The sequence below is a fragment of the Dreissena polymorpha genome, chromosome 6, assembly GCF_020536995.1.
Source record: "Dreissena polymorpha isolate Duluth1 chromosome 6, UMN_Dpol_1.0, whole genome shotgun sequence".
Classification (NCBI taxonomy): Eukaryota; Metazoa; Mollusca; class Bivalvia; order Myida; family Dreissenidae; genus Dreissena; species Dreissena polymorpha.
The window spans coordinates 24,059,093-24,203,271 of record NC_068360.1 but is presented as its reverse complement, the minus strand read 5'-3'; the positions used below and the strand labels follow the sequence as shown (position 1 = coordinate 24,203,271).

The 144,179-nt window shown below is 34.6% G+C and overlaps 7 protein-coding genes and 3 long non-coding RNA genes across 11 annotated transcripts in view; 7 read left to right on the top strand and 3 right to left on the bottom strand.

Moving 5' to 3' along the window:
• LOC127836495 (LHFPL tetraspan subfamily member 6 protein-like) overlaps positions 1-1,754 on the bottom strand; it is a 19,782-nt gene extending 18,028 nt beyond the window's left edge. Inside the window, 1 exon segment of the mRNA XM_052363144.1 lies at positions 1,070-1,754. Within this exon segment, the coding sequence (XP_052219104.1) occupies positions 1,070-1,475 (406 nt within the window). The 5' untranslated portion in view covers positions 1,476-1,754.
• Positions 1,755-25,875: 24,121 nt separating this feature from the next.
• On the bottom strand, positions 25,876-37,470 carry LOC127836053 (uncharacterized). Of its 2 annotated transcripts, none has more exons than XM_052362474.1 (5): positions 37,449-37,470; positions 33,045-33,611; positions 30,980-31,132; positions 28,058-28,307; positions 25,876-26,279 (listed from the first exon to the last, which is right to left on the bottom strand). In XM_052362474.1, exons 2-5 carry the CDS (start codon positions 33,491-33,493, stop codon positions 26,103-26,105), a joined length of 1,029 nt encoding a protein of 342 aa, XP_052218434.1. In that variant the 5' UTR covers positions 33,494-33,611; positions 37,449-37,470; the 3' UTR covers positions 25,876-26,102. The 2 variants fall into 2 exon arrangements, with proteins under 2 accessions (XP_052218434.1, XP_052218433.1); XM_052362473.1 differs by lacking the exon at positions 37,449-37,470 and adding an exon at positions 37,059-37,161.
• Positions 37,471-38,500: 1,030 nt separating this feature from the next.
• On the top strand, positions 38,501-42,451 carry LOC127836265 (uncharacterized). The gene is made up of 4 exons (XM_052362760.1): positions 38,501-39,026; positions 40,049-40,212; positions 41,478-41,635; positions 41,929-42,451. Exons 1-4 carry the CDS (start codon positions 38,557-38,559, stop codon positions 42,316-42,318), a joined length of 1,182 nt encoding a protein of 393 aa, XP_052218720.1. The 5' UTR covers positions 38,501-38,556; the 3' UTR covers positions 42,319-42,451.
• Positions 42,452-42,600: 149 nt separating this feature from the next.
• Positions 42,601-45,963, top strand: LOC127836266 (uncharacterized). The gene has a single exon (XM_052362761.1). The coding sequence runs from the start codon at positions 44,493-44,495 to the stop codon at positions 45,510-45,512; it is 1,020 nt and encodes a 339-aa protein (XP_052218721.1). The 5' UTR covers positions 42,601-44,492; the 3' UTR covers positions 45,513-45,963.
• A 1,708-nt stretch (positions 45,964-47,671) lies between these two features.
• LOC127833874 (caspase-7-like) lies at positions 47,672-56,916 on the bottom strand. Its single transcript, XM_052359363.1, has 8 exons — positions 56,540-56,916; positions 54,184-54,261; positions 53,678-53,710; positions 53,254-53,364; positions 52,857-53,050; positions 52,439-52,526; positions 51,754-51,930; positions 47,672-49,303 (listed from the first exon to the last, which is right to left on the bottom strand). Exons 1-8 carry the CDS (start codon positions 56,856-56,858, stop codon positions 49,077-49,079), a joined length of 1,227 nt encoding a protein of 408 aa, XP_052215323.1. The 5' UTR covers positions 56,859-56,916; the 3' UTR covers positions 47,672-49,076.
• A 5,297-nt stretch (positions 56,917-62,213) lies between these two features.
• Positions 62,214-82,492, top strand: LOC127833876 (U6 snRNA-associated Sm-like protein LSm5). The gene is made up of 5 exons (XM_052359368.1): positions 62,214-62,298; positions 73,976-74,071; positions 76,304-76,331; positions 78,453-78,525; positions 81,578-82,492. Exons 1-5 carry the CDS (start codon positions 62,259-62,261, stop codon positions 81,608-81,610), a joined length of 270 nt encoding a protein of 89 aa, XP_052215328.1. The 5' UTR covers positions 62,214-62,258; the 3' UTR covers positions 81,611-82,492.
• Positions 82,493-85,999: 3,507 nt separating this feature from the next.
• Positions 86,000-87,570, top strand: LOC127833878 (uncharacterized). Its single transcript, XR_008027659.1, has 3 exons — positions 86,000-86,364; positions 86,524-86,698; positions 87,089-87,570. It is a non-coding gene; the product is annotated as an uncharacterized LOC127833878 (long non-coding RNA).
• A 2,579-nt stretch (positions 87,571-90,149) lies between these two features.
• LOC127835519 (uncharacterized) lies at positions 90,150-111,840 on the top strand. Its single transcript, XM_052361958.1, has 11 exons — positions 90,150-92,841; positions 97,052-97,304; positions 97,915-98,102; positions 98,488-98,602; positions 99,142-99,214; positions 100,498-100,656; positions 101,255-101,370; positions 101,869-101,944; positions 102,611-102,748; positions 107,683-108,030; positions 111,617-111,840. Exons 1-11 carry the CDS (start codon positions 92,774-92,776, stop codon positions 111,838-111,840), a joined length of 1,758 nt encoding a protein of 585 aa, XP_052217918.1. The 5' UTR covers positions 90,150-92,773.
• Positions 111,841-124,908: 13,068 nt separating this feature from the next.
• LOC127833879 (uncharacterized) lies at positions 124,909-126,520 on the top strand. Its single transcript, XR_008027660.1, has 2 exons — positions 124,909-125,375; positions 125,660-126,520. It is a non-coding gene; the product is annotated as an uncharacterized LOC127833879 (long non-coding RNA).
• A 2,157-nt stretch (positions 126,521-128,677) lies between these two features.
• Positions 128,678-134,251, top strand: LOC127833877 (uncharacterized). Its single transcript, XR_008027658.1, has 8 exons — positions 128,678-128,879; positions 129,182-129,268; positions 130,394-130,553; positions 130,855-130,941; positions 132,066-132,225; positions 132,527-132,613; positions 133,736-133,895; positions 134,197-134,251. It is a non-coding gene; the product is annotated as an uncharacterized LOC127833877 (long non-coding RNA).
• The last annotated feature ends 9,928 nt before the right edge of the window (positions 134,252-144,179 follow it).

Genomic DNA, 144,179 nt, shown 5'->3' with positions numbered 1-144,179 from the left:
CTTCATAGGTACATTGATCATGACTTGAAGATGACCCCTATTGATTTTGAGGTCACTAGGTCAAAGGTCAAGGTCACTGCGACCTGAAATAGAGAAATGGTTTCTGGATGATAACTCAAGAACGCTTATGCCTAGGATCATGAAACTTCAAAGGTACAATGATCATGACTCGCAGATGACCCCTAATGATTTTCTGGTCACTAGGTCAAAGGTAAAGGTCACGGTAACCTGAAATAGTAAAATGGTTTCTGGATGATGATGAAGAACGCTTATGCCTAGGTTCATGAAACTTCATAGGTATATTGATCATGACTCGAAATGACCCCTATTGATTATCAGGTCACTAGGTCAAAGGTCAAGGTCATAGTGCCAAAAAACGTATTCACACAATGGCTTTCAAGGTCACGGTGACTCAACTTAGAAAAATGGTTTCCGGATGATAACTCAAGAATGCTTACGCCTAGGATCATGAAACTTCATATGTACATTGATCATGACTCGCAGATGAAATAATGATGAAACTTGACCAGGATGTTTGTCTGGATAATATCTAGGTCAAGTTTGACATTTGGTGAAGATTGATTGAACCGACTCTCAGGTGAGCGAACTAGGGCCATCTTGGCCCTCTTGTTATTATATATTTGTTGCCATAGCAACCAGAATTTTTGACGTAGGAACAAAATGAAATGACGTGCATAATGTCCATATTGCCATCTATCCTGATGTTTCAGGTTTCATGAAAAAATATTAAGAACTTTAAAAGTTATCACAGGATCTAGAAAACCTCCATTTCAGCAGTATTTCTAGTCTATTTGTTGCCATTGCAACCAGAATTGTTGACGTAGGAATGAAATGAAATAACGTGCATAATGTTCATATTGACATCTATCCATGTTCCAAGTTTCATGAAAAAATATTAAGAACTTTTAAAGTTATTGCAGGATCCAGAAAAGTGTGACAGACAGACTGACTGACAGACTTACTGACTGACAGACTGACTGACTGACAGACGGAGCGCAAACCATAAGTCCCCTTTTGTGAAACCGTTAGGGGACTAATTAATGCATACCTGAGCACATTTGTAGAATACCAGCAGACCTTGCCACAGTTGCTATGACAATGCCCTTGACACAGATTCCAAACACTGAGGTCAAGGCCACAAGAAAACACAAACCGCAACCAAGTCCAATAATCAGGGTTGCTATCTGCCAGGAGACGCTTGGAATATCAGCGAACGTCGTATATCATCCACATTCCATAATCATCGTTAGTTTACCATCACTTCCCATAGCAGGATAATTGCATCGACGAAAAATGCCAAAATGCACTGGAAATGTCTGCGTTGATTTTTCAGGAAAGTTCAAGGTCAAATGACCTCTAATCCAATGTGGCATGAAAAATCCAACACTTGAAAATAAAGCACTCACAATGGACAAAACTGCCCAGAATACTCCTACACCAGACATACCAGCCATTTTTAGTGAAATGACAAAGTTTTTACAGTAATGCCTGTAAATGTTTCATGAATGGCAACTCACATACTTTATTGGCCACATCCTCTCCAATTTCAACCTAATGAACATTCACATTAGTGGTTCACATTTCATTTTACTTTCATTTATGTATCCATGATTGTTTCACATTTGTAATACATTAGTTTGGAATTGATACACTTGGCAGAATTCTCTTGTTCACAATTCCACCTCATCATGTGGTATCATATTTCAATATACCAGTAAGCCTCATGGGAATCTGAAAAATATCACATAATTAATCAAGCTATTATATTCAATGAATTCTAGAACAGAAACAATGTGAGCAATTTAGATGGTGTGCCATTTTTGTAACTTAAAGGGATCTTTTCACGGTTTGGTAAATTGACAAAATTGAAAAAAGTTGTTTCAGATTCGCAAATTTTCGTTTTAGTTATGATATTTGTGAGGAAACAGTATTACTGTACATTTACCATAGTCTAATATAGCCATTATATGTATCTTTTGACGATTTGAAAACCTAAAAATTATAAAGCCTTGCAACGCGAAACGATTGAATAATTTGGAGAGTTCTTTTGTTGTCGTTTAAATTTACGAAACTAAAGAAGATTGCTTATAAAAGGTATAAAATACTTAAACTGTGTATACTCGGCGGAATAGCCGAGAGGGCTAATGCATTTTTACTTCACTCCAGGACTCCGGGGGTCACTGGTTCGAGCCCTGGTACCGGCTACTTTTTTTCCTTTTTTTTATTTTATTCTTGATTTTTTACTGGAGCTTTTAAGATCCAATGTTTACATTTATCAATATAAAGCATTTAATGACAAACTTCAAAATATGCCAAAATCTGTGAAAAGGCCCCTTTAACCCATTTATGCCTCTAAGAGTGGACTCTTCCATCCTTCTAAATTGGATCAATTTATTTCCAAAATTAAGGATGTCTAATATATTTATTTCTATATTTTGAATATTTCTTACAGAAATTCCTTTAAGCAAACAGCGCAGACCCTGATGAGACGCCGCATCATGCGGCATCTCACCTGGGTCTACGCTGTTTGACAAGGCCTTTTTACTAGATGCTAGGCATACATTGGTTAAAGAGTGTATGATAACTGCTTCCATTTGTTTCACTGGTGTTATAACAGGAGTATAACCTTAAAAATATTACATATTATAATATTATATGCAATAAACCTTAAAAATATTACATATTATAATATAATATGCAATAATATACAGTGAACAAGGTACTACCAATTGTTATTCTTCTAAATAGCATTTACTGACCAGAATTATTTGTAACAGTTTTCTTTTATTATTTTAAGGTTTTAATTACAATTGGATTAAATTCGATTCGACAATTACATCAATGGTGTTACATATATATGCTCATAGCCAAAACTTGACCCATCATGGGTACACAAATCCACTTCTTATTGCTTTTGTTCATTAATTATTTAAACTTCAATGAAAAAAAGCAATAATTAATTAAACTGACAATCATACAATTTTGCTTTTTTACGAATAACATCATGATGTCCATCCCAATGATGTCCATCCCAATGATCAAAAGTCACCCTGTATAATAACAAGAGGTAACACATTACTAATAATAACCCTTTGCATGCTGGGAAATTTGTTGTCTGCTAAAATGTTGTCTGCTGAATTTCTAAAATTAGCATTTTCTTAGATTTTTTTTTCAAAGAATACTATCAAATACCAAACAGCTTGGATCCTGATGAGATGCCACATTCTGTGGTGTCTCATCTGGACCAAAACTGTTTGCAAAGTCCTTCACAATTCGGTTCCTGGAGCACTGAAAGAGTTAAACAGATCAAAAGGACTGCTTCTTCAACACTCAGTATTTTCATCCATGTATTAGTAACAAGTTTATTTGTTTAATATTGTTATCTTTTCATCTTTTCAATTCAAGACCATTTCGAGAACATACCAACTTGAAATACACAAAAAACTTTCTTATTCAATGTTCATAAGTATGACAAAACGTATGACCATTGACATTGTAAAGTTTAGAAACAAGAATCTTTAATATGCTCATTTTCCAAAGGAACACACATTATTTCTCATCCGATGATCATCTTATATCAACACATATGATTTTCATTGTCAGACAATCCAAACCAATGCAATTCCAGGAATAAATACTTCTCTTTGACCTCTTTTTCTACTGAAATACTACAAAGACTGAGATTTCAACTCTTAATTAGTGTGCATGGCCAAAAAGGCTAATGGGTTTCAGACATAAAAGCTAAGATAATGGCAAATCTTGTTCCTATTGCTCCTATTGACTCAGCTGCCATTTTCTCAACATCATAAATGGAAAAAAAGGCCTGCCTTTTATGTAAAGATAATGTTTATCATATTCCCTATTCTTTAAATTGGGGTGTGATCTGAACCCCTGCAAAATGTTGTTCTGCAGTTCACGAATAATTCGTGAACAGTTCATGAACTGTTCGTGAACTGAGTTCATGAACTGTTCATGAATAGTTCGTGAACAGAAAATGAGCCACGTCTGTGAAAAGTTCTTCAAATTTTAGTTCATGAACTGTTCATGAACACTAATGGCATGAAGTGTTCATGAAATATTCTTGAAACCTAATGGCATGAAGTGTTCATAAACTATTCTTGAACCCTTATGGCATGAAGTGTTCATGAACTATTCTTGAACCCGTGTGGCATGAAGTGTTCATGAACTATTCTTGAACCATTATGGCATGAAATGTTCATGAACTATTCATGAACATCAATGGCATGAAGTGTTCTTGAACAGATCATGAACAACATAATTCTTGAAAAATTATTCAGGGTTTTGCTGTTCATGAACAGTTCATGAACATTTTCCTTCTATTTTTCAATGGCTCATTTTCTGTTCACGAACTGTAAGTGAATAGTTCATGAACCATAGTTCTTCAAGAGTTCATGAACTGAGGTGGCATGAAGTGTTCATGAACTATTCATGAACAAGAATTTGTCAATTTATGCAAAGGTTATCATAAGTGTTACTAAAGCTCAACAAACAGGTCAGGGTAAGAAGAAACAAGTCTTATATTAGCACTTAACATATTGATAGCAACATATAACAATAATTTAAATATAACACTAATAACTGAGATACAAGTGGTTTGATAAGACTCTTTTAAATTCATAATACAACTTTGCACTATATGTTCATGAATAATTCATGTATTGAAAAGATTATGAATAGTCTCATTTTCAGTTCAAGAATCATTTACTAATCAATGGTTTCCCTGAAATGGTTACACTTACAGTGCCAAAGAACTTGAAATGGAACCAATGGCTGATCAGTTCAGCCGGTAATTTATTAAAGACTTACATTTTCAAATATAACATAAACCATGTGCCTTCGGTTTCAACTTCCTGTGCACACAATATTCTTTCTTTGTAAAAACAGCAATGCAATGTACATTGAGTTCTTGATATCATCTTAAACTGTTCTTGAAATAAGATGTCCTTTAAACGTTCTTAAACTTGTCTTTTAAGTCTTCCAAGAACAATGACAGATCCTTTTAAGAACATATTGGATTCTTAAAAAGTCCATCATATGTTCAAAAACATTGTGTAGACCTGTTTAAGAACATCAGAAGGAAACATGTTGTTCAAAAAAGTTCTTAAAGTGTTCAAGAATATTTTAAGAATAATTCAAGAACAGGAAAGGTCCTTAAAAAGTTATTGAACTGTTCCTGAAGGCAGTTCTTGAACAGTTCTTGTACAAATGTTCTTAAAATTCTCTAGAACTGGTCAAGAACTCTAACTTACAGTGGTGAAAGTACTATGCGTATTCATACTAACTTCACAGGTTTCACAAATCTACAAGATTTGTATGCTAGACATTTCAATATTACTTTCAAAAATATGTATGAAACATATAGCACAAAGGAATTCATGAATTATTCATGATGGATCCTTAAAGTCTCTCTCAGAAAAGTCATTAGAAATACTTGTGCATGAAATGTTCATCACTAAGTATTTATGGTTAAATGAAGAACTGTTCATGAACTTTGAAATGTTCAACAATAATTCATAAACAGTTCATGAACATGTCTTAAGAACAGTTCATGTCCAAAAGTTCATGAACCAAGCTCAGGAACTTTTTCAGAACCATTCATGAACAGTTCTTGATTGGCTTGAAGTGTTCATGAAATCATGAACAACATTTCGCCGGGGAAGGCAGAAATGTGGTTCCAACCCATAAAAAATTTAACATACTTTTTTCGCTTCTCAACACATTTGTTCTAACCTCACTTGGCCTTATTTATCTAATATATATTTTTAATTATGTGAAGCATGTTTGCTATTTTCAATAAGTATTTTGCCATCTTATTGCAAGATTATATATATAGTGTTCTTATATAATATTCTATTAAGACATACATTGTGTTAAATTTTGAAGGGAAATGTGAAAAGGGTTATCCTTTGTGCCAGTTACAAGTATCCTAAGTAATTACCTAATCCTATAATGGATTGTAAATTGTGGAGCAGACAATGCCAGTTATGAAACATATGGGCCGTGCTCTATGAAAAGGGGCTTTAATGCATGTGTATAAAGTCTCGTCCCAGATTAGCCTGTGCATTCCGCACAGGCTTATCAGGGACGACACTTTCTGCCTTAACTGGATTTTTGCTAAGAAGAGACTTTCTTGAAACAAAAAATACCATAAAAGCGGAAAGTATTGTCCCTAACTGCACAGGCTAATCTTGGACGACACTTTACACACATGCATTAAATCCCCTTTTCACAGCGCGAATCTCTTTTTTTCCAACCCTCTTAAGCACCCAAAAGTTGTTGAGTGGACAAACAATAATTTTACAAAGAAAATGGCCGTTAAGTTGCGTTAACTGATATTTGACATCTAAGTATGACCTTGGCCATTGGGTTCTTGTGCATGACATAGTATTACCATCGGATTTAGGTCAACATTTGTACCAAGTTATACATAAAAATCCTTCAATGCATTAGTTAAATAATAACATGAACAAGTACTTTTTGTACAATAAAGTGCTGTATTTTGACATTTGACTTCCAAGTATTACCTTGACCTTTAACATAGCAAAACGGTTTGTTTGCACAAAAAGGCATCTTTGTTATACTAATATATCATATTTCTGCAATACAATAAGTATTTCTGAAGTCTATACCATTTCATAGAATCAGATCCAAGCACTGGCGGAATTTCATGCGATAATGAATTCCATTTGTATATGCGTAGAGCAAATACATGTCAATTTGCTGTCAATGTCACTATCGTCTGGACATGTTATTATGGATGAGAAAATAATCTGATATATCACAAAATCCATCTGCTGAGTAATTGGTACTGATTTGATTTCCTGTCTAGAATATGCAAAACTAGACCTTTTGAGGGAATTTCACCCTAATCATTGAAGTGTATTACAGAATACCAAATTTTAAAGTGAATAACAGAGTAACAAAATATTTGCTACTTCAAAATTTACATGCCGAATACCTGGTAGCCTTTATATTTAATTAAAAGTTAAAATGTCCTTGTAGTGTTATAGCTGCCCAATAATAACCTGGCACACACCTTTATGCATGAATATATTCCATGTATAAAGGCTCTGTTGAATGAGACCAGAATTTTAAGTTTTTAGACAAAATGACATTTACCTGTTCTTTTGTAATTACGAAAACACCAGCTCTTCTTAATATAACAATAAAATAATAAAGTATTACTGATTCTTTCAAAGTAACAGCTGGTGAGCTAAGTTAATGTTATCAAATAAAACTTTCTTTGGCACTGCACATGTTACAATATGTTACAATCCATATGTTACATTAGTAGTGACAGATATTATGCATGTGACTGTTACAGCTTCCTTTGTTGCCATTGAGACAGGATAACAGCTGCCATTGCTAGCCTGAGTGTGTCTTTCAATGCATGTAATGAATGTTTATATTAGCTCTTTCAGTGCTGGAACCAAATTTTGAAGGCCTTTGCAAACAGTTTGGATCCAGATGAGACGCCACAGAACGTGGTATCTCATCAGGATCCAAACTGTTTGCTATTCTAATAGTATTCTTTGAAAAAAATCGAAGAAAATGTTAATTTTCGAAATTGAGCAGACGACATTTTAGCAGACTACAAATTTCCCAGCATGCAAAGGTTTAAGTAAAGGAGAACAGGCTAAGGCTCCCACACTTACTAGGCCCATCATCCCTCCCAAACAGGAGAGGTCCAATATTCACACCAATAAAAACATTACCCAAGGATTCAATAATGAATTTTCTTTCTCTGATCTTGATCAACACTACGGTATATAAATACCAATATGAGCAGTCTCTACAAAAATGTTTTTAGAAAAAACTTTTATGGCAAATAAACTTACATAAACTATTGACTGGATTTTTTTAATAAACTCTGTATTGCTTTAAAGTTTAATGTTCATTTTATTTTACTTTAATAGTCTTTGCATTACATTTAATTGAATTCATTCAATTATGTTTTTATTTTAATGTACTACAGTCAACTTTCATAAAACCGTGAATTTAATTTTAACAACTTTGGGTTAAAAGATCTCAGTGAAACATCAAAAGACTTCTGCTGAACATGAGCAATTGAGCAGATACAGAAAACAAATGTTGCTGAATATAGTTCAAATACACATGCATATTATTCCAATAATGAAATAATAAGTTCATGTATTGATACAAACTGAGGAAGTAGCATGCAAGTTTATTGATGTTGTTGCCCAGAGATGCAGTCAAAAGAATTATTAAATATGAACAGTATAGGGAGTATTAAAATAACTCTAAAAATCTATTAGAAATATAATTAAACACACTGTTACAATAACTCACATGCTGTTTGAAAACAAATCTTATACTAAGCTCAGTTAATTAACATATTTACAGCTATAATACAAGTACAAGTAAATTGCACTAAATATTCACTGAACCAGAGGTATTTGTTAATCAAATTTAATATCTTAAATCATTGAGAGTTAAATGCACTGAGAGGATGTATTTTATTTCAAATTTGTAAATATAATTTATTTCTTACAAATCTGTAAACATTATTTCAATCACATAAAACAATACCGACACACAGCATGCCAGAATTTTAGCAGGAATTATACCACAAAGGCATAAATTATGGTATTCTGATGATAACTCATCTGAATGGCAATTTGAGTTGTTTACTGGTTTATAAACAATGGCTGTCTGATAACTGTATCAAATTCCTACAAGCACCAGACATTGATTATAGAAAATAAAGTGAGAACTATATTATCAGATTTAGCTACACTATTATTCATGAGGAAGACTTCTCTTCCTTTGTTAATTGGCTAATTTAACAATATTTCAATATATTGTTCTTTGTATATATCGAGATCAACCAGAGCTTTGTCAAAATGTCACTCAAAATACATATGCATCAATTTGTAACATTCATAGAAACCATGCAAAGTCCAAGGGCACATAACTCAAAAATAAATGTATCACAGCACAAGAAAATTGTGTTTGCATATCTACACTTCATGGTTTTGACATATTTCTTGTTTCAAAACAATTTCTTGAGATATGCTAAAGTAGTTCCCTCCACAACCTTTAAACATTTATGCTTCTGTAATAAAAAGGGGCAGATAACTCAGGGACATGTGGATCTCTGCACATCTTAACTATACACATTTTGGAGACAACATCTTTCTTCCTGCAATTGAATCACCTGAGAAATGTTTTTGTTTTTTCACCACAGATTATGAACATTTGAATTAAGACAGACCAATCAATGGACAAAACACTGATGAATTAACAAGTTCTTATATTTTAAAATTGCAAGTAATTTGAAGTAATATGAAATACCTGTGAATTGCCACGGAATAGTGGATATGGTGTCTGCGTAGCGATCGGAGGGTAACAAGTTCGAACCCTACTGGGAGCGTTCCCTCGATCTCCACCAAATACACTGGTTAAAGGTCCGAGAAACCCACTCGAGAGGGTTATCATAAGCCTAAGGCTTTCTATGTAATCGAGCCAAATTAAAAAGTTTTAAGCTAAATACCTGTGTCTTGCATACTTTTCATCAGTAGGAATTATTGTTGCAGATTAAAAAAAAATAACAACAGAATGCCTAATACAGATGAAAATAATAAAACAGCCAACACCAGCAGCACATCTTTATGCAATATAAAACACTCCTTGATAAGATGCAACAAAGATGCGACATGCTATCCAGTCATCTGTCAAAAAACTTTTTTCTACAGGATAATGTATGGGTTAATTTGCAATACATTAAAGAATTTACAAACCTTCAAAAGCAACAACATCATCAATTTTGATAGTAATGAGCAATTAGGAATATGCTTTTATTTGAAAAACACTCAACAATTATTATGTGTTTGTATAATTGTACCATAATATGGCAAGCCCCAAAATTCTGATTAAAGAAAGCATTATATTGCATTGTTACACAAGCATTAATTATTTAAACGTAAAAACAATTATAAACTCCGAGAAGAAATTACTTACTGTCATGTACTCCACGTTTCTTTGCCTCAAGACACACACATAATTAACAACAATTACAACAATCTGTCTTCTAAAAAACAAAACAACAACCCTTTTAAGGACGATCAGTCATGCTTAAAACACATTCTCCGTTTGAACTCCAGATTTTTTATTTTGCTTTTTTTTTCCCAGTAGCTATAATCCCTGAACCATTAAAGTTGTCAACAAGCTTTCATAGCCCAGGCAGGCGTTGCTATTAAGAAGTCATCGATTTGCCAGCCCACAAAACTACCTCTATGACAGCCGCCTGCCTGCACAGGGGAAGTGGGGGCTGTGCTCAGTGTGCTGGTCTGTTTTTATGGCCTTCAATGAATTAATTATGACACCATTGATCGGTTCTGATTGAAGTTGAGTTTTAACAGGATGTGGATAAAAAATTAATATCTTTAGCATTATGGTTGAGTAAATTTTATAATGAATGTGACAGATACAGTTAACTTAGTGATCATAACAGATTGTATCAATATCAAAATTAAGTTTTGTTAAACTTCAAGAAAACACAGTCTAACTGATACCACAACAAATATAAGAAGATTAAGTTCTTTTTAATTTCAAAAAAAAAAATAATTTGAGTTGATTAATTAGTCTCTCATAAAAGAAACTAGCAAACCCAATCAAATTAAAAAAAAAACTTCAGTTTTTGTTATTGCCTTTATTTCATTTTATTCCATGAACTTCATTAAGCTTAAATCTGTTTAATTTTTTATACATATATTTATGAATATGACAATTAAAAAGACTTACTGTTTCCTAGGAAACAAAAAATAAACATTGTTGATGGCAAAGTTAAATTATACTCCATTTTAATAACTAAACCAACATTAAACAGATTTTCATAAATTAATTCAATCATCTGTTCTTCAACAGCAAAGTAAATATAAATATGTTCTTAAATGCAAATTCTGAAAGTTTTACATAAATATTAAACAAAGTTAAAACATTCTTAAATGACATGCAAAATTGAAATACAAAATATAATTATTTTACTGGACTCTTCCCCTGTTATTGTGTATCCATCTATATTCCCAATGCTTTTAAGTTTTATGACAAAAACAAGTAAGCACATACAGTTAAATAACAGGGTGTAGAAAATCCCAAAGCAAACAAAATATTTACTCTAGTATAGTCTACATTAATAGGAGCATTTGCAAAATTAAACAATATATCACAATAAACTAGCTTAAAACCAGTAATTTGATCAAATACCGCAATTCAAAAAGAAAACCTGCCATACTTTAAAGGGATCTTTTCACGCTTTGGTAAATTGACAAAATTGAAAAAAGTTGTTTCAGATTCGCAAATTTTCGTTTTAGTTATGATATTTGTGAGGAAACAGTAATACTGAACATTTACCATGGTCTAATATAGCCATTATATGCATCTTTTGACGATTTTAAAACCTAAAAATTATAAAGCGTTGCAACGCGAAACGATTGAATAATTTGGAGAGTTCTGTTTTTGTCGTTAAATTTTGTGAAACTACGAAGATTGCTTATATAAGGTTTAAAATACTTCATGTATGTGTACTCGGCGGAATAGCTCAGTAGGCTAAAGCGTTTTTACTTCAGGACTCTGGCAGGACTCCAGGCGTTACTGGTTCGAAACCTGGTCCGGGCAATATTCTTTTCCTTTTTTTAATTTTATTCTTGATTTTATACTGGAGCTTTTACGATCCAATGTTTACATTTATCGATATAAAGCATTTAATGAATAAGTTAAAAAATGCCAACATCTGTGAAAAGGCCCCTTTAACCTGCTGCATTTATTCAACTATCATTGTACATTATCAGAAACTGAATAAATTGGCATTAAAATGAAATTCTATACTGCCATTAAACCTTTGGATGTCATATTGGTCATACTTTGCAAAAGATTTTTAATCTATTTGCTTTGGCTTGCAGGCTCAATAGAATTATCTACCCAACAGGACACCCCCACCCCTGGGTTATTATCCTAACAGCAGTCAGTAAATTGACTTTGTTTTATTGCTTGTTCCTTTTTTTGGCTTAGCTGTATTACATGGTTCACACCAACTGCGCTTTGATGGCGCTTTAAAGCGGTGCACAAAGCGGCACCAAATCGTAACAAAGCTTGATTATTGCGTCAGTGTCGTGATAGATCGTGGGAAAGCTTGGAGTAAAGCGGGACACCCGGCAAGAACGCCAAAAAAATTTAAACTGTTTAAAAATTTTGGGCGCTCTGTCACGAATTGATTAAAGCGCAGAGAGCGTATCAAAGCTTAAAAAACCATAACAAAACGCAGCAAAGCTTGACTCAAATCGTAGGAAAGCTTAACAGAGCTTTGTTCAAAGCGGGAACCCCAGTCTTCACGGTCTGTCACCACTTGACACGCTTCGTTAAGATGTCTAAAGATTTGCTAAGATCTGGCATGAAGATATGGGGATACTACAGTTTGTTTAGCATCGATGTTAACTGCGTATTCAGCATGAAACAATTGTATCTCTAAGGATAAGGTTTGAGAGATAGAGCAGTTTCCCACTCAATTCTCGACATCAATACAGAGTGTGTGCCCCTTTATATTTAGAAGAATCAGAGTGTTTGTACTTATTAAAGGCTGTGTTCCCATATTTGGTAATTACTACGATATTGCATTCTGTACACTCATAAATTTTAGATCATATAAGTATTGTTGTTCAGTAACCTGATATACGCTTTGAAAAAAATATTTAAAATTGTTTTCGAAATAGACCGTAAAACACGTAAATGTTTAAAGCTTTAAACAAACCGTCGTTCCAGCAGTGGAAATGTTACCTCACTTTAATGCATTGCATTCCAACCCACAAGGTATCAAGGTCAGTTTGCGGTCAGTTACAGAAATCGTTATATAAATGCTATCGCGTTAAATAATGTGCAATTGAAGTTTATTTTGATCAGAAAGATACTAAATAAAGATATTTGGCGATATTATTATGGTATGTCAATCATAGATTTTTAATGTGTTTTCAACAATTGCATGATAAGGACCAATTTCGATAAATTTAATTAGAAATATTTATCCATTTAAACCAATTTATTTAGCATGAGCACGATGATTCACGATACTATTAATAATGGAATCAAATAAGATTCATGTGTTGCCAGCTGACCTATATGCTTTCATTTATTTTCATGCTCTCGTGTTTTTCTATTCTGTAAATATAGATTTCTGAGTAATAATATATAATAAAGCAAAATGAGCCACGAAATCTGGCGCAACACCCTGCAATTGATTTGCTTGTGATGCAGCTAAGAACTGCACAGAAAAAAGGCATTCACTATTTTTGATCTCATAGATATAACTTTTGATGGTTCATAAACACCTACCACAATCACGCTGTATATCTTTTTAAAAGATATTTCTTGTTTCATTTATGTTCCATTTCCTTTTTTTCACTGTATAGCTGTCTAACCGGCAGGCTTTGACCTTTCTCATTATATTCAATAGAATGTTGAAACAATTTCCCACCAGTAGACTGGAATTAATAAATCCTATCTTTGGACTGGCTAATTTTCTAGATGCTCCACCAAACAATGGCTGTTTTTTCGGTGTAGCTGTTTAACGTCACTTTGGACCTTTAAGGTGACCTTTAATCATGACCAGTAAAATTCATATAAAAATTCCCCCGGCTAGACACAAATGAATACACTTCATTTATACCATTGGCTGATTTGAGCATTATACCACCAGAACATTGGAAACATGACCGCGTCTTTGTAACACTGTTTTACTGCGTGTTCAGCATGAAACAATTTTATCTCTTATGAAAAGGCTTGATAGATAGAACAGTTTTACACTCAACTCTTGACATCAATACAGTTTGTGCGTGCACCTTTTATTTTCAAAGGATTGCCAGCCCCAGAGCGTTTGTACTTAAGGCTAATTTCTCATATTTAGTAATTACTTCCATATTGCTGTCTGTGTACTAGTATATTTAAGTTCATAAAGGTATCATTTTTCCCTATCCTGATATTCATTTTGGCCAATTTTTTTTTAACCATTTTAAATTATTTTCGAAATTGAACATTTAACATGTAAAAGTAAAAAGTTTTAAATAAGCCGTCTTTCCAGCAGTGGAAGCGTGGCCTGACTTTAATGCATTGCATTCCAACCCCCAAGGTAGCAGGGTCAGTTCGCAGCCAGTAAAATAATCGTTATATAATATAGACTCTATCGCGTGAACTAGGTGAACTGGAATTTTCTTTAGACCAGAAATATGTTAAATGAAGATATTCAGCGATATAATTATGGTATGTCAATAAAAGATTCTTAATGTGTTTTCAACAATACCACGAAAAAAAATATTTTTGATTAATTTAAGGAGAATTATTCCACCATATTGACTAATGTATTAAGCGTGAGCGCGATGATTCTCGATACTGTTAATAATCGAATCAAATAGCAATGCCCGACAAACCACTAAAACAGGTTTGTTCGAATAACGCGCGTATAAATATTTAAAATATGTACGGATACTTCGCGTGTAGCCGGTTGACTCATATGTTTTAATTTTACTTCCATTCTACTTTTGGTTTTCTGTTTTGTATCTATAGGTTTATGACCAGCAATATGTCATAATGTAAAATAAGCCGCGAAAACTCCGCATAACATCCCGTACTGCGTGTGATGCAGCTAAGAACTGCACAGAAAAAGACATTCGCTATCTTTGATCTCATTCATTGAACTCTTTACCTTTCACCAACTCCAACCACAATCAACGCCGTATATCTTTTTTAAAGATATTTCTTGTTAATTTTTTTAGAAGAATGAGAAACAATGTCTTATATTAGTTTTAATTTTCTAAACTTTTGTAAACTGTAATTCAAATGGCACAGTTTTAACTTCAAGTATTTACCAAAAGATCTTTCACTTAAAGCGAGATTATACGATTTTGTCAAATATTTATGAATTTATATAAAATTTGTAAAAAACTTATTATATATATATATATTTCAATATAAATGAAAATAAAAGTTAAGAAGAACATGTGTCGAAAAATGCGAAATAAGCCAGATATTTAATTCTGAAATCTAAAATGTCTGTGCAGTCGAATTCGCCGGCATGTATATCATGCATGTACGATGTGAATCTAAATTTAGTTTAACGGTTATTTTAAATTCCTGCAACGATATATATTCATACGACACACGAACACTAACTCTGATCCTAATAAAAAGACGAATGCGTCGGTTATTGTAGGAAAATATGTACGAAAATCTTCGTCACAATCGCCTCGGGGCGCTATTTTTTCTTTGCTGCATTTTATGAAATTCGTCTTCAATGTATAATTTTTCTTGCCTATTTTGTGTTATTGTAACATATTTTATCAATATATTACAATTTAACACATATAGAAAATCGTATAATCTCGCTTTAACACTTATATTTCTCTGATTTAAGATTTTGGGGTAAAAACCTATCCTTTAATTGTTTTAAAACATTTCTGATAATTTGTACTAACGACACTAAAACACAAAAATGTTAAATATTATATTCTGTCTGCATAGGATTACTTTTGATTAAAAAACATGTTAGATGTGCCTTTGGTTTGTGAATAATTCTGGGGCAATAAGTGAGAGGTTCGGATGGACCGAAAACTGGTTCTTAAACCCCCAATGCTTTGCATACACCATTCCAGGATGGTGATGACAGTTTTAATCATTTAATTTTAGTAGTTTGCATTTGGTTATAATTTCTGGACTTTCAATGTTTGCTACATTGAATGTCCGTCATCTAGAATTTAATTTGGCATGCTTAATTACTCAAACCCTCTGGCAGAAGAAAGGAACTTTGCGCATTATAATTTTACATCACCGAATATCTATTTTAAAGATACCTTGATTTTGTTCTGGTATAAAAATACAGGTTGGAAACATTAAATTGGTGTAAAAATATACTTGAGTGCCTTTTTCAAACTCCTCTTAAAATTGCATTAAATAATTAAATACAATTAAAATACAAATCACATTTATCAACTTTTATTTGACATGCCTTATTATCTATTTGACACAGATGTCCGAATGCAAAGCCAATGAAACAGGAAGACACAGGAAGACACAAAAGAATTCTTTGTTACAAATATAAACTGAACTTAGTGTCTTTGAAATAGAATGCCATCCTGGGTATTGAGAGCCATCAAAGTGTCTGAATCATTGTTATCTTACTTGGCATCACAGGTAAGGGATAAGTTGAACAGGTTCATGAAGAATTTAACTGCTTTATGATAGGATCTGGGTGTGAACATCAAATGAGACAATATTCATTAAAGTTAAACCAAGCAGATTGATTGATCGATTGATTGATTGATTGATTGATTAAATACCCCAAAACAGATATTTAAGATTTAAAAAAAAAGTCCTTCAATATCTTAATACTTCAAAACCTAAATCATCTAATACAAAAACACATACTAAATATAGTGTGAAATATAATATGTAGAGTTTAAGTTTGCTTATATTTGAACACAAGATAAGTATGATGATGCATTGAAAACTTAGCCATAAAAAAAAATACAAACAAGTTACAAAAATCTAACTAAATTTTGCAAAATCTGTGATACAACTTTTCTAGAAATAATAAAGAATATAATTAAGACAATAACAAAAAAGCATCTTACAAGTCTGTTTCAACTTATGTCTTTTCATAAATGACACCATATTTTGGACATGTTTTTTGTCAGCAGTGTTATATTTTTGCTTATATTTATTATATTCTGTATTTTTCTTTTGTTTCAAAATCCTCTAAAAATTGCCATTCTGAGAACACTGGACCGTCCCATTAAAAGATGATAGAAATATAATCCAATTGGCATATTATTGTCAGGATTTAAGAGACGGGCATTGCTTTTAACTAAGATGTAATAGTTTGGAAAATTAAAAATACTTCTGATCATTTGAAGGAGGCAAATTCATTTTAAAAACAACTAGAGAATGACCCAAACAGAATAAAGATACATGATGTACTCAATCAATACATTTCACATGTTTCTTTGTTTCAACTTTTTGCCTTAAATTGTTTCACAGTATTTCATTCATATCACGACAGTCACTTTATCCTCAGACACTTGACCTGAGTTGGCTGTATTAAATGCACTTTATCCTCAGACACTTGACCTGAGCTTGCTGTATTAAATGCACATATTAATGCCAGCAACTGACAACTTACTACTGCCATTCAGAGGTAGAGAAAGAATGGATGTAAAAATAACATCATGAATTATCCTCACAAACATTATTTGGTTGAGGTCGGCCGGATAGAAACCTGTGACAGTTGTGTAGTCCTGAGTGTCCACCTAATAAGCTCAACTTTAAGCTGGCCCGGTATATGTTACCATGTATGTATATTTAAGTTTACTCAGGAGTTTTAGATGCATTGGCATGGTATATATGTAAAAAAAATCAAATCATGCAAATTTCTTCCATATTTTAATATGAAGCGGAGTTCTTTAAAAATTTGCTTTGCCCAGGATCACATCACAGGTACTTGTAAAATTTGTTATTGGTTCTGATATATCTCTCTTATTATATATATATAAGGACCAAACAAAGTTTTTCAAGTACCTGTGGATCAGATTGGACTTCACATTCATTACTGAAGTTTAACAGCCAAGGGTGGTAAAGATAACTTACCTGGGGAAACACCCTGCTTTAGTTCTGGTACAGTTTACTTTATGGATTTTTTTTGTTTAAACATATTCACTTCTAAAAAACAATCCAGTCATAGCGGAAAGAGGTGTCCCTGATTAGCTTGTGCGGACTGCACACTTAATACACATGCATTAAGCCCAGTTTTCCCACAGCAAGGCTCAGATAGGGCTTAATCTTCTCCACTTAACCCTCTCCCCATCAGAAGCAAAGTGAAAATGGCTATATGCAAACAGCATAAAACCAGAACAGCCTGGGAGTAACTCTCAGTCTGTTCAGGTTTTATGCTGTTTGCTGCTCATCAGTATCTTAGGGTTTGAAATGAAGCCTTTCAAACTTGAATATATTAACCCATTTATGCCTAGCGTCTAGAAAAAAGGCCTTGGCAAACAGCATAGACCCAGATGAGACGCTGCATGATGCGGCCTCTCATCAGGGTCTATGCTGTTTGCTTAAATGAATTTCTGTAAGAAATATTCTAAATATTGAAATAAATATACTAGACATCCCTAATTTTGGAAATAAATTGATCCAATTTAGAAGGATGGGAGAGTCCACTAGGCATAAATGGGTTAAGAAAGGACTTAAATTTAATTTGATTTTCTAAGGGACTTCAAATGAATCAAAGCGCGTTTCTGAGTGGTAAAGGGTTATGTTCAACAGTGGGTGGCACAGATTATTTACCTTGGGAAACACCCTACATTAGTTCTGGAGAATTAAAATAATATCAGGCAATTAGCTACTTCTCATCAAGTTCTGTTTGATAAGGCGTTGGTAGTAAATCTACATTCAAACACCATGACAAGATAAAAGTGTATATTTCAGGGAGAGCAATTGATAAAACACACATTCAAGTAATTTTCAAGTAAATTTCCTTCCATTTGATGGTTATTTAGATGAACCAAATTTGTTACTGCCTATTGCATCAACAATCCTGAGAATGTTAAAAGTTAAGTTATTTTCTTGCAATATATTTTAATACACTTGTAAAAATATGCTGATGTGTACAAATCAAGTATGAAAGTATAAAACGCTAAAAAATTGAGTAGATGTTCATCTGACTGGCCCCACCTAAAATGTGTGAAATGAAATGAAAATACTTTTAATTTTAATAGCGTATGCATGGACCATCTTGTTTATTGTTTGTTCAACATTTTTTATTGCGTTTTATCAAAACCATTCCATAAGTATCTACACATTTGTTTCATTCTGCTTGTTTGTGCTTGCCTCTGGTTACATAAAATAAAAATTAAAATATTTTATTGCGCTTGCTAGCTGTTTGGGATCAAATTGTGTCGATCAACTGATCAATATGTCGTTTGCTAATAATATTACAGCATAAATCTTTGAAAAACTAACTACATTAAACACATTCAGGCAAAAACTTTTAATATTGATAATCATTTATTTGTTAACATAAAAAATCATACTTACAAAACAAATCTTTACGAAATCCAAGTCACATTAAATATCTTCATCCTTCATGATTTTCAATAGTTCAAGTATTTCAGCAATTTGTTCATGGTATTGATAAAGTTGCTTAAAGAATTAATATTTTATGTCCAAAACCATTTTTGCTTAATTATAATTTATTTCTACACAATTTTAATCTTCCAATGAATTGAGCTCTATATTCACACAGAGTTCACCAAACGACCAAAGCACACAAGTTTATAACAATTTTACAACAACAGAGACTCTGTTTTTCTCACAGTATTTCATAGGTTATCTACTTTCTGATCTACTTTTTGTAAATGGCTGTAAGAAACTACATATTAATAAGGTTTATCCACCAAGATACAGCTTTATTACAACTGTTCCCTGTTATTGCTTTTAAGTCATCAAATATTTGCTTCTCTGGTCGAAATGACCAGGGTTGGGTATAATTTGTTAAATTCATATTAAGATAAAAGTATGGCAATATAAGCCTTGGAAGCCCACTGTTTAACAGAAGATCAATGACGGAATTTAATACCACTATTTCATCTAAAGTATTATTACATTAAAACTCAGGGACACGAAGGCACACTTATAACACAAAATTACCAAATGACACTTGGTTTACTATGGTAGTGCTAAATAAAGAGTAATTTGAGAAAGCATAAAACATGAAAAAAACACAATATACTTTTTAATGGTATTACCAAATATTAGTATATATTTAGAAACCCAAAGACACAAATGGCCTTCTTATAAATGTAGTTTTTTACATTTTCTCCTGTCATTCTGTGTGCACATATAAAATGCATTTATGCTTGCTTGCTTCCCTTCATAACACTCTTCCAACATTGTGCATGCTATATATAAATTGTAAAACTTTTAGAACCATCGTCTTCAAGTGTCAAGGTTTTGTGACTGAGTTTTTTTTTAAGGAGTATTGGCCTTTGTTAAAAAAGTACGAATAAAACACAATAAGTGCACATTTTTTCCTACATAGTGCTTGCAACTTTTTAAAAACTTTTACAAAATGATTATAATTTTTATTCAAGTACTACACTGGGCCTATTGTTAAGGTTGCGGGGTTGGGTAATTTTTAAGAGTATCACCCATTGTTTTAAGCTTCTGTGTGAACTTTTGCAGGCAATTTTTGTCAAACTTTACAAAATAATTATATGCAAGTGCTTACCTGCATAATATCAAGGTTTTGTGGTAGCACTATTTTTGAGGATGAATTCTCCCTTTGTTCTAAATTAAACAAAAATCTTTTCAAAATGCATACATTAAGCATTCAATTTTCGCCAAACTAGAATACAGGTTGTCATCTTCATGCCCTATATAAGCGTAAATTGCTAAGGTTTTTAGATTTAGTCATTTATTAAACAGTGATTGCACTTTATTTAAAAACGCATATAAAAGTTTATACTCCCAATTTCTCCAATATTTTTCCTGTTTTTTACGTAAAACTTTGACTGAATAATTATCTCCCAGTTCTACAGAGCTTTTAAGGTTTTGTGATTTCTTTATTTGTAAAGGATTTTTTTTCCCTTTTATTTAAAATTAATATAAAAATCACTTCATCCTATATTGAGCATTCCATATTTGTCAGTCTGTTACTGTTACAGAATAATTATAACCAAGTGTACCAATGCAAAATGCCATGGTTTCACGATAACATTATTTTTTAAGCAGTGCCATTTTGCCTATATTGCAACGGTCACATCGAATACAATATCTGTCTCTGCTTCCTATTAAAATGATATGAACAATCAAATTATGAATATGATTTGTCGTAAAATAAAGGATAAATCAAAATATATTGTTTCGAGTAAACAATTCCCTTAAACCTAGAAGACAACAGTAACAATATGGCTTTGAGTTACCACAAGCAATTCATGTCAGAGATAATTAAGTATATATTCAGAGACAGACTGCTTCACTGTTCAAAATATAATCATAGACTGGAACACCCTGATACAAGATATAGATAAACTTAATGTGTTTTCATCTTGTCTGATAAATGCCATGGTATGTCTTTTAGCAAATAAAGATTTGCTTATACTGAAGATCCTGGAAACTAATAAGCATGTGTGCGAATTTGTTTCCAGAAGTGTGCCTGCTAAAAAAATGTGTATCTTACACTTGTTGTTTGTAATTTGGTTATCATCGACAGTGTTGTATGCGTACCCGAGGAAACAATGCAGACATAAAGGCACATAATGATCAAGCAAAGATTAAATCTTATTCCTACATGAGCAAACGACATATTCTGCAATCCAATTGAATGCAAAATATATTTAATAGTTTTTAGCAATCATTTCATGTTTTTCACTGACTCCAAACAATACCAAATGCAAATGTATCTGGGCTGAACAGTTTCAAACTTTATTTGCCATTAACATGTTAGTCTACACATATCAAGTGATAAAAAGATTTTAAGTTTTCTTAGTATCTATGGGGAATAAATCTGTACAATAACAGAGTTATAAACAGAATATGAGAATTGCCTTTCTGTGACACACCATTTGTACTAAAGATCTTCAAATGTAAAATAAATATTCAAAATATTACAGACATAACCAGGAACAGTATGGTGGCCATTTTTGTAAATCATGCAATTTTCTCCAAATGTCAAGTTACCTATGAAAACATTTTCCCGCTTTCTCACTTGTTTCAATTTATTTGAGCCTTGTTCTGAGAAAACTGGGCTTAATGCATGTGCGTAAAGTGTCATCCCAGATTAGCCTGTGCAGTCCGGGATGCCACTTTCTGCCTAAACTTGATTTTCGGTAAGGAGGGACTTCCTTGGAACTAAAAGTATCATAAAAGCGGAAAGTGTCTTCTGTGATTAGCCTTAGCAGACTACACAGGCTAATCTGGGACGACACTTTACGCACATGCATTATATGCCCAGTTTTCTCAGAACACGACACATATGGTACAATCATACAGAACATGCCAACAATTAGCTGAACTTCATTTTTTTATTCCATTCATGGCACTTAACTCATAAGCTTGCGTGATTAACAAAACAATTAATATGATAATATTGATAACTAATAACAGAACTAATAACAGCTTTAAGGGGTGTTGCAGCAGTTTTTGGGACTGTATTTCACAATAAATAAATATTTTGCAAAGTTTGTCTGCAGTTAATACTAACAAATACTATGTGATAATAAAAACATAGGGTCACGGGCCTTTTTAATTTACTTGCAATTATGCAACATGCAAGTTTTGACTAAAACTACTCAATTCTACTAAATTATATGTAAATATTATCACACATAGAAATTTAAACTGGAAAACTTTCAATACTTTGTAAGATCACATATATATGTACATGTATGTATATATAGATTGAATGAAATACAAATTGTAAAGAAATTGAATTTTTATAATTTCAATATGACCAATTAATCAAACAGATTAAATTCTTACTAATTTCAGCCACATATTTGATATTTATAAAATTATAAATAAAAGAATTTTGTAAGTTCTTAAATGTTCTTCTCTTTATGTTCTCATAATGAAACAAGAATATAAAATAAAGGTAATCACACTACTTTTGAAAAAAAAAATAGAGCACAACAAAATATCACATTTGAATAACAACAAATTTTGGCATACTTACAAATCCGAAGTAATATGTCCTATATAATATGTTTGTATTAACGTACAACATCCAATAGTTTGTTATGTTATTTTCTTATTCAATATCATAATTTCACCAAAAAGATGATAATAAAAATTATACAATATCTGTGGCTATGAATCCTTTTTTTCTTTCCAAATCATGTGCGTATTATAAACACAAAAATCTGGAATGTACATGAAAACAACATCCCAATATCCAGAGGCACTGGTGATACGATTAAAATATCCTCAATATATGGATCTGGTGCAACAGCCCTTAATACAACTTATTTTGTAATTACGGTAATATTCTTATAAAATCAAGCAGTTTTGCATGCAAACATCACATGTTCCCTTTTATTTCTTACCATTAAATTACTATCATAGGTCGTTCCAAAATAAACCCAAAAGGCTATAATGAAAATATACAAGTAATAATAATAATAATAATAATAATACAATGTTATTACAAGAAACTGCTCACTTAACTAGTTTTCCATTGTGATACTGAAAATGTAAAGTATGTTATATGTAAGTAGCCAAATATAATGACCACAAAGACAAATCAGGAATTGAACACATTAAGTTACATTGTAGATGTAAACACAAAGATAAAAATGCATATATTAAAGCAATATTTGTGATCATGCACAGAAATAAGATAATAAATTGTTTACCTTTCATTTTGCCGAACTTTATGAACTTTCAATGCAAAGGTTTGCATGTAAGCTACCTATTAAGTCAATTACAGTACAATTCTTCCCTCTTGAAAAAAGTTATTGAGCGTAAACAATTTATATACTTTTAGTAACTGCCGCAAAACTCAATCTCAACATAGCTCTGCATCAAAGCTACCTTCAAAGAAAGTTACAGCAAATTACCCCCTCTCAAACACAAGTGATTGTGTGGGAAGTGTGTTTTTTTTTCAAATTCAGTAACAGTGACCTTTATCCCACTGGCCTAGAATGCAATCCCAACAAAGGTATGCATAGAAATTTCAATCTGTGACCAACACACAACCCTTTTGAAATATTTATTTTGTGTTTTGTCGTTTATAGCTGTCAAAATGTAAATTTAACAGACATCTTACATAGTAATCTTGGTACAAAATGTTTGGAAATGAATTACAGCATCATACACAAGTATTACCCAATTTAGTTGTCACATCATATGTGTGTTAAAAAAACTGCCTATACTCATATACACCCATGAATACAGTAATAAATGTTAAGCAGTATTTATACATTCCGTTTACATTAAATCTTTTTTTAATGTTTTAACAATTTACATTTATATTTGTTTTTCTTGAATGAACTTACGAGTCCCTTTTGAACTCACGTGTCAAGGTTGAACTTATGTGTCTCAAAAAAGATATTGAACAGACACTGTTCTATTATTACGTATTTATAAAATTGTTAACACGTTTGTTTAGAAAGTATAAACTTGACCTTAGACCTGTGAATTGTAACCATTATAGTCATGCACAACCTACAGGAATCTAACGTCTCCCACAAAGGGTTTGGTCAACTGAGCAACAAACTTATTAATATCAGACATTGTGGTTCAGATTTGTAAATCATCATTTTACACATAAGTATAAATATACCAAGACTTGAACTTAAGGCATAATAAAAGCATAAATAGGTACTAAACAAAATAAAAGAGACAAATTACAAAATATCAAAAGCTGTGATTATAAACACTGAGTATGATGATAACGTAAAAGAACAAAATTAAACATAAACTTCTAATAAACCACAACCCTTCTATTACCCTTCTTTGTTCAAATGGCAAGAGCAGTCCCAAGACAGCACACTCAACTATTCATCTGCTTTGATAGTTAAATGTACATTTTCTGAAATAATGAGTAAACAAGAAACCGTCGGAGACGGTTATGCTCCTGAAAGTTTTTTTTTGTCACAATATTGCACTATATATTCAGATAAAAGGAAACATCTTGAGGGGCATAACTTTGGACAAAATAATACGATGGATGGTTTAGCAACTTAAAAATTTCAAAGGGCCATAACTCTCTAATTAAATCATCTAACCAGAACCCACAAATAACATGCGCATCTCCTCAAGGTAGTTAAGCTTCCCATAAAGCTTCTTTGAATTCCAGTCAGTAGTTGGGGAGAAATAGCCCAGACAAGAATTGCACTATATGTACAGTTTATAGAAAATTTCAAAGGGCCATAACTCTGTGAAAAATCATCGGACCATAACTGGCTGATAATATGCACATCTCCTTTTGGTAGTGAAGCTTCCCAACAAGTTTCATTGAATTCTGGTCATTAGTTGCTGAGAAATATCCCGAACAAGAATTGCACTATATGTACAATTAATGGAAAATTTCGAAGGGTCATATCTCTGTGAAAAATCATCTGACTAGAACCCGCTGATAATATGCTCATGTCCTCTTGGTAGTGAAGCTTCCCATAAAGTTTCATTGAATTCCAGTCATTAGTTGCTGAGATATAGCCCGGACAAGAATTGCACTACATGTATATGATTTCAAAGGGCCATAACTCTGTGAAAAATCATACGACCAGAACCGCCTGATAATATGCACATCTCCTTTTGGTAGTGAAGCTTCCCATAAAGTTTAATTGAATTCCTGTCATTAATTGCTGAGAAATAGACCGGACAAAAATTGTGCACGGACGGACGGACACATGCACGGACAGACGAAGCGGCGACTATATGCTTCCCCAAAATTTTTTAGGGGAGCATAACAAGTGCTTGATCAAAAAGTGTAAATATTGCATTGTTGAAATTAAATATTTATATATTGCCCTTTGTATAAGCATGTGTTTTGTCAGCCAAGTATACACTCACAATATGGACAAGTATACATTTTGTTCAAAAATCCTATCAGCAGCAGTATCTTTTGGTAAAGATATTCCTTATAAGTTAAACAGCTAAATCTTAATGATAGACTAAAGATTTAACAACGAAAATACTTGTTATGGCAAGATTATATAACAAAAATCTATTTTTGACAGAAGTTATTTTGATATTTATGCAGTGTATCAATTGTCAAATATTTTAAAAGCAATTACACTAGAGTAGATAAAGACTATTATATAGACTAGCACAATATAATCCAGTCAAAAACCAAAAAGACAATGACCTTACTATATACAAGTGGGCAGAATACTAAGCCACACTTAAAATCACTAAAACACTAAGAGTCTGTTTTTTAACCTAGTGTGCACACATGATATCATTAGGAATCACTAGATAGCACTAGGAAACACTAAGCACAATTGTTGAACACTTGGGTATGTAGGTGATTTGTTAATACTAGGGTTTACGTGTCATCACTAGGAAACTATAAGGGTGATGTCATATTCATAAATGTGATTGAAGCCAATACGTCCTATACGATGGTACCCTAGTTTTTCAAGACTTTCCCGCCCAGTGTCCTGATTTGGCTGATGAAGAAACTCCACTATGATGTACATCGGACGAAAGTCAAGGTCCATCCACTGTTTTAATATCTGAAGAAATTGTATAGGGCATATTTGTTGATTTCAGCCATAAATGAAAAACCTGTTACATATACATGTATCTAAAAGAAGAATGATAACCTGTTATATATATCTACAAGCAGAATGATAACCTGTTGTATTTTATGCTTTCCAATGGTTTATAGAGAAGTATCAGAAAATTAAAACTGATAATTCACTGTTTCAAACAGTGAAAAATAACAGTGAACATTATTGATAATTTTGATTGTTTTACCAGAACTATTGTTAGATATCTTTGGTTTCCCCATTCTGATCCACAATTTTAGCAAAGGCCACTACATGTAATAACTCTGCATTGAATGTTTATAAAAACATATGGATTAGCTTCCTTTTAACATACCGTACATGTAAAACATTTCTGGGCGCCCAAGGGGGAATTATATTGTTTGTAATGACAAAAATACAAAAATGATCATTTGTAAGCATAAAATTAAAAGAAAATTTGTTGAATTTGGTGGAATATCCATTTAAATTCACTCCTGATCATAGAAAAAAATATTTTCACTTGTGGCCAAAATATAATTTTCTTTGATCACTCGTGTATTAAAATCAATATTCCACCAAATCCAACAAATATCCTCTCTATATGTCTACAAATACAATGATAACCTGTTAAATATGTCTAAAAGTAGAACAATAAACTGTTTTATATATCTACAAGTAGAATGATAACCTGTTATATATATCTAAAATGTACAAGTACAATAATAACCTGCTATATATATCTACTAGTCGAATGATAATACGTTCTCACACGACTATGAACAAAGTTTCTATTAATGCTTTTTCACATGGAATTCATAAAAATGTGATGATGTTTATTCATCTTTTTTTTTAAAGTACTTTTTAAGCTATTCCAATAAATTACCCGGTACCAGTGTGAAATGATTACTTATAAATCAATTAGCAGGTAAATAAATTGGCACCTGCTTGACTTGACTTGCTTAGTCTAAGGATAAAATTTTACTTCCCAATCATTTATTTTTTAAATATTTAATTTGAATTGTATTCTATTATCTTCTGTTTCATATATGTCTACCGGGGTAGATCATTTCACTTTAAAATTATCTGACCCTTTAGACTTGTGACATTTGCTGGAAGCTACTAGGGGTTACTCACAAATTGCTGAAAACTTGTAAAACAAAGTCTTGTATTGTATACATAATTGACCTGTATGTATGGCCTTGACATTTTATCTAGTGACACAGAGATGGCATGTTAATCTGCAGTGCAGACACGTCGTTATATATTCCCATACTTGACCATTGACTTGTTAAAGTTATAGATCGGTTACAAAAGTTTAATTCTTTATGGTGTTTATAAAAACATGGTCAGCATTGAAAATCCCAAACAGTGAATATAAAAAAGAAATCATAAGACAATTTGTTCATTAAAAGAAATCTTAAGTATACTTGTTTACATGACTAAAAGGCAATTTGCAAATGATAACAAATAAAAACAATACTTTAAAACTGTTATAACCACTATAATTGTTTCATCACTTCTGACCTTAAGTACTTATTGCGTTATTGAAAATGTTTACCTCATCCATGTGACACAATACATGTTTATTCCACGTTTGTTGTATATTTATATTATGTAACTTTAAAATTATGTATATCAATATATATGATCAATATAATATATATTATCTATGTTTATGATCATAAGTCGAAATTAACTATTCCATATTCTGTTACTTTGAAGCCATCTTCCCTGTACCAGTTTATCATGTCTCCTAAAATTACCTTTACATCCAACCCTTCAGCATCTATTGAGAGAATTCCAAAATATTTCGGAACATCATATTTTTTTGCAAAAGTCTGAACAGAATAACTGTTGACTGTGATTGTAAGGACACTATCTCCTGAATTTGGAATAACCCTCGTTTCCATGGAAACCACATCTGGCGACAATAACATCGTCTCCGTTCCATCATGATCACTGATAACCCCCTCAACAAACGTGACTTTCTGACCTGGACTTTGATTTGTAAATCTGAAAATAAAAACGCATATTCAAAAACAAATCATATATTTTGTAAATACATATTACCTGACGTTTTGCTGGTATATATAGATAAATCAGTGGCGTATTTAGGTGGGGGGCTAGGGGGCTAAAGCCCCCCCAGCTGGCTGGCTAGACACGATTTTTAATAAAAATGAGCCCCTTACAGTTTCAATCCACTTGTGTATTTCCTGTCATATGTCCCTAAATAAGCCATTAACAGCTGTCGATTTGTGTGATTAGCCCCCAGGCATGTGTACAGACGATCTAACCTTCGTCAGCTAAACTGCACGCTTCACTGACTGTAAGTGATAAACTGCGCTATTTGATTGGCTGAAGAAGATACATTTAACTAATGAAATTCATCCATACATTTAGCTATAGATAAATGTTTACAACTGGCTGCCGCATGAGACTTGTGAAAAACAATATTTCAATTTGTGGCAATTAAAGAGTTTAGACGAACACAATGGACAATCATAATTATTTTTTCAGTAATTTCTTTGATGAATTTAACTGGTATTAGCTCTTTAGAGTGATAGTCCTTTTGAGTAACAAGTTTTTGCCAGTGAAATTCAACTGCACACTTAATGAATGGCAATTATTTTTTTGTTTTGTTTTGGTTTGTTTACAAATCGGGCTAACTGCTTTGATGTTCATCCATAGTTTTTATGAAGAATTACTTTGCTATATGAAACTAAATCATTTTCTTAAAGCGTGACAACATCGAGGCAGCAACACACGAATTAAACTACACAAGAAACCTAACGACTCCCTTTGTTGACACTTTTGTGAACGAAATGGACACCCAATTCAGTGATTTGCAGCCTAAGGCAGCCATGGGATTGAAATTTATACCTGAACAAATGTGCTCCTCTCCTGTCAGTGCTAGTGACCTTGAATGGTTCAATGAGGATCTCCCTTCCCTGCAGTCCCTCCCTGCCGAGTTGCACTTTATATGGCAGGCTAGGTGGAATGGTGTACCCAACCCACCTACTTCCCTTCAGGGCTCTGTTGCACATTGTGATTCCCAGCTGTACCCCATCATTTACACTGTTTTGTCCATATCATGTGTGTTCCCTGTCACATCATGCGAGTGTGAAAGGAGTATCAGTGCCCAAGGACTTGTTAAGACAAAACTAAGATCATCAATGGGTCAGGACAGGTTGTCCGCTGTGTGCCTGCTTTCCATTCATAGGGACATGGACATAAACATTTTAATGTTGTACCTAAGTTGACGTAGTAGGATATCCAACATGGTTAAATAGGATATCCACCCATCTAACTGAGTTAAAAAAGTTATGGATAAAGATCATGTCTCCCACCACTTTAGTGGTTTGAGAGACATTTGATTTACCCCTGTGTGTATGTCTGTCTGTGTGTCTGTCACACTTGATGTGTGAACTCAAGTTCTTATTTGTTTTACATGCACTTTTATCATGCAAAATGCTGATTAGATAGCAAGAAATCGCATCATTTCAAGGTGCCATTTTAAAAAAATCAACAACGGAAGGGGACACCCTACCCGCACCCTCCCCTGTTGAGCCCCCCCTCTTAACATTTTCTGGATACGCCTCTGTAAATATACATGCCCTGCAAAGGAGCTTAAACCTGTGAAATAAATTTGATATGATTTGCTTAACACAAGGGAAAAAACTCCTGTTTTATCTTAATTTATGTAAGGCAAGAATTATCTTTTGTATGCAGAAGACTGTGCCTCCAAAGCTCCTAAAAATCATGTTTTACTTACTGAAATTCCATATAACTTGTACTTACCAAAATTTGAATATTGAATCATGGGAAAACACAAATCATCTGTTGATTCTTTACCAGAATAAAACCCAAATTAATGCTTAACAGTGATCAAAAGATAGCCATGAATATTTGTTATTCACTGCTGTTTGTTTTTTATAATTTTATAATAACACATTTCTTTGTGTTACACTATTAATATCAATATAATTTTCACTTTTATAGCATAATAAACATGTAGAATATCAAACAATTTTCAAACTTTTTCTATTGACAAGTTCTGAGGGGAAGCAACTCAGATTCTTGATTTTCATCAGACAGACTGGTAATATTTACGTTGTCTCCAGTAATCATGCAAGTATGTCTGCTTATAAACAAGCAAATTCGTTGAATTGATATCCCCCGCCAATATGCTTCTGGACACAAAAGTGTTACATTTGACACTAAAAAAAAGAGGATTTTTTCAAAATACAAAGGGCCATAACTCTGTTATTATCAGACCGTGTACAATGCCATTTGGCGTGTATCATCCTATTATCCATATATATACTCATACCAAGTTTCAATGAAATCCCCCAAAGCACTACCAAGATATGGCTCCGGACAGACGGAAGGACGGATGGACAACGCCAAAACAATATCCCTCAGCCTATGGCGGGGGATAATAATCCTAGATCTGGGAAAACAGGGCTTAATGCATCTGCATAAAATATCTTCTCAAATTAGACCAGTCCGCAAAGGCTTAACAGGGATGACACTGGGAATTTTTCGCTTAAAGTAACTCTTAAGTAAGTTTTAAATGAAAATGAAAATCCAGTCAAGGCAGAAAGCCTATTAGCCTGTGCCACACTTTAAACACATGCATTAAGCCACATTTTCCTAGAGAGAGGCTTATATATCAATTAATTTACCCGTAAAGGTTCTTCTTGGCCATCTCCAGTTGCCCCTTCTGCGGTTCCACAAGAATAGCGCTCCATCCGCGCTGAATGAAGTTGAAAGAGTTACTTGACATGAGTCCGTCATTGGCCCCGATGTCAACCACCAGCTTCTGCCACGGTTGGTGTCTGAAATTGTTAAGGACTTATTACAAGATTTTTTGTAAAAGACTGGATTTTATTTAAGTATTTATTTTTCACTGGTAAGTTGATGTTTTCTTCTCATGGTCATAAAAAAAATATTGTTATGCCCCCGGATCGAAACCTAAACGCAAAGTGTGACAGAAAGACGGACAGACGAACAGACGGATGGACGGACTGATGGACAGACGGACAGTCCGATCACTATATGATCACTATATTCTTCGAAAGGGGGCATACAAATCTGAAGAAGTAGAAGCCCAAAATAAACGAAAGATTAGTTTTATTGAATTGCAAATAATTGTCTGCTGTACAAAAGAATATATTGGGTGCAGATTCGTTCAACGCCTAGACACAATTTTGGTTCCACAACAAATACAAGTTAACATGTGTTATTTCCTTATTAAAAATTGTACAGATGTAAACAATGTTAGATTGATTGTTCTCTAGAAAAATTGTTTATTAATTTCATTTAACATTCTCAGTTATATTATTGTGTTATTTTAAGAGTGCAATAATAAAATGTTCACAACATTATAAATTCGCTGCCTTCATGCATTTTGTGATGTTCTGTCCCTATATTTTTCCAATTCTAATGGAAATACAACTTAAGTAAGCTTGATTGTTATGCTTGAGCCATTGATCTCAGGGCTGGCATTGGGTTTAAATTCTAAGATACAATAAATAATTGATTTACGGAAAACAAAATTTAAAAGAAGAATTGTTAATAGGACATAGATGCCCCCCACATTCCACTTTTGTTTTCAAACTTGACCTGACCTCTTATTATGACCTTTACTCTGAAGGCAGGAAGATGGGTGTTACACATGACATGTTGTTTCATGATGGTTTACAATTGTGACAAGTTATCTTTAAATTCATCAATATATGGCTAAGTTAAGGCTGTGACAGGCATTTTCCAATTTTACCTTGACCTCAAAGTGTCACCTTGACCTTTGAGGTTGAGAGAGCGGCTTTACACACAACAGGTCACCTTATAATGGTTTGAATTTGTTCCAAGAAATTTTTAATTCCATCAATATATGTCAGAGAAAGATATGTCTAAGAAAGGAATGTGTCACATGTTTTGAGGGCCAATTGTGATGTTTGACCTCTAAATGTGATTTTGACCTTTAACCCTTTGCATGCTGGGAAATTTGTCGTCTGCTAAAATGTCGTCTGCAGAATTTCTAAAATTAGCATTTTTTTCGATTTTTTTCAAAGAATACTATCAGAATAGCAAACAGTTTGGATCCAGATGAGACGCCACGTTCTGTGGCGTCTCATCTGGATCCAAACTGTTTGCAAAGGCCTTTAAAATTCGGTTCCCGCACTGAAAGGGTTAAGATTGGGCAACACATTGTAGCATGATGCTTTACATTTGTGCCAAGTTATTTGAAAATCGATTATTATATGGCAAAGCAATGGCTGACAATGGAATTTTCAAGCTGTTTTATTTGCAAATTGGGCCTTTGAAATCTAATTGTGACCTTGAACTTTGAGCTAGGGAGACAGGTGTTACAAGCAACACTTATGTCTTATAATGGTAACCATTTGTGCTTAGTAATTTTTAATTCCATCAATACCTGGCAAAGTTATGACTGATACAAGAATTTTCAGATGGACTTCCTGACACTCTCACACAAACGTACAGACATACAGTGCTACTGCTATATGCCACCTTCTTTGAAAGGGGATAACAAACAGACGAGTAAAGCTCAACATAAGGTTGACCAACTCTTGAGGATGAGAAAACAAATGCAGATAAATGGAAATTAAGTTTTCCTTTACATATAGGCAATAAATTATTCAATGATTTCTCAAACTAATGCAGATAAATGGAAATTAAGTTTTCCTTTACATATAGGCAATTAATTATTCAATGATTTCTCAAACTAACCTGTATTTTTGCATTTGTTTCATTACAAAGGTTGCTTCTACTGAACTTGAAACATCCAAACGGAGTGTGTTAATCCAGTGGCTGCCAGGATCTGCTGCAGAAGTTTGTTGATTGGTTGTATTGTTGCAACCCCAGTCACATGGCTGATCGTTCTCTACGTACAATCTCGATAGAGTATAGTCCATTAAATGTTTAAATCCTCCATTTTTTCCACTATGGACAGCTTCTCTAAAGAACTTGTACTTGGAGAGAACGTTGGTCATTGTATCGAGACTGTACGGGTTGCTTACTATCAATTTTACATCAGTCAGCAATTCTCTGAATTGCCACATGAGGTAAATACAGGCGATGTTTAAGAAAAGGAATTCTATGAAAAAAAGTATATATAATATTGAAACACATTTCATGAGGTACTGTCTAGTTACTACTGAATATCTTAAAAAACGCATCTTGGTCCCCGATTGTTTTCTTTGTTCCCTCTATTATGGTAATATAATTAACTTCCAGTTTTGTAGTGGTAACTAACACAAAAAGCCACCAACCATACTGCGTCTGTTAATGTTCAATCTGAAAAAGAAAATTCAAAAAAGGTATGTTAAAACATATGAAAAAAACTTGTATTTTGTTTAAGACAACTGTTATATGAGGTCACAAAAATATAACACTAACATACACAAATAGAGGATATTTGTTCAAGTGTTTTTTCACCATAATGGGAATAGGGTCGGGCCTTTTTGATTGGAAAAAATTGTGTGACTGAAATTGGGAAATGAGTTTGTTAGTTTTTTTGCTAAAATTATTTTGAAATTGAGAATAAAATAAATTCCAACAGGACATTAACTTAGGATTAAATTATAAATTATAGAACTGGATATGATATGAACAAAAAGCTGAGACTTATTAAGAAAAAAAAATTCATTGGAAATCTGCCAAATTCGAATGCAAACAAAACCTGCATTTGTGAAACACAATGCCCTGAGCTTCATCTGTAAGTCATGTAGGTAGACTCACATGCCAAATATCAGCTACATATATGAAAGTGTTTCGTAAGAAACCTCCGAAAAAGGAAATTTCACAGTCCAAGACCCATAACTTCGCCAAAAATCAATGGACTGGAACGAATTTCATATTTTATCTTGAGTTCATGTAGGTAGACTCATACAAAAAAATCAGCTCAATATCTTAAAGCTTTGTGTAAAAAAAACAAACTCCCGAAAGAGGTTATAATAGAGAACATTTCTAAGTCCATGACCCATATATTAGCCAAAAGTCAATGGACCGGAATGATTTCACACCTCATCTGTAGGTCATGTAGATGGACTCATAACCCAAAATGAGCTCAATATCTGAAAGTGTCGTGTAAAATCCCCTGGAAAACAGTTATGATAGAAAACAATTATAAGTCCAAGGCCCATGACTTCGCATAAATCAATGACTGGAATGAATTTCACACTTAATCTGTATGTCATGTAGGTAAACTCAATATCTGAAAAGCGTTGTGTAAAAAAACCTACGGAAAACAGAATGCCGGACGGACAGCAAACAGTTCTAACACCTTAATATGCCATTCCTACCTGGGGGGAGGGGGGATAAAAAAAAACACTGATATCAGGGTCAAGGTCACATCTCATGAGTGAGCGAAATCCACTCATGAAAATATCTGTTTTATATGACCACTAATGAAATCTGTAAGAAATATATTTGTTGTCCTTTACATATTATAGTTGAAAAGCATAAGATACTAATATGAATGGTTTACATGCTCATCCAGTTTGATCTTCAAGCTATTAATATGTCCTATATTGAAAGAATTCAATCAAATCACCCTGTTGTGCTTCATTGAACGTAACAGGTCTTGGTTAATTTAATCCTTGAAAAATAATTATTTGTCACTCACTTTTTTTTAACCCACACTTAATGTCTGGACTACATTTGTATTGATCACCTAAATGAATATATGTGTCAGCCAGCACCTCGTTTTTATCTTTCAATGTAAACACTATTGCAGCCTTCAAAATACTGTATTAAAGTTCTTATTGTGAAAAATGTCCCTAGTGAATTAATTATTTTTCTCCAAATCTATACATGTTTTTCATTTTTTCGGCGTTAGCTGTATACGCCAGCTTTTCACCTTAGCCTGACCTTTGTTAGCGTCCAATAGAATTCAAATAAAACTTCCCGCGGCCAAGTACAGATGAATACACTTCATTGACTGCATTGGCTGATTTGAGAATACGACCAGAACATTGGAAACATGTCCGCGTCTTTGTAACACTGTTTTACTGCGTGTTCAGCATGAAACAATTTTATATCTAATGAAAAGGCTTAATAGATAGAACAGTTTTACACTCAATCTCGACATCAATACAGTTTGTGCTTCCACCTTTTATTTTCAGAAGATTTTCAGCGCGAGAACGTTTGCACTTAAAGGCTATTTTCTCATATTTAGTACTAACTTCCATATTCCTGTCAACATGTTAACATGTTAAAGTATAGAGAGCAGTGGAAGCGAAGACTCACTTTAATGCATTGCATTTCAACTCGCGAGGTATATCGGGTCAATTTGCGGCCACTGTGTGTGAATGTCAGAGTTTACATACAGGTCATCGCTGCCTCTCTACCCTATGTGCTGATCGGAGTTCGCGGCCAGGAAAATAATCGTTACATAATAAAGACGCTATAGCGTGAACTAGGTGAACTGGAATTTTCTTTAGACCAGACAGATGTTAAATGAAGATATCCAGCGATATCATATGGTATGTAAATAATAGATTCTAAATGTGTTTTACAACAATACCATGATAAATATTATTTTTAATTCATTTAACAAGAATTATGCCATCATATTGACTAATGAATTAAGCATGAGTGCAATGATTCTCGATACTGTTAATAATCGAATCAAATAGCAACGCCAGACAAACCACTAAAACAGGTTTGTTCGAAGAACGTGCGTATAAATATTTAAAATATATACGGATACTTCGCGTGTGGCCGGTTGACTTATATGTTTTCGTTTATGACCAGCAATATGTAATAATGTAAAATAAGCCGCGAAAACTCCGCGTATCAGCCCGTACTGCATTTGCTGCAGCTAAGAACTGCACAGAAAAAGACATTCTCTATCTTTGATCTCATTCATTGAAGTCTTTACCTTTCATTAACTGCAACCACAATCAACGCCGTATATCTTTTTTAAAGATATTTCTTGTTTCTATATAAAATGATAATGTTAGATCTAATACACACAAAAACTTCAAAGACTTATTTCGTAACATGTGGAAAAACAAGAAGGAAAACATAACTGTCATGTATTGTTGGGGATTTATACAATACCAGGGCTCGAAAATTAACACTCGCACACTCGCAAAATGCGAGTGAAAAATACCGATTGCGAGTTAAGTTTTAAGCCACTAGTATTTTTTTGCGAGTAAAGAAATAGTGAAAAAAAAACAACAGTAATATTGCTAAATGCGTTCGACGTCCTGAAGGCTTAACCATAGGTCATGGAACGTCCTAATACCCGTATGCAGAAGTGTGCACCTTGTATATAGACAAGTATACTTATAGTACAGATACGAGGATGGTATTGGTACAAAGAACGTTAAACAGTCGACTAATTCACACGTGTTCATTGAACTTGAACAGACATGGCCTCGAAGCGAAAAATAACTAGTTTCTTTTTGCCCACAGATGGAAATAACAATACGAAATTAAATTATGTTTCCATCAAAATTTGCGAGAACGTTGATATTTTTGCGAGTTGGTATTAAAGCTTCTCGCAATGTTTTGCGAGTAGAAAAAAAAGGAAAATTCGAGCCCTGAATACCGAATAGATAGTGGTGTGCTTTTTTAAACTTAAAATAGGCCGACTTTGACCGCGATTTACAGGCTGACTCTGACCCTGCCATAAAATATTTTATACATGGTTAGAAACTGTGGATGTTCTTCTTTACAACGGTACCATTATAATTAATATCGGACGAATAATAATGCATTTATAACCATTTTTACCTTTTCCGGGTTTTACCTAAAAGATTTCCGGATATTTCCGGGTTTTATACCTGCCCTTTTAAATTGCACAGAGGTTTAAATCAAAGATGCAAACATATCCCAATACTATTCATAACTATACGAAGCATGCTTTGTATTAATACGGTGACGAAACCATTACTTTTTTCTACAGAAAATGTCAGTGGTACGAAACTGCAATGAGACGAACCCTCAGACTCATTTCCCCATTTGGCGAAAAATCTACCACGAGATAAGAAGGTTTTATCTGATTGTATATTCTGAAATCCCAAAGAATTGTACATAAATATGTATATTATTAAATGTGTTCCTGACATAAATTAGTTAAATCCCCATAAAAATGAAACTGAAAGTATCGATATAAATTCTTACCCTAACATGGTCCGACTAAACACCGCATATGACTTATATGCAAAATATCGAATATGACCCATGACGATATGGTCACAACTCATAAGGTGCGGAAAGGGGGCTAGTCTGTCGCAACTTCAGTGGTGATGGGTGAGAATTAATGGTCTTCTTAAGATCCAGTGACCCTCCCATGGGCACTCTTTCGTTCTTTCATTCATTTATTCACGTATTCAACTCATTTATCAATCATGTGCACATGGTTATTACGGGACACGTCAATGAACTGGCGGTCTTTTTAATCATGCATTTCTATCAACAACAAAAAACCGCATGACCGAAACAAATAAAACCAAATTGTTGTGTGTGTTTTTGTTTTTGTTGTTTTCACCAAACAAGACAATAGAAAACAATCGATACACTTGTATCAACATTCTGTGTAAAGGTTCTTTAAAGGTAAATATGACATATTGCATTTACGACTTTTAATGTGTTCCAAGCATCAAACAAAGATGGATTGGTTTAAATGCGTCGTTAAAACCTAATAAAACCCAAAGCTTTTATACTGCATTTTAAGAAATATATAATTATTCCGTTAAATGTGAATATTGAAAACAAGCGTCAGACTGCATTTGGACCTTGTATAATATAGCACCATAGAAGCAATCCAGTTCTTCTTTGATATCAAGTGAATAAATTTCAGTTTTACCGTTTGTTGCAACAAAAACTTATTAGATAATATTTGATTAAATATGTAAAATCTAGGAACAAAAAAAACACGAGAGAAATTAAACGTTAACTGCAATATAAGAATACAATTTAATTCCCGAAAAAAATGATGTGCATATCAATAGTTCAATAACAAGAAGTTAGCGCATGGTTATGAAGATATCTATTTGACAATTCTTATTGTATGCATAAAAAGAATCAAAGAATGACAAGCGACTAACACACATCAATGTCAAATAAATATTATAATGAACATGTGCTGTAATTACATGTGTAATATAGGACCACGTAGTTCCTACGTCATTATAGCGGGAATTTTCCCGTGCACATAATATCATGACGTAAGACGTCCAGAAGACGTATTAGACGTGAAAACGAAACAGCGTCATGACAAAGACTGTCAATGTTTTCATTTGTCCACTGTATTTTATTGTTAAAAACATCGGCTGATACACTCAATAAAATGTCGATATTTCGGAAGCTAATGCGGCGAAAATCACATAAAATAGAAAATGAAGACGTAAAGGAAACGGAACAAGATACCCAAAACCTTGTTGAGTCCAAATTAAGACTGGACAACGATGGCGACTTCGAGGTTGAGATTCGACAACCACCATATTCTATGGACAAGATAAAGTCTAAAAATTCAAGGAAACAATTGAATCGACAGTCCACTTCCGAAGACGACGTTTACGGGCCTTACAAGCCTTCCTTTGCGGAAGAGGTAACGGAAGCGGAGACAGAACGGGAGTCTACGGATATGACATCGTCCTCCAGCACGGAAGACGAAACAGAGTCTTTTAGATTTGATAACAAAACACTGATTTTAATAGACAAGAATACCAGAATGATGTCGAAATTAGAAAAGTTAAGGTAAGTATTTATTAGTAGGCCTAGCAATTTAGTTTAAAATATGGGAGTTTGCATGTTTGTATTGTCTTAAAATTGAATTAATTTAGTGTTTCTGTTCGCTGGGGAAGGTGAACATGTATTTAAAAATAACGACAACAGAATCAATAATAGTAGTAATAATAATAATATTTATAGTTTCGAGCTATATAACTTAGACAAATCACATAGATTCAAAATATCTACAACTGATTAATTCGATTTTTTAACGCATTGTCTTTATTCAATTTAAGAATCACTCTGACATTTAAATTTTAAAATACCCTTATCATCCGCGGTCCAAATGTAACTGCGCTTATTACTCGCCTGACTTAATTTATTATAAAGCACAAGTGATGATCACCTTTTCCCGAATTTCTGTGTCCGTTTACAGTTGTTCAAGTAGTATATCCCCGCTTATTAAATCAAGTCATATTATGGAATTAGTTGTCATCATTGTGACGTAGTTTTTTTTCTTATACATACGGCAACATCCCCAGACACAACGTAATGCTGTATGTCTACTCTTTCTATTATGTTCAACTGAAACATGATATTCGTCGCTTTTAATTTCGGTTGTTCGATAATAAAATAAAACTACTAATAATAAAATACTAGTAGTAGTGGTGGTGGAGTAGTAGTAGTGGTGGTGGTGGTTTTGGTGGTGGTGGTGGCGGTGGCGACGGCGGTGATGGCGGTGTTGGTAGTGGTGGCGGTAGTGGTAGTGGGAGTGGTAGTAGTTGTTCATTCATATGAATGAATCGGCACATACTAATAGGTATTTTCCAACAGTGTAAATGTCATGTGTACATGCATTTTTCTACTGAACAACCGAAAATAATATTCGCAAATGAACAAACACTTATTGCGTTTTTATGTAATTATTATATTTGTTTTTATCGTATTGAATGTTAGTCCATTATATATATTGTTTAGATTGCTAATGGAATTTTGCTGTTTTTATCAGAAAATAATAACAAGCAACAACGATTTAAACTATTTTGCAGAAAGCAAAGAGATCGCTTGAAGCGCCAACAGAATGAAGTCATATGTATGGAGAAGGAGATTCGCCACGTCATCGACCTTATAGCCAGGGCCAAGGTGGACACTGAAGCATTGAAACACGACGCCCTGATGAAAAAATGCGAGCTTAAATATCTCGCAAGTCAAGGTAGAATCATGTTCAAACCGTTGAACGTTTTGATGCCCTCTGTTTCAGTAGAATTTTTATGCGGTGTTAATGTGAGCTTTGTTCGTTATTGCTTCTATAGCATTCAAAATTCATTAAAGAAATACATAATGTAAACTTCGGAATATAATAACATGTATCATGTTTTAATTGGCCTTAAAATATTGAACCATTGATTGAATTGAAACAACATGCAGAAATATTCACATATCCATTAAACTTGCTATTTAAGATTATTTTTTTTTGTAAATTTGACGTTAATTTAGCAAATATGAATGTAGCAACAATTGTCGCACTTAATTTAATAAAAAATGATCGAATTCAGTAAAAATGATCAAAAACTCGACATGGAATGTACACAAGTTTAGGTCGGTATAGTTTTAAGTCGGTCGTGCTAGGGTAAAGAAACACTCACGTCCGATTATCCTTCAATGAAAAAACTGACTATGTATCATTGTTCTGCAATCGAAAGTATCTTTAGGGTGCATAATCAATGGGCTTTACACGCGGGCTGGACAGAATGAAAACACACCACACAGAACTTTATTTTGGCAAATATTTAAATATGTTTGCGATAATCTTTTGTGCATAAAACAAGTTTTTCTTGCAGTTTTGCCGATATCTCAAGATGAAAAAATTTGTTATTGAATTCGTCTGAAATCGGTGCCAAAATTTCACGTTGCGTGCAGCATAACCGTGTTTATGAGTTGCTGTAAACATCGAATATTTGGCTAAAAACACCGGCTTATTAAATAAAACAATTCTGATGTTGCTTTTTTTTCAAATTGCCCTAAGCCGCATATAACTTTCTTTTATGCACTAGTTGAAAATCTTTGTTTTAAAAAGTTATTTGAAAAAACAAAGCACCACTTACCGGTGTGTTTAAATTAACATCCATATGTGAACCCCATAAAGTCACGTGATCCTGCACCCTGATCTTGTATGTAATGAGAAGGATTGACAGGACCCACTTCGCGTCTAACGTCTCCCTATGGTGTGTACACACAAAAAGTAGACTTCAAACTAATGGCTTGTCTTCTTACAATAGCATTGCTTTGAAATTGTTATCTGGTGAAATTGATTAACAAGCAATACTTTTTAATAGCGAACATCAATACAAAGTTACATTTAGCTACGGCGTTACATCCGACATGGATTTTTTTTATAAATAAAAGTGTCTTTTGTTGGGGAAAATCATGAAAGCCATTATTATTATTCTCAAAGGGGTACCTTTTTCTGTTACTAAGTACCCGAGGGTTTCGACATGGAAGCTCGTCAGAAGGCGACGGCGCTCTACAGGCGCTACAGCCACATTCGGTCGCTCCCGGAAGCCAAGGCGCTCCTGCAGCACATCCGGCAGAAAGTTCGGACGCTCCAGTACATAGAGCTGCTCACGTACAACAAGGTGAGCCTCTCGCTTCCCGTGGTCAAATGCTCTTGAATATTGCACACATGCATTGTGCGTCACAATATTTTCAGTGTAAAAAGAAAAATGTAGTAAACATACTCAAAGTCACTTGACATCATTGCTACATGTATTATTTAAGTGTGTGCTCGTGCAAGTTGAAGAAATTTTCGCTGTATTTAAGTTGAAATAACATTATAAAGTGAAATCCTCAACGTTTGTAAAAAATGGTGACGTTTGGCCGATACAATGCGCAGAAAACGGTTATTTCTATAAATAATTCGTATTCGCAGGCGATGGAATTTCAACATGGCTTGAAGAAGGCCAGCGTGAAAAATGCCTTCAGCGAAATGCTTCAGAAGAATCCACAGCCGCTCGACGCCATTGTCGACGCACTCCGCCGTACCTCCGAGGCGTCCATGGCGAACACCACGACAATGAGTGCGCTGAGTGCGTCAGCGACGACGGCGACGTCAAACATAACAAGTAATTCAGACGCGCAATCCGGATTGTCTAGCACTCCGGCGACCACCACAGTGACTATCGAATCGCAGGAGGCGGCGATCGTGCCGACGTCTTACCCAGATTCGCCCGTAGTGCAGTCGTCCCCCTCAACTCCCCCAGTACAGCCCGTGTTCGGACCTTTCTCTTTCCGGGCACCGACACTCGAGACTATGATATAGTGTGCTCGATTATATCCTCCCAAACACGCAGTCATGATATCTTGCAAAATGCAATTATTTAAAACGTTGCAGTAATTGGAAACCAATGTGAAGGTTACACTGAAAGTTTGAATAAACAAACGGCAAATTTAAAGGGTCTAGCAGTTATTATATCCTCACTGTCAAATGGGGCTGGGCAAACTTGTGAAATCGATTTTCCATTGTCACTCCGTCCGTTCGTCGGATTTTCGAGTCTAATTAAAAAAAGTGATTAAATTGTACATACATATTTTCGAGCATATGATATTGCGTACCTCCATCTTTTAACATGTAATATTCGTTTAGTTTTGAGAAGTGGGATGTGAGGGCGATATTTTTTGTCCGATAATTCATAAATGAGTGTTACATGTTATTGCTTATTTCCAAATCCATAACTTGAATATTGCATTTTAAATACCGAAACTTAACCGACGGTTAAACTATCAGCGATTAAGGCCTTAATCCGTGTGTGCAATACAGTGTAAATGAAAATATTGGCCGTTCACTCGGTAATCCGTCATAAATATACAGACGTTTGATTGAAAGTTTATTAAAGGGTTTTGACTCATACTAACATACTTCATTTGTGTAAAAGGTGATTTGCTGTTTTGTGTTTGTTTGTTTTTTCCTGAGACTCAAATTGCGACAGATAATCTCTTAATAAAATAGAGGATATTTTTGGAATCGGTGGAATATCGATTTTTATTAGCGAGTGATCATAGAAAATAATATTTTCACGAATAGCGCAGCCACTAGTACAAATATTTTTTTATATTATCACGAATGAATTAAAATTGTGCTTCAACCAATTTCAACACATTTTTCTTTTTATTGTATGCCTTTTCACCGTTTATTTACATTGTTAAAGAGCTTAGCTGAAGAATTTCGCTTCAATAATGACCTGATTTCGTCAAAAACTGTTTGAAACAGTGAATTATCATTTGTAGTGCTCTTATATTTCCTTATAACCACCGAAAAGCATCGAATAATCAAGTGTAATAAGCTAAGCCAAACGATTAACTATGTTCCACTTTCATATATCTCAAACTTTTTAATACTTTTTAAACTAAAAGCACGTTATTTACCACTTTAAAAATGTGCTATATGAAACGAATCTTACAAAATAACGTACCTTTCTTTATATGTAAACGTTAATTTTGCGAGTATGATGAGCAAAAATTATCGAAACTCAGCCTGCAATACCCAACAAAGTTTGGGTTCGTAATCAATAATAAAAGTTGGTCGATTTAGTGGAAAGAAACATTATTGTTCAAACAAATGATAACCAGATGTGAGGATGATATAACGAATTCAAAGTTGTTTTTTGGAGGAAATTTACATTTTCTAATTATTATTTATGTATACATTATTTAACTGTGATAAATGATTACATACAAATAAACTGTATTCAATCGTGTTATCAGAGCATCTTATAAGCAATGCTCCGTAAAACGAGCACTTATATACCACGAGCTAGTAAGTTTATAAATTGCGACTAAGGTCCTTTAATAACTACTTTTCAAATTAGCCTTTCGATCATGCAATGATTACAAACGCCAGATTCATTTGCCAAGAATCGATTAATTTAACAAAAGACAAATGCAGAACACTTTTATTTTGCACATGTATGTACCTATTAATGTGCTTGCTGGTTGCATTTGAAGAACATTCTAAAAAGGAACTTATTTTGTATGTTACATGTATGAAGGCGTTACGTGCCGGTGAGACTTAAACTGCTTGATAATGAACGTGATCGGAGAAATATCATTCGTGTAACGAGCAATACAAACATACGCACAAGAACCTGGAAAAAGTATCTTTGATGTGTAATTACATCAATGTGAACAACACGAATGCAAAATATATGGATATCAGGAACTATTTCGAGTGAACACGATCTCGAAGTTTTTCTCTTTGCACTTCGTTCATATCGAGCGAAACTTGGTTAGTAGTCGTGCTCAAACACTGTCTAGAGTAATGCGAAATAATGCAAAATAGTTATAAAGTGCCGAGCTTTTACCTCAAACCACTATTGTAAATAAATTCTGCAATGATTCTGCATTGCAATTCAAAGTAAATTTGTGAATAATTCAAGCGCAGGAAATGTTCGAACGCCAAGATAACTTCATTGACCGCTGAAGGCTTTTAAATACGCGATGAACGTCTTCAACCTAATATCTGAGGGCGGATTACGCCCAGTTAACGAATGTGTAAAAGGAAATCGTGATGTCATAGAGTCGCGATGTCACGACGGAAAGACACCGCTCATATATGCCGTCTGTGAAGCGAAAGACGACGCTAGAACGCAGATCGTGCGACTGTTATTACGTCAAGGATGTGACGTCAACGCATCGGACTATAACGGGCGTACGGCGCTCATGTTTGCGGCCATGGACGTCGATAAAATCGACATAGTGCGGCTCCTTGGCCGCTGCAAGTATTGCGACGCCAACGTTCGCGATTCGGAGGGCGAAACGGCGATAATGCACGCGATAATGGGCAACAATATACCGGCGTTGAGGTTACTAGTGAACTCAACGTCCATGAAAAGCCCGGCGGATCTAGAATTGCGCAACAGGAACGGTCTCACCGCACTTGAACTGAGCGTCAAACTGCAGATGGCGGAATGTTGCAGGATCCTGGTGAGTGAGGGAGGCGCGAACGCGAAGCAGATCAAGAACCAGATCGGCCTGATGCGACTCATGGAGGATGACCACCTCATTTCGCGAACAAACACTCCGCATTCTAGAAACGCATCGCGCCTCCTGATGAGACAAAAGCTTGGTTCCCCGATTCCGGAGAATAAACTTTTTGAAGGACCGTACATGTCACGTGACAACACGCCTAGTTACCAGGATGAGTTGAGAGAAGAATTAACCCCCAGGCAAAGTCTGTTTAGGTCCAACAGCCTTCACCGTTCTCATAGCAATCTTTTTAAACGTCGACCGGAAGCCGGTACTCGTCCGTCAAGTTTAAACAGCACAGATTTATTCGGGATTCTCAATTCGGACAAAAACGATCTAAAACGGGTTCTTACGCCAATTTCCGGACGGAATACGAATGTTACTCCGGAGACAAGAGACGAACAAACCGATCTTAACCGAACACGTTTACCCAGCATCCCTAGTGGCCGGAAGCTTTATCTTATACAGCAGCGCAACAAGCTGGAACGTTAGCGTTGTCTATTTTCTGTCAATTAATTTTTTATGTTAATGAGAAGGTGTATTTCCATCATCCGCAGCAATATTGCTGACAGTTGTGATATAATTTACAAGTGAGTCGTGTTCTGAGAAAACTGGGCATAATGCATGTGCGTAAAGTGTCGCCCCAGATTAGCCTGTGCAGTCCGCTTTTATGACATTTTTCGTTTAAATGAAGTCTTTTCTGAGCAAAAATCCAATTTAGGCGGAAAGTATCTTCCCTGATTAGCCTGTGCGGACTACACAGGCTAATCTGGAACGACACTTTACGCACATGCATTATGCCCAGTTTTCTAAGAACGCGACTAAAGTTTATTTACATATAAGGCCTATAAGAGCAAACTGTTCACATAGCAATTTTATACTTTCATGGTTTACCAAGTGTGTTATTTTTCTGTGTTGTGTATGATTTTATTATGTTTATATTAATGACATCGACTTTAGTTTGATATATCATCGTGCCATTTTATTTGTACAACAATCACATACATGTTGTTTAAAATTGAAATAAATATGTTGTTTTTTTGCCAACATCCAAGCCAAAAATATTCAAAAGCATACTTTTTGTGTTTATGTATATGACAATATTTGTTTATGTAACCAACAGATATATAGGTCACAATATACTAAAAGATTTCCTTAACAAATTCAATTTAAAAGCAAAAACTTTAACAAAAAATAAACTCAAACTATTGTGCAAAGAGACTCTCCTAACCATACACATTCTTAAAGAACATTCCACGCCGCAATGATTAAATAATAAAAAAGATAGATAATGCGGTATATAAAAAAGAACTCTACGCGAATCAAAGTCCACTGTTTTACATCCATCTCTTTACGGGCTATTCGCCGGATGATGAAGATGTACCGCCAACTGTCATAGTATTATGTGGTCTTCAACCTTTCGGTAAAACAATTTATAGTAAACAATACAGTTTTCCTACCACATGACATGCACAAAGGAATATTTCTTTCTTTATTTTCTTTTCGGCGTCGCTGTCATACCCAAGTAATTGCCAAAATAGGTCTTTATCAACAGCAATATTATGTTGGAGAAATTTTCAGCCAGTAAGCCCCAATTGATAACTAGAATTTTAGCATTTGTCCTCGACGAATGTTTAATTATCATGTGATGAACGGCTTGAAAAATCGTTGTTGTGTAGTATTATATAGCATTAAAGTATGCAGATCCTTGGAAATATCCACTTCTTGTAGATTTGTTCAAAAGACACATAAACCCGATTTTCGGCGCTGCTACTTATAGTCTTATACGTGTCTGTATCAACATTTCGCTTATAATACTTACTGTACTATTGTATTGTCAATGTGTCAATTTCGGAGAAAAATTTAGTTTAACTGTAGTTTTCAAAAACGCGTATTAATTCAAGGTCTTCTAAGAAACGCATTCTATTTAAAATATTCATTTGCAAATTGGCATTCAGATGTGAAACAAGTCAAAATACGACTTAAAAACTCTAGACCAACGAATTCTGTTGATCGGCCACGATTATCATACATGAGACTTTGTATTAAAAATGAACCCAAAACTATATAAATGTAATTCATTTACACCTTTCTTAATGATGTTAAATACCTAAAATCCATTGTAAATTAATGATGTTAAATACCTCAAATCCATTGTAAACGGTGACTATACATGTATCGGTACACACGAAATTACAATAATAGCTATGCCTTTGAAAATGCGAGTACACTCAAGTTTATTTCAACATTAAGCAAAATCATCCTCAAGGATATACATGGACTATCTGTCGGTTTAAATGTCCTGGGTTGAGCCGCAATCGTGAAGAAGCCGGCGTCTGCCGTACTTTTGTGATTCGCATTTTCCCAGTGCAAGACGTCACTTTGTAAACATTAATGAAACAAATCTGTTCAATCGCGGATGATAATATTTATACTTATATTTGAATAAATGTTTGTGATGATTAAATTAATTTTAACAGAACATATGCATTATCCGAGCCTGTCCGGAATCTCTGTCAAAAATGACACAATGCTCTCGTCAACTGTAACCCTTGCCACTTTTAGTTTCGATTATTTTGATCTCCTGCCACGTGGTGTACACCATATGCAATACAACGATGTTTTTGAACATCATAACACAAACACAAAAGTGACATGACGTCTTTTATGTAAGTCAATCATTTACATATATGTACAATTTGATTGCAACGCTTAAAAGGGACTGTCAACCACGACGACGAAGAAAAGAAAAGTTGTAAAATACCGTATTTTTTACAATTATTAGTTTATATTGATTAAAATATCACGACTGGTATATTACATTACTTGCAAAAAGTTGTTAAGTTTTCATATTTTCAGTATATTCGATATTAAATTTTACTGGTTATGTCTACCAGGTAACTACCAGTTAACTCTAAATGACGCCAGTAGATTGATCATCATCGTCACGTGGTAAACCCAGCAATGCAAATTGTGCATGCGTTGTGAATTGCATATATTTTATATATCAAATGATCAATCTACTTGCGTTATTTATAGTGTGTATATCGTTATGTCACCTATTTTCGCGATGAACTTTCGATTTCACTTTGCGAAATTTTATTACCGAATATACTGAAAACATGAACTTTTTTCAAGTAATGTAATATACCAGTCTTGAAATTTTAATCAATATAAACTAATAATTAAAAAAACCCGGTTTTTTAGAACTTTTATTTTTTCGTCATTCGTGGTTGACAGTCCCTTTACAAAATCGAATATGCAAGTTATATGAAAGGTATGGATTCGAACGTTATTTGATGAAATTAAAAATACGGACGCAGTTTTGGATATCGTAATTAATAACAGGTGAGGATGAGTATGATCAAAAACATGGGCTTTAATAATAATATTAAATTCTGCGAGATCATGTTTGACATAGAAACAATTCAACAAATATCAAAGAAATGAAACTATTATGTCATACTTAATCACGATACGTACAAACCATTAATTATGTCCGATTAAGTTTTATTTACAATGCTAGAATGTCAAATGAAATAATGCCTATGAAAATATCTTTAGTCGGTGTGGCCAATGGCACAACAAAGGTTGACTCCCACCTTTCTTTTGGTAAAGTCATATAATTCTTTTCATTTGAAAAGCAAATTTTGCCGTTAGAATACGACGTCCTCACAAACCCTTAGCTGACTTTCTCGGGTTGCTATCATTGCTATGGCAACGTAAAACTACTATACATATACTCTTTGCTCTAGGTCATATATTTCAATAAATCGTTCCTGAGCAAAACTTTAAGCTGCTGTTGTTTCTTTATGTTGTTTAGATCTTTTTATGAAGATCATATTTACCATATACTTGCCTTTATTTTAGGGTCGATAACTCAACAATCTAAAGTAGCGCCTAAAATCGCATAATCCAGGTCAAACTTACTTCAATAAGTAATACAATGTAACTACCATTAACTTGAGCATCAGAAACTAGATTACTTCTTTGCTATCTTGGAATTTATTATGGAAGTCGAGTAAGCGAATTCGAAGGTTACTTATATTTATTGAATCAGCTCTTTGTAAGGTACAAACGCCGAGTCAGCGTGCTCCAGACGCATGGCATCTGTTTCTTCCCGTCGTCTGGGCGCTCTAACTCCGCCACGCGTTCTCTGACAGTGATCAACATGTCCTCCAAGTGGTCTGATTTGTAATACTCTTGAAACACCTGTACGCAGCTTTGAATAAACCAAGAACCCCGGAAGCTTGTACCGCCTGTCTTCCGAAAGGACTTGTATCCTTTGAAAAAGAATAATATGCTCTGATTGTAGTGATCCCATGACTATTGCATCCAACCAATTAACCCGACCGACAATTTGTTTTCAGATATCGATCCTCAAACCACAAGAAATTGTTTCGACCCTATACTATGAATTTACATACAAGGTATACAACTCGACATTGAACATGCGGACAACGGTTAATAACCACGAATTCAGTCTATAAATGAATAAATCTGACTAAAATACATATTTATTGATATATATCATCTTAAAGACAATAATTGATTAAAAGTGCGCTCAAATCTTACTGTACTCGTAACCAAGTAAGCATATAATACAAAGATCTTCACAATTTCATGAACTTTGTTCAAAACTCTGCCATTCTGTCACGTCGCAATGGATTATTTGATTGGCTATTGACAAATCCTTTATCGTATATCGAATGGCTCCCAGCTACAGTTCAAACGATTTGTTTGGTATCAAATCGAAGATGTATATGTAAGCAGTAAGAAAACAACCCTATTCTTTACACTTCATTGTTATACATGTTTCTAGAAAACACATATAACTTTTTATGGTATTTATTCAAAGGTAAAGGCCGTACCTTCCTGATGATATATTGGCAAGTAGCTTGGTTATGGTGAATATCTACATAAGAAGAAATATATGTGCATTACTGTGGTCCTTAAGAAATTCAGTTAAGATTAGTTCGGTGAAAGATTTTCGAAAACCGGGTATTTTAAACTTATTGCATTGAATGACTGCAATGGTGTCATATTGACTCCTTCAAAAGTTGCATTTTATGGAATGATTTATTTAGAGGCAATAAATAGGAAGACACGTATACAGGTAGCAAAATGAGCTCCTCGATCCAATACCTTTTATGCATACCAATGATACAATGTTGCTTGTCTGTTTCATTTCTACATATATTTGCATCCGTCTCAACAAGTCACTCATCTATATCATAATATATTAATTGGTACCATCACTATCATTTACTTTTTGAACGCGTTTGCTGTAATTGATTTTGTTCCTACAATGCAATGGTTGAAAAGGACCTTTACCATTGCATGGGCGGTATAGACGTTTTTATGAACAGAAGGATCAATTCAACGAAATTACTGTATCCGATTGCAATTATGTTATGTCGTTATACAACCACAAATTGGTCTCACATGATTCTGTCAGTATCATGTCAGGTTGGGAAAAAAATCAGTACATTGACGAATACATAAAAACATAAATGCACTTTCCTTACTAACGTTTTTGTATATAAGCCAATGCGGTGTGTTTTTTCTCCGACCTGACAAATATATCTTGTTGACTTTTTAAAGAAACATTTATATCACTGTTGGGCCTCTTAGACCCCATTTAGAATTAATTTCTGCAAATGTGATCTTGACGGTTTGATGGCGCCATAGCAACCTGCCTAATCATTATGAGATAAACAATGTTATCCAAAGTGCATGTACTGTAATTGTATTTAATTTGAACTAGTTTTCAGAAAACTTCAATTAAAACTGATTATTGCTGGAACCTAACCGAGCAAGAATTCACCATCCTCACCGACAAACTCAGCAGGTGTGCCCAAAGACTGAGAATTCTTATCCAACATTGGTATTTAAAAGGTCAGGAATTCTATTCTATTGATTGCTATGGCCTCCGTTTCTGGGGTCTAATGGCATCAAAATGACACTTTTATACAGCATTTAACCCGAAAAAAAAGACAGAAAAGGACAAAAAGAACTTTTTCGATAGCTTTTTACAACCTGTTTAATAGCATAAATAACGCCTCTATGAGTTTTTATTATTTCGGGTGTTATGCATTGTTTATGTTTGCTTTTTAAAACTCACAAGCTCTGATCATTCTATCAAAAAATAGTTTTCAAGAAGTACTCTAAAACATATTTTTAAACTACAATTTTAATGTGTTGGTATCAAATCAGAAGTTATATATTTAAGCTGTTCGAAAACAAATACTTTGTTCAATCTTCATTTTTAACTGGTCTCTAGCCTCACATATTTTTGAGGAGTTTTCTGCTAAAGATAGCAGCCTCCATGCCCTAAATGCCGATGTGTAATTTCTGATAGTAAATATTTTGAGGGTGCATTAATATCGCTAGTTGTCGAATACATTATGCGTTGTGATAGCCCGTAATGATAAGATGGCTGCCTATGTAGAAAAAATACACCGCACGATTCTGTTAATTGTCAAACCGTTTGGAATAATTTCGGAATATATATCAAACATTTTGTAGGTTATAACATAACAATTATTGATTGCTGAATGTATATTGGATCATATACACCTCCGATTCGATTTGCATTCAGAATTGTTGTACATCCGAGGTTACTTATCCGTTTTATACTTTATATAAAACATCCCCTGTGCTCCAATCCGGGCATTTCCGGAAACATACATTTGCTGCAGTTAAGGAATGTATGTGAAGGGCGACAACTTACCTGGTGTCGTCGAGAAGGCTAAAAGCGTATCGGCGTCAAGAGGCACTTTACTAATGATGTCATCTTCGTCAATTTCCGCTTCGGAATTTTCAGCTTTATCGTCATCCTCATCGATTTCAACGCCATCTTGGCGAACTGATCCTCTACACGCTTGAAGCAGGAAGATTTTTGGCCGCCCTGTAAAATTCATATATCAATTCGGTGTGTTAAGTTCACGGTCGTTTTCCATTTATCGAAACTCCTCACAGGAGTTATCTAAATAGCGAACAACCGCAATGACAACTGAAATAGTTGTTATATCTAGCAGAAAGAGCAGCTTGTAACTTTTTACTTATTTAATATAAATAAGTGCCTTTTTTCTACATATACAACCATTTTAGGTATCGTTTACAATCGTTTACAAGAACACGCAAATAAAAATACGAAATAAATGTAAAACTCATCTATAATAACACTCATACTTTAATCGACAATCATCACGTTGTTTGCAATGGCCTCAGCTATTTAATATGAGCTATGATTGCACCAGTATATTCTTTATGTGGAGGCATCCGTTAAAAACATAGACATCAAAATATGTGTTCGCATATCATCACCTTTGTAACCGTATGTAATCACAAGCAATATTTAAAAATTACATAACGTTAGAATTGGGAAAGCTACCTGGCCGTCAGAGGGCAAATACCTGTGTAATTTGGAATTGTGTCGTTTCGAAATTCCATTCGAATGTCTTCAGCGGATTTAAATTTGTCGTCAGTGGTTGCAATTCCATTCTGAAAACAATTAAGAAACAGAGTCATAGTTCATGCACAGAACGTTAAATATTGCATTATACAATCAAACTAATGAAATTATAGATATGGCTATAGTCAGATTTACCGAAATCGCAATTTATTAATACCGATTTAACAACCACACAATAAAACTTAAATTGCATATGAATGTTAGTTCTTTAATAGTACAACAATTTGTAAAACCGTATTCTTGACAAAAACTCTATTAATGATGGAAACGCATGTGACGAAAAAGTAAAATTAATGCAACTATATATGTATGTCGAATAGGAAAGCATGTAAACAAAAAAATAAGCAAATTACGCGTACTTGATTCCCATGCCCCATGATTGCGCATATAAAGCAGTATATGTTTTTGCCTAGTACACCATTGAGTTTGTTTTTAGCTGCCTCGAGATACTCATTCAGTTCGGCTAGGGATAGATCTTTGTCGTTGACATCCACCTCGAAGTGGACCTCGTCTCTGAAGAAGCTTTTCAAAGCCTTCACATCATGATCTGCAGCTGTGGGTATTATAAGGCAATTAGTAGTTATGATAGCGTGATAGTTATTTTAATTAACAGTGTTAGTGAATACATACTAACTTATTTTATCAGATTGTGTTTGTATTTTTATTAAGTGTTGTTGTTGTTTTTTTGCCATAGTTGCAACCAGTGTGGTTTTTGCTGAATTATGAAAATACGATTGATTATCAGTTATTGCTTACCGTTTCGTCCATTCGTGTAGTTGATTATCAAAAGATAGCCACGCCTATCTTTATAGTCATAGCAACTACGTCCTTTTAGGTCACGAGTCCTTATTGGGTCCTCTTCATCAGCTGTGACATGATCAAAAGGATCATCAAGTCCAATTGTATTGTTCATATATTAAAATACATATTAACGAGGAGTATATTAACCAGACCTCTCTCCTTGCTTTTGTTAAAATGTTCATTGATACAGTTCGTAGAATAATACAGTAACTGTAAAATGTAAACTTCAATGACTGTTCGTTCTCTTAACGGAATTTTATAAGATATTGGATGAAATCTATGCCTGTAAAAATGTTAAAAGAACATCGAACTGTTTTCTTTTACTTTTGAGAGAAGGCGTGGTTGCTAATCTAATAACTTAAGTTAAACAGTTACGTACTTTCCAGTGACGACACCCGATTTTTCTTTGGTTCTGCAAAAAAGATAACCATTAAATTATACAAGGCATTGAATCGTCATTTAAAATGAACACCAAAGTAAATGTACATTCATAGTATGTGTCCGAATACGATGTAACCTGTCGAAATAATATCTGGGCGCATTATTGACTGTAATATGTTTGGTAACCTTTTAAATGGGTTATGCTCAAGTTAGTTTGACTTGGCATTGTTGCAATGTTGAGTCAAGGAACATAAGATCAATATGTAGAGATATTATTCTATAATCTGGAAGTATTTCATGCACGGAAAGTGACGAATTGGCAATACAAAATAGGGTTAAAACCGGTTGGATTACTTCCTTGCCCGAATACTTAGCCCAGAATTAATCACACAAAAACAGGTGTAAATAATAAAAAAATCATAGCAAAGCAATTCAAATTAAAAACTAATAAAATAGAATATAAATTCATGATCACCATTCAGGTATGTATGGATATCAATATACCTTCAAGACGACAAGGCGGGTCCTCGGCAGCTCTCTTTTTTGTACGTGTACCATTTGATGTGCTGGGACCCGAAATATCTGTGCGAACAAAACGACGAATAAATAACTTGTTGTTTTGTTGCCCACAGTTCTTCCTATTTGCTTTTTATGCTCCCCCATTTTTATTTTTTTTATTTATTTTTTTTTGGGGGGGGGGGGAGGGAGCATATGGTCGCCGCTTCGTCTGTCCGTGCGTGTGTCCATCCGTCCGTGCACCATTTTTGTCCGGGCTATTTCTCGGCAATTAATGACCGAAATTCAATGAAAATTTATGGAAAGCTTCACTGCCAAGAGGAGATGTGCATATTATCATTCGGTTCTGGTCGGATGATTTTTCACAGAGTTATGGCCCTTTGAAATTTTCCATTAACTGTACATATAGTGCAATTCTTGTCCGGGCTATTTCTGAGCATCTAATGACCGGAATTCAATGAAACTTTATGGGAAGCTTCACTACCAAAAGGAGATATGCATATTATCGGCCAGTTCGGGTCGGGTGATTTTTCACAGAGTTATGGCCCTTTGAAATGTTCCATTCACTGTACATATAGTGCAATTCTTGTCCGGGCTATTTCTCAGCAACTAATGACTGGAATTCAATGAAACTTTATGGGAAGCTTCACTACCAACAGGAGATGTACATATTATCAGCCGGTTCTCGTCGGATGATTTTTCACAGAGTAATGGCCCTTTTAAATTTTCCATTGTACATATAGTTCAATTCTTGTCCGAGCTATTTCTCAGCAACTTATTATGGGAATTAAACGAAACTTTATGGGAAGCTTCACTACCAACAGGAGATGTGCATATTATCAGTCGATTATGGTCGGGTGATTTTTCACAGAGTTACGGCCCTTTGAAATTTTCTATAAACTGTACATATAGTGCAATTCTTGTCCGGGCTTTTTCTCCCCAACTACTGACTGGAATACAATGAAGCTTTATGGGAAGCTTAACTACCTTGAGGAGATGCGCACGTTATTTGTGGGTTCTGGTTAGATGATTTATTAACAGAGTTATGGCCTTTTGAAATTCTTAAGTTGCTAAACCATCCATCGTATTATTTTGTCCAAAGTTATGCCCCTCAAGACGTTTCCTTTTATCTGAATATATAGTGCAATATTGTGACAAAACAAACCTTTGGGGAGCATCATCCGTCTCCGACGGTTTCTTGTTTTAAATTAGCTTTTGTTGTTTCCATCATACCAAGTTTGCCAATCTGGTCATGCCAGTATATAAATTGTGTTGACTTCTGCGCCGAAATTTGAGATTGATGCATGCGTGTCTATATTCATGTACATTAACAAAGGGTGTGTCCTTTGCACTGTTATAAATATAATTATGTTCATATATTGTAGCATTCGAGCGTACATGTATTTAAATATTTTAGAATAGCAAATAACATCACTGTTGCGAATGGTTGTTTTCTTTTTTATCTATTTTTAAGTTTACTGTACTACATTATATGTAGACTTGTAAAACATTGATATAAACCTGTATCGTTTTTCATTTGGAAGTGTTGTGTTCTAAATGACAATCTTATGGAGTAGGTACCACTAACAATTTACAGTGTGTGCAAAATATCAAGTGTCACAAGGTTATTATGATTTAAAACTTAATGTTGAACAATATCGTATTCGTTATGATAATTTTGATAAAGCAATTGGCCTTCTTCGTTTAAACCTTTGTACCTAAACTCAGTGCAAACGAGTTCATCATCTGTCGTTTGGCGTAAACAGAGTAATATTGTTGAACATTAAATATGCACAATAGTGCGAATGCAGAATGATTAATTATGTAAGCTGAATTCGAAACCAAAATTTGAGTACTACGAAACCAAAAGTATTATTAACATTCCTTCCAAATGAGTAAATGAAGTAAGCGATTAAGTGCTTATCGAGAAGTTATCCAATGCTTGACAAGAACATAAACATGTAAACCGTCAATATCTAAATGCGCGTTAAAATGTTCCCATGCAGTGAATGTTTCGCTATATATATATATGTGTGTGTGGTTGGAAGTGTGTTACAAGTTATATTTAAAAACTTATAAATAGAATAACGGAAATCTTAATTTAGATGAACACACGAAGGAAGTGAAAAACTAACATGTGAATCTTTTTCATGAAACCACATACATCTTTTCTTATAACCTGCATCAAGCGATCTATTTCATACTAATGTCTGAGTTATTAATATTCAGTGCATGTATACATAATATAGTATAGATAGATTAATATTCGGTAATTGAAGGAATGTTGAACGCTTACAGAAGCACACATTCACAAATGGCGAAGGTCTGACTCTTAAATTATTACCTTTCGGACAATCCGGCAACATTGACTTTATGTCCGCGTCCGCCGTCCTAATTAACGTAACGATATCTAAACAATTGCTTACGCTAGCTATGTTTATCAATGCATCATAATTTCCTGGTGCCAGTTTTCCAGAACTCTCCAATAATGTGAACTTGTCAAAAAGCGATTTGGCATTGCCCAGTTTCCCTTTTGGTATCCCCTGTGCTTTAAATGCTTCCACAAAAGCATTATATTCATCGCTGCCCGTCACAAATTCTGCTACTATATCCGTCTTCAATTTGACGTGACGTTCCCTAACTGTGTCAGGTATTTCCGCCATTGTTCAATTCAAATGTTTCGTCCAACGTTGTTCAGTGTATAACTCAATACTTTAACAAGCGTATGTTTTGCGGCAAAAAATGAGTCAGTTTATCTATAAATACTTAAACATGTGCGGTAGTAAAGCAGCGTTTAACGTTTTGAGTTAAATCGAGTTATGGGTAATCGTTAAAGTGAGTCGATATCTCAATTTGCGGGTTTAAAATGCATGAATCACGCAAGCAATCTTTGCACATTATGAATTCATTATGGCAACACTTTGTGCAAAATCGTCTCTTATACCATGAAGAGCCCACGTGACATTGTGAGTCGAGGTTATAACACTTAAACTTGAAAGAGTAGCGCATTGTTAAATCGTTCAAGTCTGTAAATTGTTAAATAATCAAAGCGCTGAAGGCACTGTAGGTGTTCGCTGTTGTAAAATGTCGTCCTTGATTAGCTTGTGCGCATTGCACAGGCTAATCAGTATGCACAGCCTTATCTTATTTGACATGCATTAAGCCCCGTTTTCCCTGAAAGCAGCCAATATGTACAGATTTCAATGATGAACACTAGACTGGCCAATCTCGTCTAACAAGCTGTTAAACACTTTTAGTCACATAAACCCTATGCAGTGCACCAGTGGTGAACTATAAACAGTCAAATGTGGTGGTTATATTTCCATTTGTCGTCTGCTGCAACAGGCAGCGGTTGTATTTCCATACCGTACCTAAGGCTTCTAAGCACAAACTGATTTGCAAAATATTATCTGTAACATCAGTGTGAGCTAACGCTCACACTTAAAATGATGTTCGTGCTTTAAAGGGACTTGTTTGCAGTACCTAACAAGCTGTTAAACACTTTTAGTCACATAAACCCTATGCAGTGCACCAGTGGTGAACTATAAACAGTCAAATGTGGTGGTTATATTTCCATTATTCGTCTGCTTTATTCGTCTGCTGCAACAGGCAGCGGTTGTATTTCCATACCGTACCTAAGGCTTCTAAGCACATACTGATTTGCAAAATATGATCTGTAACATCAGAAAAATGATGTTCGTGCTTTAAAGGGACTTGTTTGCAGTTAATGGCAATAAAATATTTTCATAAACTCAACAATAATTGTTTGCATCGTATTAAAACATTTACGATAACACCTCTGGCTGAGATTTTTTTCAATTAATGTACTTACAATTGAAAATCATCAAGCGAAATCGGAAAAATAAAAAAGCGGTCTTTATCGATTATATTACCGCAATAATGATGGTCTTTCCAGATTTAATCAATGCAATCAAGTAATAGTAGTATGTCCAGATTTTGTTCAATTAATGTACTTACAATTGAAAATCATCAAGCGAAATCGGAAAAATAAAAAAGCGGTCTTTATCGATTATATTACCGCAATAATGATGGTCTTTCCAGATTTAATCAATGCAATCAAGTAATAGTAGTATGTCCAGAAAGTTCTGTCCTTTTTGTGCTTTTTTTTTTTGGGGGGGGGGGGGATTTTATGAACTATTATGTCTCTAGGTGGCCTTATCGCTTCTGAACTAAATCTGTAAAACGTGGCTTATCCCGTTCCCGAATAGAGCAAATGTATCTCTTGGGCTGAAATTGAACAGATTCGCAATTTCCTGAAACTGCAGGTTCAGTCTTAATTTGAGTCTTTTCTACAGTTGATCTTCCAATTTCATATTTTAAATACTCGAACGTTTCATAAAATGGACAATCATTAATATTTCGGACAAGAAAATTGAAAAGTTTCAAACAAACAAGGTGTGTGTAGTACTGAGAGATGTTTTTACATTAATAGTTTTAGATATTGTATAGAATTCAGTTGGTCATTTACAGAGCCCTTAGACTTCAATGTTGTTTTGTCTCTTACTTAAGTGTACTGTTCACTCTCGTTAATTCTTCATTTCTGAGAATTCTGTAAGCCATTTGTTGGTGCATAGTTGCATGAACAGCTTGCATGTTGTTGTTTCAGTGCGTTGTTTTCGGCTGGTTAAGCTGTTAAGGCAAACATAACCAGATGCGGAACATCTAAAAGCAGACATAATATGAAGTAATTCTACATAAATCTTATCTATTTTCGGTTGCAATCATGTAAACAATGTATTATATTAAGTAAGAGCGTGTGGTTCTCTTGAAATTCCAGCCAAATCTTTAATGTAAATTGTGTCATTTTAAGTAAGCATAGTGACAACCTGTGACATGTCAGTATGAGACACATTAAGGGGCTCGGAAAATAGAAATATACACCCGTGTCCAGTGTTACAATGCTGTATTGGCTGCTAACGACAAATGAGAAACACAGTCTTACCATATGGAAGAATTGTGTTTAGGCAATCAATTATTAGTGAAAAACTTACAGTCATTCAAAGGCGAAAGCTTTTACTTTAGCCTCTTCCAGCATTGCAAAAAGTATGTACCACAAAAAGACCATTAACCACGTTTGTGATAGTGGTATCCTTGTGAAACCAGATTTTCCATTAATAGGAGCCACGCCTGATAACAAAGTATGAGACAATGATGAGACAGTAATTTCGGAAATTAAGGTCGCAATATAGCTATATCAGATTGTTCAATCTCAGATACTGAGAACATTACTTTAAATAAAACGCACAAGCATTGATACCAATTAAAAGAACCAGCGTTTGTTAGCAGTGTGTACAGTTTTGTGAGTAAGTAACGAACACGAGACACGACTGTTTAATACACGAAGTTTAACCGACAAAGTAACCATGGAAATTTACTTGTAAAAATGTATGAAGGGTACACACTATATTTGGTTGAGCAGTTAACCTGGTTTAGAAACGGTTTACTATCTGTTCCCTGTAAATTAAAGTTAATCTTACTATAGTGTGTGTAAGATATTCATTTTTTGTAATTGATATCTATAGCAGCCAGTGTTATTTATAATGTGCTGAATTGAATGACAACAATGTTTTGTTACTATTGTTGTTAACTGGTAATACAATAAAATATTGTTAATCTACATGGAATTAATTTAATTTTCAAGATTTATTTTTTTCCTTTCGTGGTTCTGTGTCAATAACCAGTAGCTTCTTTCATGTTTGTCTGACTGGTGTGGCCGTCTTACCTAATGTGTCAGAAGACAATGCTTCTTGGAACTGTCATGTTGGTTTCCCTTTTTAACAATGCTGCAACAAAACGCAAACAAGGCTGGGATTGAATATTACTAGATTTACCATGAATCGAGATCAATACTGCATAATATATGCTTAAATTATAATATTTAATGGAAAAAACTAATAAAGGTTAATCGGACTGTTTATTAAGATTGTGAATAATAATGCTAACAATTTTTATTAACATATGCGCACACCCGTGAAAAAAGTATGTATTAATGTATAGTTTAATTGTGCTGGAGCTAAAAGCTTTTTGAGACTAATTTCGAATTGCACCGTTTTAATAATCTCTTTAATTAAACACGTTTCTTTAAATAATGTTTGGCGACAGATGTGTTGTAAATTAAATGTTTTTCATGCTTTTGTGCTGGTTTGGTGTATATGTGTTGTTTCTCGTGCTTTGTCGCTGTGTCGCGATGTTTGGCAATCGCTTTCTTCCTGTCATAACGAGGAGCACCTGCTTCAATACGATTTTCTCCTGGACGTTCACATTGTTTACATGTATAACTCGTCAGAATGTATATCAAGTCATGCTATTAAATGCACCTGAAATGAATACACGAATGTTGAGTGTACTACATTTTAGCATAACTAGACCTTACTACAGTTAAATGGTATACAATAATTTTCGAATACTCTTGCTATTATTTTCTGACAATATTTTTTTAAATTTGATTGACAATTGATAAATCAAATTACTGTACCGTACTGAAGTTTAAAGATTATTTTCAATTGTGACACTCTTTGGGTTGTATATGTTCCCATTATTCACGATGCATATATTAAAGTTGATTTAGTTATTTTCAAAGAAATTATTTGTCATGGTGTTCGAACACTCTTGTGCTCAAGAATTTGCGTTAATAGTTTGAAAGCGAACATCAATGATCCGCTCTTTGTCCTGTAGTTGTATATATATATGAACAAAGCATCAACAGCGTGTTCAATGCCGATCGACTTTTATAAGAAACTTCTTTTTTTATTCATCGAGCCCTTAGCTGTTGTGGAATCTGTTTAAATATGTCGTTTTACTCGCTTTTCAGCAGCTTTTGCGTTTTACAATATCTTATATTATTTTCAATTAAAATAAATCCGAATGTTTTGTTTTACCAGCAAGAAAAACAGAATTTGTAAATTAACATAAGATCTCTGTATCTGGATGTGGATGCAGAGCATATCAGCATTAACGCAACGGGAGAGAGAATGGTTAATCTCATTGTAGGGCTGTTGACCTGAAGTTGTCAACTGTATTGTCGTGACGTACAACAGTATCTTCTAGTTTATTCAAATCTTATATTGACTTAGGGAAGAACGAGTGTTTGGTTTGTAAAGTATTGCATGGCATTTACTCAAAACAATTTGAGTTATTTATTGAGTAACGTTCGAATATATTTTCTGCCTTGAAATATAGAAAACAAAGTGCAGTAACTCTGCGTTTTGATTTACGGACTGGTGTTAGAAAGTTATGGCATGGCAAGTCTGGCACCAGCCGCTCAACAACCTAAAAAAAGAAAGTCAATCGGTTGGCATTCTTTCTTTCTTGGAGTGTAGGTATCAGGATTTCGTGTAGCATACTTGAAATGCAGCCTGGTGTTTTGTTGGAGTTTTCACCGGTAATGCTCGCTTCCTGATTTTGGGTTGTCTTACGTTTTTCAATGTCCTTTTGTAGGAGTGGGTCCCGAACGATGGAGCTGTATAGTAGAATCGACCAAACAATATTTCGCCCGAGGACGCCAAGTGTGGAGTTCGCTTTTTCGAGATCTTGTTTATGTGAGAGTTCCAAGTTTAGTCTTTAGATATCCCAGTGTGACCCAAATTCGACGATGTAACGGTTACATGAAGCAATATTTAGCAAATAATGAAAGAAATAACGAAATGTTTAATAGCACAAAATAATAATTTTAAACTCGGCTGTATTACTTTGAAATGATTCCAAGACAATTATCGTCCATTTAATCAATACAAATAGAACATCGTCGAATTTAGGTGTCGTCGAATTTGGGTTGCGGTAGGATATTGTTACCCCGAGATCTGTATGCTCCGGAACTTGTTCAAAGGTGTGGTTCTCAAGCTGATAGAAATAAGATGATTTTTGGTTAATGATCTGGATGTATCATTTGTTTGATTGAAGCGCATTCCAAATGTTTTGGTTCAGATGTCTAATTAGTTCAGGTATTGCTGGATGATAGCGTAGTCCCGACAAACATGAATACCGTCTTTACGAGTGACCGTTTTGACCGCGAGGGAACAAGCGTTTTATGACCCCCATAAAACATGGCGACTTTCACAAATCCGTCGCAACTTTTGCCACTAGGTAACATTAATCTGTTAAATATGTTGTCATTTCATAAAGAACTTCGCTTTATATAAAGTCACTTATTAGATCTTTACAGGAGTGGTGTAAAAATCGCATTATCAGTGCGGCGTTAAAATCATACTACATTTGTAATTGAAAAGCCGGTAATTCATCAACGTCATTCAAAATTAAATATGGAATTATATGTTTCCACTTAGTAGCCATTATGTATCAAGGTTGTTATGTTGTGGAACACATATTGCTTCATTTTGTGTGAGGCATATTTTTTGTTTGATTGTGGTCTTATGTGAGATAAACAGGAGGTCATGTTTGAAAGACCAACACATTTTTGTATATGCTATAGTCTGGTTGAGTCGTGGGTAATTTTCATAAAGTTGTTACATCACAAATATTTTATAAATATATGACCATGAATCATTATGAAAATAATAATTAACCTTTCTTCTTTAAGATTTGTTGCTTTTTTCCAAATGTTTATCGTCTTTTATCATCAAAATAATCAACTGTGTTGATAGTGTCAAACTACCATCATGAAAATAAGCTTCCGGTTAATTTGTGGGTTCTGATTGGCTGCCAGAATTTCAAGATTTGCATACTATAAATAGCCTCAAAACTGACCTTGCAGGACAGGTTAATTTCTTGTGAAAAAATGTAAACAGACGATGTAGCATGGTAAATACTTCTAAATAAACGATTTTGTGTTACTTTGAAACACTATATGAACAATACATAAATGAGGAAATATTTCATACCGACCTATCAAGTTATGATGAATTACACTATTTACTTATTTTTTGACGCATTTTTGATCGGAAAAAATGGTGACCGTGTCAAAACAATTTTTCGTAACGAACTGCATCATGTGCGAACATTCTATCGCGAGATTTCAGGCGATTTCTATACCCACGAATCAAACAGAACCCACGCCTCAACCAGTAACAACCATAAAGTACTGGTAAACAGTAGCAAGTCTTTATGAAAACATACACATTTTGGAAGTAAACAAATACCAAAACCAGGGCTCGACATTAAGGGTAGTCCAACTGTCTGGGACAACCAAATTATTAGTCCGGACAAGTAAATAAAGAATTTGCTAGTCAGTGCAGTGATTTTTTTAGCCCAAAATAACCGCCGATTTTCGGCTGCTTCCCAATTGCAAAATTCCACATTTTTTCCCAAAAATTTGCCAAAAATTTCCCCAAAACAAGCCCAATTCCCCCCTCCCCCCATTTTTATTTTTTTTTAAGAAAGAAGTCTCTTTTGACTTTAATAATTATGATTTAAGGGCTCCCGCTGCCATTCACAATTGTCGCCAAATGCGAAAGTTTTAGAAGAGTGGCTATTAAATCTGTCAATTTGCAAACAAAATAGTGACGAAAACACATTTTCTTTTATTTTTTTGCATAACAAATGGCATAAGTGACTTGACTGGAAACAATTTCCCGCATGTGCGAATCTCAAACATGTAAATTCGGCAAAATATTCTGAAAATCTAGCCAGTCTACCCATAGCTTCTCCCCTTCGTGGAGTCTACCTTGCAGGAATGAGCGTTCTCAAATCATAACGCAGTATTTGCCACGCATGAAAAGCGTGCATGTTTTGCACAGGTGTTAAAATTAGAATTGTCGTCATATTGGAAGCATTTTACAAAGCTAATAGGTTTGTTTGTTCTGATGTTACGTATATGCAGGCTGTCAAGCGGTCATACTTTTTCCTACTTTTTCATCAGGATCCTACTTTTTCCTTTTTTTTTACCAAATCTTCCTACTTTTCCTTCTTTTTATGCACCAAGTAGGGTGGCATATAGCAGTTGAACTGTCCGTCAGTCAGTATGTCAGTCTGTCCGTCCGAAAAAAACTTTAACATTGGCCATAACTTTTTCTATATTCAAGATAGCAACTTGATATTTGGCATGCATGTGCATCTCATGAAGCTGCACATTTTGAGTGGTGGAAGTTCAAGGTCAAGGTCATCCTTCAAGGTCAAAGGTCCCCAAAAAAAAAAAAATTCAAAGTGGCGTTCTCATGAAGCTGCACATTTTGAGTGGTGGAAGTTCAGGGTCAAGGTCATCCTTCAAGGTCACAGGTCAAAAAAATAAAAATCAAAGCAGCGTATTAGGGAGCATTGTTTTTCTAAGGAACACATCTCTTGTTCATTTTCAATGGAGAAAAAAATAATAATAAGAGTTTATTTAGTAAGCTTGCAGGATAAATGAATCTATGGCATGACTGTATCCCTGTTAAGGTGCATTCATCTAGATGAGACCTGACAACCCATGCTGACTGTCTGCTAGCACCTTTTCAGAAAGCATAGATATTTATTTCTTATGTAACTTTTGAAATTACACTGTAACTCCAATATAACGCGGATGACGGGGTCCAAGTCACGCAACAGCGTTATAAACGGACAGCGTTATAAGTTTTGAGCTTATTTATTTACAGGGGCTATAAAAACAGGTAAAGTATAGCCTATAATATAGGTCCTGTGTATTGTCATGCTGTGTTGTCATCTGCAAATACATGCATATAAACCAAATCGAACGATAACAGTATACATACCGCTTTTCTAATGTGCACATTTATCCGATAATCAAATATAATTACAACATCACTTACGAAAAAATAATGTTAAACATTTATGACAAGAAATATGTTTACGAATTTCGCAAACAAATTCACATGCCTACGCCATTTTTCAGAAAAATTAGTACAGTGCATTATGGGAAACAGCTTTCATTGGACAAGCGAATTTAAATTTAGATTGAATGCAATACGATACATGTACAAAGAAATATTTTATTGCGTCATACGCAGCATGTAAAAAACGTGCTTTCCGTAGACTTTCTGATAACGGGCACAAATTTAAGTGCATCTCTGTTACCTATTACACTGCGTTAGCATGTAAATAAAACGCAGGATTTTTTCATTTCTTTTTCATGTACGTACTGAAACATTAAACACACACACAGATATTTTTATTTATCAAGCACGTGTAGCATATAATAAACAATAACACACACAAGCATAGTTTATACAATGAAATACAATACGCGATAAATACAAAACATAAACAGGTAATCGTTTTAAATAACTTTAATTTGATAATAATTCCGCTTGCACTTGCCTTATTGAAATTAGCGCACTGAACCGCTCTGATAGGGAATACATGTAGTAAACACAGTCTCGCGAGTTTTCACACCTTTATTGACATTACACAACAGATTAACACCAATTAGCTGTCGAGTGTCGTTTAACCTCTAATCGAATAAAGTCAGTTAAACGGACGGATAAAGCAATCAAGCTGTGATCGCCGGCTCCTTTGAATTTTCTGAGAGTTGCATAACATGGATTTGATTATACTATAATAATTACATTGGAGTTACAGTGTATTGACAAAAGTTTTTTTTTAAAGTAACAATAGTGCCTTGTTTACTTCCTTAGCATTTGTACACTGCAGACTTCACTCCTTACACAGTTCCCAGTGATGCAAGAGCTGAGGGAACCCATTGTTTATTCCAGCAGGCTTTTTCCACTCCATTTTGGGAATACGCCACACTGAAATTTTGGGAATTTCGCGTCGTGAAAACACCCATTTTGGGAAAAAAAATATTCGCAAAATTGGCTCAATTGGGAAAAATTATCGCATGTAAATAGTGTTTCTTATATTTCAAAGAAGCCGTTATATGGTAAATAACGACTATTTTGATAACTTATTATTAAAATTTTTCAAAGTATTATGAACATGTGAGATAAGTGCTGGTTTTTTAATCTGAATTTGGGGAAAAGGCCTGGCCTTTTTTAAGGTGAAAAAAATCGTGCGAAGCGCCGGATTTTGAGGAAAATAAGGAAAGTCTTAAATAATCATTAACATATTTTACAGTTTTTAAAACAAATTCAAGGCAACAGATAATTTAATTATGCAACACTTTCTATTTTCTACACTGGATCAGGTTAACTTATATATTTTAAGGTTAAAAAAAAAAAAAAAATATTTTTTTTTTGGAATTGGGAATTTTTTTTTAATTGGGAAAAAATAACCAGATTTGCATTGGGAATGGGGCCGAATTTCGGACCCGTGGCATAGGGCAAAAAGCCTGTCCAGTTTTATTTTGTTTCACTTGACAACAATTTGACCAAACCTTAATTTAATAATGCATGTTTACTTGATATTGCCGTTTGGAATGTAGAGATATAGAGATACATGCATTGCATGAGTGGTTATGTAATATGGAATTGATAACACAAGTTATTTGAAAAAGATAAAACTGATGCTTTGCAGACTTTTTTATCATTTACAAATATAATGTAATAAATTCCGTATTACATGACAACAGATATGATGTCCTATTGATATCATAGGAACATCATGTTTAGTTATTAAAGATAAATGCACAGAGCCTTAATGCCCTGATACATTTTCTGATGATGCCATAGCTAGTGAGGTAACTTCAAGGTGTTACAGCGTAGTATTAAAAATATTAAACCGCATCATAACACTCCCGCGACGCCATCATTGATGTAAAAACCATTATTTGAAACTGGAATAAACAATGTAGTGCAACTGTTTCATTGACCAATCAATGACGTCATAAAAGATGTCAGGTGATAAGGTTATAAGGTCCTATCTCCAGTTGCATAATCTGCTCTGCAATGACCAGTCATTTTGAATGTAACTTAAGTCATTATAACTGCACCCTATTGTCAATTTAAAGGTTTCTAAATGTAGCTGTAGCAGAGCATTGACACTGCTTCATATACTAGTATTAATCTTGTACAACAAGTTGGTGTATCACTAAATAAATTTGGTCTTCTGCTTAAGGATATAACATGCACAATATGTTACCATTTTTATATTGAAACAACAGGGTTTTTTTTCCTTCTTTGTGACCCGCCGAAAATTGGCCCTTTCCCCTCCGATTTTTTGTTCCCCGCAGCTGGTAAACTTTCCCCTACATTTCATTTTCCCCTCCAAAAAAAAAAAAATTTTTTTTTTTTTTTTAAACCTTTAAATATATAAGTTAACCTGATCCAGTGTAGAAAATAGAAAAATATTGCATAATTAAATTTTCTGTTTCCTTGAATTTGTTTTAAAAACAGTAAAATATGCTTAATTGATTATTTAAGACTTCCCTTATTTTCCCCCAAAATCCGGCGTTTCGTGTGATTTTTCCCCCCAAAAATCCAACGTTTCGCGCGTTTTTTTCCCCTCAAAAAGGCCAGGCCCTTTCCCAAAAATCAGATAAAATAAACCTCTACACAGAAGACCTCTAACCTCTTATTTGATGATATACCAAATTGAACAGCATCTAATTATACTTCTTTAACAGGGTAGTTTTGCTTGAAGCTTAATTATCATTGATACAGTTACACTATAAGTGCTAAAATGCCTAGTGGGAAAACAAAGTTTAACCCTTCATGGATGGAGAAGTTAGACAACAGTGGAAATACACTTGGATCGTGGTGCAAGAGAGATACTGGCAATGAGTTTGCAGGATATTGTACTGTCTGCATGAAGTCAATCTCGTGTAGTAATCATAGGCGGATCCCCCATAAATCGTCATTTTAAAGTAAAATCAATTCATTTGATGTTTCACACTTAACTAGATCTAAATCACCTATTTAAACTTGTCAAAGCCTACAGATGGTGGAGCTTCTAGGGGGCTTCGCCCCCCTGGACCCCCAAAACTATAAACTATGCACTTTTTTGGCATTATAAGAAGGTATTTTAATGAAAGTATATAAGGCGTGACATGTTCCAGAAGTGGTTGTCAAAGCCTTCAAAATCATTAAAATCTTGAAGCTTCCGAGGGGCAAAGCCCCCCTGGACCCCCAAACAATAAACTATGCACTTTTTTGGTATTATAAGAAGGTACTTTGAAGAAAGTATATAAGGCGTGACATGCTCCAGAAGTGGTTGTCAAAGCCTTCAAAATCACTAAAATCGAGGAGCTTACGAGGGGCTTCGCCCCCCCCCTGGAACCCCTAGCACGGCTTTGCCTTGCACCCACCAGGGGCCCTAGCGGACCCCTGGACCCCCAGCGAATCTTTCAACCAGAAATCCTGGAACCGCCCCTGGTTATTCTGGTGCTAATCAACTGAGTCATGCAGACGGACAAAAACACCAGGAAAACATGAAATACATGCATGATAATTCACAAAAAGCGTTTGTTTGGAAGTGCTCCAAACCCAAGCAGCTCTCAGGGTGGTGGGGATAAATCTATCTGTATGCAAGTACATACGTCACACAAGGAACAGGTACAAAAGGATGAAATCCTCTGGACCCTTAAGGTAGCTTCAAGTGGGTTTCCATTCAGAACATGTGATGGCACTCCTGCTCTGTTTCACGCTATGTTTCCTGGACCTGTGTCTAAAGATTTTGTATTATGTATTCCTATTTTTGGGGGAAAAGTTCCTACTTTTTTCCTACTTTTTTTCCAAAAGTAGTTCCTAATTTTTCCTACTTTTTGAAAAAAGGTCACTTGACAGCCTGTATATGTCTGTTCCGTATCAACACTTTGTCATACTCTATAATTAATTAGAGATGGACAAGTATAGTGTCATTAGATGATCTCACAGTTTGAAAGCGACGTTACAAAATCGGTGCTGATTAAAGTAATATTATGAAGCAATTATGTTAAATTTTGTGCCGATCAACAGTTAAATGATATTAGTTTATTTTATTTGCGATTAAAATACCCCCAAACTATTGCCAGTTAACACATGTAATAAATTGTTAGAAATATAATTATATTTCAGGTGTAAAAATTAGTTTATTGTAAACAGAAATTTACTTACACTTGTTTTAGGACTTATTTGTTGGTGGCGACAGAGGGGGGTCAAAATTAGACCCATTTTTTCAAAAGTCTGTCAATATTCCACCCTCCCCTCCCAATACATTATATAAAATGTTTTTAATTTAATTTATTTGCTGTTGTAACCCTCAACAACGAATCATTTTGACGGTTATATGCATTTTATAAAATGATCAAACGTTGGGTACCTACTTTTAAAAACTGTGCATAATATGAGATCATTTGCATGCCATAATATGTATGCTACAGATTAACAGCTAGATAGTAAACAATTATCTTGACAAAATATATATTGTTGTATGTCTTTATGGTGAATATAAATAAATATGAATGACATACATTTCCCTATGTTTGAATTGTATTTGTTGGTAAAAAGCTACACACTACGGAAATGAATTGTATACACTTTGAATAATAGGATTTAAGAATGGCTACAAAATGGCTCATATTTGTTTAAAGTGGCGAAAACTAATTTTTTAATAAATGGCGAAAATGGGTGGCGAATGAATATTATAACCCAGCGAGAGCCCTGGATTTCTTTACTCTAGATCTCGATTTTATTTTATAAACATCCTACAAAATGTATACCTTTTGTTTAATTTAGTTCTTTTTGTCGATAAATAATTCCCAAATTTGCCACTTTCATTTATTTAAAATAGAATCCCAATTTGACCAGACTCCTTTTCCCAAAATGGCTAGAAAAAACCCCTGAATATGCACTTAAAAACAATATTAATTCTGTTACTTATAATCATATTTATAATGCTTAATTTTTCCCAATTTCATGGTTTATCGCGCAATTTTTCCCAATTTCACGGTTTATCACGCTAATTTTCCCAATTCAAATGGCACAGGCTGTAACAAATAAAAGCAAAAAAATCATTGAGTCAGACAGGACAAGTGGTTGTTATAGTTATAATTTAATTACTTAGAAAAAATGCCTTTAAATCCGTTATTTCTGTGGAGTTACTACAAACCTTTTTGGATTATATTTTGTTTACGTTTATACAACAAAGGGCAAGATACCGTTATCAGAGCTCCAGATAAGGATTTGTGAAATTAGTAACGGTACTGCCACTGACAGAAAGAAAAGGAGTACCGGTACACTGAAAATCAATTAGTACCTGTACTACCATATCCAAAAATACAGGTAGTACTGTACTACCAGTATTCTTGGATATTGAAGGGTGTATAACTGACTTAACAGAAACATTTGCAGCAATAAATATATTTAGCTTCTTAAACAGTTACTGTATTAGGTTTTCCATTCTGAATTATGATGCAAATACAACTACACATTAAACTAATGACTAAATACTATTTCTTCATTTGTCTTGACAAGAAAACACAAGCCAACTTTGCAACTAGTAAGCTAAGTAAATAAACCTTAATTTCACTGTCTCATCTCAAAAAAATCATTGCTTTAGCAGTTAACTGTCAAAGTTGGCATAGCAAATTTCCAATTTAACCATAAAACCTCTTCTATTTTCTCGATGACGAGCCAATCATATTTGGTTTTCCAATCTTCAACAGTTTTTGTTTGGATCCGTTTCCCATCGTGTTTTCTAACGTTTTTAGCCACCGATGCAATCAAATCGTTTAATATCGGGGCGACAATGTCTTTTTCTGAATGTCAGGATGGTTAGACGACCGTATGTAGCCATTTATGATTGTATGACAACAAAGTGTTTTTTTGAACCGCTATCGGTTTAGCCGGCCTTCCCTTGCACGCAGACATATTGTTTTTGGCGGGTTTACGAGTTACCTGAAATCACGCGACATAATAGACAATAATACCGGAACCCAGTCTACAACTTTTCTGTAATTTAAATTAACGAAAAGTGCCGTTAGGTTAGAGACCAACAAATCACGCCGCGCTGACGCGGATGTATCGGTACGGCCAGATTTTTTCGGAAATGCGTAAAAGGGATATTAAAGTCGTAATTGTACGTCAAGTTTTTAAAAATAAATGCGTAAACCTTCATGAAAAAGCCGTATTCACAGCTGTACGGCCCTTATCTGGAGCTCTGCCGGTATTCTGATAGCTACATGTGATACTACACCATACTGTTCACAAGGGAAGCAACCCTTAACATTTTTCTTTGCCAAGATAACAAAAATATTCTCCCTTGTAAAGAATATGCATTTTATGACACTGGTACACATCAATCTTACAGACAATTAACGTTGTGACGTCATCTTAATGTATAAAATGATTTTATGACATCATTACCATTTGTGGTTTGTTTTCGTTAGTACAATGTCGTCTGCTTAAAAATGTCATATCTGCATTCCTCTGGTTTTGTATGGCCCTGGTAGGGTGGCATATATCAGTTGAACTGTCCGTCAGTCTGTGCGTCTGTCCGTCCGAAAAAAACATTAACGTTGGCCATAACTTTTGCAATATTCAAGATAGCAACTTGATACTTGGCATGCATGTGTATCTCATGAAGCCGCACATTTTGAGTGGTGGAAGTTCACGGTCAAGGTCATCCTTCAAGGTCAAAGGTCAAAAAAGAAATTAAAAAAAAAAATAATTTCAAAGCGGCGCTGTAGGGGGCATTGTGTTTCTGACGAACACATCTCTTGTTGTCTTCAAAATCACAAGAAAATTCAAAAGGTATTATGGCTTTGTATAATTTTTAAAAATCAATTATCTCGAGTTTTCCTGTTCTTCTAGTCAGTTCTTTTTGTATTGAAATTGCCTACAATAATGTTAACATGTATTTTGAACGATTAAAGTCTTTATGATTTGAGCATCTTGTATTATTTTATTATTTTGCAAAGTACTGAGCAGTATAAGATATAATGGTCAGGACAAGTTGCTTTTTGGTCAGGACAAGTGAAATTTTGGTCTACTTGTCCGACTGGACAAGTGGCTTCAAAAGTTTATGTCTAGCCCTGACCAAAACACACATTTGTTATTTGTCAATCTATAGTTTCATGTGTATTATTGGACATAACAACGAAAACTGCATGTAAATCGGCATTGCTTTTACAAAATACTGGCTAGATTAAGCTACTTGTAGTAATCTGTCTCATGTACAATGGTTCTCATAACATCGGCCCTTCTGATCGGTTGCTAAGATTTGTTACAATGAGTATGTGCTTGTTCTTAAAAAAGTATCTTAATGAAAAAACGAAACTCTTCCTAATATTATGCTTAAAATATTTTTACATTTTATTCAAAAATAAGCGGCATATAAAACATTGGATAAAGCTACTATTAATCCATAAACAAACTAACAATTGTGTGTTACGTTATTTCTTTCTTTCTTTCTGTCAGTGTATGTGTCTGTCTGTCATTGTATGTGTGTGTCTGTCCCAAAACGTTAACCTTGGTCATAACTTTTGCAAAATTGATGATAGGTACTTGATATTTTGCATGCATGTGTATCTTCTGGAGCTGCACATTTTGAGTGGTGAAAGGTCAAGGTCATCCTTCAAGGTTAAAGGTCAAATATATGGCTTCAAAGCGGCGCAGTAGGGGGCATTGTGTTTCACAAACACAGTTCTTTTTTTTTTCGTTAAAGTCATGATACCATGAAGATGGCCAATACTATGAGAATAAGGGATACTTTCCAAATCAAGCAAAAAAAATTCTTATTCTGTAATTGGCCTCAGAAAAGATTCCCAAAGAAGAAAAGATGCAGCAGTGTTGTTCCAAAACTGAACTCCCTGCCAGTGAACACATCAAATCAATAAGTTACTATTGTGTTACAAAGTGTAAGATCAATTTAACTCTTTCAGTGCTGGAACCGAATTTCAGAACGTGGCGTCTCATCAGGATCCAAACTGTTTGCTATTCTGATAGTATTCTTTGAAAAATATCGAAGAAAATGCCAATTTTATAAATTCGGAAGACGACATTGTAGCAGACGACAAATTTTCCAGCATGCAAAGGGTTAAGTTTTATAACACAGCACATGCAATCAATGGACCTGTTCCTGTTTCCAGTGTATTTTTCCATTCTCCATCTTAGTTCTTGTTAAACCTGATTGTTGTTTTTACTGATATGTGGCATACAAGTTAATACTTTCGGTCACACAGGTGCGTTCAATTGACAAAGTTTGGCTTCACGAAAAAGGCTAGGGCTTATAGATTTCTCTGTCTATTGAAGTATAAGAACAAAATCACTGAAGATGCCTAATTCTAGAGACTACTCAGAGTCATTTAGGCCTGTTTCCTGTGTTAACCCTTTGCATGCTGGGAAATTTGTCGTCTGCTAAAATGTCTTCTGCTGAATTTCTAAAATTAGCATTTCTTCGATTTTTTTCAAAGAACACTATCAGAATAGCAAACAGTTTGGATCCTGATGAGACGCCACGTTCTGTGGCGTCTCATCTGGATCCAAACTGTTTGCAAAGGCCTTCAAAATCCGGTTCCCGCACTGTAAGTGTTAAACACCTAGTACACTACATCTTGGTTACATGTCACATGCAAAGATCGACATTTAAGTAGCTTTAAGGGGTTTCCACAGTTTTAATTAAAACTTGTGAAGTTTGTCATGTAATGCTTTCGATTGATATATGTAAATGTCAGAACTAAAGAGCTCCTGTATTTTACAAGAAAACAATATTGTATAGGAAAAAAAGAAAATTAGTTCTGGGCTGAAATGAGTGACTTTTAGATTGAAAGCTACCTTCTTAATCAGTGAGCTGTCAGAGCTGTTACATCACTAAATGATAAAAGCAATTATTATTTGAAACAAAATATTTATAAAAAATGTATTAATTCACGCTTGTAACATTTTATTATTTTTATCTATTCTTATGATGATTTCTCATAAACTAAGGTCTATTTTCAATAGGACTTTAATATACTTGATATATATTATAATCAATTTGTGTTTTTATATTTTAGAGTTAGTGGACAAATGTATTGGATCAAGGATACATATAATTATGAAGAACGACAAGGAGCTGGTAGGAATACTGCTGGGTTTTGATGACTATGTCAGTATCCTTTGTGGCCAAATTGTGGGTGAAACAAATGAGTACCAATACTCTGTAATAGTTTGGTAGTCATAATTAAATTAATATCTGGAATATAGTGTTAAGATTTTAAAACTAACTGTTGTGAAATGTTTTATTTTTTATACCCCCACAAAAGAAGTTTAGGGGGGTATATAGGAGTGAACTTGTCTGTCTGTCGGTCTGTATTAAGTGTCTGCTCTCTAATTCAAGTAGTTTTCATCCGATCTTCACCAAACTTGGTCAGAAGTTGTATCTAGATGATGTCTAGGTCAAGTTCAAATATGGGTCATGCCGGGTCACAAACTAGGTCACGGGGTCACTTAGTGCATTTAAAACATTAAGCATGTTGTCCGCTCTCTAATTATCATCGGCCATAGGCGGAGGGATATTGTTTTGACGTTGTTCATCCGTCCGTCCGTCTTTCCGTCTGTCTGTCCGGAGCCATATCTTGGAAGTGCTTTGGCCGATTTCATTGAAACTTGGTATGAGTATATATATGGATAAGATGATGATGCACGCCAAATGGCATTGTACACCATCTGTTTATATCGGAGTTATATGGCCCTTTGTATCTTGAAAAATTGCTTTTTTGAGTGTCAAATATAACACTTTTGTGTCCAGAAGCATATTGGCGGGGGATATCAATTTAACGAATTTGCTTGTTCAAGTAGTTTTCATCCAATCTTCACCAAACTTGGTCAGAAGTAGTATCTAGATAATGTATAGGTCAAGTTTGAATATGGGTCATGCCGGGTCAAAAACTAGGTCACGGGGTCACTTAGTGCGTTTTAAACCTCACCATGTTGTCCGCTCTCTAATTCAAGTAGTTTTCATCCAATCTTTACCAAACTTGGTCACAAGTTTTATCTACATGATCTCTAGGCCATGTTTGAACATAAGCTGTCTGGCCAAAAACTAGGTCACGGGGTCATTTAGTGCATTTTTTAACATTCATTTTGGTGTCTGCTCTCTAATTCAAGTAGTTTACATCAGATCTTCACCATGCTTGGTCAGAAGTTGTATCTAGATGATGTGTAGGTCAAGTTTGAACATGGGCCATGCTGGGTCATAAACTAGGTCACGGGGTCACTTGGTGCGTTTTAAACAATTAGCATGGTGTCCGCTGTTTTTTGTGAAGACAACATGCAAAATATTCTGTGTCAATGCGGCATGTGGGGGTATTTGTCACGTCTGTGACAAAGCTCGTGTTATTTTTAGGTAAAAAATATAAAATAAAGAAAATGTAAGAACCCATTGTACTGGTATACTGGTATGCTGAATGATATTTAATATAGTGTCAGCACCCATCAATGTTTTGACTTTGTAGTCAGCTAACACGAATCACAAAGCTTTTCAGTTCTTTAAAGTATTCCAGTGTTTTTATGCTCCCCGAAATAAATTTTTGGCGGAGCATATAGTTGCCAGTTTGTCCTTACTTCCTTACTTCCTTCTTTCACACTTTTGGTACCGTTTCTTATAGCACCTTAAATACTTTACCATTCTCTTTCATATTTGGCAGGTACCTTGCATGGACCTCTACCTTTTGATGAGGTTTGAGGTCACTTGGTTCAAGGTCAAGGTCATCGAGGCTAATAATAGATTTTCCGTCACGCTTTTGTTACAGTTTCTAATAGCACCTTTAATACTTTACCGATCTCTTCCATATTTGCAATGTAGGTACTTTGCATGGACCTCTACCTTTTGTTGAGATTTGAGGTCACTGGGGTCAAGGTCACCGAGGCTAATAATAGATTTTCTGTCATGCTTTTGTTACAGTTTCTCATAGCGCCTTCAATATTTGATCGATCTCTTATATATTTGGGATGTAGGTACCTTGCATGGACGTCTACCTTTTTGAGGTCACTGGGGTCAAGGTCACTGAGGCTAATAATAGATTTTCTTTAGGTCACACTTTTTTCCACACAAACCATATATCGACAAAGCATCATTGGGGAGCATCCATCAGTTTTACTGATATCCTTGTTTTTCACCATTTTGGGAATGAGTCTGGGTCCCTTGGATTGGGAAAAAAAGACATTGTTTTCGCTAAAATTGGGAAATTAGTGTTGTTGTTGATTTGCTAACAAATGCTTCAAAATTGACAAGTAAAGTGTTTTCAGTAGTATATTTACTAAGGTTATACTGAAAGAGCTGGATGGGAGATGTACTAAATGTTGAGATCTATTTAAGAATATATATCCTTTACTCCTAGCAGACATGGTATTAGAAGATGTAATTGAGTTGTAAGTATTCTTCATGAATTATTGAGCATTTCCACACACTAAGTATCTAGTAAGTACATGTATATACAATATGTGCACTTGAAGCTGTAACAACATATTGGTTAGAGTGATCTAAGCTTACTGAACAGTGTATGTCTTTTACTTTTGGTAATTATGTCTTAAAAGTGTATTCAACTTCCTAAAGAATAAGGATTTCATGTATAAAAAAATATGTGATTCTTATTTTGCCTTGTATGTTATCAATAATGTTGACCAGTATATATTTAGTATATTTATGTTTGAACATTTACATACCTCTTTCATAATGCCAGATTTTAGTACCTACAAAAAACTGGCTTCTGTTGTTTTTAACTTAAATACTCACAAGCACACATATTTTTATCCACCGCCATAGGCGGAGGAATATTGTTTCGGCGTTGTCCGTCCTTCCGTCCGTCCTTCGTCCGTCTGTCTTTCCGTCCGTCTGGAGCCATATCTTGGAAGTGCTTTTGCGGATTTCATTTAAACTTGGTATGAGTATAGATATGGATAAGGGGATGATGCACGCCAAATGGCATTGTACACCATCTGTTAATAACGGAGTTATTGCCCTTTTTATCTTGAAAAAATGCTTTTTTTGTGTGTCTGGAGCCATATCTTGGAAGTGCTTTGGCCGATTTCATTGAAACTTGGTATGAGTATAGATATGAGTAAGAGGATGATTCACCCCAAATGGCATTGTACGCCATCTGTTTATATCGGAGTTATATGGCCCTTTGTATCTTGAAAAATTGCTATTTTGAGTGTCAAATATAACACTTTTGTGTCCAGAAGCATATTGGCGGGGGATATCAATTCAACAAATTTGCTTGTTTATCATCAATTGTCAGTTTATTTTATTTTATTACATAACTTTTATTAGCTCACTTGGTCAGCTATTGTGATCATCCTAAGTGTGACATTGTGTGGTGTACAATGTTTTTTGTCAACTTTTTAGCTAGATTCTCTTAATGAAAAATGTTCAGATGCTTATTTGTACAACCTCTATGTCACTGTCCAATCATGTTTGTCATTAAACTATGTCACTAGATCATATCTTTTTAAAAACCTTGTCACCACTCTTTATGCCAAATTTATAACTCAATCTTGATGCACAAGATCAGAATATTTGTATTGAAAATATCTTTTCCAAATTTGAGTCTGGGTCATTATCGTCCGAAAACTAGGTTACCAGGTATAACTTGGAAAAACCTTTTTACCATTCTAGAAGTCACATTTGTGACTCAATCTTTAAGAAATTTGATAAGGATTAGGCAAGATTTCAATCTGGGTAAGGTTTGTCCAAAAACTAAATCACCACTTTTTACTACCCTAGAAGCTTCATTAAGAAATCAATCTTGAGTTCACTTGTTTATCTTGACGATATTTAGGCCCAGTTTTTATCTTGGTCATGTGTGTCCAAAAAATAAGTAACGAGGTCATATCTTGAAAAAGCTTGTTACCACTCTAGAAGCCACATTTATCACTCAACCTCGATGAAACTTGGTCCGATTGTTTATCTGTGTCTTGTTCTGTGAAAATTGGGCAAAATGCATGTGCGTAAATTGTTGTCCCAGATTAGCATGTGCAGTCCGCACAGGCTAATCAGGGACGACACTTTCCGCTTAAATGGTATTTTTCGTTTAAAGGAAGTCCCTTTTTACCAAATATATAGTTTAAGCAGAAAGTGTTGTCCCTGATTAGCCTGTGCAGACTGCACAGGCTAATCTGGGACAACTCTTTACGCGCATGCTTTATGTCCAGTTTTCTCAGAACAAGACACATCTTTACAGTAGCTATGCCAAGATTGAATCTGGACAGGTGTTTACAAAAATAATTTCACTGGGTCAAATCATAGAAAACCAATACTACCATTTTAGAAGCCTGTATGACTCAATCTTGATCAAACTTTGTTAGAAGTTTTTCTTTACTATCAAGGCCATGTTTGAATCAAGTGTGGTAAAAAATGATGTCATATGACAAGTCTTTGACCATTGGTGCACTTTGAACTTTTCCTCAGGGCAATCGTGCTCTTGTTTCATAAATAAATGCCCTAGCAGGTTTTCAGTTACATAATCACTTGTTAGATACTTTTATTTAAAGTGAAAGCACTCCAGAGGGAAGGCGAGTCACCAAGCTGGATCAAATCCTACTAAATGGGAACAACATTACCATGGTTAGTATAGCAATTGTATATCATGTGTTTTATGTGCAAATGATTTAATATGATTAAATGATTATTAAATTTAAAAAGAAGTCCCTGTTCAGTGTGCAGAATTTTGACTTATAATTTTGGGATCAACTATTTTGCCCGTTGTGCCTTATGAGTTGTCAGATTTGTCTTTGGTACATTTTTCTTACAAGTAACATCTCCTCCTCAAGCTGATTGTGCTGATTTCAGGAAACTTTGCAGATGATTTTTGGGTGATTCTTGCAAAGTTGTGGTCTGCTTCATATAAAGAACTAAAAAAATATTTTAAAAATAGGAACTCAAAAAATATTCTCTGGCATTGCAAGTGTCAGTGATTAAATTATCATTAGTATGAGTATTATTTTATAAAATTCCTCCACTAAAAGTGTTCAAATTCACCCCTGGGAATAATAATTGTAAAAATATCTGAAACCAAAAGGGTTAGTATTTGAATTTTTTGTGTGTGACATTGTATTTAGATGCTTACTCAATTTTGTTTAACCCTTTGCATGCTGGGAAATTTGTCTTCTGCTAAAATGTCGTCTGCTGAATTTCTAAAATTAGCATTTTCTTCGATTTTTTTCAAAGAATACTATCAGAATAGCAAACAGTTTGGATCCTGATGAGACGCCACGTTCTGTGGCGTCTCATCTGGATCCAAACTGTTTGCAAAGGCCTTCAAAATTCGGTTCCCGCACTGAAAGGGTTAATAATCCCTCTTGGGTCAAAGCTGGCTACACCCAAGGGGGCAACTATTTATATAGACTTATATATCAAATAACTTCTGAAATGTATGACATTGCATGATTCTAGGGATAAGTGTGAAGCTTGTAACTTAGTATATCGGTCCTCTCCTAAGTTTGTTCAAATGCTCCAGGGGTCAATAATGGCGTTGCTCCTTAACATTGATGAGCAATTTAGGGACATCTTGGCCCTTATGTTTTATTTTCCATATATCTGTATCAACCAAGAAATTGAAATAAAACTTCAGGGTGTTTATAGAAAGTCAAGGTCATGAACAATTACCAACACCTAAACCTAAAATTGTAACCAGCTTTTTAGATGGATTATTACCCCTTAAACTTGGTGATCAGTTTAATATTTGTGCAAGATGATATTTTGCTTCAGGTTTGCATGTAGCAGGTACATGTCTCTGTAACTTCGAACGATATTCAATTAAAACTCCACACGTTTTCAGGATCATTATGTGGGGTCACTGACCAAGTCCCATAACTTCCTCTTTCAATTAGCAGCATTATGACCTTTTTTGTACTTCAGGCAAACATTTGCGTGCAACAACTCTATGTGTCTACATGTATGCCTACTACATGTGAACTCATGGCCATTAATAAATATAGTTAGTCACTGACTAAGACCTATAACTTTGAAACGACTTTTTTTGTAGAATTATGCCCCCTTTAAAACTTACAAATGTTATTTTTGGGATCGTCATCTGAGGTCAATTTCCTAGGCTCATAACTCTGAATTTATAAGAATTATGACCCTTCTTATGTCCCCCACTATAGTAGTGGGGGACATATTGTTTTTGCCCTGTCTGTTGGTCTGTTGGTTGGTTGGTTGGTTGGTTGGTTGGTTGGTTGGTTTGCGCCAACTTTAACATTTGCAATAACTTTTGCAATATTGAAGATAGCAACTTGATATTTGGCATGCATATGTATCTCATGGAGCTGCACATTTTGAGTGGTGAAAGGTCAAGGTCATCCTTCAAGGTCAAAGGTCAAATATATGGGTCAAAATCGCTCATTTAATGTACACTTTTGCAGAATTTCAATATTCAAGATAGCAACTTGATATTTGGCATGCATGTGTATCTCATGGAGCTGCACATTTTGAGTGGTGAAAGATCAAGGTCCAGGTCATCATTCAAGGTCAGATGTCAAATATATGTGGCCAAAATCGCTCATTTTATGAGTACTTTTGCAATATTGAAGATAGCAACTTGATATTTGGCATGCATGTGCATCTCATGGAGCTGCACATTTTGAGTGGTGAAAGGTCAAGGTCATCCTTCAAGGTCAGAGGTCAAATATATGTGGCCCAAATCGCTTATTTTATGAATACTCTTGCAATATTGAAGATAGCAACTTGAGATTTGGCATGCATGTGTATCTCATGGAGCTGCACATTTTAAGTGGTAAAAGGTCAAGGTCATCCTTCAAGGTCAAATATATGAGTCAAAATTGCTCATGTAATGTCACTTCTGCAATATTGAAGCTAGCAATTTTATATTTGAAATGCATGTGTATCTCATGGAGCTGCACATTTTGAGTGGTGAAGGGTCAAGGTCATCCTTCTAGGTCAAACATCATGTAGGGGTCAAGGTCATCCTTCGAGGTCAAACATCATAAAGGGGGACATTGTGTTTCACAAACACATCTTGTTCTACTTACAAAAATAAGAAAACACATTAATCTGTCTCTAGTTGGTTACCTAGCATGGTGTTGCATCAAGTGTCTATTGGGTCTAAGTTTAGGTAACTGCTGCTAAAAATAGAATAAAGTGTGCGCTCAGTACCTTTAGTTCTATTGGAAATATTGAGCAAAAAGTGTGTGTTAGGGTAGGTACATGTATAATGATCTAGCGAGAAATTAAACAGACAGACAAACAGAGAGACAGACAGTTTATTCAGACTTATACACAAGTACATTGTCTTCATACAAAAGTAAACATATTATTTTCTGTCACGTAACTAGCTTATATGAAGGAATACTTTTCTCATTTTCATGATATATTGGCAAATAAACAACACTTTTGTCATTCAGTTGTGTTATATTGACCAAGACAGGTTAAGCCCTCATGTTTATTACTTGCACATAGGGACTCCAAATGCCGGTAATGTTTATTACTTGCACATAGAGACTCCAAATGCCGGTACTTGTTTATAAGTCAATAAACAATCCTACATTGAAAAATTGTCTTATGAAATTAAATTTGAATGACTTCATTCTTGGTGATTTATGGTAACCACCTCTTAGTATTGTGTACAATATTTTTTTAATTGGACCATTGTTTACAGCTTGTTCCAGGAGGTGAGGGGCCAGAGACTTGAAGGTTTGCTACAGGGGGAAACAGTGGATTCTTCACCATACCGTGTATTGTATACAAAATCTGGCATCATCATTTGTTCATACTTCATCATGAAAACATTGCATTTGTTAGACACTGTTTCTGTTTTGGGGTAAATCATGTAATAAATTAACATGTCAAATTTTTTCTTCACTTTTAATTTTCTTTAATTTAAGTTAATTTGATTGACATTTATTTGGCGTATTTTACCTTAACCCTTGTAAAATTTGTTACGCAAAGAATGGAAATATATTAAGAATGGAAATAATTGTGTGTATACCTTATTATCCCCCGCCATAAGCGAGTGGAAATTGTTTTGGCGTTGTCCGTCCTTCTGTCTTTCCGTCCGTCCGTCCGGAGCCTTATCTTGGAAGTGCTTGGGCGGATTTCATTGAAACTTGGTATGAGTATATATATGGATAAGAGAATGATGCAAGCCAAATGGCATTGTACACCATCTGTTAATAACGGAGTTATGGCCCTTTGTATCTTGAAAAAATGCTTTTTGTGTGTGTCCGAAGCCATATCTTAGAAGTGCTTTGGCGGATTTCATTGAAACTTGGTATGGGTATGTATATCAATAAGAGGATGATGTACAACATCTGTTAATAGCCGAGTTATGGCTCTTTGTATCTTGAAAAAATGCTTTTTTGAGTGTCAAATATAACACTTTTGTGTCCAGAAGCATATTGGCGGGGGATATCAATTCAACGAATTTGCTTGTTTAAAATTCCTTTTGTGTATGTATTCTCATATAAAAGACATTTCTGCAGATGTAAATACTTGTGTTTAATTTTGTCTTCACTCCATTTCAACTAACATGCAGTAAAATAATTGCAATAAATCACAAAATGGAAAATTTGAATGGTGTTGCATTCTCACTTTTTAATTATATTGAAGAAACAAGTAAAACCAAAGATGTCCATGAGAGAGCTATTCTAGACAAAACTTATAAAGGTAATAGAAATACTACCAATATTGTTACTTTGAAATAAAAGCAGCAAATGGGTAAAATGGACCTTATCTTAAAAAGACTTCTTCACAGAGAATTTTATAAGTGTGTCACTAAATGCCTTTTATTGCTAGAATAACTATGTATTCAATGGAAATCATACGTGGGAATTGTAATAAAATTAAAGCTCTCAGGGCAACACACGACCCAGCAAAAATTACAGGAGGTTTAGTTTAAAGTGCAAGGTAAAACATAGTTGTTATTGCACATAATTTAATGAAACAACATTTTTTGTCGGTGACCAACCGTTTTTTGTTTGTAATCACATGGCAATTATAGAATGAAAATGATATTTTAAATCCTTGGTTTGTCAAAAAATGCCAAAGAAAGCAGTAAAACTGCATTCAATTTACTAGCCTATTTAATGGCATTATTGACCAAATTGTAAGATATGCATCCATCAAAAATAAAACTATAATAAACGAGTATCCCCTGCCAAAGGCAGAAGGATATTGAATTGGGATGGTCAGTCCGTCTAATATCCGTCTTGTCACGAAACATTGTAGGGCTATGTCTCAGAAACTAGATAGGATATCAACATGATATCAACATGAAACTCCATAGGTGAATAGATCTCAATGAGAAGTGCCATGCACAATAACCATAACCCTGTACTTTCTTTAATGAGAGTTAGTGCCCTTAGTTTTTTTCAGGGCTATATCTCAGACATCATGCAAGATTTCAACAAGAAACTTTATGAGTGTATTGATTTTAATTAGCCAAAGTACCATGCTTAAGAACCATAACCCTTGACTTTCTTAAATAAGAGTTATTGCCCATAGTTGTTTTTGTATTATTGAACTTTTTAGGGCTATATCTCGTATATGACAGAACATTTCAACATGAAACTATATGGTGTGTAAAAATCAATGGAGAAAAGTGCCATGCGTAAGAACCATTACCCTGCACTTTCTTAACTAAGACTTATTGCCCTTTGTTGTTTTAGTATAATGTTAATTATCATGGCTATATCTCATATATGCTACAAGATTTCAACGTAAAACTTCATGGGTGTATAGATATCAATGAGGAGAATTGTAATTCATACAAACAACTACCCTGCACTTAATTATTACCTATAAAAGGGGCCTTTTCACAGATTTTGAAGTTTGTCATTAAATGCTTTATATTGATAAATGTAAAAATTGGATCTCCAGTAAAAAAATCAAGAATAAACTTTAAAAAAAGAAAAAAAAGTTGGTTCGAACCAGTGACCTCTGGAGTCCTGGAGTAAAAACCAATTAGACCGCTCGGCCATCCTGACAAGTATATACTTGTATGGCGTACGTATTTTATACTTTATATAAGTGATCTTCGTAGTTTAACAAAATTAAACGACAATAACAGAACTCTCCAAATTATTCAATCGTTTCACGTTGCAATGCTTTATAATTCTCAGGTTTTTAAATCGTCAAACGATGCATATAATGGATATATTAGAGCATGGTAAATGTTAAGTTTTACTGTTTCCTCACAAATATCATAACTAAAACGAAAATTTGCGAATCTGAAACAACTTTTTTCAATTTTGTCAATTTGCCAAAGCGTGAAAAGGCCCCTTTTATTATTGCCATAAACTTAATTATTATATTTTATGTCAATGGATTGCACCGATTAATAAATACAATTTATTTGGCGGGGGATATCGATTCAATGCATTTGCTTGTTCATCTCAATTGTAAAGGTAAAAGGTGCGGTTTATAGTCTGCTTCGATATACATCTTAAGCCGACTTCACAATCAACCCCCCCGATCACTGGGATTTAAGTCGTCCGTTAACATATGGCGCACCAGCTCAAAAAAATAACCCACTTTCATACCAAAACACACTTAAACCAACATAAAACTGTGTTTTTTCTGAGTTTTTCTCAGCGGAAGTTGGTTTTTGCTATTAAAAGCGAGTTTTATGTGCACTAAACTGTGCTAAACTGAGTTTAAAGTTGGTTATTTTAAGAAGATGTGTGTTTAAGCGAGTTTTTTTCTGTAAGGAGTCAGTTTTTTGTGTGTCAAAAGTGAGCCTTTTTATTTATGAGTTGGTTTATGTGTGTTTAAGTGTGTCTTTTTGTTTTATAAGCGAGTCTTTTACAACAGAAGTTGATCCTTTTTAAACAGAAGTGGGATTAAGCGAGTTAAAATTGGTCTTTTTGTAAATAATTTGAGAGCTGAAACCAGGCTGAAAGACTCACTTTAACACACTTTTCAATAAGTTGGTCTTTTGTTTATAAATAATACTCATCAATAAAACAATAATTCTTCAAATAGGTCTTTGTTTCATGTTTATAGCCATATATAATACAAGTCAATTGTAAAGGGGCTTTTTTACAGCTTGTTTGCCATTGTCCCTATTGTAAATGTGTGTGCTCCCCATAATTTTTTAGTGAATATTGGATGAAAATGGCTCTTTCAGAACATCACAGGTTCACAGATGGACAACAAGTATCACTGCCAAAAACTATAAAAATGATAAAACTTAGTTTTATACCTGAAAATGGAAGAGTTTGTGTTTCGCTTTGATTTTTTTCTTTATATTTGTTTTTATTATAAACAATATCTTATGATTCTTTTATGTCTTAAAATTATTTTATTTTTTTAAATTTTAAAACAATCTTATATGATTGTTTATATTTGTTTAAAACAGTATTTACTTGTTAAATCTGCATATTTAAATAATTATGGTATTGGAAACATTATTTTGGAAATAATCTATTAATTTGTGTACATAAGTTATGCAAGATTTTGATATTTTCATATGATACCATTATATCCATTTTCTTAATTTGCAATAAAATAATAAGATGCCAAACATGACCTGTGTTACATAAACAGTCAACAAAATAACAAGACAATACCTAAAAACACCCCCTTTCACACCACTAACAATAAACAGATAACAATCTGTCAGGCATTCAGAGCTAAACAGGGTACTGATTATCAGGGGCAGATAAGGCTACTGATAGGGTTTGCCCAGACATAAGGCTGGAATGAGGTATAAGACTTTTGATTGGTTCAATTTTTTGCACAGGAAATTATTTGAATACAACAACTTTTGAAAAACAAGCTGGTTTCAGCAATTGAATTGAGCTAAATTAAATTAACATTAAGACTTATAATTGTTGTGTAAAATGTATTGAAATACTGTCAGCATGAAGTATTGTGTGATGAAAACAATGTGTATTTTACTACAATTTGGAAATCATGCAACAATAAGTTTGTTGGAAAAGAAGTTCAACTTTTTTTTTTGGAATACTGAAGAACAGTTTTAACAGGTTTGTATTGTCATTTCTTCATCCTTTTTTTATTTAGTTTACTGAATTAATTATGATCATTATTATATTTATGTATTGTCACTGGGAAATGTAAATTGATAAGTTAATGTATTGCAACTTAAAGGAAAAACAACACAATTTGAAGCAAAAATAGATGAACATACAAATGACAAAGTGTAAATGTTGTGTACAGTGAATTATTGTGGTTGTGTTTTATGATTATTGTCATCTTTATTGTTATTTATAGATATTTCTGGTTATTACTGAACAGATTTCTTTCCCTCATATTTTAATTTTGAAGGTTAAACTCTTGCCCTTAGAGCAAAAGGGGTAATCATACTACCTGATGTATGGACTTTTACACCAGGCTTTTATCCTGCACGAGCTGGCCAACTTGAGGGGAACAGAAGTGGGCAAACCTTGCCCTGTCCTTGAACAAGAAAGCTGGATTTGTTGAGAGGTAAAACTATACAGGTTATTGCATTTTAAAAGCGTCACAATTCTGATCAATGTGAAAAATATTTTTAGAGTTTGAAATGTGATGAAAGTTAATTACAAGCTTTGGAAAATTACCAATTGTAAATATTTTGTCAAAACTCCTTTTCTTTTTTTGTTTCAGAGTATCATTTAAGCTGAAATCCAGCATGAAACCAGGGAGGTGATGGCCACTGCACAGGCCATGTGCCGACTTTTCACTTTCCACCAGCTTGTGACTTGCACCATGAAGGGAGCAACAACTACAACTGGGTCACCAAGACCAAGCCTCCCCGCTGCTGAGAGAAATGCAATCATTGGTATTTTTTCTTCATCATAAAAGTTTGAAGTACCAGTTATCCATATAGAAATTCAATACACATTCTACAAATATTTTTCAGATCACTTACTGTTTACAGTCCCATAAATGATCATTATATTACATCATTTGTGAAAAGGGGGAGTTTTTATAATCCAAGTGACAGTTAACAATATTATTTTTTTTTATTCATGAAGACAGGGATTGAAAAACTTTGTCCGTGTCTCTAGTCACTTTCTCCAGTACAATCAGTAATAAACTCATTTGTGTTGACTTCCTTAATATGCAAATATTTAACCTCTTTTTCTGGCTAGAGTATTTTCTATTTAAGAACAGATTTTGTTGTTTTTTTGCATGTTTTTACAATGAATAGTCTATTATATTTTTTCAGATGTCATAGCCAAAACCTTTGACAAGCCTCTGGTGGATGTTGAAGAAAAGATGAGAGGTTGTTTAAGGCATCTGCGGCTGATGCACAAGTAGACTGTAGATTGAAGTCTTTGTAAATAAAATGTGCTGTTAAAATGATTATTTAACCATTGTTTTCACTTTGTTATATAGATTTGCACCTGTTTCAACAACATTAACTTATTTTTATGCTCCCGGTAGGTTCTCATATAGCAGTTGAACTGTCCGTCTGTCTGTCTATCTGTCCGAAAACTTTAGCATTGGTCATAACTTTTGCAATATTGAAGAAAGCAACTTGATATTTAGCATGCATGTGTATCTCATTGAGCTGCACATTTTGAGTGGTGCAAGGTCAAGGTCATCCTTCAAGGTCAGAGGTCAAAATCCAATGGAAGTAATAAGCAAAGAGAGATAATTTCTATACCTGCCAAATGATAAATAGAAATTTTATTTAAAAGCGGCGCAGTAGGGGACATTGTGTTTCTGACAAACACATCTCTTGTTTGTATTTATTCCATACAATCTTACTTTTTTCAGTTCTTTCTTTGTGTTCAATGTTATGTTATAACACTATTATATTTTATTATAACAATGCCATGTCTGTCAAAATAGTTTTATCATGCTGTGTATATGGATATATATGTAAAGTTTTATGTTTTGTCGTTTAAAAAAGTAATTAGAATTTAATTTATGATATTTTTGTTCTTATCATAAAAAAGTTTTTCAGTTTTCAAGTGGGTGAAAAGTGGGTTTTTACTGAGCATTTAACAGGTTTAAAAGCTAGTTTTAACTGTGTTTAATCTGTGAAAAGCACACATTTAGCTCATTTAATGCTCAAATAAAACCCCACTTTAAACTCGCTTTAGAACAGGAAAAACCGGCTTGATGTGTAGAAGCGGGTGTTAAAGCCAACATAAAGAAGGAAAACACACTAACTTTTAACCAACTTAAGTTGGTAAAACTCGGTTTTAAAGCGTGTTTTAACTGCGTTTAATCGGAGTTAAGCACACATTTAGCTCACTTAACACTCAAACAAAAACCCACTTTTAACTCGCTTAAGAACAGGAAAAAAACGACTTGATATCAAGAAGCGGGTTTAAAAGCCAACATAAAGAAGGAAAACACACTCACTTTAACCAACTTAAGTTGGTATAAGACGGTTTAAAGTAAGTTTAAACTGCGCTTAATCTGTGAAAAACACACATTTAGCTCACTTAACGCTCAAACAAAAACCCACTTTTAACTCGCTTAAGAACAGGAAAAACCGACTTGATGTGTAGAAGCGGGTTTAAAAGCCAACAAAGAGAAGGAAAACACACTCACTTTTAACCCACTTAAGTTGGTTTAAGTTAGTTTTAGTTGGTTTAAGTTGTTATAAGAAGGTATAAGTGGGTTGGTTTATGTGAGTGAAATCCAGGTTTTACCTACAAAAAACCAAGTCGGTAAGCAAAAAGTGTGTTTAAAAGACACGCTTTAACCCAGTGCCAATACCGCAGGGTTTAACACGGTTTAAACACGGATTAAAACAGGGTTTTGCCCACTTTTTTGACAAGGGAGGCAGCCACGGCACATTGGCTTATTTCCCTCACAAGTACCCATTTATACACCTGGGTGGAGAGGAGCAAGCGTGGGATTAATTTTTTGCTCAGAAAAATACAGTGCCTGGGCGGGATTCGAACCAGGGACTTTTCGATCCCTAGACCAGCATCTTACCACTAGACCACTGTACTGTGAGCAACATTATTACTAGTAAACACATTAATACCAACAACTAAGATTTAAACAAAAAAATTTTTTTTTCTTAGTACAGAGCTGATCCACAGGTGGTTAGCGTGTGGCTATGATATTAATTAGTGTGATTATCATTTTGAATCTTCAGGTGTAAAGACACACTTTCGCATTGGACCAATGAAATCACTCGTGTGTTTAAAATGTCGGTTAGTTGAAAAGTATGTAAACAAAGGTTTCAAACGGCACTGGAAAGTTAGTTTTGATGCATAATGCAAAGACTAGCACGGTTAGAATGTTTTTTTCATACGTCTTATTGAATAATGGTATAAAGGTCCGTGAACTTAGCAGGGAAAATGCCCTTTACTCCGTGAAGATTTCATTCATTTATCCTGTCTGATCGATGTCAAGTAGGTCACGCGAGTTGTGTATCGTGTTTTTTCTTAAAAGTTGACCCAGCATTTGTAAAAATATTGCAAGACATGTACATTTCCAGAAAGAGAATTCATTTCTGCGTTGAATAAGACCAAGATCGTGAAAATTGATGAAGTTATGGCTGTTCAAAGCGATGTACCCCGTTTTCGGGTGATTTTTAGTTGGATACCTTGTTATATATATATATTTGATAGTGAAATTTTTTATTCAAAAAAGTTGATTGTTCGTTATAATATGATTATTTATCATTCAAAATGATGTTTTCACTAATTAATATCATAGCCGCACGCTACCACCTGTGAGCTGATCATACAACTAGAATAAAAACAGCCTGAATAGACTCCATAAGAAGGTACATACATATGTTAACGATCTTTGATAGTTGACGTTTATATATTCTAATAATTGCTTTCAAAGAAAACATTTCCTATATGGTCAATATATTAAAAAAAACACTAAATTATCTACAACACACAAATAAAACACATCTTCACATCTACTTATTTTATTGGCTTAGCTATGTGAAAAGCTCAATGATTCAAAAGAAATCTACAATTCCTCACTGAAAATGTGGCTTTCTTATATGCCTATTGATGATTGCCACTTAAAGGGGCCTTTTCACGTTGTTGTAAGTGGCCAAATTAAAAAAGAAAGTTATCTCAGATTCGCAAATTTTCGTTTTATTTATGATATTTGTGAGGTATTAGTACTACTGAACAATTATGCTCTAAAATAGCCGTTTTATGCATCTTTTGACAATTTAAAAACATGAAAATTATAAAGCGTTGCAACGCGAAACAATTGAATCATTTGGAAAGTTATGTTGTTGTTATATTTTGTGAAATAGCGAGGATTGCTTATATAAAGTAAAAAATACATTTTTTGGCATGAGCAAGGATGGCCGAGTGGTCTGAAGGGAAGACTTACATCCAGGACTCCAGAGGTCAGTGGTTCGAGCCCTGTTCAGGGTTACTTTTTTGTCTTCTTTTTTATTGTTTTCTTGTTTTTTTACTGGAGATTTTAATGACAAACTTTAATACATGCCAACATCTTTGAAACGACCCCTTAAATGCCTATACACATCTGGTCTCAAAATAGCAATCGTCGAATTTGAGCTGCAACGTTTTCACGTTTATTATCTTTTTATGCCCCCCTTCGAAGAAGAGGGGGTATATTGCTTTGCTCATGTCGGTCGGTCGGTCCGTCCACCAGGTGGTTGTCAGACGATAACTCAAGAACGCTTGGGCCTAGGATCATGAAACTTCATAGGTACACTGATCATGACTCGCAGATGACCCCTATTGATTTTGAGGTCACTAGGTCAAAGGTCACGGTGGCCCGAAATAGTAAAATGGTTTTTGAATGATAACTCAAGAACGCATACGCCTAGGATCATGAAACGTCATGGGTAGATTGATCATGACTCGCAGATGACCCATATTGATTTTGAGGTCACTAGGTCAAGGTCACGGTGACCCGAAATAGTAAAATGGCTTCCGGATGATAACTCAAGAATGCATACGCCTAGGACCATGAAACTTCATGGGTAGATTGATCATGACTCGCAGATGACCCCTATCGATTTTGAGGTCACTAGGCCAAAGGTCAAGGTCACGGTGACCCGAAATAGTAAAATGGTTTTCGGATCATAACTCAAGAACGCATATGCCTAGGATCATGAAACTTTACAGGTAGATTGATCATGACTCGCAGATGACTCCTATCGATTTTGAGGTCACAAGGTCAAAGGTCAAGGTCACGGTGACCCGAAATAGTAAAATGATTTTCGGATGATAACTCAAGAACGCTTTTGCCTAGGATCATGACACTTCATAGGTACATTGATCGTGACTCACAGATGACCCCTATTGATTTTCAGGTCACTAGGTCAAAGGTCAAGGTCACAGTGACAAAAAACGTATTCACGCAATGGCTGCCACTACAACGGACGGCCCATATGGGGGGCATGCATGTTTTACAAACAGCCCTTGTTTGGTCATAGCCGCCATAGCAGTCTGAAAAAATGTAAAAAAATCTTTCCAAACCATGCATCGAAATAGTATTAATAATAATAACTTGTAACTGATCCAAACAAGCATTGCGTGATTCCCTTGATGTAAATTCGGAAGTACCGAGTGCAGTGCTACAGCTTACATTAATAATAAGGATGCGGTATCCCTATTATTAGTTGTTTTAAGTCTTTTACATTTTAATCTTTTAAATTATTCAACAATGTCAAAATATGTCGTTCAAGCATTTATTTCACCCATCAACTACCGGAGTTTAGCTAATTTGCACTTTCTTTTATTTACGCTTGCTAAATTAGAGAACACATATAACATGGCAAGTTTATGTTCAAGTAAGTAAGCATGATTGTACATAACATCAGGAAAATTAACAACTTCATCCAATTGTAAATAGAGTTTAATGAAACCATGCATAAAGATATTTTATTAACCGCAACTAACATGTAACAGTAATAGCAAACTGTCATATGAACATTCATTTCACAACCGTCAGTAGAATAAATAAGATACTTTGCTAACAAACGTTTAAACCTTTGCACAGTTTTATGTGATGCACGATTTTCAACAGGTATTGTTTTATGTAAAAATGTAGATTGGTATTAATTATTTAATGCTTATTGGACTCTTATGTTATTGGTATTTAACAGGCTTTGAGGTCTGTAAGGTAAAATTCATGTTTTTTCTTTGTATGTCATCTTAATTACAAATCATTTTTCGGCATAAAAAAAAATAAGATGCGGAATGCATTTCATATTTGTTACCAAACTAACAATATCAACGTGTCTGATTATATGAAGAAAACACTTTAAAGGGACCTTTTCACGTTTAAGTAAATTGACAAAATTATAACAAATGTTTCAGAATCGCAAATTTTCGTTATAGTTATGATATTTGTGAGGAAAGAGTAATACAGAACATTTACCATTCTCTAAAATATCTATTACATGCATCTTTTGACGACTTAAAAACCTGAACATAATAAAGCGTTGCAACGCGAAACGATTTAATTATATGGAGAGTTCTGATGTTGTCGTTATATTGCGTGACACTACGAGGATTGCTTATATAGAGTATAAAATACAAAATCACAAAAAGGTCCCTTTAATTAGACATTTGAACTTGAAAATTGAGTAAAAATCTACCATACAAAAAGCAACAGCAGATATTCGGCTTTGCAATAGCTTTAACGGTACAATTTAGTAACAGTAATTTTTATTCTGTTTAATAAAGTTTCGCCCTTCTCAATTAAAGGAAAGTCATTTGTTACTCATGAAGATCTTTTTTCCCAAAATCGTATCCTTGTGTACATTGTAGAACGTCCAAACCACAACTACAAAGTGACGAAGACGGATCTAAAATGTGTGTAGGTTAAAATCGTTTATCGTCTGTATGCGCATCGGAAATTGCCATTGAAATAAATCGAGATTAACATACGCTATGCACGCCGTTAAAACGTAGAAAGTGTGAAATCTTTACGCATGACTTCAGATAAATTAGGCAAAAAAATTGGATCATTCTACTTTGAAAAAATTAAACGGGATTTAAGGTAATTCAAAGTTTTATCTATCATGGAATTACAATGTATGTATGAAATTGCCTACTTACTATTTCCAAAGACCTATAGATATAGTTATCTATAGGTCTTTGCTATTTCACTTATTTAAGAGTTATATGTTCATATAATATTACATTACGTAGAACACAAACAATCTTGTTAATGATGCAATTAAGGGAGGCATTCTTGTTAATAATAAATGAGCAAGCAACGACAACCACTGTTTTTCTTTTTGATATGCAAGTACATTTGTTTTATTCTAATGTTAATACAATCTAATGTATGCAGCATAAGTATGTGGTATTGTCAATGTTGATATAATTTACCGTTTTTCAGCTAAAATACAAATAATAAAGACTGAAACTGAAGTTAAGTACATGTGATTGAATGGTGTCTGGTGTTGTTCCAGTGTCTATTAAAAAAACAGTACTTATTGGGACCTTTTGACCGATTTTGGCATGTTTTGAAGTTTGTCATTAAATGCTTTATATTGATGAATGTAAACATTTTCTCTAAAAAGCTCCAGTAAAAAAAATCAAGAATACAATTTCAAAAAAGAAATCCTCAACAGGGATCGAACCACTGACCTCTGGAGTCCTGGCGTAAAAAGGCTCCCATTTAGACCCCTCGACCATCCTTCCGCATACAATGGAAGACGTATTTTATACTATATATAAGCAATCCTCGTAGTTTCACGAAATATAACGACAGCAGCAGAACTCTCCAAATTATTCAATCGTTCCGCGTTGCAACGCTTTATAATTTTCAGGTTTTTAAATCGTTAAAAGATGAATATAATGGCTATATTAGAGCATTGTAAATGTTCAGTATTACTGTTTCCTCACAAATATCATAACTAAATCGAAAAGTTGTGAATCTGTAACAACTTTTTAATTTTTTTGTCAATTTGCCAAAACGTGAAAAGGCCCCTTTAAGATATAAATGCCTAACACAACAAAATTCGTTCATTGTTGCTTAGTATGTCCATCTATCTGTATTTAAATGCAAATACAAGTTTGTCTTGCCAAAATATGTTCACAAGTCTCTAATTGCTTATGATGTAGATTAATACTTAAAATACACTTCTGTGTATGACTAGTCATCATAATTATCCCCACGCTTTTTGAAAAGCGTGGGTATATTGTGGTTATCTCTGCCGTCCGTCTGTTCGTCCTGGCCACTATCTCATCCTACACTATAAGCACTAGAACCTTGAAACTAACACACATGGTAGCTAGGAGCTGTGCGACCCTGCACTATTCGGAATTTTAATGTGACCCCTGGGTCAAAAGTTATGGGGGTTTGGGTGGGGCCAGGTCAGAGATTTTCACTTATTTTTATGCCCTCAGTAAGGTGCATTGGCCATAACTTTTGCAATACCGAAGATAGCAACTTGATATTTGGCATGCATGTGTATCTCATGGAGCTGCACATTTTGAATGGCTAAAGGTTAAGGTCAAGGTCATCCTTCAAGGTCAAAGGTAAAAAGAAAACAAATATAAGGGAAGTAATAAGCTTTAAAGGGAGGTAAGTAAATAACCTGCCTAATGATATAAAAAAATTAATAAATCAAAGCGGTGCATAGAGTTACAAAGTTGTGGCGCAGAGATGTATTTAGTATTGAATTGTTTGTGTTAACTCATCTGTGAAATGGTTTAGCTCATCCATCTAATGTTTATACAACGGATTATAAGATATTGGCGCAAAGGGACACATGTATATGAGAGAAGAGATAGAATGCAGTCAAGCATAAAAGCATGAGAAACTCATGGAATAGAGCCTCAAGAACCTATAACAGGGCTGAAACTTTCACTTTGTTCAATTACAATTTTAGACGCATTACTGAACATCTGTCAAAATGTTCAAGTGGGAAAAATGTGAGAAACAATTTAAAGCAAGATGGACTTTGAACAGGCACATCAAAGACAGACATGAAATTCAACATATTCATTGTTGTGTACAAGATTGCGATAGAAAATTTCTGAGACGCTACTATTTAGTCAACCATTTAACCTCAAAACATAACTTCCAAAACAGAAGCAAGAAGATTAACTATAAGAGAGCATGTTCAGCCATCTCATTAGTCATTCCAATTAAGATGACATGTACATAATTGACTACAGTGAAGTTATTTCATTAGATTTGTTAGGAGAGCAGGATGAGGAGGAGAAATTAGGGTATAGATTATCCCTCATGTTTTTTGGTTATTTTACATTAACTTCTTCATTTCTACACCGAATTACTTCAAATTTATACTGAGCATCTCTTATGATAATACGGTCAATCTCAACTATGCATGGCCCCATTACCAACCCTGCGGCGCCCCTGAGTCAAACATGCGGCATGGGGATACGCGTCGGCCTCTGCCGCGCAATTTCTAGTGTTATATTTTGTGACGATATGTGGATTGCTTATATAAAATATACAACCATCAAGAACAGTAACAACCCGGATTGCTAGGTGAATAAGGCGATCTTTAATTAATACGAAGGTCAGTTATTTGCGCCCTAGTGGGTAGGCATTTGTTCTTATTTCTCTCTAAATGTCTGTTTTTGTATTATCGAGGAGGTCTTGAGTAACGATGTTAACAATTACCAATTGAAAGCAATTAATGACGAACTTCAAATGTGCCAAACTCTGTGAACACGCCCCGTGAATATGTTATTTGATTGTGAGAATTTCTTTGAATTATGCATAATTACATTGCAAGCGTATTGTGTAAATTTAGATGTACCAATCCTTATATTCATTTTGAAAGAGGACGATTGTGTATTGTATACAGAGATCAAAAACATCGAGTCGGTCATTTATGTAAGCAAAATCAACGAGTCTGACATTAATGTAAGCAAAATCAACAAGTATGTCCATGAAGGCAAAATCAACGATTATGTCCTTCATGTAAGCAAAATCAACAAGTATGTCATTCATGTAAGCAAAATCAACGTGTATGTCATTCATGCAAGCAAAATCAACGAGTCTGTCATTAATGTAAGCAAAATCAACGAGTATGTTCTTCATGTAAGCAAAATCAACGAGTATGTCATTCATGTAAGCAAAATCATCGAGTATGTTCTTCATGTAAGCAAAATCAACGAGTCTGTCATTAATGTAAGCAAAATCAACGAGTACATGTATGTCATTCATGTAAGCAAAATCAACGAGTATGTCATTCATGTAAACAAACTCAACGAATAATCGGCTACGTGATTAATTTCACTCTCTTTCTTAAATAAACTTCTTTTATTAATATTAAAAGAAATACATTCCTAATTGTTTGCGTAATACACCCACCATGGTCAGTTAAAAAACACACCTGATATTGATGAAATTACTATTTTGTTAAAGTCTTTTCTATATTATTTTTTTTCTCATTTTCAAATAACATAATCTCTGTTCTGCTTTATTTTGCTTTGTTGTGTTTGGGATTATAAATGATACCCCGTTGAATCATCATGGTATGTAATAATTGGTTCATATTTATTACTTGTCTTATGTTTCACTTTGTATTGTTGGGTTGTTAGCAAAAACCCATGTAGGCCTTTTATTATGAATACAAGTGCAAAGTTCAAGTTTTCGAAATTCAAATCATTTCCTTCATTAGCATATTGCCGATTTAAAGTAAGGCAAATTTTTATTTTATTTTTTGGCCGGGGGGGGGGGTGGGGGCATACATATACATAGCATGATATATTCAATTGAAAATACATGTACTAATTTATTCACATAACTTATGCTATTTTATTATTTAAATTCAATTTAATATTTTATTTATTTTAATTATTCTTGGTCATTAACATTGTCAACTTAATAACCCAGTTTAAGTATATTGTCATACCGAACTAGACTTATTTGGACATGAATTAATGTTTAGATTTTCATTACTTTTTCATCAAGCTTATGACGATGTCATATTGAATTGCACACATTATCAAGACGCTCTCTCCAACCACCAACAACCAACAATTTAACGTCGTAATAAATAGTTTGTAATTAATGCCAGCAATAAAAAGAGCTGGTGTTATATTCAGCAAACAAATATGTCGCAAAGTACAATGACAAAGAAGTAGTTGATAGATTTGAAAACATGGTATAATAAAACGCTCAAAACTATATAAATGATTCCGTGGCATGATTTGCTGAATATAACATCTGCAAAATGGACGATTTTCTCAAATTCATTGAATGTACTTGAATATTTCAGATACGTTTATTGTTTCATTTTAAAGACATTTCAAACAGAGGCATTTAATCTCTTTTCGACAAACGTAATGGAGACAAAAGCAGCAGAACAAAAACAATTCCAAAGCGTTGAAGAAACTGAAGCAGATTCGATAGGAACAAGTCATGCCCAAGATCAAATGGTCACTACCGATCCGAAATATATCACAATGATCCACGTTGACAGTGCATCCACAGCCTCAACGTCGGAGCAATGTGGGATTAGCGTTGAGAGTGTAAGCAGAAATTAGTGTTATCATTTATTTTAAATTAGAATATTTACCTACCAATATTTATTCAAATTTGCAAATATAACAATATCCAGTTAAACTGTCGATACAAGTATAACATTATCCAGTAATACTGCCTAGTAATACTGTGTTTAACTTAAAAGTAAACCGTTTTGACCATCTAATAAAATGTTCGTTTTCAGAGATACACTGTCTAAACGCTTAGTGTGTTTCAGCGTTACAATGCCATGTTATATTATTAATGTAAAAGCCAGTGTTACTTGTCAAGTGATACTTTTATACCAGTGTTACATGTTCTATGTATACTGCTTATGTAAGATTGACAAGGTCTAGTCTAACTATCTTTACATGCGTAAAATTATCTGCCTAAACTTTTTACGTTAGTCATGTTACTGTCTAGTTGTACTGTCGTATCAAGTGTTGCATGGTCCATTTATATATTGTGTTTATTAAACTGTCTTATTGTTCGGTCTATACCATAAAATTATTGACTTGTAATACATACAATATGTCAGTGTTACACTGTTTAGTAATTCTGTAAACGTCTATTTATATAACGCTCTTAAATTATTTTTAATATTTACATTATGTTAAGCAGACAGTGGAACCGGATCAAAAGACCACCATTCTAATTACCCACGTTAATCAGACGGACACACAGGCTGGTGAGTACTTTGGCGCCACCCTGTACACGTACAAGCGGCCACCAGGGGAACAGTTTGAGTACCAGCACCTACTGAAGAATATCAAGGATGGATATCCTGCACAAATAATGAAAATTTGGTATTTGTACTTCGTAAATCTTTGTACTAGCGAATTAAACGTACATAACGTTCAGTTGAAATGTCCTCTTATGTTAAAATTATAATCGGCGTCTGTAACAAGACTCCTTGTGCAAATTCCTCGATATACATTACATAAATCGCGGAGTTGAATATATTCGATATACATTACATAAATCGCGGAGTTGAATATATTTGGCTTTCATTTAATCTTGTATTTATTTATTAGTGAAATATTGAAGTAATTGTTAAATTGAATATCCACTATTTTTAAGTAATTTTAAGCATAGTTAAGTTACCAAAATTGAGACTAGTGTTACACAGACAATATTTCTCGGTATTGCCCTGAAAACAAACAAATATCCCCTTCTGTTGTTGGTTTCCAGTGAAGGTGACGAGCTGGTTCTGAATTACAAATTTACACCGGAACTTGAACACACAGAGGTGCTCAATAGTTTTCGAAGCGGCGTTATCGTCGATGGAAAATCGCGTTTCTGTCTGGTAAGCTCGTTGTATAATTAATTAACTACTGCTTTTTATGGATTTTAACCGTCGTACAATACTAGATGACGGCATCAAGAAAAATCTGATAATGTCTTATAAAATTTCACTATTTCTAGATTTTGTGATATTCTAAATCTACTTGTTTTGTAAGTTTTCTAATTAGTGTTGCTCAGAGTAATGAATTAATGTAACATGTGCAGTCCCAGCTTCATATTTTGTAAATTAAATGTTGCGTTTTATGTATTGTTCTGTCTTATGTAGGCAAAATATCACTGTCTTTGAATGAAGCACTACCAGTTGAAAGATAAGGAGAATTTCTCTCCCAATAATGTCTCTTGAGTTCCAGTTTTTTCTATTATAAAAATAACTAACGAAACTTAATATTTATGCGTTTCGTCCATGTTTATCTTCAACGTGTGCAGTAGACACGAACTGACCAGAACTTTGAGTAAAAAACTATGTCTTGTATAAATATGTTCGTACTAAGTGTAAAATATGTTTTCCCGTGGACTAATTCTACATGTGTATTATGCCAGGTTTTAAAAAGAAGTGGACATGAGTTCTGGTATGAAACCTGTGCAATCCTGACTCCCAATCATGATCACCATGGTAAGTTATAAACCGTTATACTGCATACATGTGGTTTTGTTTATTATAAAGGACATGTTAACAGTATTTTACTGTGACAACACTCAAAAGTCAAGTCCTTAAAACGTTAATTCAAAGCATTCATAAACTAATAAAACTCTCATTATATTGTTTGTTGCAAAACCTTGTCACTCCGATATAATACTTATTCTGTTGAACAAACACAAAACGCAAGTGTGTCATTAACGTACTAAAGTTATTTTCGAAACATCACAACTCAGTCCAGTTTTACTTTATCTTATCAATATGGTTACCAATCGAGGAATAAGAACTGACACAAGATATGTACATTTATACAGATTTACTGTGAACCTGCTCCTTAAAGATTTTTTATTTATATCTTTTTATAATATTTCAATGAAATACAAGTGAATGAATTAATTATATCCACGAAATGAAGACAATAAATAACAAAACCGATAGTACAAAGATGAACATAGAATAGTACAAGTTATAAATGATCTGAACTCAACGAATCAGCGTCTGCTTAAATGCACATGTTCAGATGTTTGCTTTAATTTAAATTGAAAGTACGTTTCAATTATAATATATTACTTAGCACAATAATTTTAAAGGGGCCCTTTCACAGATTTTGGCATTTTTTAACATATTCATTAAATGCTTTATATCGATAAATGTAAACATTGTATCGTAAAAGCTCCAGTAAAAAAATCAAGAATAAAATTAAAAAAAGGAAAAGAACATTGTCCGGACTAGGTTTCGAACCAGTGACCCCTGGAGTCCTGCCAGAGTCCTGAAGTAAAAACGCTTTAGCCTACTGAGCTATTCCGCCGATTACACTAGTTGATGTATTTTATACCTTATATAAGCAATCTTCGTAGTTTCACAAAATCTAATGACAAAAACAGAACTCTCCAAATTATTTAATCGTATCGCGTTGCAACGCTTTATAATTTTTAGGTTTTAAAATCGTCAAAAGATGCATATAATGGCTATATTAGACCACGGTAAATGTTCAGTATTACTGTTTTCCTCACAAATATCATAACTAAAACGAAAATTTGCGAATCTGAAACAACTTTTTTCAATTTTGTCAATTTACCAAAGCGTGAAAAGATCCCTTTAATAATAATAATAATACTAAATGGTCACGCTATTACAATCAATTTAGTTGATAAAGCAAACGTTCCAGTCGTAAAACACAATGTACAAAGCTTAAGCGCTAACTCTTTTGTGTTTAAATATTACAGTAAAATATGTGTTACTGTTCTTTTATTTTTCAGATCACGATTTTCCCCCGATAGTGACTAATCCGAAATTTAATGAAGTAAAGTACATTAAGTTATTGGCCAAAAAATTTTTATTTTCCATGAAAGGATCTATGGAATACATGTTCATTGACAAAACCGGAATTCAAGGAGTACCTATGCCTCAACCTTCTCGTAAGAAACTTTTACATTTTTTGTATCAATATATATTGTACAGGCAGACATGATTTTATTGATATGTACCATACAAAGATATGGTCTGTGCAAGAAAGTGTAGATAAAAAAAAAACTTGCTTCAAGATCAAATCACAAAGAAAACTCATAACATCAAGGAAACATATTTTTTCTTTGTTTTGCATTGCAAATCGGATTTTATTTTGAAGTGTTTATTTTTCGAATGTACTGCTACGTTTTGTATTAACAGAGAACGGTAAGGGCATGGGTTTATAGTTTTATTATGTACTAGACTCATCTTCAACTGACTTTGATGTTAACCACCCACACCCGATCATCCCCGATATAACTCGCCCGTTAAAATTCGGCGCAGTATGCAGCCACGGCATATTGGGTATTTCCCTCACAGGTACCCATTTATGCTCCTGTATGGAGAGGAGCAAGCGCGGATTTTGTTTTGCTCATGAACATTCCGTTGTCTGAGCGGGATTCGAACCAGGGACCTTCCGACCAGCATCCTACCACTAGACCACGGTCCCAGGTTAACCTTATTAACCTTAACTTTAAAGTTCACTGTCGTTCATTGATTTTATTGCAGCTTATGTCAATATGACACGCAAATTCTCGTTCCCATTGGATTTCACAGCAGCCTTGTCTGGTATGGATGGACAATCGTATGTGCGCATAGATGATCAAAGAAATATAGTCATATCGGTAAAAGGTTTCATTACTGCGTTAAGGGCACATGTCAATTCAAATATTGTTATTATTTGATTAAAACAATATTGTTAAAAGACATGGTAAGAGATTAGTATAAAATGTATACTAAGGTAAAATATAACACGATATTGAGATAATTGTGGGTCGAAAAGGTGTTTTTTTCTTATTTATAATCCAATACAACATAACAAAAGGTATTTACAATATAAAGCATATACACACAACATGTTATATTATAATCATAAGATATTGCAAGATACATTATATGTTTGTGCTGACGTGAACACTACATCATGTGCTTTCTTGCTTGAAAAAAAATGCAAATGCTTATATTCAGTCTAAATAGAGTTTTTGTACATATTCAAGTATTGCTATATGCAGTGGTGTTTCGCTGAATGTTTACATAATATTCCGAGAAAGACCAAATTGAATATTGTCCGTTAAAATTGCTATGATGGTGACAGAACCTCATAATTTAAATGTTATATTTAGGATGAATCCAACTGCACGTTTTTCAAGTATGAAAGGATTGGACACGACTACAAATTCTATGTCGGCAAGATTGCGGGCAAGTCTAGCATTCTTTACTAGTCACAAAATATTAAATATATCTGTTTCGATGTAAAAAATCATAAGAAGGAGATATGCACGGGTTAAGATTTACAGATTGACATATTTCGAAGTTATTGTCATACATACCAATTAAATTGTATTTTTACGAGATATTTGAGTCCCCATGTTTCTTAGCTCGAGCCACAAATAAACAAATATTTGATCAACCGGCCAGACAAAATATAAGGGTCAGGTTAATGCAGTTATCATAGATTCCGAATGTCCTTTAAGCAAATTTTCGAAAAATTAAATTATATCTTCCAACGTTAACTTTTGAAGATAACTGCTAACGCAGCGAAATATGCTCGTTTCATTTGGTTAATGGCATTTATTTGATTGCAATTGTTTGAAGAGCATTAAGCAATCTTGTGTAAATTTTGCATCAATGAATATGAGTAGAATGTGAACTGTGATACTAATTTGTTCACTGTAAATTCAAGTTTTATGATTCGAAGCAAGCGTTGTTAATTTGTTTGAAATTGTAAGGAGTGCATTCAAATACAACAAAGCCCTATTAAAAGCGAAGTGCAAGACAGTATTTAAATGTTATGGTCATTTTCATTTAAATTGGACGAAGGACATTATTGATGAATTTTAATATACATGTCATTTTATTTTGCAGCAAGCTTCTTTCTGTCGTATGACAAAAAATTAAAGAGCTTTGCCATGTCAACTATCAAACCATCGGCCAACAGTATTATTTATATAGATGTTGGAACCCCAACTTGTCTGTCTTCAGACAACCTAGAGATTGACGATGGTACGTGATGTTCTTTTGGATTAAAAGTTGATATAAAAACAAATAGCTAGTAACAAATTCTTACAGCGTTATAAATATAATAATGAAATTAAAACGAAAATATATATGAAATTAAAAGACTGATTACAGTATAAATGTTGTGAAAGTCATGATTCATAAGATGAAAACATCCTTAATGTAGGGAATATTTAATCTGAAAGCGACCATACTTAAACAATATATCACCTTTTTATAACGATTTATAATTATATTAGTCTTCGAACATGCGCTCATTTAATGAGTGTATCCTACTAAAATTGTATTATTATTTCAAAATATGTGCTCATACCCACCAGACATGACGCAACAATACAACATATAGGTAATTTTATGAAATTAAAATTATCAAAATAATGTGTACAAATGTTTGTTATTAAGAGGCACAACATCGTCCCTCTTCATAGAAAAAAATTGTTTTCGAACTTATACAAATGTTAAGTGCATTTATTCTTCCAGGTAACGACAATGAAGGCGTCAATATGCGTCCATTTCCTTGTTGTTGTTTTATGTAAAAAAAAATGTTCTTCGGATGCTAAGAAATGACACCCGATGTTTTATAGACGGACGTGAAACATACATCGATCAAAGATTTGTGTGTAGTGAAGTTTTTATTTAGACATGCAAAACGTAAAAATGCGCATTCATCTTACGAAATAAATGTATTGTATACCGACTGAAGAAAACGCTTACGCCAGAATGCACCAGAAAGACAACAGTTAAGACAAATGTTCCAATATGTCGTTCTAGTTGGCAATTTGTCGTTCTTTCGTATTGGGTAATTGGCGACCCTCTACGCCGCCAACGCGCCAACACAAAATAACAAGGCCAATTCACCCGTCCAAAGGATGAAATGACGACATATATCATGTGTCATAATGGTTGTATCGGCGCCATTTTTATCATTCTAGCGGATTTATTTCTTTTTTTGTCCTGTCTAGCAGGCGAGTGTGAAGTTCGCCAATCGCGACAACTGTTCTACATAATACTGATATATTCGTCATAAATAAAAGACTGTCAGTGTTAATATTATACACTATTTTGAAATTTAATATCATTAAACTAACGTTTTCGAGCTATTAAGATTTCATGTTAAAAATCATTATAAATTACATCAAAATCTGAAAGTTGTTTGCGTTTCGCCTGTTAATTTGTAACACTGGTGTTTAAATGGCCGTTTATACATAAGAATAATGTAAATGTTTAAGCAACTAACAGTAATTGTGATGAACAAAAAACAATAGACGACTGTGCTATTTCTGTATACATTTAATACTGTGTAATATGGCCTGTCTACACCCTGGATTGTCGTTTCGTTGCTGTTCTTTATGATGCTTCTTTTTTCAAATCTTTTAATAAAAAGGAATTTAGTTGCAATTTGTATTTATTTCATTCCATCATGCCTCAGAATTTTGTTGTGAGTAATTAAAAAATTGTAATCATCGCGAATTTAAATTCTCTTTCATTGCTATTGAATTAGAATAGAACTTTTATGAGATTAATTTTTATTTACACCTGGTCGAGGTAATTGACGTAATAAACTAAAGAAATATTGTTTGTTTAAAAACGTCTATGGTTTTCAAACTTATTGTAGAAATGATCCTGCCTTTAAATCATTGTGCAGCGTTTACTAAATTCAGGTGTGGTGTAGCACCACTTAGGATCGGGCGTTATGAAAATTTATATGTCAATGATCGCAAATGTTCATTCTGTGACTCGATTGAAGATGAGTCTCATGTTTTGTTTCAGTGTTCTGTGTACACATATTACAGATGTTCTTACCAAGAAAGCCTGTATAGTTAATCCAAACTTTGAAAATAGGTCATTGTTAGAGAAAACTATTTTGGTGTTTTCCGACCCACTTTTGATAAGAATAACTGCCAAATCCTGTTTTGAAATTTTTAAATTGCGCTCATTTTATCTATGTAAATAACTAGATAGAGGATTTTTAACAACCTGGTCAACTGGTATTTTATTCAACTGTGTGTTATACTATGTATTGTAATCTTTGCGTAATTGTCTTCATTATGGTTGTAGAGATGAATAGTTGGTTTTAATGTTGTATAGTTAACTGTTGCTCTTCATTTCTCACCAATATAAACTGGAAAACTATGAAGTATCGATAGCTGACTTGTGTCTTTACACTTTCTTCTTCAACGTCAAATTCTTAAATTATCCATTGTTGTATTTAGTACCATTATACTGTCAAGTAGTCTTATTTAGGCCAATAATCTCCTTTGTCAGGCATCACTTTATTTTCCAATTTTCCTACTCTGTACAAATATTAGCAATGGTTAGTTGGTTTAATTGTACAGACAATATGTTGATATTTATGTATATTAAAGTCCCTTTATAAGGCTTTTCTATAGTGGTCATATGCAATGTATCCATTTTATGAATCTAAAAATACATTTTTACAGTACATTGTATAGGCTGGGACTTCAATAATGCACTAAACTTGCTTTTTAGCGCATTTGAATGTAAATGAAGGAAAGGTGACTCTTCAGGGCTTACAAAGTAGATGTTTTAACGATAGGGTTTAAAGAGTTACTTCCCTTCAATCGGATATAGAGCAATTGTCTACATTCTGATAACTGATTGAAGTTTATAATAGGTTAGACGTACATATTATTACCACTAATCTTCTTATCATGGTATGCCATGATGGTTTATTGATCTTTCTAGTTGGTTAACTGTCTGTACAATAATGTCACAATTATCAATGTTGGATAATATACAGCAACAAATGTGTATAACAATGGGTAAGATTGTTGGTGGTAGTATAGCTTTTAACATGTATATTGATTGTCATGTAAAGAACATTGATACACAGAATAAGTCTCTTATAAATCATTTTATGAATGGCCAATATTTTATCTTAATGCTTTATAGACGCAAAATTGTGAAAATTGTAAATATTGGCTGAGACTATAATAATAAACTATATTTCCTATATGGAATTGCTTAATTTCTTGGCTATTTGTGATGTTTGACTCGTCATTCAAATGGTTTACAACTGAATATTTTGCAATGACAGTACTTAGTAATGTTTGACTCGCCATTCAAATGGGTTGCAACACAATTGTTTGCAATGACTGTACTTAGTGGGGTTTGACTCGTCATTCAATTAGTTTACAACACAATGTGTTGCAATGACAGTACTTAGTGGTGTTTGACTCGTCATTCAAATGGTTTACAACTCAATGTTTTGCAATGACAGTACTTAGTGATATTTGACTCGTAATTCAATAAGTTTACAACACAATGTTTTGCAATGACAGTACAACGACGGTGATTGGAATGTATCCAAGTATCTTTCGGAAAAGTGTCTGGAATTAATCCGCTTAAAAGATAAATAATTTGATGCATTTAAACAACACTAAAATCAGATATAGTAAAATGGCTGAAACATTAGAACGTTCATTTGTTATTAAAGATCAACGCGTTTATTGCATAAACAATTGACATTTTAACTGTTTTTAACATTCAACTAAATTCAAGATATATATCTCCATTAGAGGTTGTTTAAATACCTGTGAGTATTCAGAGAAAACACTTGAAAATCAATTATATAAAATCTTCGTATTTTTGTGGAATGTAAGAGAATATTTATACGTCATCGTTGTAACACCACCAAGATCAGATTTTCATATGCCAGAAATAAACATTGCTGCCTTAAAAAGGAGGCAAAAGGCGAGTATTATTTCAACATGGATGGATTCTTTACCTATTTAAAGCATTCTTTGAAAACTGCATATAACATTTAATGCTAATTACTCTTGTGATTTGAATTCGCCGATTCTGTTTAAACGCTTGATTGTGCTTATACTGCACTCAGAAAAAAAGATCATTGGCTTGAAGCGTTTTAAAAGGCTTTGACATGTTCAACCACGTAACCGGTTTGTTTTTTAATTAATTTTTTTTTATGACACCATATCGAACTAGAATGTTTAATTAAATGGTTGATTGCTGAAATCATCCAGATTCTAGGTGCAAAAAGCAATTAAACCTATATTTAAAAGAAGATGACAAGAAAGATCCGTCAAATTAAAATGAATCACCCTTGTGAATACCATTTCAAACAAAATGCGACACAAATTTGATTATCAAATCCAAAATTAAAGACATATTTACACCAAAACCACAGATTACACGAACAGTTAGTTACCAATAACCGCATCATAGTATCAGCAATCTTATCTTATTTCGTATAATATACCGTTCTGTACTGAAGAATTCTTTGTGTACAGTTTTATGCAAGACGAAAACTATCAATGTTTATGCTTTCTTAACTTCATCGGAAACAATTGGGGGACAAATGTTTTTCCTTTATATTTTATTTGGTTTATTAGGCAATATACGTGATTTACTCTTTGTACGTCATAATTTCTATCACACAGTGCATAGTTGTGAATGTAAATTGACATTTTGTTAGTTGGTTATATAAGCAATGCAATACAAGTTATGAAAATATATTTCGTTTTCTGTTCTAACTGTAATTGGCATTTACTCGGTAATACCTTATTAACCACCTTAAACGATACTAAAATTTGGCTCGTCTCTGCTATGCTTAGACAACTAAGAACTAATCTTCATCAATTACTTGCTTATTCGATACCAGTTCTTTATTCCAAAAACAGAAATTCTGATGGTCGAAACCTAGGGTTGCTGTAAATAAATAGTCGAAATGGTTACGGTCATTGATATGCTCTTTGTTTCTTATTTATGTTGAGAAATCAATAATTAAGAGATGTTTATACATCTATGAACCTGAAGCGAGAATTATCTTGAAAAAAAAGAGATAAATACTAGAAGTTCTTAATAATTTTTCATTATTTATTTATCATCAATTTATCATCATTCCCATTATTTGAAATGGAAATGAATATGATCCTCAGAGCAACTGATAGAGAAACACGACTGTCACTTACCAAGGCAGGCATCCGTCTACCAGCCAGCAAATGATAGCCAGATCACAAGCCTGCTACAAGAGGAAAGACAATGTGAGATAAAGGTCGATCTCCAACCGAAACTCGTATTGCCAGATGTTTTTCAAACAAACCAACGCCCTGACATAGTCATCTGGTCAACATCTCGAAAGAAGATGATACTCCTGGAACTAACTGTCCATTGGGAAGAAAGAACTGATAAGGCAAATGAAAGGAAACGGTCAAATTACCAAGAACTGGCAGATATGTGCATGGAGAGAGAGTACATAACCTGGATCTTCCCTCTAGAAGTAGAATGTAGGTGCTGTACAATCCGTGTGGACACAGGAACCTACATACTTTATCTCTCGCCCATGCACTCTGGCTCCGTTGACATGACATACCCAACATGACAAAAATAAAAATAAAAAGAGAATGGTGACGGTATTTGTTGTTGTTGTTTCGCCTACTGTAGCGTAGGTGATGTTTTCTTGTAGTGTAGTGTAAGTTTTTTCCTTGCATGCCTGTGCCTTGTTACGTTGACGTTGAATTGTAACCCTTGTATTGCTAACCTGCACGTATTACCCTTGTCACAATGAGGGTCAGATCGAATTAGAGGGATGGTCAGCATTAACATCCCAGATTTATTCCCTCCTGACCAAAATGCACTAATACATATAATAACCATCTGTGTAACCATTAGCAATATAGACAGGAAGAAGAACGTGCGCTCTCTCTCTCTCTAGAGGGACGAGAATGAGAGAGAGAGAGAGAGAGAGAGGAGGAGAGAGAAGAGAGAGAGAGAGCAGTGAGCGAGAGAGAGAGTAGACGATGAGATGAGAAGATGCGGAGAGAGAGAGTGAGAGAGAGAGAGATACGATCATAAGAGCCAGAAAGCGCGATCACTCCCTCTCCCTCCCTCCCTCCCTCCCTCCCTCTCTCTCTCTCTCTCTCTCTCTCAAAAACAAACCAATATAAAGGCGCGTGAAAATTGTCTCCCAAAGAAAGAAAGTGTAGAACCAGATGTTTTCCTCCCTGTACCCCCAACAAACAACCAGTCATCTCGGTCCAACCACACAAACGCAGCCCCTTTTCTACTGTATTAAACTAAAATACCTTTCAAAACTATTCTGACCCTTGCAACACCATTAAAACACCTGACAATATCCAATAGCACAACAGAGAGAGCCCATGTGAATTTACACCAAGACACAGGGCAGTAGAGTAATATCTGTACTAATCTATGTTTATGTATTAACTAGTCCTCCGCGAGGGACGTTAAACGGGGGTTCAGTGTATCGGTGCTGTACACCGGGCACTTAAAAGAACCAGGGGCGCCTCTGGAATCGGGGCGCCCTCTGTATCCCGCTCGAACCCCCACTAACATCTCTTGAGGCGTAGAGCACAAAAACCACACACAAACTATAAGGAATTAACATTAATGCCAATAAGGATAATGCTAATCTAGAGATAATAGGAATACTGCAAAAACCATTTCGATAAATGGCAAACCACTACATAATCCATTAAAAAAAAGCATCTAGTCACATTAAGGTCTCATTGGCCATCGTGCTCTGATGTATAATATGACCTTGATTTTCTCCCCTGGAGGGTCACAGGGGCAGGTCGATACATCTGTAGTCGCGAAGACGCTGGACGACCTGTAAATAAATCTCAAATACACACACACACCCCAAGTTGGTCATTTCTCCTGCGGATGCGAGCGGTTCAACATCTGAAGAAAGGATACGGTACGCTAAAGAACATTTCTCTGGAGTAATTATGTTGACTTCAAACGGTGCCCGGGCTGCAGAGTTCCTGTTGCAAGTTGAGAGGGTCTAAAGAGGGTTGGAGTCTACGGAACTCGTACTAGGTGGTGGAAGTTTCACCTAGGGCCTTGGGTTGACGAATAGCTAAAGCTTTATTGAAGGAAACGGTCCCCTGTTTGTCGCACTGTAAATATTCGTGGCGACTTGATCACATTTTAAATTTTATTTTCTGATCAAAAGGCAGACAACCTGATGAAAATCATTAAATTATATTTTTATTTTGTAATTGGCTTTCCGAGGGATTCGGAAGGCACATAGGCATTGTAAGGCCGCGCACATAGCGATCGGTGGCGGCCGTAGGGAAGAGGCCGGTTTGTGCTACATAATTTGGTGGTAGCGGTGGGATAGGTTACAGAAACCTATCGACAGTTCAAACCTGTCAGCCTTGGCCTCAAAATGGCTGACGGTAGGGAAGCAATTCTTTTCGAAGAATTGGAATCGATGAGGCGGGACAATCAAGCCTTCGCTGCAAAATGTGACACGTTAGCTTTGGAGAGACAACTTGAGTTATTAAAGCGTAACACCATGCGGACTGTCTTGTGTACTCCTGTTCGCAAAAGAAAGACTCCTATTACTCAACCAAAGCAAAATTATTTTGAAGGAAACGTCACATTGAATTAGAATCAATAGAAACCTTCAAGTATTGACAGGGCAGCCACAAATGACGGTCAATCATCGTGGTATGATTATAAAGCGCACTTTGAAACATGCGCTGAGAGAAATCATTGATTGACTACAACGATAAGGGATTGCGTTTGGCAGTGTCGAGCGTTTATTTCCTTCTTTACCTAGTACCGGGGAACGGTACCTTTCCCAAAGCCTACCAGAGGCTTCCCAATTTTAGCACCGGACCTTTCCCAATCTCGATATCTACCGTTCCGAACGATTCTTAGTGCCGTTCCCAATAGCCAGTGCCTTTTATTTTCGCTGGAAATATATTTTTATATTGTCGAGCCTTTCATTTTTGGCCATTTATTTTCGCCGGACATTGTTGCGTAGAAAGTAAACAAAACTTTTCAAAGGGGCGCAACTCTTACCGCTGTGTAAAATGTGACTGGATTACATAACCGCGACGAGTGATCGATATTTTCCGTGAAAGAACTACATCGTAAAGGCCAGTCTTCCTTACATCAATGAACTTTCTCAACACTAATTTTTGTTGACATTTAAAAAAAAAACGAAACCGTATTGAGTTAAATGCGCATATTACTTAAGATCTATGTATAGTTTTTTAAGTGTCAAATCCGGACAGTAACTATTCGGATACGGATATTAACAAATAAAACTTTTACATAAAATTAAAAATAATGGGTGTAAAATACTTTAGTTATTTACAACATATACATAAGCATTTTATGGCGTATGATCTTAATATCTTATTGGATGATAATAAAAAAATCAAAACAAAATATAAGACTTACCTTTGAAAATTATTGTTAAAGCATTCCACTCTAAAAACTCATTTTGGTTATGTGTGACTATTCTCACTGTCTATTGTTAAAAGATGTCAAACCAGTACAAGTTCCATTGTTGTTGTTTTTGTTTAGTTTTTAAGTTTTTAATTTAAATCACATGAAACAATGCAGGGCTTGTAAGACTTTTAAGGGCTAAAACAAAATTATTAATATTATTTTTTATGCAACCTCAGTGCTTATGCCTATCACTGGAAGATATTTTTTCCAATTGACAGGCACATTCCTACTAAAATGGCAATAACACAATTTTCACATGACATGATTCGATAGTCAAAATATCATCACTTGTAGTTTTTTCTGTTAAAACCTAGAGTTTAAAATGCTTTGTGGTGTAGAATATAGCCCCTAATGATATATAACATGCATTTTAAAGGTTCCCAATTCATGAATTTTGCGACCCGAATTTTTCCCAATTCATTGATTTCGCGACTCGCTTTTTTCCCAATTTGAAGATTTCACGACTCGAAAAAATCCCAATTGTAGGGGTACAGGTACCTTTCCCCTTTGGGGAAAAAACGCTGGTGTCATTGAGTGACCCAGCGCAAGGAGTATTGGAAAACCTGGCACAGAATGCCATAGATTATGGCTCATTGTTGCAAGCTTTGAAAGAACGCTTTTCACCTCCTTACCAAACGGAACTGCACAAAGTGCAGTTACGTGATCGCAGACAGAAAGCATCGGAGACGCTGAGAAGGCTGGGGCACGACATTTACGGATTAACAAACATGGCATACCCCTTAGCATCAGCAGATATGAAAGAAACATTGGCAAAAGAGCAGTTTCTTGATGCTCTTCATAGTGCGGACATGAGACTACGTATCTAACAGGCTCGATCAGCAAGCCTTAATGATGCCATCATACACGCTTTGGAGCTTGAAGCATTTAGTCGAGCGGAAAGGGCGAAGTCCGATTGCTATGTTGCTGCGGTATCTACATATGTCGATACATCAACGAAGCAGATTGATCAGCTTCATAAGATGGTAGATATGCTCGAAAAATGGTTTGACCTGTTCATGAGTGCCACGAATACCTCACAGCCTAGATACGGTTCAGGGTCGCAAAACATGGAACGACGGTGTTATACATGCGGCTCAAAGTTTCGCCTGAGAAGGCAGTAACCTGATAATAGACATGGGCCTCGCTATAAAGAAACGACGACCGTAGGAAAGCCGAGTGTCTGACGCAAACGTCACTTTCCGGGAAAGGCCTTTATTGAAGCATTTAAAGGTTGCTGGTACAACCGTGTTTGATAGTCATGTTTCTCAATCGGCCCATGCAGAATGTTGCTGTTCCTCGTCATTACAGTATTTAAATGTAATGATCATTTTATTTTTCAGTCTTTTTTCTGTCGTATGACACAAAATCAAAGAGCTTTGCCATGTCAAATATCAACCCACAGGGCAACAGTATTCTTTATATAGATGTTGGAACTTCATATTGCCTGTCTTCAAACAACCAAGAGATCGGCGACTCATTCATGATGGCGGATTATGTACTTTTAGATTTAAAGTTGATATAAAAACAAATAGCTAGTACCACATACATATAGACCGCATAAATATCGTTTAATGAAATGCGATAGTTTTTCTCTGTAAAATAACATTTCAGAATATAAAAAAAAAATCATTTTACAGCATATGTTGTATACATACCTGAACAAATATTGACACACAAATAACCGACAACATAACAATAAAATGCATATTAAGTTTACTAATGTTCCTCTGGATTTTATCTTTGATTAATAATGGAAGAATTGATAAATGTTTCTTATTTTAACAGCAATTACGGTGTGCAAGTAAGATACAATTTGTTCATTTCCTACTTCTGTAACAAAAGCAAAGCATTTGTATTAACCTTTGCACGTAAACGCAGAGGCATTACAATCAAAGCGCTTAAGGATTTGCTTCACCAATAAATGAATATACATCTATGTTTTACCTAGTTAAAGTAGTGTTGAATTGTTGGAACGTATATGCTTTATGTCAACATCTTGTAGTTTCTTTGGAAAAAACTGCAAACAAATCCAAATGTAAACATATTCAAATGCTCATTAATTTAACTTGTAAATTATTATTGTTAATTCTATTTTGCATTTTAACGCGTGTTTTTGCATAAATGTACTTAATTTAATAATTACCATGTGCATTTCGCCTGTTGAGATGTACGCGGTAGTGTGCATCGCTGGCTACTTTGTTGGCCGTTATTCTAATAAATATTTAGAAAAAATTAAACCATAGTTATTGACGGAACCAATAAATCTGCGTTTTAAATTTTAAGATATACACATATTTAATTGTTTCAGTAGTTGTATGTTAATATCATTTAGTTTTATAATTGTTAGAAAAAGTGTACAAACACCAGCGGATTTTATTTATAATTGCGTTGTTTTTAATTTGTACTATGCATATATACAATGATAATACACAGGAAATCATTTTATTAAAATTAAGTTAAAGCTGTTGTTGTAGACTGTAGAGTGTACGTTCAATCGAGCACCTGAGGCAGCATGTTCGAAGTATATATAACATTGGAAAATTAATTTAAAGAAAATAAATACTATTGAGTTCGCTGATAATTTTAATATCTTCTGAAAATATAGATATTGCTATAATAAAGCATCTCTCCACCTGATTTAGTACTAAATACATAGAAAAAAATCTTTACAAAAAAGTTGTTACAATCGCTGGATCATGTGGGCAATTTCTGGGGGTAATATATTTTTACAACGTCAATAGATTTTCAATATCAACCAAATTAAAACGACTATAAATATGAAATGAAATACTGATTATGCTGTAACAGTATAAACGTTGTGAAACTCATTATTCTTAAGATGAAAACATCCTTAACGTAGGGAATATTTAATCTGAAAGCGACCATACCTAAACAATATATCGCCTTTTTATTACGATTTATAATGGCATAAGCCTTCCAACATTCGCTCAATTGTTTAGTGTATCCTACTAAAATTGTAGTATTATTTCAATCCTACTAAATTTGTAGTATTACTTCACAATATGTGCAAAAACCAATCAGACATGACGCAACAATACAACATATTGGTAACTTTATAAAATTAAAATTATCAAAATAATGTGTGAACATATTTGTTATTAAGATAGAGGCACAATATCGTCCCTCTTCATAGAAAAAAAATCGTTTTCGAACTTTTACTAATCTCAAGTGCATTTCTTCTTCCAGGTAACAGCAAAGAAGGCGTCAATATGCGTCGAGTTCCTTTATGTAAAAAAAATGTTCTTCGGATGTTGAAAAAAGGCACCCGAGTTTTTTTGAGACGGACGTGAAACATGCGATCAAAGATTTGTGTGTAGTGAAGTTTTTATTTAGACAGGCAAAACGTAAAAATGCACATCCATCTTACGAAATCAATGTCTTCTATACCGACAAGTGAAAAGGCTTACACGAGAATGCGCCAGAAAGACAACAATGGCGACAAATGTTCCAATATGTCGTTCTGGTTGGTATATTTGTCGTTCTGTCGTATTGGGTAAATGGCGACCATCTACGCCGCCAACGCGCCAACACAAAATAACAAGGCAAATTTACCCGTCCAAAGGATGAAATGACGACATATGTAATAATTACTGTAAATGTCGTACCGTGTGTCATAATGGTTGTATCGGCGCCATTTTTGGCCTGGGGCGAAGCCCCAAGGCCATAGTACTCAAAACCGTTTTTTGAGATGAGCTGTCTTGGCTGGCTGCCAAAACAACCACGAATGAATGAATTTGGAAAAGTCCGATTTACCACTTGGCGGTCATTCATGCGCAATCAAAGAAGAAGGACCTATACAAACAAATAGGTCCCTGCAAAGAAGTTCTCAATAACCCGCATTGTGAATACAGAACATCACAATATAACATGACAGTGTCATAAAACGTGTAAAAAATATTATTGAAGCAAAATTCCTAAGCATTGGGTACGGCATAGTTTTTATTATTGTTTGCATATTCATGCGAGAATAAGTTCCTCACTTGACGGTCTAGGCCGAAAATATACGAGTGTCTACGGAGACAGTAAGAAGATTTTTTTCTGATACATTTTTTAAGGTATTAGCACTCTAATGAACTTCGTGCAATATCTCCTTCTTTCGTACATATCCGTCAATCCGAACGTTATCCGGGAATGTGCAGAAAACTACGAACTTCTATAAATACGCTATGAACTACTAAATGTAAGATCCGCTAAATACAATGACAACAAATATGGCCGACATTGTATCGACAGATTGGTCGTTTAAAGAAAAAGCAATTTGCTATATTGAAAGAGAACGATTAATAAAAGTGTTATTATTGTTCATATTTATGTGACTGGAGTTAATGATAAACGTCAACTAATGCATGTCAGTGTTGATATTTATGAAAAAAAAACGATTCCTGTAAATACGATGTCAAACGGTTGAAAATTTTGACCACTGTGAAGAATAACGTTTAGAACCCGTGTCACTTACAACATTTTATTCACGATTTCGACATTGTTAAATCACGCGTAACGAGACTGCCGAGATAACGCGATATTAAGGGTTCGGGGGGGGGGGGGGGGGTTCTGCCAGTATTCGCTCTACAGTATACACACCTTACCTATCCGCTATATTGACTTTATAATTAAAATAAAAGCGATAAATTGCCGATTTGTAACTAATAAAAGCAATCTTTATTTTTATTACAACGTTCAACGACCATCTGCTCGATAATAGTTCAGTACCATTGTAATTAACGGCGCCGTAATTAACTACTGACAAAAATAACATGATCATACCTTACTGTACGGTGTGCAGAAACCTGTCAGAAATTAAAACAACTCCAGACTCTTATAATTTTTGAGTGCAAGTTAATTTAAACACACCCACTTATTAAAATTAAACCTTTTTTATATTAGCTCATTTTTCTAAATTTTCAGAAATAAAAACCAATTTGTATTTGCACATTTCAGTATACCTAAGACTACTTTATTGTTAAATATGTTTGATTTGTAAATTGTATAATAAATTAATAATCTGTATATTTTTATTAGTTCTGTTGCAAGCCTAATTTAAGTTAAATATGTTTGATTTGTAAATTGTATAATAATCCATATATTTTTATTAGTTCTGTTGCAAGCCTAACTTGTTGTGTTTTTAAAATACATAAAAATCATATTGTTGACAACTATAATATTATTTAAGATCATTATTAAGCAAAAGTAAGTCCCCCAAATCAAATCAAATCAATATTTATTTATTGTCGGTATGGTATACAAACATTATAACTTAAGCTATGAATAGCTTTTGACCGACAGCTTACCCCGGCCAGCTAAACCGGTAGAGTGCTGATCTCTGACTCGCTCATGGGTTGGTAAGTTTAAGCCTCAACTCGGGTTCATCTCTTAGAAATAATTACACCTTAGGCTACCCTGTCTGTAACCCAAATTGCAGTCGAGAGTCACCGAAATACATGTATCAAATACAATGTATGTGCTTATGTTAACATTTCCTGAAGATTCAACCACTGAGCAGGATAACTAAGTTAACCCCATATTATTAATGAAAAAAAATAAATATACTATTTGATGTATCAAACAGACAAACCAACTAGTACCTACTAGTACTTTCATAAGGAACATCATCCATTAACCAACTATACTTCCAGGTCTTTTGGCTCTGCTACATCAACAGGAATTAGCGTTGGGTTCATGTTTTCTGTGTTAATCATAGGGATTACAATTTATAATATTTCATCCCAACAACAAAATCTTTATAATGATAGTATTCATTATACAGTCAGGTTTTACTTCTATTAGGTTAAAAACTAAATAGTGAATCAGTTTTTGAGATGAGCTTGTACCAAACACACACACACAAGCTCCTGTAAATTTTATACACACTTTAATGAGCAAGGATTTTGGACTGTCACAGTTATTGCTTGTTGGAATGTCTCAGACTAACCAGGATATACAAGCAGTCTTCACTTTAGCATTTTTGAACAACTAGCCTGAATCTTTATGCATTAATAGAACAGATTAAAATACCCACTAGCCCGACTATATGAATCAGGAAATTTTAATAGCCCAAATTTAATACATTTCACTAGCCCCGGGCTGTTGGGCTAGGGGTTAGCGTCAAGACTGTAAAAGCAATAACAATTCTTCAAACATTGATACTTGTCTTGTTTTGAACAAATCTGCCATGACGGGTAGTTAATGGGGATAGCCCAACAAACAACCAGTTAAGGATGACTGATACTGCTGAAAGTTTCACCAATATGGATATTTAGCCAATGGACATTTGACCAGGGACACGTTATTTAATTCGAAGTAAATGTTTTCTTAGCAGTGTTAATAGTCATGTCAACACATCACATGTTATTTTAAATGACTACATGACAACATTGGATGTGTAGCAACTTAAACCACCATCCATTTTATTATATTTCTGAATGTGTAGGATATTTTTTAATGTAAGGGTATGAAGTAGACACACATCTGAAGTATCTTTATATTATTGTTTTCAAAGAAGATAGTTATGTAACTGTGGTGATGTATAATATTAATTGCAAGAGTTAATAACATTCCAGGTGTAGAATTCTTGAGCTTCATGCAGAATGAGATACAGTATTCCAGTTTCTGACTTCTGTTGACAGTGTGATGTTCCTGAAAAAAAAGGTTTCTATAAGTTATAACAATAAACCATTCAATAACATTTAAAGACAGCATAGTTATCTGTTTTAAAATAATTGTTCTTTTCAAAGAAAAGTATTTTACCAAAGGTAATCAAACTTCTAATTTGCCCAAACTTAACAAATAATATATTTTTCCATACCCCGTCCGCTTTTGGCATGTTTCGTTTTTACCTACTTTAAACACAATGAAATCAAAATAAAGCATTAACATGAACTACAATTAAATCAAAGATACTAAGCTAATAACAATTTACAAAAAAATCATACCATATAAGTTATATCTGCAAATTATTGGAAAATTATAATTGCATCAACACAGAACTCTATGCAGACGCACTGCAGTAGATGATCGAGTACCCCCCCCCCCCCCCCGACCTCACTTAATCCACTCAGAGTTGTCTCCCTTAAAATAATGTCGAAAAGGTCAATATTGTTGGTGAGAAGTAAAAGGGGATAACGTGGATTTATGCTTGTGTGATGACTGTAGCCATGTGAACGGGTTATCGTACGGCAAAACCCATCACGTAAAGAAGTGTCTTCAACTTTTCAAGAAAGGAATGCCTTGTTTAATGTTTTGCTATCAACACAAAGCTCGGAACAGGAAGGTACATAATTTTTCAAGTATAACAGTTTCATTATTCATAATTGGAGTAAAGTAGATTTTGTAGGAAAAGTGCACCCTGTCAGTGATTTTTACCACATAATTAGGCTCATATTTGCTTTCATTTTGAAAAAGAAAACGTGCCATGTAAGGAAAAAGTGGGACGATTAAACTTTACCGGTACGCAACACTTAACATCAAACAGCGTACCCTAACCCTTAACACCTAACACATAACAACTTACGCAACACCTTATAATCCTTTTTATCCTATATATTTCCTTAGTATCGGGGGGCTACCGCCCCCAAACCCCCGCTTTGTCGATAGTGGTAAACAACTGCGTACCGGTAAAGTTCAATCTAGCCGAAAAAGTTGTGTTGTAAATGCATGGAAATCAAGAACAGCATATTTGAATTTTATGACCGAGTATTGATGTTTTCCTCAAACAAACAACAAAAAAGTATATTATGTCCCAAATACAAAAATTACTATTCTGAAAATGATATACTTTTTGTGTGATCATCTATATATATACATTCTTCATCCAAATGTTAATACCAAATACATGTATTATCCCTACTGAATATGTGCTGTTTACACTTACTTATAAATCCAGTTTGAAGGGGTTTATCATATAAAATACTAGTAATGACATGCTATGTCGTGAATGTCTGAATAAATAAAAACGATGACGCATATCATAATGGATCATTTCACACTTCTCATGAAACACTAATATCAGTTCTTACTCCTATACAAGTGCTTGTGTATTTGACATCTGTATTTTGTTAAATAACTTAAAGAAAATGTTGTCAATTTATAGAAACAACTTTGAGAAGGCTTATTGAAGCCAAATTAATAAGAAAAGACCAAATATTTTTATTTTAATAAATACAAATGGTTAAAATTATTCATACACAATTTGCAATTGTGCATAATTTTGTTCGACTGAAACTTATTGATGATCTTATGAACCTGTCTGAATATAACTACATGTACTAGTCAAATATATACTTCAACATTTCAGTGATACATTGTTTGCTGATTACCTGTGCAGGAGGAAAATGAAACCAGACAGATTATGGACTCAAATTCAACCCGTAAAAAAGCTAGGAACTTGCAGTCACTGAGTGTTCTTGTTTACAGTCATGTGTTCAATGCTGCCACAACATAAATATTATAGTTGGCTCTGGACTCGACCTTATGCATCTTAAAATGATCTTTGAACGCGATGGTCTCAAGAACAATTTTATAATGAATAACTTTGACGGTCAGCCCAGGGTCACCAATGCCAAGCGTCTTTTGGAGACACTTATTCCAACCTGTCGAAGTTCTTCAAAGAACTACCATGACAGTTGTGTATTTGTTTTGTTTGTCATAATAAGTTTAATGTTTAATATCACTAGTATCACTAGTCATTGATACATTGATAAATCTATTTTCCTTTAAACGCGTTTGATTGAATGATTATATGTGCCTTGTTACTTAATTATAAATGTTCTTATTTCCCTGTAACATTTTCAAGTCTTATTTATAGAAGAACGCATTTCACGTGCTATTTCAAACAAGGTTAGCAAATCTTACTGCACTGAGTAGGTTCGATCTCACACATGATATATGAGATGTATGTATGTTTATATGTTTATGGGTTTATTATAGGCTTTTCCTCTTTTTTTATCTTTTTATAATATTTTTTGAACATTTAGCTCATCTTAATGCTCACATATAAAAATCTCAAATTCAGTATGGCGTTTCTGGAAAAGGGGGGTAACCTTGATTGTAAAGCGGGAACTTTTCGTTTTCACTGGTGACCCCCATTTTTAGCTTATTATTATAAAGCAATGTCTTTGCCATCAACTACTAGTTTCTGTACAGTTTTTTGTTCGTTTGTAAGTTTTTCATTGTTTGCAAAGTATTATGTATTGTTTTCATTGTGTTCAACATGCTGTGCCTGTGCACGAAGTATTATGCCATCAAATTGTAGTTTTCAACTATGTTATTCAAAATGTTCCTATTTTTGGAGTGAGTATAAAGATTTCCATTATTTTTATCTCTAATTATGCGTTAAGAACAATATTGAAATCACCTCCAACTAAAATGTTTTTATCTTTGTTATTTATTTTATTGGAATGTAATGTTTCATAAAATTTGGATTCATCTATATTCAGGCCGTAAATGTTTATTAATGTTAATTGTGTTTCGTGTATTATTATCCCCCGCCAGAGGCGGAGGGATATTGTTTTGGCGTTGTCCGTCCGTCCAGCTGTCCGTCCGTCCGGCACTTTTGTGTTTGGAGCCATATCTTGGAAGTGCTAATTTTGCGGATTTCATTGAAACTTGGTATGAGTATATATATGCATAAGAGGATAATGCACGCCAAATGGCATTGTACACCATCTGTTAAAAACAGAGTTATGGCCCTTTGCATCTTGAAAAAATGCTTTTTACTATAGGCACTTTTGTGTTTGGAGCCATATCTTGTAAGTGCTTTTGCGGATTTCATTGAAACTTGGTATGTGTCTATATATATGCATAACAGGATGATGCACACCAAATGGAATCGTACACCATCTGTTACAAACAGAGTTATGGCCCTTTGTATCTTGAAAAATGCTTTTTACTATAGGCACTTTTGTGTCCGGAGCCATATCTTGGAAGTGCTTCGGCGGATTTCATTGAAACTTGGTATGAGTATATATATGCATAAGAGCCTATGCACGCCAAATGGCATTGTATACCATCTATCTGTTAAAAACAGAGTTATGGCCCTTTGTATCTTGAAAAAATGCTTTTTACTATAGGTACTTTTGTGTCCGGAGCCATATCTTGGAATTGCTTTGGCGGTTTTCATTGAAACTTGGTATGAGTATATATATGGATAAGAGGATGATACACACCAAATGGCATTGTGAACCATCTGTTAATAACGGAGTTATGGCCCTTTGTATCTTGAAAAAATGCATTTGTTTGCGTGTCGGCAGCTATATCTTGGAAGTGCTTTGGCGGATTTCATTGAAACTTGGAATGAGTATATATATTGATAAGATAATAATGCACGCCAAATGGCATTGTACATTATCTGTTAATAATGGAGTTATGGCCCTTTTTATCTTGAAAAAATGCTTTTTTGAGTGTCAAATATAACACTTTTGTGTCCAGCAGCATATTGGCGGGGGATAACAATTCAAAAAATTTGCTTGTTATATCTATACTTGCTTGTCTGCCAATTATTATTTCTTTCAAGTTATCCACTGTTATTCTTGTATTACTTTTGATCAGTAAAGTGATGCCTTGTTTATTTGCATGTTGTCCGCTAAGATAAATATCTCCGTCCCATGCACTTTTCAATGTTTGTGCGAAGGTACGTGTGATGTGATTTTCCTGTAAAAGACTTTTTTTCGTCTAACCATTTGAAAATTTAAGTGTGTTTGTCTTTGTTATTTAGCCCTTTTACATTTAGAGTACATATGTTAATATTCATACAAAAGGAGGAGAAATACATGCCACTTTTCTTGTTTCTAACATTTTAAAATCATTTTGTGGAGCTATATTATTTGTTAATACTAAATTATGCAAAATTATATTACGCTTTGACGTTAAAAACAATAACCTTCCATGTCCTACAGGTTGTTGATACATTCTGTTCATTAAATTGATCTACGTACTTGTTCATTTATTACAATGGTATTGGTAACTATGCCCTGCCCTCATTTAAATTGATCTCGATACCATTTTTTAAACATTTCATTATCATTAACACTTTGCTTTCCGCGTGGTAAGACCACCATTGTTAAATGAATGAATAATTTAGTGAATTAGTTAAATGTGTTTGATTATTGTTCCAAAATATTTTATAACACTTGTTAGTGATGCTATCAGATCCTGAACTTTTGTTATTTTGCATTTCTTTAAGAGATAGTCCACATTCATATTCAGTTAGTAATCCGTCACATACTTCTTTTTCCTCTTCATTTAAAGCATGATGTGTTTTTTTACAGAGGGTGTTATTTTCGACATTCTTTCGTTTATAGTGTTTCAAAAAATAGGCTTGTTCTATTATTTGCACAATATTCATATTCAGTTTGTAATCCTTCACATACTTGTATTCCTCTTCCTTTAAAGCATGATGTGTTATTTAACAGAGGTTGTCGCCGTGGTGTAATGGATATGGTGTCCGCCTTGCGACCGGGAGGTCACGGGTTCGATCCCCGCTGTGGGAGCCTTCTTTCGATCTCCCATATAGACACCAAGTACTGGTTCTAGGCCCAGGAAACGGACTCGAGAGCATTTCAAATAAGTAGGAATTACTTTCTATGCAATCGAGCTTAAATAAATAGGTTTAAACTAAACTAACAGAGGTTGTTATTTTCGACATTCTTTCGTTTATAGTGTTTCGAAAAATAGTCTTCTTCTATTATTTGACTTTTATTTGTTATGTCTTTGCCATTAACTACTAGGTCTGTGTATAGTTTTGTGTTTGCTTCTACGTTTTAAAATGTTTGCACAGTATTTTGTATTGTTTTCATTGTGTTCAACATGATGTGCCCGTGCTCGAAGTATTATGTCATTGATGTGTGTGTGATAAATTCCTTCTATTATAATTTTTTTTTGTAAGAATTTCCTTCTTCAATGGAGGTGGTATAATTTGTGTTTCTTTTATGCATCTGTTTTTCAAGTGCTTCACTGACTTTTATGGCTTCATTTTCAAGTTTGTGTGTTTCTTTTTTTTTAGCTTACCTGAGCACAACGTGCTCATGGTGAGCTTTTGTGATCGCCTTTTGTGCGTCGTCTGTCGTGCAGCGACAACATTTACCTTGTTAACACTTTAGAGGTCACATTTATTGTCCAATCTTCATGAAACTTGGTCAGAACATGTGTCCCATTAATATCTTGGACGAGTTCGAAAATGCTTCTTGCTTTTGAAAAACCTGGGTGCCAGGGGGCGTGGCAGTTTTCCTAATATGGCTATTGTAAAACCTTGTTAAGACTCTAGAAGTTACATTTTTTGTCCAATCATCATGAAACTTGGTCGGAACATGTGTCCTAATAAAATCTTTGACAAGTTCAAAAATGGTTCCGGTTGGAAGAAAAACATGGCCGCCAGGGGGCGGGGCAGTTTTCCTATTATGGCTATAGTAAAACTTGTTCACACTGTAGAAGTCAAATTTATTGTCCAATCTTCATGAAACTTAGTCAGAACATTTGTTCTAATGATATCTTGGACGAGTTCGAATATGGTTCCGGTTGGTTGAAAAACATCAAGGGCTGAACGGAAGACTGTTGTAACTCATATTAAATAAAGAAGGAGATACTGCAGTTTTCCGTTCAGCCCTTGACATGGCTGCCAGGTGGCGTGGCAGTTTTTCCTTAAATGGCTACAGTAAAACCTTGTTAACACTCTTAAGTCACATTTTTAGTCCGTCAGAACATGTTTCCCAATAAAATCTTAAACGAGTTCGAAAATGGTTCCAGTTGAATGAAAAAAATGGCCGCCAGTGGTCGTGGCAGTTTTCCTTATATAGCTTTAGTGTATAGTAAAACCTTTTTAACACTCTAGAAGTCACATTTATTGTCCAATCTTCATGAAACTTAGTCAGAACATTTCTTCAGACCATATCTCGGATGAGTTTGAAAATGGTTCTGGTCTGTTGAAAATCATGGCTGACAGGGGGCGGGCCAGTTTTCCTTACATGGCTAAAGTAAAACCTTGTTATAACAAGAAGTCACATTTGTGGTCTAATGCCTATGAAACTTAGTCAGAATATTTGTACTAATGATATCTGGGCTCAGATCAAAAATGGTTTAGGTCCGTTTAAAAACATGGCCGCAAAGGGGCGTGGCATTTTTCATTATATGGCTATTAAGTAATGTTAACACTAGAAGTCACACTAATTATCCAATCTTGATGAAGCTTGATCAGAACATTTGTTCTAACAATAGCTCAGCTGAGTTTGAAAATGGTCATGATTTGTTGAAAAATATTGCCGCCGGGGGGGGGGGGGCAGTTGTCCTTATATGGCTTTAGTGAAAACTTGTTGACGCTATATTAGCCTCATTTATTGGCCAATCTACATGAAACTTGGTCAAAACATTATTTTGTCCCAATAAAATCTTAGCGAAGATTGAAACTGGGTCATATGAGCTTAAAAACTAGGTCACTAGGTCAAATATAAAAAAAAACATGTTGAAAGTCACTTTTTTGGTCTAATCTTCATGAATCAGCTTGCATTTGTCCAGAATTGTGTAGTTCCTTTTGCTCTCAGGTGAGCGCTTTAGGGCCTAACGGCCCTCTTGTTTTAAATGACGTGCATCTTATTGTTGTGTTAAGTATCTTGCCTTTAATTATTTCCCATAAGGTGTTTGGATTTGCATCTTTGTTATCTTAAACTGTATTGGTTATTACCTGATATATTTGTGTTTGATATTGTGTATCTTTTCAGAAGCTATTATTTACTTTTAAAGTACCTTGGGCCTCTTTCAGGTTGTATTTCATGCAGTTAAAGTTCAACTATCGAGTGATCAGTCATAAATCCTGGTTTAATGTTACATGTGTCAATAATGTTGCAAATAGACTCGCATATTTAAAAAAATCTTATCTCCAAAATATTGCTGGTTTTGTGTTTGAGTGCCAGGTGAATTTTCTTTCATTATGATCAATTGTATGCCATATGTCTATCAAATTGTAGTTTTCAATTATGTTATTCAAAATGTTCCTTTTTTGGAGTGAGTATAAATATTTCCATTTCTTTTATCTCTAATAATGGGTTAAGAACATTATTGAAATCCTCTCCGACTATAATGTTCTTATCTTGGTTATTTATTATAAAATTTGGATTCATCTATGTTCGGACCGTAAACGTTCATTAATTTTAATTGTGTTTGTGTATTTTTATGCCCCCCTTCGAAGAAGAGGGGGTATATTGCTTTGCTCATGTCGGTCTGTCGGTCGGTCTGTCGGTCCGTCCACCAGGTGGTTGTCAGACGATAACTCAAGAACGCTTGGGCCTAGGATCATGAAACTTCATAGGTACATTGATCATGACTCGCAGATGACCCCTATTGATTTTGAGGTCACTAGGTCAAAGGGCAAGGTCACGGTGACCAGAAATAGTAAAATGGTTTTTGAATGATAACTCAAGAACAAATACGCCTAGGATCATGAAACTTCATGGGTAGATTGATCATGACTTGCAGATGACCCCTATTGATTTTGAGGTCACTAGGTCAAAGGTCACGGTGACCCGAAATAGTAAAATGGTTTCCGGATGATAACTCAAGAACGCATACGCCTAGGATCATGAAACTTCATGGGTAGATTGATCATGACTCGCAGATGACCCCTATTGATTTTGAGGTCACTAGGTCAAAGGTCAAGGTCACGGTGACCCAAAATAGTAAAATGGTTTTTGGATGATAACTCAAGAACGCATACGCTTAGGATCATGAAACTTCATAGGTAGATTGATCATGACTTGCAGATGACCCCTATTGATTTTGAGGTCACAAAGTCACGGTGACCCGATTAAGTAAAATGATTTTCAGATGATAACTCAAGAACGCTTTTGACTAGGATCATGACACTTCATAGGTACATTGATCGTGACCCGCAGATGACCCCTATTGATTTTCAGGTCACTAGGTCAAAGGTCATGGTCACAGTGACAAAAATCGTATTCACACAATGGCTGCCACTACAACGGACAGCCAATATGGGGTGCATGCATGTTTTACAAACAGCCCTTGTTATATCTATACTTGCTTGTCTGCCAATCATTATTTTCGTTCAAGGAATCCACTGTTATTCTTGTATGACTTTTACTCAGACAAGCGATGCCTTGTTTATTTGTATGTTGTCCGCTAAGACAAATATCTCCGTCCCAACCACTTTTCAATGTTTTTGCTAAGGTATGTTTTAGGTGACTTTCCTGTATAAAAAAGACATAATATTACTTTTTTTTTGTCTAACCATTCGAAACTTTTAGTGCATTTGTCTTTGTTATTTAGCCCTTGTACATTTACAGTACATATGTTAATACTCACACAAAAGGACGAGAATTGCATGATAACATTCTTGTTCCAAACATTTTAAAATCATTTTGTAGAGCTAGATTTTTAGTTAGTAGTTCATTATGTCAAGTTATATTAAGCTTTGATGTTAAAAACAATTACCTTCAATGTTCTACAGGTTGTTGATTCATTGTGTTCATTAAATTGATCTCAGCACTAAGTACTTGTTCATTTATTACGATGGTATTGGTACATTTGCCCTGCCTTTAGATTGATCTCAAAACCATTTTCAAACATTTCATTATCATTAGCACTTTCCTTTCAAAATACCATCATTGTCATTATATTGACTGAAAATAGTTTACCAGTCACACATAACTTAATTAATATCTCCCTTTTTAGCTCGATTTTTAGAACAAAACAAGAGCTATTGTCATAGCCAGGTAGTCGGCGTTCGCGTTTGTTTAGTTGTCTGTAAATTTCCGCAAAGACTGTCAGAGATATCCTCTTCAAACTTACAATACTTGCTCTATTTCGCCTGTTAAGTCCATACTGACAAGGCTGGTTACCATGTGACCTATATTTATGTAATTATCTGCCCTTGTTTTGACTAAGTACATAGAAAAATTGGCAAATTCTCAACAAAAAACTTAATTTTCTCAAACATTGTCCAACCTTTCAACTTGACAGTCTGCATACTTATATAATATGATGACATGCAACTTCTGACAAAAGCACATAACTTTATCCTTCATATTTTACTAGTTATTACCGACTTACAATTTCTCAAACACTATCGAAGCTTTCAACTTCGAAGTCTTTGCACTTGTAGAATATCAACACCTTCATCTACTGACAACAGAAGACAACTATTCACCATTCTGTAAGAGTTATTCCCCTTTTCCGACTTCAATTTCTCAATCATTAAAAGCTTTCAACTTGAAATTCAACACTCTTGTAGAATGATTATGTGATGACCTACTTCTATTGACATGAGGAAACTATTCCTCTTTTTGGATTTGAAACTTAGTCTGTGTCAAGCACTGGTATTCCAGCGTCCTGCACCCGTTGGCAGTGCTCTTGTCAACACTTGATACTGCTTGTCCAGAGTATAAATGAGAAGCTTGACATCCGATTAACACTTCAGTTAAAGAAACATAACACTACTAATGAATCTTCCTCTTCATCTCTTGAAAATGTTTGTCTGTAAAATACAACCATAAATCTAATATTTTATTTAAACTTTTTCATACATACTGTGTTGAGTTTAGCCTCTGGTGTGTAACCTTTTTGCGATATCAGGATTACCCACCCTGAACGTAATTCTGCTACTAATCGATTTCGTTTCGGTCACATAACCCCAAACCGGAACTCCTGTTTGCAGGTTTACATGCAGTCAGTTTGATACTTAGCACACATTGTTCAGTGCATGCTGCATAGGATTTGTAAAATACATTGCAAATAGAATGTTTTGGTATCAATTTGAAGGTGCATTTGTAAGCAATAAGAAAAAAGCCATTTGTGTGCTCTACTTTTTCTGTTGATGGTTCCCGGCTTTGAAAGTAGGTCATACTATTTGAGCCTAAAATGGTCGCCTGCACAGTTGTCAAAACCGGTTTGCCTATTCTAAGGTGAATATTTTGAGTTACAATGTATAGAAGTTAATGACATTCATTTTTTCAAAAGATTATGCATTTATCTTTCCAATGATGTATGATGATATAGTGGGTCATTGCTTGATCATGGTAAAAATTGATATCGAACTTCAAATATTTTATATGTAATCGTAACCTTTATGCACATCCGACCAAGTTAGTCGTCTGCCAGATTTTGACATTCGACCATCAAAAACTCTCTGTATTGCAAAACATAACTGCCAGATGTCATTTTGACCCAAATAAGGGCTGTTTGCAAATGGGCTGTTGCACTTGGGGTCAAAAGGGGGGTAACTGTGGAAAATCACACCGAAACCTGTTCCGGAGACATATTCTAAGACTACTTAAACACTCGGTATTGTTTTTTAGTGTCATTTTGACATTAATTTGCATTAATCTCAATAATGAACCTAATGCATGTCTTTATTTCATCTGTATTTATTATTATTGTTTACTTTTTGAGCCTTTTACTGTTAAAAATGCCCGCCAATTTTGGACCGACACTTCTATCTGCATTCGCCTTCAACCCCGTAAGGCAGATCTACTCAAAATAACACTACTTTGCCTTATTTTACCAGTTTGGATATCTTGCTGAGTTCAAGTAAAATCAAGTATTCAGCTGAATACACAAAAATGATAATAATATTATGCTTTCTTTCCCGGGAGAATGTTGTTGTGATAGACCCTGCGTGAAAAACACAAGGGAATCTGTATTAAAGTGACCTCAATATTATGCGTAAACCTAAGTGTGCATTTGTAGGCGGTGTCGAAATGGGTCTATAGCTCTGCCTTAACTGTCGTCCAATTGGTTTACAAGTCCGGCTGAAGTGACAGGCCATCAAAAACTGTACAGCATGACTGATTCGGAGACGGCCCTCAACACTCGCCCAGTCGTATCGAGAGGATCGGTGTCTTTGCAGGTTAGTTCGCCGTTATGTTCAATTAAATCTATTGTAAAATGATTTATTTGATATCCTGGCACACTTTTGTCACCAAAATTAGGAAAATTGGGTGTTTTACATTGTCTGCAGCTCTGAAACCACATTCTGTGGCGATAACTTTGCCGGTATGCCCGACAATGTGATGCCGGTGTGGTGAATTAACCATTTGCAGCAAATAAAGCAACAAAGACTATTGAAAGCTTACTCTAATTGTATCTAACTTACATTAGTTGGCACCGTAATGGATAAATGTGCACAAAAAAAACTTTGTGTTTTCTCAGATTACACGGAATTGAGCACCCGGGCCAGACTGACACTTTTCGGAGACTGTCTGAGACGGAACTCGAGCCGAGGAATCATAGGCCCAGGTGTGACAAAAGACTTAAAGCTCATGTCTGACGATGACTTTTTTTAGTCAGGAAGTCAAGTGTGTTGTTTTTTCCACGCAAGAAAGCCCTTTTGTTGGGTAAAATGACATCAGAATTGCTGCTTCTACAAGGATTTTACCTTAAATGTGCAAAAAAAGTAAAAAAAGTTTGTTCGAATCCAGTTCAAAACCTGCTTTGATGCACAAATATTGCCATTGATGATTTTTTTCACTTATTAAGTCATATGTTAGATCAGCTTTGCCTATTAGAATCGAAAGTCATGCCTTGTTTGGAGTCTAAGTGCTGCATGTATGATGTAACCAAGTTTGGCTTTTCTACCTTAATTCTTGACGCGAAACGCTGTTACGCATGGCGCTTTCAACGGCAACTTTTATGAATTATTCCGTGTGTCATTGTACCGGAACTTTGTGATCTTTCTCAGAACAGATTATACCTGTGGGAAAAGTGCCTTTAATTTAAATTTGAAGGGGTTGGGTTCTCTTTAAGCACATCCGACCAAGTTAGTCGTCTGCCAGAATTTTGACATTTGACCATCAAAAACTCTCTGTATTGCAAAACATAACTGCCAGATGTCATTTTGACCCAAATAAGGGCTGTTTGCAATTGGGCTGTTGCACTTGGGGTCATAAGGGGGGTAACTGTGGAAAATCACACCGAAACCTGTTCCGGAGACATATTCTAAGACTACTTAAACACTCGGTATTGTTTTTCAGTGTCATTTTGACATTAATTTGCATCAATCTCAATAATGAACCTAATGCATGTCTTTATTTCATCTGTATTTATTATTATTGTTTACTTTTTGAGCTTTTTACTGTTAAAAATGCCCGCCAATTTTGGACCGACACTTCTATCTGCATTCGCCTTCAACCCCGTAAGGCAGATCTACTCAAAATAACACTACTTTGCCTTATTTTACCTGTTTGGATATCTTGCTGAGTTCAAGTAAAATCAAGTATTCAGCTGAATACACAAAAATGATAATAATATTATGCTTTCTTTCCCGGGAGAATGTTGTTGTGATAGACCCTGCGTGAAAAACACAAGGGAATCTGTATTAAAGTGACCTCAATATTATGCGTAAACCTAAGTGTGCATTTGTAGGCGGTGTCGAAATGGGTCTATAGCTCTGCCTTAACTGTCGTCCAATTGGTTTACAAGTCCGGCTGAAGTGACAGGCCATCAAAAACTGTACAGCATGACTGATTCGGAGACGGCCCTCAACACTCGCCCAGTCGTATCGAGAGGATCGGTGTCTTTGCAGGTTAGTACGCCGTTATGTTCAATTAAATCTATTGTAAAATGATTTATTTGATATCCTGGCACACTTTTGTCACCAAAATTAGGAAAATTGTTTGTTTACATTGTCTGCAGCTCTGAAACCACATTCTGTGGCGATAACTTTGCCGGTATGCCCGACAATGTGATGCCGGTGTGGTGAATTAACCATTTGCAGCAAATAAAGCAACAAAGACTATTGAAAGCTTACTCTAATTGTATCTAACTTACATTAGTTGGCACCGTAATGGATAAATGTGCACAAAAAAAACTTTGTGTTTTCTCAGATTACACGGAATTGAGCACCCGGGCCAGACTGACACTTTTCGGAGACTGTCTGAGACGGAACTCGAGCCGAGGAATCATAGGCCCAGGTGTGACAAAAGACTTAAAGCTCATGTCTGACGATGACTTTTTTTAGTCAGGAAGTCAAGTGTGTTGTTTTTCCACGCAAGAAAGCCCTTTTGTTGGGTAAAATGACATCAGAATTGCTGCTTCTACAAGGATTTTACCTTAAATGTGCAAAAAAAGTAAAAAAAGTTTGTTCGAATCCAGTTCAAAACCTGCTTTGATGCACAAATATTGCCATTGATGATTTTTTTCACTTATTAAGTCATATGTTAGATCAGCTTTGCCTATTAGAATCGAAAGTCATGCCTTGTTTGGAGTCTAAGTGCTGCATGTATGATGTAACCAAGTTTGGCTTTTCTACCTTAATTCTTGACGCGAAACGCTGTTACGCATGGCGCTTTCAACGGCAACTTTTATGAATAATTCCGTGTGTCATTGTACCGGAACTTTGTGATCTTTCTCAGAACAGATTATACCTGTGGGAAAAGTGCCTTTAATTTAAATTTGAAGGGGTTGGGTTCTCTTTAAGCACATCCGACCAAGTTAGTCGTCTGCCAGAATTTTGACATTTGACCATCAAAAACTCTCTGTATTGCAAAACATAACTGCCAGATGTCATTTTGACCCAAATAAGGGCTGTTTGCAATTGGGCTGTTGCACTTGGGGTCATAAGGGGGGTAACTGTGGAAAATCACACCGAAACCTGTTCCGGAGACATATTCTAAGACTACTTAAACACTCGGTATTGTTTTTCAGTGTCATTTTGACATTAATTTGCATCAATCTCAATAATGAACCTAATGCATGTCTTTATTTCATCTGTATTTATTATTATTGTTTACTTTTTGAGCCTTTTACTGTTAAAAATGCCCGCCAATTTTGGACCGACACTTCTATCTGCATTCGCCTTCAACCCCGTCAGGCAGATTTACTCAAAATAACACTACTTTGCCTTATTTTACCTGTTTGGATATCTTGCTGAGTTCAAGTAAAATTATGTATTCAGCTGAATACACAAAAATGATAATAATATTATGCTTTCTTTCCCGGAAGAATGTTGTTGTGATAGACCCTGCGTGAAAAACACCAGGGAATCTGTATTAAAGTGACCTCAATATTATGCGTAAACCTAAGTGTGCATTTGTAGGCGGTGTCGAAATGGGTCTATAGCTCTGCCTTAACTGTCGTCCAATTGGTTTACAAGTCCGGCTGAAGTGACAGGCCATCAAAAACTGTACAGCATGACTGATTCGGAGACGGCCCTCAACTATCGCCCATTCGTATCGAGAGGATCGGTGTCTTTGCAGGTTAGTACGCCGTTATTTTCAATTAAATCTATTGTAAAATGATTTATTTGATATCCTGGCACACTTTTGTCACCAAAATTAGGAAAATTGGGTGTTTTACATCGTCTGCAGCTCTGAAACCACATTCTGTGGCGATAACTTTGCCGGTATGCCCGACAATGTGATGCCGGTGTGGTGAATTAACCATTTGCAGCAAATAAAGCAACAAAGACTATTGAAAGCTTACTCTAATTGTATCTAACTTACATTAGTTGGCACCGTAATGGGTAAATGTGCACAAAAAAACTTTTTGTTTTCTCAGATTACACGGAATTGAGCACCCGGGCCAGACTGACACTTTCCGGAGACTGTCCGAGACGGAACTCGAGCCGAGAAATCATAGGTCCAGGTGTGACAAAAGACTTAAAGCTCATGTCTGACGATGACTTTTTTTAGTCAGGAAGTCAAGTGTGTTGTTTTTCCACGCAAGAAAGCCCTTTTGTTGGGTCAAATGACATCAGAATTGCTGCTTCTACAAGGATTTTACCTAAAATGTGCAAAAAAGTAAAAAAAGTTTGTTCGAATCCAGTTCAAAACCTGCTTTGATGCACAAATATTGCCATTGATGATTTTTTTCACTTATTAAGTCATATGTTAGATCAGGTTTGCCTATTAGAATCGAAAGTCATGCCTTGTTTGGAGTCTAAGTGCTGCATGTATGATGTAACCAAGTTTGGCTTTTCTACCTTAATTCTTGACGCGAAACGCTGTTACGCATGGCGCTTTCAACGGCAACTTTTATGAATTATTCCGTGTGTCATTGTACCGGAAATTTGTGATCTTTCTCAGAACAGATTATACCTGTGGGAAAAGTGCCTTTAATTTAAATTTGAAGGGGTTGGGTTCTCTTTAAGCACATCCGAGCAAGTTAGTCGTCTGCCAGAAGTTTGACATTTGACCATCAAAAACTCTCTGTATTGCAAAACATAACTGCCAGATGTCATTTTGACCCAAATAAGGGCTGTTTGCAATTGGGCTATTGCACTTGGGGTCATAAGGGGGGTAACTGTGGAAAATCACACCGAAACCTGTTCCGGAGACATATTCTAAGACTACTTAAACACTCGGTATTGTTTTTCAGTGTCATTTTGACATTAATTTGCATCAATCTCAAAAATTAACCTAATGCATGTCTTTCTTTCATCTGTATTTATTAGTATTGTTTACTTTTTGAGCCTTTTACTGTTAAAATGCCCGCCAATTTTGGACCGACACTTCTATCTGCATTCGCCTTCAACCCCGTCAGGCAGATCTACTCAAAATAACACTACTTTGCCTTATTTTACCTGTTTGGATATCTTGCTGAGTTCAAGTAAAATCAAGTATTCAGCTGAATACACAAAAATGATAATAATATTATGCTTTCTTTCCCGGAAGAATGTTGTTGTGATAGACCCTGCGTGAAAAACACCAGGGAATCTGTATTAAAGTGACCTCAATATTATGCGTAAACCTAAGTGTGCATTTGTAGGCGGTGTCGAAATGGGTCTATAGCTCTGCCTTAACTGTCGTCCAATTGGTTTACAAGTCCGGCTGAAGTGACAGGCCATCAAAAACTGTACAGCATGACTGATTCGGAGACGGCCCTCAACACTCGCCCAGTCGTATCGAGAGGATCGGTGTCTTTGCAGGTTAGTACGCCGTTATTTTCAATTAAATCTGTTGTAAAATGATTTCTTTGATATCCTGGCACACTTTTGTCACCAAAATTAGGAAAATTGGGTGTTTTACATTGTCTGCAGCTCTGAAACCACATTCTGTGGCGATAACTTTGCCGGTATGCCCGACAATGTGATGCCGGTGTGGTGAATTAACCATTTGCAGCAAATAAAGCAACATAGACTATTGAAAGCTTACTCTAATTGTATCTAACTTACATTAGTTGGCACCGTAATGGGTAAATGTGCACACAAAAACTTTTTGTTTTCTCAGATTACACGGAATTGAGCACCCGGGCCAGACTGACACTTTCCGGAGACTGTCTGAGACGGAACTCGAGCCGAGGAATCATAGGTCCAGGTATGACAAAAGACTTAAAGCTCATGTCTGACGATGACTGTTTTTAGTCAGGAAGTCAAGTGTGTTGTTTTTCCACGCAAGAAAGCCCTTTTGTTGGGTCAAATGACATCAGAATTGCTGCTTCTACAAAGATTTTACCTAAAATGTGCAAAAAAAGTAAAAAAAGTTTGTTCGAATCCAGTTCAAAACCTGCTTTGATGCGTAAATATTGCCATTGATGATTTTTTTCACTTATTAAGTCATATGTTAGATCAGGTTTGCCTATTAGAATCGAAAGTCATGCCTTGTTTGGAGTCTAAGTGCTGCATGTATGATGTAACCAAGTTTGGCTTTTCTACCTTAATTCTTGACGCGAAACGCTGTTACGCATGGCGCTTTCAACGGCAACTTTTATGAATTATTCCGTGTGTCATTGTACCGGAACTTTGTGATCTTTCTCAGAACAGATTATACCTGTGGGAAAAGTGCCTTTAATTTAAATTTGAAGGGGTTGGGTTCTCTTAAAGGTCACATAACCCCAAACCGGAACTCCTGTTTGCAGGGTTACATGCAGTCAGTTTGATACTTAGCACACATTGTTCAGTGCATGCTGCAAAGGATTTGTAAAATACATTGCAAATGGAATGTTTTGGTATCAATTTGAAGGTGCATTTGTAAGCAATAAGAAAAAATGCCATTTTTGTGCTCTTCTTTTTCTGTTGATGGTTCCCGGCTTTGAAAGTAGGTCATACTATTTGAGCCCAAAATGGTCGCCTGCACAGCTGTCAAAACCGGTTTGCCTATTCTAAGGTGAATATTTTGAGTTACAATGTATAGAAGTTAATGACATTCATTTTTTCAAAAGATTATGCATTTATCTTTCCAATGATGTATGATGATATAGTGGGTCATTGCTTGATCATGGTAAAAATTGATATCGAACTTCAACTATTTTATATGTAATATAGAAGGAAATTAATTGCGCATGCGTAACCTTTCCCTCGTTTTGGTCATAGCGTCTTCAGAGACACTTTTTCTCCCTTTGCGGTCTATAATGATGCACCACGTCGTAAGTTCTTGTTTCTAAATAATCATTTTAATATTGCCTTATCATTTACCTGTATATTTTTTGTTTAATTAAGGTTTTACTGGGTTAATACTTAAAATACATTCAAGTCACGTGGCGTCCACTTTCTTTGTGGCGTCCACTTTCTTTGTTTTGATGCAGTGTAACCTTTTATACATTGTCTATGTAATTTTACTGTGTCGCAAAGCATTTTGAGGAGTAGCATTTTTAATTCCATATATGTAAATTACCAAAGCTATTCTCGTTTGACTACATAGTAGTTAGTACATTAGTACATTTTTCAGAGAAAGTTTCTTATGATTGTTCCCATCTTGTACTTTTCAGTTTTTACCATGCTGTACCACATTCAACAAAGATTAAATTTGAACATTTTCGTGGTCTTGGTTTATACTTAATGCGGTGGATCCGTCCCCAAGGCATTACACATACATTGTTTTTATGCCCCGAAGGCAGGCATATGGTTTCTGAACTGTCTGTCCGAAAAATGATACTTTTGCCTTAACTTCCATACTACATAATATTTTTTCACTTGATATTTGTACACAACTCTTCCTTGATCAACACCTTCCCACGGACATATTTCTTGATGACCTTGGCCCTTGAACTCAAAAGTCAAAGCACCCAATAACTTAACATTCACCATAACTTTGTGGTTCATGATTGGATTTACTTTATTTTTGTCCATAACTCCCCTTTTGACAAGACCTTCCCACTGACCTATTTTATGATGACCTTGTCCATTGAATGACCTTAGCTTAAAGGTCGAAGTGTTAAACACTAGATAGACATATTAAGCACGAGTAACATATTAAACCTTCAACTTCATAACATCAGCATACATGTACACTGTATCTGGCGGCAAAATAGCTTGGATCCGTTTACATTTACTTCAGTTTAGTCACTACACTTCTTTCCAAGCACCCTAAATCTAGCCCCAGGCCTTCAGCGCCTACGGCGCTTTGATTTATCATTCTAGCGGATTTATTTCTTTTGTTTGTGCTGTCTAGCAGGCGAGCGTAAAGTTCGCCAATCGCGACAACTGCTCTACATGATACTGATATATTGGTTTAAAAATAAAAGACTGTCAGTGTTAATATTGTACTCAATATTTTCAAATCTAATATCATTAAACTAACGTTTTCGAGCAATTAAGATTTCATGTTAAAATCATTATAAACTACCTCTTAATCTGAAAGTTGTTTGCGTTTCGCCTGTTAATTTGGAACACTGATGTTTAAATGGCTGTTGAAATATAAGAATAATGTAAATGTTTAAGCAACTTACAGTAATTGTGATGAACAAAAATCAATAAACGTCTGTTCTTTTTTATATACATTTTTAATACTGTATAATCGGGATTGTTTACACACTGGGTTGTCGTTTTGTTGCTGTTCTTTATGATGCTTCTTTTTTCAAATCTTTTAATAGAAAGGAATTTATTTGAAATTTGTATTTATTTCATTCCATCATGTCTCAGAATTATGTTTCAAAATAGTTTTTAAAATGTAATCATCGCGAATTTAAATTCACTTTTATTGCTATTAAATAAGAATAGAACATCTTTGAGATTATTTGTTTTTTACACCCGTATGTAATTGATTAATTTCTTGGCTATGTGTGATGTTTGACTCGTCATTCAATTAGTGTACAACACAATGTTTTGCAATGTAAGTACTTAGTGATGTTTGACTCGCCATTCAAATGGTTTACAACATAATAGTTTGCAATGACAGTACTAAGTGATGTTTGACTCGTCATTCAATTAGTTTAAAATACAATGTTTTGCAATAGCAGTACTTAGTGATGTTTAACTCGTTATTAAATTAGTTTACACCAAAATGGTTTGCAATGGCAGTATTTAGTGATGTTTGACTCGTCATTCAATTAGTTTACAAAACAATGTGTTGCAATGACAGTACTTAGTGATGTTTGACTCGTCATTCAATAAGTTTACAATACAATGCTTGCAATGACAATACTAAGTGATGATTGACGCGTCATTCAATTGGTTTATAACACAATGTTTTGCAATGACAGTACTTAGTAATGATTGACTCGTCATTCAATTGGTTTAAAACACAATGTTTTGCAATAACAGTACTTAGTGGTGTTTTCCTCGTCATTTAATTAGTTTACAAAACAATGTTTTACAATGACATCATTTAGTGATTTTGGACTCCTTCATTCAATTAGTTTACAACACAATGCTTTGCAATTACAGTACTTATTAGATGTTTGACTCGTCATTCAAATGGTTTACACCACAATGTTTTGCAATGACAGTGGTTTATAACTCAATGTTTTGCATAACAGTGCTTAGTTATGTTTGACTCGTCATTCAAATGGTTTACATTTCAATTTTTTGCAACGACAGTACTTAGTAATGTTTGACTCGTTATTCAATTGGTTTATAACTCGATGTTTTGCAATGACAGTGGTTAACAACTAAATGTTTTGCAATAACAGTATTAGTGATGTTATAATCGTCATTCAAAGGGTTTGCAACTCAATGTTTTGAAATTACAGTACTTAGTGATCTTTGACTCGTCATTCAATTGGTTTACACCTCAATGGCTTGCAATTTCAGTACTTACTACTTCGTGATGATTGACTGGTCATTCAACTGGTTTACAACTCAATGTTTTGCAATGACAGTACTAAGTGATGTTTGACAAGTCATTCAAATGGTTTACAACTTAAGGTTTTGCAAGGACAGTACTTATTGATGTTTGACTCGTCATTCAAATGGTTAACATCTCAATGTTTTGCAATGACAGTACTTAGTGATGTTTGACACGTAATTCAAATGGTTTACAATATAAGGTTTTGCAAGAACAGAACTTATTGATGTTTGAATCGTCATTCAAATGGTTAACATCTCAATGTTTTGTAATGCAGTGAATGTTCGACTCGTCATTTAAATGGTTTACAACTTAATGTTTAGCAACGACAGTACTTAGTGATGTTTGACTCTTTATTCAATTAGTTTTCAACTCAATGTTTTGCAATTACAGTACTTAGGGATGTTTGACTCGTCATTCAATTAGTTTACAACTCAATGTTTTGCAATGACAGTACTTAGGGATGTTTGACTCTTCATTCAATAAGTTTACAATACAATGTTTTGCTCTGACAGTACTAAGTGATGTGTGACTCGTATTGCAACTAGTTTACAACACACTGTTTTGCAATGACCGTACTAAGTGCTGTTTAACTCGTCATTCAATTAGTTAAAAACTCAATGTTTTGCAATGACAGTACCTAGGGAGTTTGACTCGTCATTCAATAAGTTTACAACTCAATGTTTTGCAATAACAGTACTGAGTGATGTTTGACTCGTCATTTAATTGGTCAATAACTCAATGTTTTGCAATGACAGTGGTTTACAATTCCGTGTTTTGCAAAGACAGTACTGAGTGATATTTTACTCGTCTTTCAATTGGTTTACAACTCAATGTCTTGCAATGACAATACTTAACGGTTTTTGAATCGTCATTCAAAAGGATTACAACTCAATGTATATCAATGACAATGGTTTACAACTCAAAGTTTGGCAATGACAGTACAAAAACAGTGAGCCCAGCTTTAATCATTTTAAGTTGTTTGCTTGCGAACAATTAAGGTAGTACCACGCGTTTCGAGTCAGTCTGCTCATAACTACGCTTAAGCCTGATACCCGCCGCATCTGCCGCATCAGCGCGAGAAAGAGTTGTATAATGTATGCAAGAGTTTTGAGTTCTTCAACTTTATTCAATCACAGATGGAAATATTATGTGAAGATCGTGTTAAATGGAATATTTTTTAACGGATCGTACATAGAATATAATCCATTAACAATGTTTGTATTATACGTATCGCAGACGAGATTGTTTATAAATGATTAAAATAGTCCACTATCAGCTGCGTCTTAATGACGTAGTATTTTCGCTCAGCGCAGGTCATTCATAATCTGAGGCTTTTAGTATATGCGGGAAAATAAAACTACTGCTGATCAACAAGTATAGTAGGACTGTTACGTAACAGCGTTCATAGTGCATGATACTACAGCGGGGTTAAATTTGAATTGTCAGGGAAACCTTATTTTGTTCTCAACAGATTACGGCGATCTTTTGTATTTACGGGTGCTAACAACGCAATAGTAGAAGGTTAAGTTTGTTTATATATTCACAGTTCTCAATTTATAAATCGTTGAACATTACTATAGGTATACTATAGAGAACAACAATATACTTAATAATCCCTAAAACCGAATGTAACAACAGCTAAATATAACAAAAAATATATTTTAAAAAGGTAGTCTGCGTGAATGCTTAATTTAAAATAAAGATTCAAATTTTCATTTCTTAGTATTACATTGAAAACAAAAGTTTAACTTTTGTAATTTTTTTCACTTGTTTGTCGCATATTCACCGCATAAAATGTGTGTTATCATTGTCAAACCACACATTAGTGAAAGTAGATACAATTTTACTACGGGAGTGCACATCATATGTGTCCTCACCTGCCTTATTATGAGTGTATTTCTTCACCAGCGAAATATATCGTTTGTTAATATTTGATTCACACGCAGTTTTCTTTCGACACATTTAAATCACACTGTCATAGCCGCGTCATGCGAAAATGGGTCTTATACGTTTCGGCCAGCGTATCTTAAGCCCAACCTGTGCATTTGCGCAGTCTGGTAAGAGGCGAAGCTGTTCGCTATAAAATCACTCAATGTGTTATGGTCTCATAACGTATCTTCTGACCAGACCAAGAGATAAGCAGGCTAAGTGGGCTATATATATGATGGACGCATATGGAATATGTACCCATTTTCGCATTACGAGGGTCGATCTCATTGCTAACTGTAAATGGCACATTTGAGCACAATACTTTTTGATACAAAAATTGATTTCAAAATAGCAAACTGGTAAATATGGACAGCCTATCCAGGTGTTTAGGAACGATTTCCAGACAGAGTACGGCATTCATTTGTGGTTGGATAATTAAACGATTTTCCTCTTATCGTGACAATATACTATTTCGGTAATGTTTGTTTTTTCATCTTTAAAGGGGCCTTTTCACAGATTTTGGCATTTTTTAACTTATTCATTAAATGCTTTATATTGATAAATGTAAACATTGGATCGTAAAAGCTCCAGTAAAAAATCAAGAAAAAAATTAAAAAAAGGAAAAGAACATTGCCCGGAGCAGGTTTCGAACCAGTGACCCCTGGAGTCCTGCCAGAGTCCTGTAGTAAAAACGCTTTAGCCTACTGAGCTATTCCGCCGAGTACACATTCGTGACGTATTTTATACCTTATATAAGCAATCTTCGTAGTTTCACAAAATTTAACGACAAAAACAGAACTCTCCAAATTATTCAATCGTTTCGCGTTGCAACGCTTTATAATTTTTAGGTTTTAAAATCGTCAAAAGATGCATATAATGGCTATATTAGAGCATGGTTAATGTTCAGTATTACTGTTTCCTCACAAATATCATAACTAAAACGAAAACTTACGAATCTGAAACAACTTTTTTCAATTTTGTCAATTTACCAAAGCGTGAAAAGATCCCTTTAAAGCAAAACTGTGTTTATCGATAGTCAATTATATATTCCCCGGACGATCTAGTGAACGAGTACTGACCATGAAAATCTGAGAGAGTGATTTTAACGCGTAATTGTAAAGACCCTTTTCACAATCAGCCAAACTTAATAATAAGGCGAAGTCACGTGACACGCAGAATTCCAGAACGGGGCTGAACGAACGTGTATTTATTGCTAAGAGTGCGTCGTAACGCCGCCTCTGATTTCAATCAATCACTCTTTAAAACATTCGGCGACGAAATAATATTGTCAACACAAGATGGCAATAAGCAGTAATATATTATTCCCATTTTAAGTGTTTATGCATTAAATAAATGTTCTTGATTAACGTACTTGTTTTATTCAAATGTTTGCACACAGTTTGATACTCTTCGTTTGAGCATTTTTATCGTGGTGTTTAATCAAAGATCGCTCAATAATCTTGTTTATTGATAGATCTATGGTTTTATTGCCACTGTATGCAGCACAAAATCATAATCTCGTTTTGATCAGATACTGTGCCGTCATATACTAAATAACAACAAGTTCTCATAAAGCACGCGCAGCAGACGTCTGGTCAATAAACAAAATGTATGATACCTACATATATCTTACTGGTAGACATATTGCGTAGTCATTTTGGGACTAATTTAACGCCAAATACTCAAATGGAAAGTAATTTGTCCAAACAGATTGTCAGAAACTAAATACTGCATATACATTTGTCAGTTTAATCATAATTTTAAAGTGAATGACGGACATTCGTTCCTATGCTAATTTTGACACATATAGACCTTTGTTCCTACAATGTTTTGACAACACGTACAATCGTTCGTTCGTTATTTTGACAATCCGGACAATAATTCCTACATTATTTTAACAACCCGAGCACTGGTTCTTACTTTATTGCTATCATGGTGATTATTATCACATTTTATCCAAAATGAATATTACACTCTGGGCAATTTTTAACCGGTATATTTAATGTGTCATTATGAAAAAAAGTGTGCTATTTTTCATATTTGTATAATATTTTTATTCGGTTTATAAAATATTTAGCGAAGCATAAGTATGATAACGTTAAACATTATTCGAATATATCGACTAACATTGATATCTGAAACATGCGAAACCATACGGAAATCGGGGAGTTGTAAAAATAACGTTGGAACGAATGTTCTGGAAGCCAAAACAACGTTGGAACGAATGTCTGCTTTGTCAGAACTAGCGTTAGAACGATTTTCCGTGGGAACGAAAGTCCGGATACATATTCAAGAGCTTCATAACTATGCGTTTTAAATTTTGAAGAATGAAATGCTTTACATTTAACGTACTAGTATTTAGCGGGTACCGGTAAAAGAAAACTCCTTCATTAAGTAGACCCTAGTCCTTTAAAGTGTGTACGTTAGTGCCCGGAACAACATTATTAAAACAAACATAATCGTTGACCACAACGGGGTTTAATAATGCTTTCAAAAAATACGAAGATAAGAGATAAATTATATATATATATAGTAATTTATAATCACGCAGAAAGATGCATTTATAGATAGTTCAGTATGCACCACGTCCGTTTGTTTTCACTTGGCAATAGAATTCTTCAATATTGTCAATCACTGTCAAAGAATTTTGTTTTTCAATTAAAAACAAAATTAACAAAACATTAAAATAGTGTCATGCAAATAAGATGAAATAAAATTTATAAAGATACACTAACGGTACTAAATATTATGTCATTGAATCATTATTTAGATGTTAGAGTGTTTAATGTTGAAATCATCATTGCTTATAAATGTATTTACTTAACCCACGCTTCTATGCATATGTTTGACGTTATTGTAACCAGTGTCCGTGCTCATGAAACTTCCGAATGTTAAATCATTCACCGCTAAAGAAAGTTGTACACGTTCAGCCTTGTTCTGAAATTCGACGCGTCACGTGATATCTAAAAATAACAACAGTTGTAGTTTAGTGAAACTGGTCTATTGTAACTGGACAACAATTTGTGTCGTTTGAACATACAGAGAGTAGTTCGGAACAGTGCTCCATCCTTTGGTGACAGGGGATATATCAGTGAAAGGGGGGTCCATGAAAATTACATATCTTTAGGGTAGGGTTCACCTATGGTCTTTAAAAATCAATTTGGTATTTATTAGATGTATTTCTTGTGTTAGGTTGTAGAAAGAATGTCTCAAAATTTTGAAAAAAAAACATTAAAACTAGCCACAGCTCCCTAGCAAGAAAATTTTGAATTTTCAAAAAGGAGGTTTTCACTTTTGGCGGAAGTCAATATTTCACGCTGCAGAAACAGAACAAAACTTTGAAGGTAAATTGTGAATAATCCAAACGTACGGGAGACACATTTCTATGTAAATAAACAAAACACAGGGATGAAATTAATGAGTGATGTAGCCAAAACTAGGATTGCATTCTGTTTGAATGCTCTGTGCATGCCATGAAATGGGTTAAAATTCTCATTTTTTCATTAAAAATGAGGTGGGTGGGGGGGGAAAGATCAAGGGCCATAGTTTCACAAGTGAAGAAGCCAGCCTTGTCTTTGGTTGTATTTTCAATGTATATTGCCTATGTTATGACACTGACACAAAAAAACTTTGTTGTGTCACTTTCTGTTTTGATGAAATGGATTTGACTGTTTGTGGCCTTTCGGAACTCGAAATTTGGTCAAAAGCATATCCCCTGCCCTCTTTTACGCTGAGCACAGACACATGATGTAGCCTAAGTTCAGAGGTTATATCTCGAATTAGCCTACGAAATATTCGATTATATTCATGCGTGTCTCCCGGCGCTTGTCTGCTAGCGTTATGTCAAAGTCATTGAGCTGGGTAAAACAGCTACGCCGAAAAAGCGCATTAGTGCTCTATACCCATGTTTATGTCAGATTTATTGACACCGTGTAAATTGCTAGGGATACAAGTAATGCATAAACAACAAAGTACGGGTCAACAGGGCTGTTTTTATGATTACCTAACTCGTGAGTAAAAAGTATTGCTCGCAGATTTATTTTCAATTACCTTATTGTATATTTTGAATTTGTATCTGGTGTCAAAAAATCAAAAGTTTTGTACAGGGAATTTTCATCATGAAATTATATTCTAAGTGAGATATGTATTCGATATTCCAACAATATTCATTTAATATGATGGTGATTGAAAGTTTGTATTATATTCAGTTCTCTTTACCATTTGTATCATACTTTCTATGCTTTCAGAACGTCAAAAAGGGTCATGTTGTTGTTATT

What these genes read in the sequence shown, in the direction of transcription:
- LOC127836053 (XM_052362474.1), bottom strand. Translation starts at nt 33,493, where the DNA reads ATGCGTTTTTTAAGATATTCAGTAGTAACTAGACAGTACCTCATGAAA. An exon ending in AAACAAATGCAAAAATACAG is followed by an intron (nt 31,133 to 33,044) that starts GTTAGTTTGAGA and finishes TAACAATTTCAG; the next exon opens with ACACCAACCGTGGCAGAAGC. An exon ending in CTGAAGGGTTGGATGTAAAG is followed by an intron (nt 26,280 to 28,057) that starts GTAATTTTAGGA and finishes CAATTTCTTCAG; the next exon opens with ATATTAAAACAGTGGATGGA.
- LOC127836265 (XM_052362760.1), top strand. Translation starts at nt 38,557, where the DNA reads ATGTTTTCATTTGTCCACTGTATTTTATTGTTAAAAACATCGGCTGAT. An exon ending in TCGAAATTAGAAAAGTTAAG is followed by an intron (nt 39,027 to 40,048) that starts GTAAGTATTTAT and finishes ACTATTTTGCAG; the next exon opens with AAAGCAAAGAGATCGCTTGA. An exon ending in TAAATATCTCGCAAGTCAAG is followed by an intron (nt 40,213 to 41,477) that starts GTAGAATCATGT and finishes TCTGTTACTAAG; the next exon opens with TACCCGAGGGTTTCGACATG.
- LOC127836266 (XM_052362761.1), top strand. Translation starts at nt 44,493, where the DNA reads ATGAACGTCTTCAACCTAATATCTGAGGGCGGATTACGCCCAGTTAAC.
- LOC127833874 (XM_052359363.1), bottom strand. Translation starts at nt 56,858, where the DNA reads ATGGCGGAAATACCTGACACAGTTAGGGAACGTCACGTCAAATTGAAG. An exon ending in CCCGCCTTGTCGTCTTGAAG is followed by an intron (nt 53,711 to 54,183) that starts GTATATTGATAT and finishes TCTTTTTTGCAG; the next exon opens with AACCAAAGAAAAATCGGGTG. An exon ending in CACAATTCCAAATTACACAG is followed by an intron (nt 51,931 to 52,438) that starts GTATTTGCCCTC and finishes TGAATTTTACAG; the next exon opens with GGCGGCCAAAAATCTTCCTG.
- LOC127833876 (XM_052359368.1), top strand. Translation starts at nt 62,259, where the DNA reads ATGGCGACTTTCACAAATCCGTCGCAACTTTTGCCACTAG. An exon ending in GTCGCAACTTTTGCCACTAG is followed by an intron (nt 62,299 to 73,975) that starts GTAACATTAATC and finishes TTTATATTTTAG; the next exon opens with AGTTAGTGGACAAATGTATT. An exon ending in TTAGAAGATGTAATTGAGTT is followed by an intron (nt 76,332 to 78,452) that starts GTAAGTATTCTT and finishes TTTTATTTAAAG; the next exon opens with TGAAAGCACTCCAGAGGGAA.
- LOC127835519 (XM_052361958.1), top strand. Translation starts at nt 92,774, where the DNA reads ATGACTTCAGATAAATTAGGCAAAAAAATTGGATCATTCTACTTTGAA. An exon ending in GAAAATCGCGTTTCTGTCTG is followed by an intron (nt 98,603 to 99,141) that starts GTAAGCTCGTTG and finishes GTATTATGCCAG; the next exon opens with GTTTTAAAAAGAAGTGGACA. An exon ending in TCCCAATCATGATCACCATG is followed by an intron (nt 99,215 to 100,497) that starts GTAAGTTATAAA and finishes TTTATTTTTCAG; the next exon opens with ATCACGATTTTCCCCCGATA.